The following is a 144,179-nucleotide window of genomic DNA, read 5'->3' as shown; positions in this document are numbered from 1 at the left end:
ACTTTTAGATGTAAGATAAGCTTTAACAGGTATTAGTATACTTTTAAGAAATTTCTGTAATCACAATACCAACCTATTCAAAATGGTATTCAAGGAAATGAACATATATTCCAATAATGGCTTGTATGTGGGTCCTGCCACAGTCACCAGATTTCATATTCCCACATCAGTTTTTACATCAGTAATTTGTCTTATACAAACCACTCTCTTTTTATGACAAAATCCGGAATATATAATCGCCATTGGTTGGCTAGCTTCTATAACAATATACTTGTAGATTTGTGCTTATCAATTAAAATAAAAATCTTGCACATGAAGAATTATGTGCCTGTTTTATTATATGGTTTTGAAAGCTGTGATTTTGGTTCTTAGAAATTGCTGCATCAACCTAAATCAATGGTTGCCACAGAAGTTTTAACCTTGTCTCGGATGTTGTAGATTATTATGAATTTATTGTCTCACAATCATGTAATCAAACTACTGTCAAGCAGAAAAATTAATACAGCAAAAAATAATGTATACAGTGCATTAATAATGGGACCTTACATGGATTGCATTACTTCAGTCCTGGGGAAGTGAGATACTATAGTTGTCATAAATGGTACTACATATGATGAGTATAATTTCATCTGTGTTTAGCATTGCATCATGTGACACAACTGTAAGTAAACAATTTATATAAATATTAATGAAGTAATGTCCAGCAGCAGAGTTTGAGTTTCACGTTTTGGAACTGTAAGACAGTCTGACTTTTGATTGTGTATTCACTTTTTCCTTTTGCTTGGATAAGATTCTTTAACTATTTCCTATTGCTTAAATAAAACATCATTAGACACATGGTGGTAATGTTTTCTGATAATAATATTATAGGAGACCATAAAAGAAACTTTCCTTAGATCAGATCTGTTGTACAGAGTATATCTTTATTTTCAAAACAATTCTGTTTATATGCTACTATGTTCTGAAACCCTTTCACTGGAGACCTGAACTCATACAGTAAATAGGAAATTTATTAGTAGAACTTAAACACTGTCTCATCTGCTTATGCATGTAGTAGTTAATTATTTTTCAAATTACAGTTTGGAAGTTAGAGGTATGCACACCACCTGTGAGTCCCCTATCAGCATCCACAACCAAATCCACATGTCTTTTGTCTGCATCTGTAGCTATTAAAACTTTGTAAATCACTTTAATCTGTTACATGTGCCAGAGCTGTTATAACATTCTTGCTCCTGGCTTGAGTTTTCGCCTGGTGAAGTATGATCTTAGAGTATACATTGCAGATAATAAGACTACAGAGACTAGTCATAACCACATTTTAATTATATGTGTTTCAAATAGAACTTTACTGGTTTAAAAATTCATATAAATTTATTGAAAGAAGATAGAGAGCTGAATTTAATGTTATTTTGTACGGAAATACTTCAAGTTTTTTTACCTCAAACTAAAGATGTTGTGTGTGTCTTCTGTTGGTTATCCTGCACACATTCCATCGGAAGTCAGTTTCTTCCATACTCGCTGTAGCATTGCAGGTGTATCTTGCTCAGTGGCGGCGTGAATTCTTGTTCTAAGGTCAGGTAGCGAAGCTGGCACAGGAGGTACAAACACGATAACCTTGGTGAATCCCTATAATAAAAATCGAGTGGTGTCAGGTCTGGGGAACGTAGCTGGGAGGGGGGGGGGGGGGGATAAGTGATTGGCGCATCACAGCCAATCCATTGACCTGGAAAGCAGTCACCGAGAAATTCCTGGATGTCAGCCAGGTAGTGGGGTGGTGCACCATCTTCTATGAAATAAAAATTTCGTTCTTGGTCATCCTCATCGATTTGTGATATCAAAAATTATTATAACACATCCAGGTACACATCCTGTTGATGGTTCTCTCACAGGAAAAAAAGGGCCATATGTTTTGATCTCACTCAATGCACAAAAAACGTTCAGTTTAGGGCTATCGCGAACATGTTGCAATGTTTGATGTGGATCTTCACTGCCCCAAATCCTACAGTTATGTGTGTTAACCTTGTTCTAAGTTCAGGTAGCGAAGTGAAAAGTCGACTCATCAGAAAAGATGATTTTGTCCAAGAAATGTTCATCCTCATGTTATCGATTTAACATATCCGCACAGTAGTTCTTGCAAGCGTTTTATCAGTGTCTTTTATTTGCTTGTACGATCGTCAATCTGTGTGGTTTGAAATACGGACGGTTTCTCAACAAATACCAAACAATCGTACGTGGAATTTGCAGTTTACGAAATGCGAGCTGGGTCGATTTCGTAGGGCTCTTGACAAAACGTTGTCTCATTTGCTCAACAACGTCGTCAGATGTGCTTGGACGACCTGATGATTCCCCATGCCTTACCGAGCACCCTGTTTCTACAAAACATTTATGCCACTCATAAATTGTAGGCCTACTAGGAAGATCTTTAGGGTACTTGGTATGGAAATTAGGCAGAACTGTTGTCGCCGACTTCGATTCTTCAAACCAAAACACACCGCTAGTACACCCAAGTCCAGTGAAGGCAGCCACCTTTAACACAACTGCCACTAGCGCTCCTTACGGTGCGATTCGGCACTAGCGTACTACGCAAGACAATAATTTATATGAATTTTCAATGTTTTGAAGATTTTTTCAAAAACATCCTGCACATCAAAGTCTGCCATATTGTTGATACATTCTGTAAGTTACAGTTTTCTGCCATAATTACTGAAACTGATTTTGGGAAATTATATTTCCTCTACATTGGGCACTCAATGAAATCCTGTCAGAAGCCTTCGTCTCAGTTTGCATGTTCCTAAATGTTAGTCATGCAGTTTTGTTAACAAATGTACATTAATTCACCATAATATTAAATCATATAAATAAGCTGAGCTTCTCAATGTAATAAACGTCATATTATGTATTTGTATGTAAAAACTCCAACAGCGTCACTGATTTTAGACAGAACATTATTTATATCATATATGATACACAAAAAGAATCAGATGACGATGGAGGGTTATAGAACAGCCCACATGTCACTTCTTGGCAGCTTTACATAATTTCTTAGGCGAGCTCTGTTAATATAAATGAAACATAAATGACTTAGATGTTAGGCAGGTGCTGGTATGATGGATCCAGATTGTATGTGTAATTCTATGGAAAACCAGATGGAAGGGCATGCCACTGTGTTTGTCGCCCCATTTTACAGTAATACATATAACCTCTAAAGGACACTGTACATTCAAGCCAATACAATACCACAGTACTGAATGGGTAGTATTAATGATAAACACTACAATAATTCTTGTTATCGGTCACTTGTAATGGAAACAGATGAAGATCATACTATAGACATTGTTTTTTAACTTCCAAAGTATTATTGCAGTTATTTACAGTTGTACCCACAAATATCTGCTTCAGGACAAGCTTTTGTACACACAGTAATTATTACTGTGGATATATGCAAATAACTCTACAGATATTTGCATCAGCACACATAGCTATCCATAGTTAGCATGAGGTACTACGTCTCTTTTCTTTGTGAACTGGTTTGACTATAGATTTTCAAACATCTGGATGAAAAAGGAAATGAAATGATCGTGTGGCATTGCTGGCCAGGAGGCGCCATCCGGGGAAGTCCGGACGATGGGTTGCGAGTCTTATTTCATGGAACAACATATCGGGCGACTTGCATGTCAGTCATAATGAAACGATAATGAGGACAGCACAACGTGCAGTCCACAAGAGGAGAAAATCTCCAACCGGAGTGGGTATTGAACCTGAGCCCACTGTCTGTTAGGCAAACATGTTACCACTTTTCTTATTTTTTTTGTTACTCAGCTAAGCAGGTGGACATTGCCACGATTTTATGTTTTATTAATTAGTGTAGTCAGTTGCATAAAAAAATTGTTCTTTCTTTGTTTAATAAGATAATCCGAGAGGCCTTAGTAGCCCCCTGCTCTAGAATAACACAAGTATGGAGAATGCTGTTCATTAGTTTTTTTTGTGTAACACAGAATTTGTTAACTGTAAATTCGTAATACATCCAGAACTGAAATCAAATAAAAATATTTAAAAACAAAGGCATGGTCAATGTTGTTAGTCAAAGAGAAAACCCTTACAGAAGTTGTTCACACTTCATTTGTAGAAACTAAAATTTTAGTTATGACCTGGCATGACAGCATTATAACTGCTTCTGTAGGTAAAGCGACTTGTATTTGTCGCAGAAAAAAGTACAGATCAAAAATTGGAGTAGCCAAATGTAGGGCAATTGATGACTACATTACAAACTCTAAGAAGAAATAAAAAAGACTGCTGGCAATTTCATTAATGTAGAATTAGGTAAAAGCAAAACTATAAAAAAGCAACAAATGAAGTTAATGCTACTACAGATGAACTGAACAGTTTCTTCTTAATGCTTCAAAGATCAGTTTCAAAACTTCTGGTAATCCGAAGCCCGAAACTGATTCTGATTCTGCTTAAGTTATCCAGTTTTCTGAGGTACAGAATTCAAATGACGTAAATTCAGGGTTTTTCCAATAGACATCAAATATGCGAAATTTTGTACTTCTATCATCTGTAGATAAGCAAAAGTGTCTACAACTAATTTTACTATAATTTATATGTTAGTTAACTTACAGGAACATGTAATTTCTATGTATATGATATTCTGTATTGCTTAAAATATTTGTTTTTTAAATTATTCGTTTGAGTAAATCCTAGGGTGGCATACAGTGGTTGAAGTTCATCAGCAGACATCCTTGCTTCATGCCAGGAGCTACTAACACCAGACACAGTCCTGGGGACACACGTCGCAACACGGAACCTGTAGGGACTTATGTTTCATAGCATGGAACTTTTTCGCGTAGTGGCCATGTTCAGAAACGAATCTATAATAAAGAAAAGAAGGAGATACTTATTGAGCTGAAACAAAAATTCAAAAAGAAGAAAAGATTTACTAAAGAATAGTGTAACTACGACTCCGCTTCCCACTATTCAAGAATATTTCGCTACATTCAAACGAACTGTGTGGCAGGTGCTTCAATCAGCATAAGTTGAATGGATTCAGACGACAGTGTTAGGCATGTAACCACTGCAACACAGTGGTGAAGGCTGGGCGATTGTAAAAAATAAAAGGAAGAGAAGACATAATAATTACAATGAATGAAACATAAAACTGAGGACTGGATTTAATATTTCATCTATAAAGTGAATTAACAGATGTGGTTAAGTGGCATGAATTGCTGATGGAGAATTGGCATTAACTGGAAGTCAGATAAATGCATATTTAATGTGTCAAGATATTGTCAAATTGTGCATAATTTAAATTTCGAGCACTTTTAAAGTAGTTAATATACATTGAAAGGAAGTATAAGATTGAATTTCTCTTGGCAACAGTAATACTCGAGACGTTGTCAAGAAATTCAGCAGCCAGAGCAAACACTAATAACTATTATTCCATATCGTTTAGCAGCGAATATCACACGCAAAGAAAATTTCCTAGAAACTGACTTTAATTTTAAATGATCGTGAAGAATGAAGAGTGAAAACCAGAACTTGAAGGATAAACGATGGAATAAGCATGTGAGTTGTGTGGAGAACAAACTAACTATACTAAAAATATGGAACGCAAAGTGTTTTCTGTAGTTAAGATAACAGTCAGTGGGTCATACACTGGTGCATAATTAGGTGCTGTCGAGGCATGTCTACTCAGAGGATTTGCGAACATAGAAAGTATCTACAGCCCTGTGAGTTTATGTACTATTGTGAGAGCAGTTAGCCCTAAATATATGCCCATAAAAAAAGTCCAAGTTGCAAATCAGCTTGGGGAAAATGATGTTTTACCACGCATTCCTTGAAGCAGGAGGTGTAACAAATGATTGCACTATTTTCTAAGCTAGAAGAGTGCAGTTGTTGAACTCACTGATAGAAATTTGTATGTTGTGATTGGTTGTCGTGGCGTTACTATTGATTTCATTAGCGTGATAGAGGGCCACGGCAAATTTTGTCAGTGAGTTCAAATGAGGTTTGTGGGAGAGTTCAATGATACTAGTCAGATGACAACAACAACAGAACGAATATATTGGCTGCCATAAGCAAGATAATTAATAAATGAGATTGTCTCCAATCTACTCAGAGAGTTGTACTACAGCGAGTACTAAAATATTATGATACAGTCTTTGAAAAGTGTCCTAACATTACCCATAAGTGGAAAGGTAAATTAGATGTGTATCCTAAGGACAAATGCTCCTACAGTGTTCATTGGGACAAACGACCAGCTGTAAGTAAAGAGCTAGACTGGTCCATAACTTAAATTTCAAAAAGTCCATATCACAGACCATTAGTTGCTGGCTCCGAGCAAGGTGGTAGTGTATGTATATTTCTTGAGTGAGGAAGACAAACAGAACCAGGCCAGAAAATATTTACAAAAATCCAGGTTCCATGGGGTAAACTATCTGTCCAATATTGACTGGCAGATCCCTGTTGCCTAAGAGTCACACAAATACACTACTTTCATTCTTGCTGGTAAAAGCTACCAGTTTACAGTATTGCCGTTTGTCTTTAATGTAAACTGTGACATATTTACACTGAGGTGACAAATTTATGCGATAGGATACGAACATATATAGATGGCGGTAGTATCACATACAGAAGATATGAAAGGGCAGTGCATTGGCAGAGCTGTCATTTGTACTTCACCGATTCACATGAAAAGGTTTCTGACATGATTATGCCTGCACGACATGAATGGTAGTTGGAGCTAGACTCATGGAAAATTCCATTTCGGAAATCGCGGGGTAATTCAACATTCCGAGATCTCTCACCACAGATAGCGCAGTGGCCAGCACCCTTCACCTAGTGACTGACAGCAGTTGCGTTATCAGAGAGTTGTCAGTGCTAACAGACAAGCAACACTGTGTGAAATAACAGCAGAAATTAACGTGGGACATACGACGAATGTATTCGTTAACACAGCGCTGTGAAATCTGGCGTTAATGAGCCATGGTAGCAGACGACCAATGTGAGTGCCTTTGCTAAAAGCCCTACCGTGCTCTCTCCTGTGCTCGTGAGCCTATCAGTTGGATCATAGAAGTCCGGAAAACTGTGGAGTGGTCAAATGCGTCCCAATTTCAATTCGTTAGAGTTGACAGACTCCACGAAGTTATGGCATGGACCCAAGTTGCCAACAAGGCATTGCCCAAGATGACGGTGGCTCCTTGATGGTGTGAGCTGTGTTTACATGGAATGGGCTGGTCCTCTGGCCCAATTGAACCGATCTATAATTGAAAATAGCTACTTTCGGGCAGTTGGAGTCCATTTGCAGGCATTCAAGGACTTCATGACAGTGGACCATGGCACTGGGCCACAACTGTTCGTTATTGGTTTCAAGAATATTCTGGACAATTCGAACGAATCGTTTGGCCACCCAGATCGTCCGAAATGAATCACATCGATCATTTATGGGATATAATCGAGAGATAAGTTCGTGCACAAAATCCTAACACTTTCGCAGTTATTCACAGCTATAGAGGCAGTATTGTACAATATTTCTGGAGTGGACTTCTAACGACGTGTTGAGTCCATGCCACGTCGAGCTGCAGCATTACGCCAGTTAAAAGGAGGTCCGACACGATGTTAGGAGGTACCTTCTGACTTTCGTTAACCCAGTGTATATCTGATGTTGACGCAGTACTGGGAACCAAGTTACGATGGATATCTAGAGACAGAGGTTACAAGGCCCGTAGCTCTACCAGGGAACTGGGTCTTTCACAGTTGGTATCTCTGTTGTATATGGTAATATATACTGAAACGAATGAGTGCTAACAGTCATCAGTAGGGTCTTGATTCTCGTTGTGGTGAGCGTTAAAGATGAGTGCTGTCATTCTGGCTACCGCGAAGTAAGCGATGTGATTCGCCACCCGAATAACGAGGCCATGAGCAACGCCGCGATTCATCGCGAAATCGTGTCAGTGTAAGAGGAGGAGGTAATGTCACGGCAACATGTGACAATGTGGCTACGGAACTTCACTTTCAGTGAAACGAAAATTCACGACGATGAGAGAAGTGACGCCCGTCTGTGGTGAATTATGAACTGGTGCAAAAACTTGTAGCTCTTATTCGTTCTCATCACTGTGTGGCCATTGATGACCTGCTCGATCTATGTTCCGAAGTCCCTCGAATTGTTGTTAATGAAACCGCGAGTGATCGACTAGGATACTGCAAGTTGTGTACGTAATGTGTCCCAGTGATTTTTACAGAAAAGCACAAAATCAACAGAGTCAAGGCCGCATGAGAGTTTCATGATCGTTTTGCCAGTAACGGAGAGTTTTTTTCTTGACTCCATAATGATGGGGAGAGAAACACTGATTTATCACCATATCCCAGTGAACAAGCGACAATCAGTGCAGTGGCGCCCAACTCACCCCCACTCAAAAAAATTCTAAACTCAGCAATCAGCTGGAAAAGTCAGGGCAATCGTTTTTTGGGAGGGATAGGAGGTTCTATTTTTCGATTTCTTGCCAAGACGCGAAGGAGTCAACTCTGAATAATACTGTGAGTCCCTCAAGGTACACCATGTAGCCATACAGAACACTGTGGAATGCTAAGGAAGGGAGTCTGCCTCGTTTATGACAAAGCAGGCCGTGTTCCTCTCAAACAATACAATTTTCTTTTTTACTAACCCTCTCACAGTTCCAATCTTGCAGTTAGCGACTGTCATTAATTTCCTAAATTCAAGGAATACGTCAATGGAAAACACTTTTCCGATGATGAGGAGGTGAAAAATGAAAGCGGAAGAAATGGTTTAAGGAGTTGGCAGGAGATACCTATGATGAAGTTTTTAAAAAACTCACCCCTTGGTCGATGATATGCACTGAAGTAAATGGTAGTCATGGGGCAAAATGATGTATTAGTTATGCTACTGGTCCTGAACACTTCATTGAAATATATGCATTTGTGTTTGTGTAAAGAATCTTGTAACCTTACTTTCTAGATGTAGCTTGTATTAGAGAGAGCGATGATGTTTGTTAATGACTTACTGATAGCTACACGCACTTCATCTGAACATTTTGAATTACTGGGCAAAGTTCTACAAAAATCTAAAGAGGCTGAAGTCAAAGCGAATCTACAAAAATTGAAGTTTGAACAAGATAACATAGAATTCTTGGACGTATTATTGCTCTTTGAGAATCTGAACCTGATAACATCAAATTAAGTGCTGTCAAGAATTTTCCAATCTTCAGATCTACAAAACAACTGAAATATTTCTTTGAACTTGTATACTTTAGTGGCAGGTTCTTTCCAAACCAGTTATTAAACAGTGAAGCTTTGTCTAAACTTCTCAAAGGGCATGCTCAATGATAATTATCCTGGGAATTGCAACAAGCTTTTGAAAAGGCCAGACAAGCTCTTTGCAGTTCATAATAACTGTACGATCAAGACATGAATGAACACTTCTACCTCTCAATGGATGCATCAGAATTGGTCTGGGGGCGTGGTTGTTCCAGATGCGACGAATAAATTGCAAACTAGTCGCTTATACTATAAGTTTAACAAGCAGGATTTTCACAAATTGTGGAAGATCTCACACTGCAGTAGAGCTGGAAGCATTAACTGTGTTAACTGTGATGTAGAACTTCAAAATATAGCACTGTTAACTGTCAGGTCAGAATAAAAATGTTTATTGTGACCACCAGATTTCGGTTAAATGTAAATTACAGCTTGAAAGACTAACAAGATGGTCAATAGACTTTCAGGAATAGCTTTTCAAGGGTGTACACGTCAGAGACCAAGATCATGTGTGGCAGATACCTTACTGATGTTATGTGAAGGACTGGAAAATATACCATATTATTTTAAGGACCAGGAGTGTGATATTAAAGAGTATTTAATTAAGAGTTATATCAACAGGAAGTATATCTTGGGTCTATTCAGAAATATGGCTCAGATGCAAGAGACAGATCTCAACTGGCTAAAAGTTTAGATCAACTGCAAAATAATCCCCCTGAAAAGTTAAGTTCCCTCGTTATAAAATCTATAATGAAGTGTTACTTCATGGGAGACATCTTGAATATGGCGCTTGGTGTGTCTCTACACCTGCTGAGGTAGAAGGTAAACTCATATGGTACAGACACTATGTGTGGGAGCACTTTGGAGTGTGCCAAAAAGATTGACGAATACTGCTGTTTCAATAATTTGAGACATGAGGTATAGCAGTAATTGAAAACTTGTCTTCTCTGCCATAAGGCAAAACCTTCAAATGTATGAAGGAAGAGTGAGCTAATCTTCAAATTATGCAGGAAGAGTGACCTACTTTGTACGCTGCCTACCAAACCATTACATTTAGTAGCTGTTAACATCTGTGACCCAGTCTCCAGAAGCATGAGAAGAGTGAAGATTGTAGAACTTTTGTATGTTTTTTCTGAACATGTACAGCTGTGTGTGGCATGTACTGTTGAGAGGTGGCAGAAGCCTCCTCTCATATTTCTATCTTACTCTGAGTAGTTCGATTTTCCTCTCTAATTGCATGCAGTGAAAAGTTGCTATTCCTTCACACACAGGCTTCCCATGCAGCGTCTCTCGTCAGCTGGGTGGTCCGGTGACAGGCGGACTCTGCTGATCTTGAAAGGGTTAAGCCGACGTGTGTGAGGGAGTCGAGTGAATGCTTTCCACAGGCCGACATTGTCAGTAGAGCGGCGGAGACACGCCCGCAGGGGCCTGAAGGAGCGGCTGGGCTAGAGATTCCGTTACTTCGCAGAAACTTAGCGAAAACACTTTTTGTCGGGCTACCAACGAGGCATGGGAATGACTTGTGTCCCCAGGCAGTCTTGGCGGGCAAATTCAGGCGTTTTCTGCCAAATCGTAACTTTGATTTGCTTGCTCAGGACACAGCTCCGTGACGTAGCAAAATCGGCGCAGAAATTGGGGCCAAGAATCTCCATTGGTGGAATGGCAGTGCTTTGGCAATAGAGTGGAATTTTCCGCCGGTTTTCGAGATGCTGATTGGAACGTTTTAACCACGGCCACTGTCGTGGGAATGTTCTGTGTTCAGTTTGTATGGGTGTTCTTGTGGTAGTCATCTCTCGCCTTTCGGTCGGAGTAGGTTACAAGACTGAGCTCTCGCTGCTCTGGACAGCCTGCCTTCCGTTGGCTGTCTAATATACTTTTATTTGATTGTAACTGTTTAACGAAGTTGCTGAAGTTTCGTCTTCAACGTAACTTTCCGAGTACAGTTGGCAATTGAGCGTTCTGCGTACAAGCGTTTTATGTTGTCTGTCTTGGGTAGGTTTGGCTAAAGTAGACCGTATCGGAGTTACTGTGTGACTTCGCTTGTTAAAATCAATCAAGTTACCGTCAGTGATTGTGTGGCGAGCCTTCTTCGTCTCCCTCAGACGCGCATTTGTATTAGTAGGAAGTCTTTAGTCTGGAACAACCAGATCAGGACAATTTGTTTCGGGCTATACTCGCGACATTATCATCACCACGATGGGACGTCGAAGCAACCAGCCATCTCTTCCGGTACGCCAGATCGTGTCCTCGCAGTTAAGAGGACAGCTTGGTAATGTATGTCCGCAGCACCTGCAGATTAGGGAATTTGCACTGTGATAATCAGAGCTCAGTAGAGCGCGCCTGTTTGTATTCTTTTTCTAACTTTTTTCTGTCTTGGGTGTTCATTGTCTGAGTTCTCACTACTGTAGCACCAATTAATGTTGGGTTGCTCGTGTGTTTCTCTTAAGATTTGAGTTGCAAGGGATTGGCTCCACATACCACTTTGTCGTAAATGTCACAATCTAGTTTATGGACAACTTCACCTTCACGACATTTATTTGAGTATCCAATTTGATCCATTTTGATGTATTGTAAATGTTTCATGTGTTTTGTTTATGAGTTTAGTCATAATAAATCAAATTGTTATTTTGGACAGAACTTTCATTCTGTTAATCGGTAGAGCAACCCTTTCATTTCTCGCTATGTTGCTGAAACTTTCCTTTATTTAATTAATCTCTATCAAATTAAATTATTGCAGGTGCCAAACTCTTTTCTACTCCACTTGCAGGGTCGATAACAGTCAATTCGCGTTTCTTCTTAATCCATGTGCAACAGCAAAAGTAGGAGTTAGAAAAGGGGGGGCTTAGAGCATCATTTCCATATGAAGATCCGAGATGAATTTAGTGTTAAATACATCTACATCTACATGACTACTCTGCGATTCACATTAAAGTGCTTGGCAGAGGGTTCATCGGACCACAATCATACTATCTCCCTACCATTCCACTCCCGAACTGCGCATGGGGAAAAACAAACACCTAAACCTTTCTGTTCGAACTCTGATTTCTCTTATTTTATTTTCATGATCATTCCTACTTATGTAGGTTGGGCTCAACATAATATTTTCGCATTCGGAAGAGAAAGTTGGTGACTGAAATTTCGTAAAAATATCTCGCCGCGACGAAAAACGTCTTTGCTGTAATGACTTCCATCCCAATTAGCAAATCATATGTGCCACACTCTCTCCCCTATTACGTGATAATACAAAACGAGCTGCTCTTTTTTGCACCCTTTCGATGTCCTCCGTCAATCCCACCTCGTAAGGATCCCACACCGCGCAGCAATATTCTAACAGAGGACGAACGAATGTAGTGTAAGCTGTCTCTTTAGTGGACTTGTTGCATCTTCTAAGTGTCATGACAATGAAACGCAACCTTTGACTCGCCTTTCCCACAATGTTATCTGTGTGGTCTTTCCAACTGAAGTTGTTCGTAATTTTAACACCCAGGTACTTAGTTGAATTTACAGCCTTGAAAATTGTACTATTTATCGAGTAATCGAATTCCAACGGATTTCTTTTGGATCACCATACACTTTTCGTTATTTAGCGTCATTCTGCCACCTGCCACACCATACAGCAATCTTTTCTAAAACGCTTTGCAACTGATACTGGTCTTCGGATGACCTTACTAGACGGTAAATTACAGCATCATCTGCGAACAACCTAAGAGAACTGCTCAGATTGTCACCCAGGTCATTTATATAGATCAGGAACAGCAGAGGTCCCAGGACGCTTCCCTGGGGAACACGTGATATCACTTCAGTTTTACTCGATGATTTGCCATCTATTACTACGAACTGCGACCTTCCTGACAGGAAATCACGAATCCATTGGCACAACTGATACGATACCCCATAGGCCCGCAGCTTGATTAGAAGTCGCTTGTGAGGAACGGTGCCAAAAGCTTTCCGGAAATCTAGAAATACGGAATCAACTTGGGATCCCCTGTCGATAGCGGCCATTACTTCGTGCTAGCCCCGGCACCTCGCACTTTCACCAGTGAACTAATCATAGAAAAGATTAAAAACGGTTATATACCTAGATTAGATCATTCTGAAGCAATTCTTTCAGACAATGGCAGTGTTTTCACTAGTAATAAGTGAAAGGACATTCTGCTACCAAAACAAATTAAGAAAATTAACATCGAAATATTATCCTGAAGCAAACCCCACAGTAAGGATATTTAGGGAATTAAATCGGTTTATCATAGCTTACATTCACTATAAACAGAATATATGATTTTAGCGTTTAGGTCGGTTTGAACAATTAATGAGTGATTTACCTCATACTTCCACAAACTGCTCACCAAGAGAACTTATGCTCGGGAAACCAGAAAGAAATGAGCGGTATTTGCTGATTGTGAGACTTCTTCAAAACTTAATGAAAAAGCAAGGCAGTGTAAGCTGTATTTTTGATAGTTAACACAGGCATACATGTGTCTGCCTCGTGATAAAGTGATCATGCTGCTTAACCCTAAATCATCTTGGCTAAATAAACACTACAAAAATGGCAGCTAATATATTGTCCTCTATTTATTGTCGCCAGAATTCCGAATTCTGTACACTGTTTACTAGTAATCCAAATTTTGCTAAGATTAAGTGACTGTATACTTACCAAAATATCAGGGACTTCCAGAGATTGTTTGTGAACTAATGCAACTGCACACACACTTCAAAATAAAGTACAAAAATATTATTTACAATTATTTTGTTATATGTAACACTTTTGTTAGTATGTATGGATCTAGTATGTGTGTACATAGAATATATTTGTATATACATTCGAATATGTGTAAGTTGTATGGAAATTCTGTTCAGTGTGATTTGTTGACTTAAAAGATGAAGATAATTGCACAGTTTGTTGAAACAAGTGCTGAGGATTAAGACATATTCATAGATGGTATTTCACATATCCTTTAGGGTGGACAGATAGATAAGTAATTTTATTTTTGGGAGATTTATTTCCTTTTTGTGGAAAGTAGATGCTCTGAAATATGTGTATGCGAGTCACTCTCCTATTACAAATGTCATGAAAGTTTTTGTACTTCAGTACATATGTATTCTGACAAATATATACTCACTTCTGCAGAAATTACAACATCTGATGAAAGGAAAAATGTGAATGCTAACTAAGTGATTCAAGAAACGTGTTGATATCTATGTGTAAGTTCATTTAGCCATGGTGGGGCCATGCATAATTCCATTTAATAGTCTTTTATTTAGACAGAAGTATGGATTTCTTTGTATGTCACTTAATTAGTCTCAGGATTGATTCTTCTTTTATTTATTTTATTTCAACTAAGGTCAGTTATTAATGGGGAGAAGCAATTTCTTCACACATAATATTTGGTGGAAAATTGTATGCAAAGCTAATGTATAGTAATGCGAGGTTGGAGACAGTTTTACTCCAGACAGTGTACTGCAACTAGTGATGTGTAGACAATGAAAAAAGTGCTTGGACTGCAACTAGTGATGTGTATACACTGAACAAAAGTGCTTAGACTAATGCACACTAGAGAATGTTACTGTGTCATACAAAAGAAAACAGACAGCGCTCAAATATTACCATTGGGAAGAAATTTGTGTTACACCAATATTCGCATTTCTATGCAAGGTAAACACTCTTATACCTGAGATGTCACACAGTTTCAATTGAAGAAACAACTCTGTGCATCATATTAAATGATGAGAAATACCAACAGTTACACTGTAGCAAAATGATTGAGGTTTGAAATTTACACACACTGCCAGCGTCATCTTAACAAATTGACAGTATGGGAACTATTAATATTTATTGCAGTCCAGAAAGGATGCTGTCATGGCAGCCTCAACCAGCAATGTAAAATATAAATAGTAAAAATTGTAAAAACAAAATACCAAACCCCATGTGATGAGTGAATACTGAAAATTACTTAAGCAGACACACTTTCAGGTAACGCCATATTCCTTTCTCTGAATTTCGAGAAAATTAAAATGAACTGATTAGGATAGATCTGTGTACATGAGTTATATGTTTCCTTTTCTTTGTGCATCTCCCCCCACACGCAGTGTTGAGATGGTCAGATAGTTTTCGTATGCTAATGGTAGCTTCCTCTCCAGATATGATAGTACGTTTGATGAATCTGACTCTTGTCGCACAGTTTCGTTTGTTCTATGAACTACATATTCCTGAAACAGTGCCCAGAAGTTGTGCCACAATCCAGCCACCCACTACAAGGGTGATAAACCTCGATGCTTTTGTTCTAGATGCACTCCCTTTCTTGTGTTCCTAGTTCTTCAGTGAAATGAATACCAGACTACAAGGCATAGATGATGAAATACCCGACTGGAACATCCTACCAAACAGTTTTTGCGGTAATTTTCTGTGTGGCATTGGCACATGTCAGAATGTGAGCCAACATAGCAGGGTTAGCAGGCTGCAAAGACAACACAGTTATTTGAGAGAGAATGTTATTTAAATTTCAAGGAAATCCTCTTTCAAATGTGTAATCAAAGTCTTCAATGATGTAACGGTAATTCAAACACATATTATAAAAATTAGAAATATTTTAGCTCTTTGGGTGAATTTTACTTTACAAATAACTCTTGTTCACGTAGGATGTTTCACAGAAACGAAAGCAGCTGACATTTATAGATTTCGATAGGCTGAACACGAATACCGCAATTAAAATCATCTCCTAGCTTAGGTTACAAGTAATTTGCGACTTTACGTTTCACTTACATTGCTGCCGTAATCAATAGGATATAATACTGAACTTACCTAATTTATTCGCGCCATTTCTTTGCCTTCCTCTTGTGGGTGATGTTTGGAGAATCTCTTTGTAGCATCCTGCAGAAATTAGCCAATCTGTAGTGCACCATCCTATGTACTGCTGTTCTATGAGAGAAATGTCCTTGTGGAACTGCTCGCCATGCTCATGACTGAATGCACTACAATGCTATGGGAACACATCGAGGTGGCAGTAAAGGAAGTGCACCTTCAGGGTCATGTTGCAGCCAACAACTTTATAAGCATGAGTGAGTTCGTCCCAGATGTCCTGCAATTTTCGGTTCTCTCGTTTCCCAAGAACAATATCGCCATATTAAAAAAAAACAATGCCATGGCTACAGGTGATGAGGGGTCAGAGTAGACTCCGAGCGTGTGTCCACAGGCAGCTGGCGTATCAGTGGACAAACGAAAATCTTCATGGTGATCTTCTCTGTGCTAAGTTGTGGAAACTTCTTAAACAGATGCTGAAATGTTGCCTCATTCCTGTGCACAGTCTTAACAAATGCTGCCACGAGACACAACATAATGTGCGTTGGTGTGAGAACAATTTTATTAGATTACTTTAGAGATTCTGCGCTGTGGTGGCTAGCAAGTACACATTCGGGATTTTCATAGATTTTTAAATTCAGATAAATGCGAGATTGTGAAATCAATAGCATTTGCTGTGTAGCAGTTATGCTTATCAACTTATTTGTACAACTTCAGCCACTATCAGTAATAATAATAATAATAATAATAATAATAATAATAATAACAATAACAATAACAATAACAATAATATGGATAACCTTGTCTGAAGAAGAAAGAATTATTTTTGTCGCATTTCGTTGTTTTGTACATAATTACATACAGTTTATGGAAAGAAAGAAATAAGGTTTAAGCTATCAATACTCTCCTTTTCGCGTTTTTGTGTAAGTAGGAGTTTTCAGGCTTTTTAATTTTTTTGGACAAATGTACAATATCCCTACTACATATATACATCTATTAGTTGACAAATTAACTTCCATGTTGAAAATCAGATATTTTTTCGTTGCAACCACACAAAGACTTCCGCTTATTATACACTTCTTTGTTAAACGTTCGCTTCTATCACCCAAATTTGATTTTGTCACTTTCTCAGAAAATGGATCTGGTTGGGGAGGCCCTAGTTCCTTTGTGGGTACTTTTTCCTGGTAACTTTCTTTTCTGTACACACATAAAACACATTTAATGGGAATGCTGATAACTGCACACGAAACAACCAACTCCCAACACAAACTGCCATTTGCAGAAAAAATTAAGTAATACTATCTACCTAAAAGGTCACTTAACTGGAATACAAATGAGGTGCTGAGAACCATAAGAGGCAAAAGTACACCGTCTTCAACCACACATTTAAGGGAATATCAGAGAAACCAGCAAGACAGCGTTTCATGAATGTTCACATATATACAATGTGAGCATACAATACAGATAAACCCGACCCACTGTAAGAACAACAGATGTCAAAAACAGCGAGACAGCGTTTCATGAATGTTCATATATATACAATGTGAGCATACAATACAGATAAACCCGACCCACTGTAAGAACAACAGATGCCAAAAACAGCGAGACAGCGTTTCATGAACGTTCATATATATACAATGTGAGCATACAATACAGATGAACCTGACCCACTGTAAGAACAACAGATGTCAAAAACATGAATAAATGCTACAGTATCCATTCGATGATGATGTGCTTCATGGTTCTCAGTGCCTCAAACCGAAAACTTAATATATACTGTATCTCATTCAGAATTCCACAAAATAGTTTTTTTATCGGTATAACTATAATATATACTGTTGTTCAGTCTAATTTTACTATGTAGTGAGTGACTCGACATATCTGAGCAATGTACTACCGTCTAACGGGATTTATGCCAAGCGAAGACTGCTGCAGTGTGCTACCTGCCTCAGGCATGGATGTGTGTGATGACCTTAGGTTAGTTAGGTTTAAGTAGTTCTAAGTTCTAGGGGACTTATGACCTCAAAAGTTAAGTCCCATAGTGCTCAGAGTCACTTGAAACATTTTTGAGCCTTAAAATATCAAGAAGTGAAGGTGTGCTCGCAACACTGATGCCATGTTTCGCTGAGTCTAGAGGAGCAATGTAGCAGAGTGCGGTAGATTTAGTGCCATGCATTTCAGATTACAGCATCGACTTTACGTTTAACAGCAATAAATTCGTAAGGTGTCAAAGGTTAGGGTGCTCGTGTGCTTCTCTGCTCTTACACCACAGCTGCCACTGGTTCTGCAGCAATATGTTTTTATCCAGCCTCCAGACTATTCATATAGAGCATTCCCTATAGGTGTAGTATTTTTCTCTTGCACAACTGTCCCACCTACCACTGGGAGCAGCAAAACTTAATGTGACCTACTTGCAAACCTAATAGCATCGCAATGACTTTGAAATCTCCACATACCAGCCACTCATGCTTATTGTAAGTAATACGGTTTACAACGGATTTCAACGTGGTATAGCTTTCCTTAGTTAAGGCAGCAAATGCGACAGGGATGGATAGCTTTTCATTACAGTTATGTAACAGTACTTACCTCAGTCTTGTATTTGAGCCATTTACAAAGAGTCTTCGGACGTCTGGTTGCTATGTAATGTTCAAGTCTTCCAACAAACTGTCAATGTCACTGCAGAATGTAATGTCGCCTCCAGTACTGAAATGACACTGATGTTTTTTTTCTAACACTCCTGAAACACAGACACACATACTGTGTCAGCATAGAGATTCCATTATGCATTCATGAGGCCAAAAGTTCAGCTTTACATTTTAGAAGACCAAAGACACTAAACAACTCCCTGAGTTCACACTGTGTGACTTCGCGCAGTTCTCTCGAAGTTGATGTAAATGTAGCGTCAGTGTCACTGGCAAATCACTGCATGTTTTTGGCTATAGCTGCTTGATGGTGGTACATGTGGGGGAAACATGAACTGGCAGTCTTTCGCCATGAGCCACAGGGCGAATGATAGGTGGTATATGAGGGTATTGAATATTTCTCTTCTTCTTGATATTGACTCTTTTCCTCAAAGGGAACTAGAATACAAAACCTGAAATCTGATGCATGACTTGCGGCTTCATATCAAACAGCAGATACCCCAAACTTCATGGAGATGCTTTTACCTTGCATCCAAGTATTCAATGTTGACAAACAAGAAGTTCAACACTTGTGGAGCCCACGATTTATTTTGGTCTCCAACTCGACACCCCAAATAAAAGTGGTGTTCTCGTTTCACTGCTTTAGTTACTGATCGCCTTCTTGAACCACAAATAACATCTACACACAAGTAATAAAAGTTATCAGGTTTGTTACTGTAGGTGCAGGGATTTTTGTGAAATCATACACATGAAAAATAACACACATCTTCAAATTCAAACATCACTTCACATACATTCATTGCAAAATACCACCACACTCACTACAGTAACAAGTGAACAACGTAGCACAAGAGCACGCAGCTGTGATAAATGACAATTAAAATCGCGTCTGGTTTCTACATTCGAAAATGTCCACGTGACTGGATAATGCACACGAGAATTATGATGAAAAACAGTGTTGCCAAATTATACTGGAAGCGTCGACCCAGTGATCTGAATAAAAACAGGATACACTACTGCTGTGCTTTGGACCCTTGGAAATCGTGACGATTAATTTTGTTAAGTTGGCAACACCGTACACATAGGTCGTGTTGTTTTGTGCTTTCTGTTGTTTGATAATCATTCATTCGTGAGCTATTTAATAAGTTTGTGGGGCTATAATGCTGAAATATTATGTAGCTTATGGTTGTAAAGAACCGCAGAGCAATGGCAGTGGAGTACAGTTTCATAGGTATGTTGTATTTTTGTTCACAACTAGTGTTCCTACTGCACTGTATTTCATGTAGAAATTGCACTACTGCAGACGATATTTCTTGGATTCAATTCTGTATTTGCCTCTCGTTTATGCAGGTTTCCATTGTCTCGTCCGCAAATTCTGAAATTATGGATGCAAGCAATTCGTAGAGGCAAGTGGTCACCTTCTGCATACAGCACGATATGCAGCAGACACTTTACCGAAAATTGGTAACAAGTGAGGCCAGGAGCATCATTAAGGCTGTTAAAAGAAGATTCCGTCCCATCTGTCTTTGATTTTCCGGAAAATATGCAGAAAAAGATGACTGCAAGGCGACAGTTGGTTCATAAAGAACCTGCTAGTACTCAAGTAAGTTGAATATATTACAAGCTTTGATTTATAACTGTATAGGCCTAAACAAAATAAACGTCAATAGGCCTGTATTTATAATTATTGTTTGAAGCTTGCTTATGAAGGTTTTATAATTTTGAACTGTTGTGATGTGTGAATAAGTACAATAACCTGCTTTCTTGCAGGATGTACATCATGCAAGTGTACAACTAGAAAAGTCTCCTGAAGCAGTTTGCTGAAAATAAAGGAATTCAGGAAATCCTCCATTCACCAACAAAAACAAATTTAAGAAAGAAGATAAGAAGATTGCAAATGGCTGTAGGCCAACAAAACAAAAAGATTTCGACAATGGCACAGCTTATCAATGAACTTACAAAAAGGACACCTGAACAGTGACGTAGAGAATCATTAATAATTTAATTTTAGTCGTTTTCCTTTGCACTTCATCGTCAACGAACTGAAAAACTCTGTGTGTGACAAACAAGCTAGAAGATACTCAGATATTATAAAACAGTTCTCTCTGACAGATTTTTATTCACCTAAAGCGTATAGATATGTTAGATCATTTTTTACTTTGCCCAATCCAAGCTGCATTAGATCGTGAATCTCATCTGTCAACTGTGTTTCATCAGTGAAATGTTCAGTTTCTTAAAAGAAAATGTAGAGAAAAAAACCCTGGTTAAGAGAATGTGCTTTAATTTTTGACAGTATGAAGATTCACAAACAATTGTTATGGGACAATAGTAGAAAAGTTAACAGTGGTGTCGTAAATATTGGTGGCATTAAGCCAGTAGATTCGAATGAACTAGCTAGAGAAGCATTAGTATTCCAAATTGTTTTCTATGGGAAAAAATTTAAATGTCCAGTTGCATAGTTTTTGTAAGTAGTAGTGAAGCTGAACTTTTAGCTGAATTAATCCGTACATCCCTCCTAAAATTACATGAAGTTGGTGTAGTTGTATGGTCCATTACTTGTGACGAACGAGTTGTAAACCTACAAGATTTGAAAAACGTGGGTTGCAACTATGAAGACGATAATATTATTTAGTATTTTAAACACCCTTCAGCTGAATGCAATGTTTATGTAGTTTTTGACCCTTGTCACATGCTTAAATTAACAAGAAATACTTTGGCTGACAAACAGATTTTGCAGACAGTTGATGACGAAGTACAGTGGAGCTACATAGTTAATTTAAATGAACTACAGGAGAGTGAAGGATTGAAGTTTGCTAATTCAGTCACCAACCATCATGTTAAGTTCCACAATAAGAAGATGAACTTCTCTCTTGCTGCTCAAACCCTGAGTTCAAGAGTAGCAGATGCTATTGAATTTCTTGAGTCACATCAACATACAGGTTTTCAAGGATCAGCTGCAACTATTTCTTTTATTAGAAAAGTAACTTTTTGATTTGTTAAATAGTAGATATGTTTTTACTAAAGGCTTCAAACAACCATTAAATATGTTCAACATAAATTTCTGCCATAATTGTTATGAAGAGATGGAATATTTTTTGACAAATATATCCATTGAAGGTTTACCCATTCTATGGAATTCTCATAACACATTTGCTCTGGGTTTCTTGCTGTCGATTAAAAGTGTATAGATGCTGCTACAGAATTTCTTTTCCGTGACACAGACCCATTTCAGTATTTTTTAACGTGTAAAGTGTCTCAAGATCAACTGGAATTATTATTTTCATGTATTAGAGGTAAAGGAGGCTGGAACAATAATCCAAATACTATTCAGTGCCAGTCAGTTCTCAATGCCCTAGTATTAAAAATAGCATAAGCTCTGGATGTAAGACAAAGTACTTCATTTTAAATAAAACAATGTGTTTTCACTTGCTCACTTTAGGTACCACCATGTTCAAACAGAAAATATTAATATAAATGATGCTTGACAGTGTTTAGATTATTATAGTAGACTGCATGACGTAAATCTAAGTAATTATGTTAATAATATTTCATATTTCATATCAGGATTTGTAGTTAAAAAAATGTTAAAAGGTTTGAAGTGTTGTGCGTGGCTAGTTTGTTAATTTTTGATAATGGCAAAGTAAGTGACCACATATATTGTAAGACGCCTTTGTCTGATCCAAATGCTTATACTCAGCACGTTTCTAGGGGAGGACTTAAGTTTGCTTCTGAAGCACTTTACAAAATTGTCAGGAAGGTAGCAAATTACGTATTTAGCTTTCTGTGTGTGGTTTTATAGTTAATGTTTAAGTTAATAGTACTGGGATGCATAGGATGTGTGTTTGCTCAATGCCGACACAACAGGGACTGGCCACTGTTCATGAACAGCTGAAGACACTTTTGGGAACAGTCAGTCAGCCATTTTCAGACTGCTGCTTCGTGGTGTAGTGGTCTTGTAGAATCTGGCGCATCACATGGGACGCCACAGGTGACGCTTATTTCGCCCATGGGCCCTGCTGCCAAGGCACATTGTAGTGTACCTGACACAGTGGATCTGCCCTCTCCTCAGGGTGAGTGGCTGGCGGTAATGCATTCACACCGCTTGAGGTGAAGAGTCGATGTGGAGGATGTCTGTTTGGCCTTGTCTATTCACCATGTGAGTGGACAGGTGGCCATTCCTTCAGCAGGATCTGAGCAGGCTCACACAGCAAGGAGTTTGGTAGTTGTTGTTATCATCTCCAATGAGGGGCACGTTATGGAGTTCCTTAGGGAAATAGCATCCAATGCCAGAAAGAAAGCCAATGTCCATTCAGTACGTCTGGACAAGGCCTTGTCCGAGATGTGCAGGAGGCAATACCTGGAGCTATTGGGAGTGCACGGTGCATTTTTCTGCAAGTTATAATGACATTTGTCGTTTGAGTTCTGAAGCCATCCTCACCTCATACAGACGAATGGCAAAACTGGTGAAGACTGCTAGCCTCACACAGGGTGCAAGCTGAACTCACAATTTGTGGCATTGTTTCAGAATTCATCAGGATCCTTTGGTTTGGAGCTGAGTGGAAGGTGTCAACCAAAGGCTCTGTCGATTCTGTAATGGTAGTGGATGCAGATTTCTGGCCCTGTGTTGGAGAGTGGAGAATTGTAGTACACCCATGAAAGGTCCAGCGTGTACTACGCAAAGGAAGCAACTGTTATGATAGCAGAATACTTGGGGAGTGCACAAGTTGATTTTTATACTAGACAGTAGTTTGAGGACATCTGATGTCCAGTCACCTGTCGATATGCAGAGACTGAAATCAAATGGTGTACAAAGTAAAGACACTGCGACTGTCAAAATTTTAACAATAAATTGTGAAAGTGTTCATAATAAAGTTTCTGCTCTTACCACCTTTCATAAAAGTTGTCATTCTCAAACTACAGTACTTATCGATGAAGATATTAAATCTCTGTTGCAAATATGTCTCCTGGCACTTGTTTTTTCATTGGATTTTGTTAAGTAACATTGTTTTCTCTGGACATTCAGTAGATAATGTTGGCTGCCCTCGTGATTGACATATTTTACTATAACATTGGTTGGACTATAGACTCAGGGCTTGTTATTTGCAACCACTAAGCTACGGAAAATGGTTATTAATTTTTGAGTTGTTGTTGTTGTCTTCAGTCCTGAGACTGGTTTGATGCAGCTCTCCATGCTACTCTATCCTGTGCAAGCTGCTTCATCTCCCAGTACCTACTGCAAACCTACATCCTTCTGAATCTGCTTAGTGTACTCATCTCTCGGTCTCCCTCTACGATTTTTACCCTCCACGCTGCCCTCCAATGCTAAATTTGTGATCCCTTGATGCCTCAAAACATGTCCTACCAACCGATCCCTTCTTCTAGTCAAGTTGTGCCACAAACTTCTCTTCTCCCCAATCCTATTCAATATCTCCTCATTAGTTACGTGATCTATCCACCTTATCTTCAGTACTCTTCTGTAGCACCACATTTCGAAAGCTTCTATTCTCTTCTTGTCCAAACTAGTTATCGTCCATGTTTCACTTCCATACATGGCTACACTCCAAACAAATACTTTCAGAAACGACTTCCTGATACATAAATCTATATTCGATGTTAACAAATTTCTCTTCTTCAGAAACGCTTTCCTTGCCATTGCCAGTCTACATTTTACATCCTCTCTACTTCGACCATCATCAGTTATTTTACTTCCTAAATAGCAAAACTCCTTTACTACTTTAAGTGTCTCATTTCCTAATCTAATTCCCTCAGCATCACCCGATTTAATTTGACTACATTCCATTATCCTCGTTTTGCTTTTGTTAATATTCATCTTATATCCTCCTTTCAAGACACTGTCCATTCCGTTCAACTGCTCTTCCAAGTCCTTTGCCGTCTCTGACAGAATTACAATGTCATCGGCGAACCTCAAAGTTTTTACTTCGTCTCCATGAATTTTAATACCTACTCCAAATTTTTCTTTTGTTTCCTTTACTGCTTGCTCAATATACAGATTGAATAACATCGGGGAGAGGCTACAACCCTGTCTCACTCCTTTCCCAACCACTGCTTCCCTTTCATGCCCCTCGACTCTTATTACTGCCATCTGGTTTCTGTACAAATTGTAAATAGCCTTTCGCTCCCTGTATTTTACCCCTGCCACCTTTAGAATTTGAAAAAGAGTATTCCAGTCAACATTGTCAAAAGTTTTCTCTAAGTCTACAAATGCTAGAAACGTAGGTTTGCCTTTTCTTAATCTTTCTTCTAAGATAAGTCGTAAGGTCAGTATTGCCTCACGTGTTCCAACATTTCTACGGAATCCAAACTGATCCTCCCCGAGGTCTGCATCTACCAGTTTTTCCATTCGTCTGTAAAGAATTTGCGTTAGTATTTTGCAGCCGTGGCTTATTAAACTGATAGTTCGGTAATTTTCACATCTGTCAGCACCTGCTTTCTTTGGGATTGGAATTATTATATTCTTCTTGAAGTCTGAGGGTATTTCGCCTGTCTCATACATCTTGCTCACCAGCTGGTAGAGTTTTGTCATGACTGGCTCTCCCAAGGCCGTCAGTAGTTCTAATGGAATGTTGTCTACTCCGGGGGCCTTGTTTCGACTCAGGTCTTTCAGTGCTCTGTCAAACTCTTCACGCAGTATCGTATCTCCCATTTTGTCTTCTTCTACATCCTCTTCTATTTCCATAATATTGTCCTCAAGTACATCGCCCTTGTATAAACCTTCTATATACTCCTTCCACCTTTCTGCCTTCCCTTCTTTGCTTAGGACTGGGCTGCCATCTGAGCTCTTGATATTCATACAAGTGGTTCTCTTCTCTCCAAAGGTCTCTTTAATTTTCCTGTAGGCAGTATCTATCTTACCCCTAGTGAGATAAGCTTCTACATCCTTACATTTGTCCTCTAGCCATCCCTGTTTAGCCATTTTGCACTTCCTGTCGATCTCATTTTTGAGAAGTTTGTATTCCTTTTTGCCTGCTTCATTTACTGCATTTTTATATTTTCTCCTTTCATCAATTAAATTCAATATTTCTTCTGTTACCCAAGGTTTTTTAGCAGCCCTCGTCTTTGTACCTACTTTATCCTCTGCTGCCTTCACTACTACATCCCTCAGAGCTACCCATTCTTCTTCTACTGTATTTCTTTCCCCTATTCCTGTCAATTGTTCCCTTATGCTCTCTCTGAAACTCTGTACAACCTCTGGTTCTTTCAGTTTATCCAGGTCCCATCTCCTTAATTTCCCACATTTTTGCAGTTTCTTCAGTTTTAATCTACAGGTCATAACCAATAGATTGTGGTCAGAGTCCACATCTGCCCCTGGAAATGTCTTACAGCTTAAAACCTGGTTCCTAAATCTCTGTCTTACCATTATATAATCTATCTGATACCTTTTAGTATCTCCAGGGTTCTTCCACGTATACAACCTTCTTTCATGATTCTTAAACCAAGTGTTAGCTATGATTAAGTCTGCTCTGTGCAAAATTCTACTAGGCGGCTTCCTCTTTCATTTCTTAGCCCCAATCCATATTCACCTACTATGTTTCCTTCTCTCCCTTTTCCTACACTCGAATTCCAGTCACCCATTACTATTAAATTTTCGTCTCCCTTCACTATCTGAATAATTTCTTTTATTTCATCGTACATTTCTTCAATTTCTTCATCATCTGCAGAGCTAGTTGGCATATAAACTTGTACTACTGTAGTAGGTGTGGGCTTCGTATCTATCTTGGCCACAATAATGCGTTCACTATGCTGTTTGTAGTAGCTTACCCGCATTCCTATTTTCCTATTCATTATTAAACCTACTCCTGCATTACCCCTATTTGATTTTGTGTTTATAACCCTGTAGTCACCTGACCAGAAGTCTTGTTCCTCCTGCCACCGAACTTCACTAATTCCCACTATATCTAACTTTAACCTATCCATTTCCCTTTTTAAATTTTCTAACCTACCTGCCCGATTAAGGGATCTGACATTCCACGCTCCGATCCGTAGAACGCCAGTTTTCTTTCTCCTGATAACGACATCCTCCTGAGTAGTCCCCGCCCGGAGATCTGAATGGGGGACTATTTTACCTCCGGAATATTTTACCCAAGAGGATGCCATCATCATTTAATCATACAGTAAAGCTGCATGTCCTCGGGAAAAATTACGGCTGTAGTTTCCCCTTGCTTTCAGCCGTTCGTAGTACCAGCACAGCAAGGCCGTTTTGGTTAATGTTGCAAGGCCAGATCAGTCAATCATCCAGACTGTTGCCCCTGCAACTACTGAAAAGGCTGCTGCCCCTCTTCAGGAACCACACGTTTGTCTGGCCTCTCAACAGATACCCCTCCGTTGTGGTTGCACCTAAGGTACGGCCATCTGTATCGCTGAGGCACGCAAGCCTCCCCACCAACGGCAAGGTCCATGGTTCATGGGGGGGAATTTTTGAGTTATGTTAATGAATCTTCACTCACAACTATTGCTGCTGATCCATTTTCTGTTTAAGTTTTTGAAACAGGATTTTTGTTGTGTCCAACATCATGAACAACCTATGCTTCCACAAGAAAGGTGCTGTATCATTATGCTGCCCCAAGAGAGGTGTGTACCGCTATCTTCTCATGCCAGCAGTAATAAATAAAGAGAGCCCTGCCACTTATTCATTGCAACAACAATTTACTGGTTGTCCAACAGTCAGTGGACACAAATGAAAATGCGGTTCTTGTTATTTAAGAACAATAAGATAAAAAGTCAATAATAATATGATGCCACACTCTAATCAATGAAAAACTTACACAGAGGTGACAAAAGTCATGGGATACCTCCTCATACCATGTCGGAACTACTTTTGCCTGGCATTTTGCAGCAATTCGACATGGCACATACTCAACAAAATGTTGGAAGTCCCCTGCAGAAATACTGGACTTTGCTGCCCTTATAGCCAACCATAACTGAAAAAGTGTTGCCAGTGCAGGATGTATTACACAGACTGACCTCTCAACTATATCCCATAAATATCATATGAGATTCATCTTAGAAGGTCTGGGTGGCAAATCATTTACTCGAATTGTCCAGAATGTTCTTCAAACCAGTCATGAACAACGATGGCTCATTGACATGGTGCAACGTTAGGATTTCATGAACGGCTCAAGATGGCTTCCAAGTGCCTGAACATAACCATTTCCAGTCGATAATAGATTCAGTTGGACCAGAGAACCCAGTCAGTTCCATGTAAACTCAGCCTACACCATAGGAGGCCACCACTGCCTAGCACAGTGCCCTGTTGACCACCTGGATCCATAGCTATGAGGAGTCTACACCACTCTCGAATCCTACATTCAGCTCTTACCAATTGAAATTGGGGCTCATTTGACCAAGCCACAGTTTTTCAATCGTCTATGGTCCAACCATCCCTGGGAGAGGCTCTGCAGGTGATGTTGTGCTGTTAGAGAAGGCACTCACTTCGACCGTCTGCTGCTATAACCCATTAACGTCAAATTTTGCCACACTGTCCTATTGGATAAATTCCTTGTATGTCCTCCATTGACTTCTGCGGTTGTTTCACACAGTGCTCCTTGTCTGTTAGCACTGACAACTATGCACAAATGCCCCTCTTGACACTTTGGTCTTGGAATATTGAAATCTCTAATGATTTCCGAAATGGAATGTCCTGTGTGTCTAGCTGCAACTACCATTCCACATTTAAAGTCTAGGCACAAGCACGTCAGAAACTTTTCAAATGGACCACATGAGTAGAAATGACAGCTCCGCCAATGCACTGCCTTCTATATCTTGTGTACGCAATACTACCGCCTTTATATATGATATTTCGCTATCTCATAACTTGTGTCACCTCAGTGTGTATTGTTTACTATTAGGAAATGATTCATTACTGTCAGTACAACTTCTGTGACTTTAAATTATTATTTATGAGAAGATTAATGAAAGTGATTTTCAATGTAAAAAGGGAGACCTTCGAAAAAATGTGCAGGAGATCTCCAAAATAAATGACAGGCTGCTTAAAATAGACAAAAAATTTTCGCAAATATTTGAAAGATTCTGACAAATATATGACAGGTATTTACAATGGAAGGAGGAGTAATTAGCATAGATGATAAAGATATATCTGAATTAGATGATCATTTATACTGAAAAGGAGAAAACTTAGATATATTGTTATTATGAATAACAGCTAGCTACACAGCTCTTTAAATGGTTTTTATTTTATAAATCACCAACAATGAGCCCATTTCGGCATATTGCTATCATCAGGTGGCTGTAAATTCATAAGTAAGTGATGGTCTTAATGTAACTGTTTGTAACTAAGATCATAAAAGTTATAATACAATCATGTGGCGTTTTTACCTTACATGTAATATCGTTGCTGCCACATCCAATCTTTTCTTTTCTTTTTTTTAGAATTGTTAGTTTCTCCTTTGACATACACTGAAGACATATCTCAATACATGGCACTATAGAAATTTTACAACTAACAAAGCTTGTCTTTCACCTGAATTACTTCGAGTTTGGTAATAATACATATACACAAAATGATAGAGTCTTGATGAGATGTAGCATTCCTGGAACCATAACTGAAATATTCCTTATCAGCTTGAAAGAAAAATTCTCCTGAACAGGAAATGTAACTAATCAAAAATCATATACTACTACAGATACATGAACAATACTTTAATGGTTATAGAAGGTAACCTTGCTGACATAGATGAAACATATAAAACACAGAATCCATTACATCCCAAAGTGAAATTTACCTTAGAACAGGAAAACAAAGCAGTTAACTTTCTCAACTTAACTATTAAGAACACTAACAACAAACATTGCTTCGAAATTTACAGAAAGCCTACCACAACAAACTGTATTACCAATGGATAATCACATCAACCCACAGCATACATACTCGCATTATTCTGCACAATGCTTAAAAATTAATATATTTGCCACTAGAAGACAAAGCTATTCTGAAGGAAATAAAAATCTTAGAATACATAGCACAGCAAAAAGATTATGACCCAAAAGCTGGAGCACAATTATACTACAGTAGGACACAACCTCAAAGGTCAAATATACAGAAAGAGATAACATTAAACGTATACACAACATAAAAGAAGAAAACAATATTTGTAACCACAATTTATCTAGGAAACATCTTAACAAAATTAACAAATTATTCAACAAAATCGACATCGCCTTTGCATATCAAACCACACACAGTATCAAACACAAAATCCACAACGGCAGTTCGAAAATTTCTACACACAACAACACTAAAATTTACAAAATTTCATGAAACACATGCCACAAATTCTATATGGGAGAAAGTGGTAGAAACTTCAACATTAAATATAAAGAGACCACCAGGGAAACTGAAAACAACTCATTGACAATGTTTCAGCAGGGACAAAGTGGTAGAAACTTCAACATTAGATATAAAGAGAACACCAGGGAAAGTGAAAACAACTCAACCACATTATTTTATCTGTGACAGGCTGTAAAAACTTCAACATTAGACTTAAGAGAACACTGGAGAAAGTCAAAACAACTCATCCACGTTTTTCCAACACCTACAAACAGAAAAACACTATGTAAGACACTTAAACGAAGCACTAGACATCCCCCTGATGACACAAAAGGGAGCAATCTTGAACATACTTTGAGAAACACAGATATATTCACATGCATACAGCAACACCACAAATTTACTGAATGAACAAACTGACCTAAAGCACAAAAAGTACATAGAAAATTTTATTCACATAATAAACCAAGAAAACGGGTAAAGTAACAAAACAGAGACAATAAACAGCACATATCCATAGTAAAAGAGATAACAACATGAGGAGTATACAACAAAGACATAACACCAAGAAAACATCACAAATCATAGACAGTAACAAAATTTATAATGAAAAAATGAAAATATAACACAAAAATCTAGACTAAAATAAAATACTAGGCAAAAACATAACTAGTATCAAACCTATAAAAATATTTAAAAAACTAATTTCCGCATATCATTTATGATAGTAAACATATAGTAACCATGTAAAAACATAATATCGCTGATCCACTGTCATCTACACTGGCAAGAGAAAAATAGCATACATAAAAACCGACTTAAGGCAGACACACGTCTCCAATGTACATCTAATGAGAAACTAATAGTTCCAAAAAAAGAAAAGAAAAAAATGATAGGACTTGCAGCAACAATATTACATTTAAAGTGAAAACACCATACGAATGATTATAACTTTTACAGTATGATCATAGTTACAGACCATTATGAGAACACTATCACTTATGTGTTTTTTAGAGAGCCTGATGATAACAATATGTCGAAGTGGGCTTATTGTGAGTGATATATAAAATAAGATTCATTTAAAGAGCAGTATAACTGACTGATATTCATGATAATTATTAAAGGACATTTTTGCACTGTTGTTTGCAAAAAGTTAGGAATGTTAAGTTTTTTGTATAATTAGTTCACTATAAAATAATCTTGTGAAGAACGTACATATGTTGCAGAAGAGTTAGTAGAAGTAAAGAATAATTTAAAGTAAGTTACAGCTAAGAAAGAGAAATCACCCATTAAATGGAATCACAATTAGGAAACTTAGAAACTAACATGTAAAATTCACTTCATGGATGAACTGACCATAATAGGGATATAAGCTGCCGCATTCTATTGATACTGACAAATTACTATCGTGTGTTCTTACTGATAAGCTCCTATCTTTCGTTAGTGCTGTAAAACCTGCAGTGCGAAATCCATTGAAAAACGTTGGAGTTAGAGATCTACTACACAGTGAAGGCATAGCAGTAATTACTTAATTTTTATTATGTTAATGTATGTGAATCATACGTTTAGATGATATGTAGTTTGCTCACAGAAAGTGTATACTGGACATGAAAAAACATTATTACTGTAACAAAATATTTATCTTATCAAAAATTATTAAGAACCAAAAGTACAGTTCACAAAGTAAAATTAGTTACTTCATGTGCATATAATATTTTATATTTAATAATACCAGAAACCCTGTGGCATTTTGTGGCACAGTGGTCCTCTACCTCAATGCTTGGGAGGAAATGTGTATATTCCCACTGGAATCATACATTTTCTAACTGACACACAGATACTGACAACAAATATCACTAAATATGGCATACAACTACAGACAACAAATAATCCAGAGTGTGATGCAAAAATTAACTAATGTTTAAGAGGGATCCCTGTGCTTAATTTTAAGTGTTTTAATATTTTAACAATGTGACATATTTTTGATGAAGTCTTAGAGGAAATCACATTTATTTTCTCTATTAACTACAGAGGGTTGCTAGACTAGCTGAGAGTGATGCGGAAATTTTTTAAAATACATATCGTACTTGTAAAGGAATGCACAAATTACAATTTCATATTTTATTATATATGTACTGTAATGTTATTAGTGTTGCTTTGTTATTTCTTGGGTGAGATGCTGTTGTTCTTCTTATGTTGCCATGTGTATCATGTCGATACATAACACAAATACATTTCTTTTAACAGCATGTTAGGGTTTTTATTTCTGAGATGGTAGCAGCTGTGTGTGGTTCCGCTAAACATAGATTTGATAAGCTATTGAGATTCGTAATTTAATAAAGTTATCTAAAAACGATGAATTCAGTCAGGCAGCTTGTGATGTTATACCACATTATTCCGGAAAGCTTACAAAGTCATTCGATGTGTTTGAAAAATTTAAAACAATACAGAAAAGAGCAAGAGCACTCAGTTGACACATGTGGAGAAGAAGAAATATCATGACGGAAGAGAAATAACAGACTAAAAAATTAACTGATGAAGAGAACTGGGCAATATGATGTTATACTCTTAGAAACGTTATTTTAGAATATGATGCACTTTATGATGTGATAAGTGGTATTTTCACCAAACCAGAAGTAAATGTTGAAGACTACACTGAAACCTTACCTACTTGGGCAAACCGAACTCTAAGGCAAAGGAAAATCTCATTTGACACTACATATAAAACTATTACTCCGAGTTGCCACATGTGTAACTGCAAAAGATGCAGGGGAACAGTTACACCAGAGTTACTATAGTGAGTCTGCAGAGAATATTGATATGTTGCAGCTTAAGTTTCATAATACTAAATGGAAATGGTCAGGTAGTATGGAAGGTCATTTAGCAAAATTTGATGAAGTTCAAACAAAGATGTCTATGCTTAATAATCCTTGAGATTAAGCTGATTTGTGTTCATGTTAACTTCAGACATTGCCAAAAGAATTTGATCACATTTATGTGACATAGCACCCCACAAGAACAGAAAACATGGCATAAATTACAGAAAAAATCCTGAGTTGCGATTTGCAAATACAAACAAGAGATGAAAAAAATGTAGCGTCTCAATCCAAGGGAAGGGTATTAACAGGGCAATGAGACCAAAGTAATATGCTTAGTATACAAAATTGGCAAAATTAGATCAAACACAATGTGAAGACGCATTTTTCCTGTTGCAAAAACTGACATGTGTCAAGAGAATGAAAAAACTAGTTTAGTGTGCTTTAAATATAGAGGTAAAAGTAATTTATCCAGCAGCTATTCTATCTGTGGTGATTCTGCAACACAATACAATCATTCTGATTCTGTAACTCGTCAAGATTTTGTTCGAGAAATTTGAAATCTGATTTACCTAAAAATGTAGGTGTATAGGTTTGTTATGAACGGTACACTGAAAGTGGTGATAGCAGTGAGCTTGTTCTATCGAGATTTTTTTTAGTGGCTTCATTTTTGGTTTTCGTAGTGCGAGTGTGCCAGATATTTATGTTCAGTCTGTGTGCAACCAGGTTCCATGTCACTATAAAATTGTAGCTTTTTTGTTATGTTTACGTTATAACTTTTGGTCGTAATAAAGAAAGGAGCAATAAGTTATTTTTACTTCAAAATACCGTATTTTGCTCTGTTATTTTCTGTCAAACATAATTAAAGAAATCAATTTATCGGACCAGGCAAAGGCATACATACGGTATCTGTTTCTGCTTTGTAAATTCATTGCTTTTAATCGGAGTTTTATTCGCGTGAACCGTGTCACTCAAGTTCTGGAACCGTCGTATTTCGCTGATCTGTCATGGAAAATCTTTGTTTTCTTTTTGAACTGAATATTGCAAGTTTGACTTACATTCAACCTACACGAAGATGGATAAATTGAAAACGTACAGCATCCAGAAATATGAAGGTAAAAATATAAATTGTGGAAATATCAGCTGCAAAATTATTTTTCATGCTGAAAAACTGCTCGATGTTGTCAAGAGGAAACCGAGGCCAAATGAAGCTGGTGAGAGTCAAACCTCATGGAACGACTTAAATGCAAAGTCAATGTTCATTCTATCTATTGCAATGGAATTTCACCAATTGCAATCTGTTATGATGTGCATAAATGCAGCAGATATGTGGGCCTGACTAAAGACTATTCATGAACAGCGATCTGCAGTTAATAAAATAGCGTTGAAGCAGAAAGTTTTTGATTACAGAATGTCGCCAACAGACACAATCGCACAACACATCAGTCAAGTCGAGTACATGAAGCATTAGCTGATATTGAGGAACCTGTCACAGAAGTTGACAATATGGCTAAAATCTTGGGAAGCAAAGTTTTCATTTTTTTCAACTGCCTGGCACTCGTGTGCTGAAGATCAACAAACGTTCGAAAATTTGATTTTAAGTTATTGAAAGAAGAAAAAAATCTTTTATAATGTGATGAAAACCCAACAGCCTTCGCAGCAGTTAATGTGAATAAAACACGCAAGTTCAGTTCAAATAGCGGAAACAACAGTGCGTCTAACATGGTCAGTAGCAAAGACGGTGAATGTTATTACTGTTACGAAAAGGGACATTTTAAATCAGAGTGCAGAAAACTTTTAGCAAAACTTAATATGAAAACTGGTATGTCTGAGAACCAAGCTTTGAGTGCAGAAAATGATAATGTTTTTGCTCCAGGTTGTGAAAACATTTGGTTAGCTGACAGTGCTGCATAAAACATATGACGTCACACAAAGAGTGTTTCAAAATATTTAAGCCAATTCAGTTTTATGACTCGTTTGTTCAAATTGGAGACAACTCGATCGTCAAAGCAGAAGGCATTGGATCAATTGAAGTATTAGTTGAGGGCATGTGGCAACCTCACACTTTGGAAAGCACATTATATATTCCTAAGCTATATAAAAATTTATTTTCAGTGGGAGCAGTAACAAAAAGAGGAATGAAAGTTATTTTTGACGACAAGATAATGGAAGTTCGCAGTTCAGGTCTAATCGCAGCAGGAATTAAGATGGACAATCAGTGTTATCAAATGTTGTTTAAATGTCCAGATGTACTACAGGCAAATCCTGCTTCCCTGAATTCCACCATGATCTGGCATGAGAGACTTGGGCCATTCATTTCAGAGGTTTCAAGAATATGAATGATCTCAACTTAATACCTAGTTTCAATATGAACAATGTTGAAAATTTTCATTGTGAAACGTGTCAGTATGTAAGATGAAAAGAAAATCTTCTAATTCAAATTTGAAATGAAGATCGAAAGTTCATAGCGTATTTATTCATGTAGATTTGAGTGGATGAATGAGTAAAGGTCTCTTGGAGGTGCACAATTGTGCGTAGTTTTCAAGAATGATAGCACTTCTTACAGGTTCGTGTATTTTTTTTTAAAGTAAGTATGATACTTTCCCTATGCTTATGAAATTTCAGAGACTGATGGAAAAACAAACTGGAAACAAAATCAAAGTTCTGAGAAGTGAAAATGGAATCGAATTCGTAAATTAGCAATTTGAAGATTATTTCAAGCAAAATGGTATCATTACTGAGTGTGCACCCACTATGTTATTAAGTATTGACTTGTCTCACGAATTGTGGACAGAGGCAGTAAATTGTGCTGCATATATCTTAAATCACCGACCATGTAAAGCAAACGATAATGTTATGCCATATGAAAAATGGTTTGGAAAACCTCATGAGGAAGTTTGGATCAGGAGCATATGTACACGTTCCTGATAAATTTAGATCAACATGGGATAGTAAATCGAATAAATTGATCATGATTGGCTATGATGAGTATAAAATCAATTATCGCCTCTAAAATCCGGAGTCAAAGAAAATTACAATCTCCTGCAATGTCTCTTTAAATGAAGAACAAATCCATGGCTTAAAGGTAGAACAAAAGATATACTGAATTTTACCTTGGAGACCATGCGACAGAAAATGTTCAAGAGGAATCTGAAGAGGATGATACCAGTGAACAAATGACAGAAAATCAAAGTATGATCGAGAATAATCTGAAGAAAATGATACTGGTGAACAAATGAAAGAAAATCAAAGGATTAATCTGAGAGATTGGTCTAATCTGCGAGTACCTGCTCGGTTTGGGACCAAGATATGGCTGTTCTGCCATTATCTTTGAACCTCAAACTTTTGAATATGGTATGGCATCGAAAGGATGATCAAAGTGGAAACAAGCAATGGAAGAGGAAATGACATCCTTGAAGAAGAACAGAACTTGGGATCTAGTACCATTACCACACAACCGCAAGGCAGTTGGATGTAAGTGGGTCTATCATGTGAAGCAGAATTCTGAGGGAAAAATTGACTGCTTTAAAAATAGATTATGCACAAAAGGATATTCACAACAAGACTGCACTGATTAAAAAAGAGACATTCTCTCCTATGGTCCCATATCATTCAGTCAGAATTTTATTAGCCATAACAGCTTCATGAGTTATGAAAATTAAGCAGTTTGATGTTAAGACTGCATTTTTGAATGGGGATTTGAAAGAATCAGTGTATTTGGAGTAACCAAAAGGGATATGGATAATGGCTTGCTTACTTCTAAGCCACCAAAAATACTGGAAAATGTTTTGACAGCTCTGGGATCAATGTCTGAAATTACTGTGGGCAGTGGAAAATGCTTCTGTGAATTCTAAACTGAACAAAGCCCTTCTACAAATGAAATCTATATAGGCCAGGAACGATGCATCAGTTGTTTACTTCAGAAGTTCATCATGGATGAATCAAAACTGAACTCTACTCCTTTTGATGTTATAACCATGTTGCACAGTGGGCAGTATCCTGCAAACCAACATGAGGTAAAGGATATGGAAAGCAAATCTTATTGGTGGACAGTTGGCAAATTAATGGCTGCTGCATCTGTCTCATGGCCAGACATCATGTTCGCTGTGAGCATGGTGAGTAGGTTTTTACATAATCTGGGTCTCGATCATTGGCGTGGTGTTAATATGATTGTGAAGTATCTGCAGGGGACTAGGGACCTGGTCATAAGGTACAAAGCTGACACTTCTGGACTGGTGGTCTACTCAGATGCCTACTTTGCTGATGACTGTGACACGCATCATTCAACAACAGTCTATGTGAGCTTGTTTGCAGGTGCACCTCTGATATGGTGTTTACATCGGTAGCAATGTGTAAGAAGATCAACAATGGAGGCCGAATACATAGCAGCTTCAGATGGTGCTAGTCAATTTTTTGGTTGTGTGATTTTCTCACTGAACTTGGTTTTCAATTAGACAAACCAACAACACTCCACGTTAACAATTAAAGTGCTATTTGCCTGATTAAAAACACAGAAGATCATATACATACCAAGCACATTGACATTAAATACCATTATTATATACATGAACATTTTGAAAATAATCAGATTGGAGTCTACTACGTTTATTCTGATAAAAAGTTGGTAGACCTATTCACAAAACCCTTAACCAGAGATAAATTCTTATCATGCAGAAAGGCTTTGTCAATGATCTCAAAACAAACTCAGTAAAACAAGAATGGGAGTGTTGACACCAGTGAGCTTGTTGTATTTAGTTTTTTTAGTGGCTTCATTTTCAGTTTTCGTGATGTGAGTGCACCAGATATTTATGTTCATTCTGTGTGCAGCCATGTTCCGTGACATTATAAAATTATATCTTTGTTTTTTTGTGTTGTTGTCACAGTTATGGTATAAATTTTGGTCGCCCTAAAGAAAGGAGCAATAAGGTTATTTTTACTCCAATATACCGTATTTTGCTCTGTGATTTTCTGCCATATATAGTTAAAGACTCATTCTACACATCTTGTTACAAATTGTTGCGTTTAGTACCTTTCATATAATCCTTTGGTATACCAAAGTAAATGATTAGCGCTAAGAATAATGTACAAATCAAAGCATTTTTATTTATTTACTTATCCTTTTGTCACTGTTTAGAACGATACTGTATATGTCATTCCACATTAACAATTTCAGCTAAAGTACAAGTTACAATTTGAGCACATACATTATTACGTTACAGTAGGGTTAAACACATGTGTCAAATAATTAACGAAAACATAAGCAAAATAAATGTTTAATATTAATTTAATTTAAAACATATAGGCAACCAGTTTCAGTTTCTGATGCAATGGATGCGACACAAAAGTTATTTTCAAGTTTGCTTTTCATTAACACTGTGTCTTCTTTTAGACTTCTAAAAGTATTCTTTGATACTGTACAAACATGCTGTTTTTAAGTACTCTCTTAGTTTTACTTTGAACAATGACAGTTTTTTGGTAATCTACTGTACAGTACGCACCCTACCTTTGTAGAGTCTTTATAGGGCAGTTGTAGTTGGGTACTGTTGATGTGACAGTCGTATTTCAAGTAATACATGATGGTTACAGTCACAATATAATATTATTTGAACTTCATTTTACGGGGCTCACTTTGTCTCTTTGTGATAGTCTTCCAATACATCTCATTGTTTTTGTTTTATTTTATTTTATTTTTTGCACTTTCATCAGTCTGTGTGTACACACATTTGCTGCCATATCTCATATTGTTACACAGTATGGATGAATTAGTCCATAGTACATCCTCAGCAGTGCATCTACACCAAATATGTGGCACATCTTCTTCATTAAAAATTCACTGATGTTTATTTTTGAGCTCATAATTTCTTTGTGTTTTTCCGAAGTCATAAGGCTGTCTATTGTCAATCCCAAGAACTTTCAACTGTCAACTTCTGTTAGCAGTGTACCCCTAAGTCTTATATTTACTTTCTCTTCAATTATAGTTTCCTTTGCAAGTACTTTCATATAGGTTGGTCTCTTTACATTTACAAATAGATTGTTTTCGGTTAAAGAGTCATTTACTCCTATTATTACCATGGCAGTTCTTGTTGCTAAATAATTTATTAAACTACTACTTACAGTGAGGGACGTATCATCTGCAGACATGATTACATTTTCTTTTACTGATGCTGTCGTCTCATTTACATGCAGTATAAACATTAGTGGATCAAGTATTGATCCTTGTGCCACCCCATACTGCACCACTTGAAAATCAGAGTAAAAGGTCTCCATCTTATTGCTTACAGCATATCTTAATTCTACGCTTTGTTCCCTGTGTTCTATAAACGATTTTTTTAGACTAACTGCATTCTCCCTGGAGCCTGTTGAGAGATCAAGAAATACACCTAAAACTTCCTTTTGTTCTTCCAAACATCTTCAAACTTGCCACCTCTGTTTTGTAGACTTACCTTTCCCTAAATCCATCCTGTGTTTGATACAGGATATTTCACTTTTCTGTGACTTTTATAAACCTGTTTATAATATCTATTTCTACAATTTTGATAAGATGCATAAAACTGCTATAGGTCTGTACTTCCCAGGATACCTCTTTTTGCCACCTTTGTAAAGTGACACTGCTTTACTCTTTTTCAGGTGTCTAGGGAACAGTCCCTTCTCCATTATCAAACGTAATAATAATGTCAGAGTCTTAACTAGATACTATGAGCAGCAATAGATTACTTTTGCAGGTATTCCATCTCTGCCTTCTGTGTCTTTGTTTTTCAGTGATCTGATTATATTTGTAACTTCTATTGGAAACAGAATACACAGTCTGTTATTTCTGTTGGAACTATACTCTTCTTGTTAGTGTTTAATTCTGTTTCATTAGGTCCTGGAGTACATTTACATAACACTGATTTAAGGCAGGACACTGTTCATATGGGTCAGTCAGTTCTTTCACTTATGATGAAAGTACCATATTCATACTTTCTGTCTCATTTGATTCATTCTTGGTTGTATTTATTTGTGACCAGACTGTCTTAGAAATATTTGATATTTAGAATAGATCGATTTTGCTTGCCGTATCATATTGTTATATCCTCTCTCTTCTTATGTCTGTATATTTCAGTCTGCTTAACTATTACATTTCCTGTATCTTTCATATGAAACCTTTAAATCTTTCCTCGCGGTTTTGATATCTCTGGTGATCCATTTCTTACTGTGTATAACATTTCCTTCTGCTGGCATTTGGACATGCCATTTTTATTTTGTGACTAAAGGGTTAAACTAAAGTTTTCCAGTTTTCTTCCACATCACTGCCTGTGGTGTGCATACTGTAAGACCTTCAGTACACACACCATCAGATTAGTTGACTTGTCGCTCGAACGAAGTAGGAAAGTGTCAGCAATACGTCTCGTGGTCTTATTGTGGCATGCTTATCTTCTGCCATTAGTTCAGACGATAGAAATGCCACTTGCACACTTAGAGTAGCCGATTGACGGTGACCAACTTTAAACATAACTTGATTAGTTTTCACACTCATTTATTAAAATAAGAACAAACATAAAAATTACTTAACTTGGTTCTGGATGTTTTTTACAGTTGACAATATGAAGTTCCTTTGGTATTGGTACGTTAAACTTATTCTCACATATATCTCTGATACTTGACAAAAGTGTCTATACATTTATCTTCATAGCTATGTACAGGAATATGGTAATCTTATTAGGCACAGACTGAAACTTGACTATAGACTGGTACAGACAAATGTAGACTGGTACAGACTGGTGCAGACAAATGCAGACTGGTACAGACTGCTGCAGACAAATGCAGACTGACTAATCGGAGGTCTGTACACTCGTTATAATACCTCACACATTCATGTATCATTGAGCGAGTGTGATCCACGAGGAGAAAAGGTTCTACATTAGCAGCAATCTCATTGGCTGTGTTACATATTAATACACGGATCGGCAGAAGCAGAATTTGGTCTGTCTCTATGGCAGCGCCATCTCATAGTGCAGAGGCGGACGAGCGCTGCGCCTGCGCTGTTGTGCTTAGCGGGGCACTCTCTAGTGGTAAAGTTGTGTACGCACTGACTATGTGGAACTATGTACACAACACTAGCATACACAGCCCCCAGTCTTATGGTCTGACAATGAGTAACATTTCTACTTCGTTGTGATTTCCTGTTTTTCTCAACCTATGGTCTACAACTACATTTCCAGTTTCAGTTTTCTTATCCTGTAGTGCAAGTAACAGACCATGACGGTCTGAAATTACTGTTAATTATGTGTACTTTTAGATTATTTAAAGCTGCATTCATAAAAAAACGTAATCTAATATTGTGTCTGATGAGTCAGTGTCACTTGTTGGCCTATTTACATGCAGCTTCATTCTGTATGTATTTACTACATCATGAAAACATTTTCTACAGCTACTCTCTTTCATTGTATTTATATTTAGCTCACCAGCTACTATTAAGTATGGGAATTCTTTAACAGGTTTATCAAGTAGTACTTCAAGCTCTGTTATCATGGAGATCGATATATACCTAACAATAGACATTTATCCTTTTGAAAATTTTTCGAATTGCTGCTGCTTCAAAACACATTTCTATACAGTTTCTAAGTCGCTGTGGAACACACTTACACCGTTAACCACATAAAATGCTACCTCAACACTTTCATTTTCGATTCTGCAAAGTTATGACACTGTAATGTAAATTGTACATTTTTATTTCATTTTCAGTCAATCCAAGCCCAGTAATTACGAAGATATTTGGTACCTCTGCAGCAAATAAAGTTCCTATGTCCTCTGCTTTTTTTAAGCATACTGGACGTTTTGGTGAAATATTCTTTTACTGTTGTAGGAAGTATGGTACTCAGGATAGAAGTTACATATATAACAACTAAGAGGTTGCCCTATGAGGTATAAAGCGTGTTGACAGAAACATCGATCAGAGCTGACTAACTGTAGGTCCAGAGAGGTTAGTTGAGCTACCTCAGGGCAGTGATATTTTTTTGGGCGACTCCACAGAGTTAGATCCCCACAGAAACCTCCCCTCCCCCTCCCCAATAGTATGGAGCACATAGCACATGGGAGAAAGCTGTGTGCTCTGGTAGGGTGTCAGTGCAATGGAGGCCACAGAGGCCGTTAATCACTGAAATGTCGCAATCAGTGATGTGCTCCGGAGAGTGCAGAGAGTGGCCAAAGCGCGAATTGGGGGTAGACACTGGAGGGGGAGGAAAGGGGGTTGGCGATACAGTGTGAGTGGTATGATGGTTCGCGCCTTGCGAGGCAGCGGTAGATGTGACGTTATGATCGGCGACTGAGGAGGGGGCAGCGTACCCAGCCTGATGATCAGGGGCTGGTAAAGTCGCGGTAGAAGCAGCATCATCCCTGGCGTTGGTGGCAGGAGCGATGATACAATGACAGTGCGAATGATGCACCATCGGACATGAAGAGTGATGCAAACCTGGAGCTGTCGACAAAGCACAGCAGGCGCATGGCATCTTTGATTGATCTGGAGACTACACTAGGACCTGCCTGCCTATTTGTGAAACTGGCAGTGATGACGAACAATGAGTCATGTATGGTGACATCAATATCGTCTGGCACAAAGTCATTTATACTTTGAAGTGACTGTTGCCTGTGAAGGCGCCAATGCCACAGGGGAGTTGGCTTAAGTCCATGCAGGCTTCAGTGTGCTTAGGGACACCACAGTGGTCTGTCCTGAGATGATGTCAAATGACTTGGTGTCCCACTTGACTACGTGGTATGAGCCACTGTGGGGATTGTGCAAAGCCAGCTTGACAGCATCTGTGAGCAGGATAATGTGGGAACAGCTATTTAAGTCCTTGTGAACAAATATCATAGACTTTGCATGATGGGTAGATGGTGGCACACAGCTGTTGAGTATAGGCTCATGCAGTAGTTCCAACGGGTCATGGTCCGGTGTATCTACACCTTGAGTGACGAATTCTGCAGGGAGATGGAGTGGCTCACAATATATGACCCCAACAAGCGCGGCATTCAAATCTTCTTTATGAGCAGCCCTAATTCCAAGAAGCACCCAGGACAGTGCATTGGTCCACGACTGCAAGTGGCAGATTAACTGCAAGTGGCAGTGACATTTGATGGGGGTAGTAAGCAGACATGTGGAAATGATGGCACCTGCAAAGTCGACACAGTTCATTGAAAAAGGCATAATCAAATTACCACCCTTGGCCTCTCATCAGTGATTTAGGACAGTCAAACATGGCAATCCAGTCCCCAACAAAGGTGTTGGCAAATGTGTTGGCTGAAATATCTGAAAATGGGGTGGCCACAACCCATTGCATCGTATAGTCAATCATGGATAAGATGTACTTTGAACCCTGAGGCTCAGGGAGTGGCCCGACAAAATCAATATGAACATGTGGAAAACGTCCCATTAGGATAGGGAATTTCCCTAAGGGGAGCTGAGTGTTGCATCCTACGTTTGCCTGTCGACAAGGGTCGCAGCCCTTTGTCCATGCAGCACAATCCTACTTGACGTTGAGTGAGACGAAGCATTCTGTGACTAACTTAGGTGTGGCACGTACACTGGGATGTGCAACACTGTGCAGCAAGTTGAACACAATTTTATGATACGATTGCGGGACGACTGGTCGTATGCTCTCACAAGACACACCACATCAAACAGGTTTGGTTGCTCCTGGCAATGTGCACTCTTGTAATTATAGTCCAGGGTCTTGTCCGGTGATTAGCTGTTGTCGGTAAGGGTCTGTAGCCTGTGCATCAGTGAGTAGATCGAAGTCCAGCTGAGCAGACATGCCTACCAAGCGAGACAGGTAGTCCACGACTCTATTCTCAGCACCTTGGATATGACTGACATCGGTGCTAAATTGCGAGACCAGGTCGAGATGGCGAAAGCGCCTTGGCGTTGTGTTAACAGAAGGATTTTTGATCGCGTCTGCAAGAGACACACGATTGCCATAGTTGTTATTTATTGTTATTAATTACTGTGCCATGTGCCACTATCTTGTCTAAAACAGTGAGTAATTGACTCTCATGTACATGGGAGACTGTAAGAAAATTATCGTATCTTCTTCGTCAGAATAACAGACCATGTTAAAAAGGAAGCCATCAATAAACCTCTGCCAGGTCTGGGATGCGTTTTTTAACCAATATGGGATAAAAATAAAAAGTCGAACAGACCGAATGGAGTGTTCATCGCTTCTTTGGCATGTCCTCATCAATCATAAGTATCTATAAATAGACCCTTTTACAGTGAACAGCATTGAATATAGTGGTGAAGTCTTTTAACTTCAATACATGGTAGCAGTCTATTAAAGTTTGGATGTCGAGGTACCGATAATCACTGCACAGTCGCCCGCCAAGTATTACATTTTTTCAGAAGAGCTTGGTAGGAGAAGCCCAGTCCCTGTCAGATGGCAGTAATATATTTATGAGAATTCTGGACCAAAGAGTATATCATTTCAAAATTTCTCTATTAAAAAAATAAGATTTTTGTTTTGTTATATCACACAATCCTAAATCTATGTATTCCAACAAACGAATTTTTTATTTTAAAAATAAAAATTATGATAAATTTTTTCTGTATAAATTCTGCAAGATCGAGTTTATCCATATGAGCAACTAAAATTTTCAAAAGGTGCATTTCGACCATAAATTCTTTAATTCTTAAGAATCTAAATTTTTCTACATAGATAACATCAAATCAAAATGTACTCCAGAACTGACCTATTCCAAAACTCAGAAAACTACTCCAAAGAAAAATGTGGTTGAGTTATACTGACTTAGAAAATTATTGTAAACAAAATGGATATTCAATTGTAACTAGATTCGATCTCTTGGAATTTATTGATTATTTTAATATGAAAGAAACTAAGAAGAGAGAACTAAAATATGAAAATATAAAAGACTTCGAATAAACAAAAAATTCAAATTTATTATTCCTAACTTCATATAGAAAATTAACTCTATTATCCTAAATCCTGTCGACAGTATTAATAATAATGACAGCTAATTGAATAAAAGATCTTCAAAAGAACTACATGAAATCTTTAAGATGAAAAAATTAGAAAATGATTCTAAGCCTAATAATAAACAACAATTTATAACCTTTATCGAAATATCTGAGAATAATAATAGTAATGAAAATAAGAAATTGAATTAAAAAATCTTTAGAAGATCTTTGTAAAATCTGTAAAACGAAAAATTTTAAATTATTCTAAGCTTAATAAACAAGTATTAATCGATCTTATCAATAAACCTGAAAGTAATATTAATAATCTCAAAATGAGAATCATTCTCAAAAATTCTAGTAGAAAACTATCAAGAAATTAAACAAAAATATATCTGAAAAATTGCTCAGATTACAATTTTCTAGATGATGATTTTTAAATTATCTAAATGAATAAATAGAAAAGCTGCTGCTTTTAAATCTAGAATAATAACTAACAAAATTAATAATGTCGGGAAGGCGAGCCAAAGGTTGCGTTTCATTGGCAGGACACTTAGAAGATGCAACAAGTCCACTAAAGAGACAGCTTACACTACACTCGTTCGTCCTCTGTTAGAATATTGCTGCGCGGTGTGGGATCCTTACCAGGTGGGATTGACGGAGGACATCGAAAGGGTGCAAAAAAGGGCAGCTCGTTTTGTATTATCGCGTTATAGGGGAGAGAGTGTGGCAGATACAGGTATGATACACGAGTTGGGATGGAAATCATTACAGCATAGACGTTTTCGTCGCGGCGAGACCTTTTTACGAAATTTCAGTCACCAAACTTTCTCTTCCGAATGCGAAAATATTTTGTTGAGCCCAACCTACATAGGTAGGAATGATCATCAAAATAAAATAAGAGAAATCAGAGCTCGAACAGAAAGGTTTAGGTGTTCGTTTTTCCCGCTCGTTGTTCGTGAGTGGAATACTAGAGAGATAGTATGATTGTGGTTCGATGAACCCTCTGCCAAGCACTTAAATGTGAATAGCAGAGTAGTCATGTCATGTAGAATATTGTATACCTCCCCCCATGAACAACAGACCTTGCCGTTGGTGGGGAGACTTGGGTGCCTCAGCGATACAGATAGCCGTACCGTAGGTGCAACCACAATGGAGGGGTATCTTTTGAGAGGCCAGACAAACGTGTGGTTCCTGAAGAGGGGCAGCAGCCTTTTCAGTAGTTGCAAGGGCAACAGGCTAGATGATTGACTGATCTGGCCTTGTAACAATAACCAAAACGGCCTTGCTGTGCTAGTACTGCAAACGATTCAAAGCAAGGGGAAACTATGGCCGTACATTATCCCGAGGGCATGCAGCTTTACTGTATGATTAAATGATGATGGCGTCCTCTTGGGTAAAATATTCCGGAGGTAAAATAGTCCCCCATTCGGACCTGTGGGCGGGAACTACTCAAGAGGATGTCGTTATAAGGAGAAAGAAAACTGGCGGTCTACCGATCGGAGTGTGGAATGTCAGATTCCTTAATCAGGCAGGTAGGTTAGAAAATTTAAAAAGGGAAATGGATAGGTTAAAGTTAGATATAGCGCGAATTAGTGAAGTTCGGTAGTAGGAGGAACAAGACTTCTGGTCAGGTGACTACAGGGTTATAAACACAAAATCAAATAGGGGTAATGCAGGAGTAGGTTTAATAATGAATAGGAAAATAGGAATGCGGGTGAGCTACTACAAACAGCATAGTGAACGCATTATTGTGGTCAAGATAGATACGAAGCCCACACTACTACAGTAGTACAAGTTTATATGCCAACTAGATCTGCAGATGACGAACAAATTGAAGAAATGTATGATGAAATAAAAGAAATTATTCAGATAGTGAGGGGTGACGAAAATTTAATAGTCATGAGTGACTGGAATTCGGTAGTAGGAAAAGGGAGAGAAGGAAACGTAGTAGGTGAATATGGATTGGGGATAAGAAATGAAAAAGGAAGCCACCTGGTAGAATTTTGCACAGAGCACAACTTGATCATAGTTAACACGTGGTTTAAGAATCATGAAAGAAGGTTGTATACATGGAAGAACCCTGGAGATACTAAAAGGTATCAGATAGATTATATAATGGTAAGACAGAGATTTAGGAATCAGGTTTTAAATTGTAAGATATTTCCAGGAGCAGATGTGGACTCTGACCACAATCTATTGGTTATGACCTGTAGATTAAAACTGAAGAAACTGCAAAAAAGGTGGGAATTTAAGGAGATGGGACCTGGATAAACTGAAAGAACCAGAGGCTGTACGGAGTTTCAGGGAGAGCATAAGAGAACAATCGACAGGAATGGGGGAAAGATACAGTATATAGTAGAAGAAGAATGGGTAGCTTTGAGAGATGAAGTAGTGAAGGCAGCAGAGGACCAAGTAGGTACAAAGACGAGGGCTAGTAGAAATCCTTGGGTAACAGAAGAAATGTTAAATTTAATTGATGAAAGGAGAAAATATAAAAATGCAGTAAATGAAGCAGGCAAAAAGGAATACAATTGTCTCAAAAATGAGATCGACAGGAAATGGAAAATGGCTAAGCAGGGATGGCTAGAGCTCAAATGTAAGGATGTAGAGGCTTATCTCATGAGGGGTAAAATAGATACTGCCTACAGGAAAGTTAAAGAGACCTTCGGAGATAAGAGAACCACTTGTATGAACATCAAGAGCTCAGATGGAAACTCAGTTCTAAGCAAAGAAGGGAAAGCAGAAAGGTGGGAGGTGTATATAGAGGGTCAATACAAGGGCGATGTACTTGAGGACAATATTATGGAAATGGAAGAGGATGTAGATGAAGATGAAATGGGAGATATGATACTGCATGAAGAGGTTGACAGAGCACTGAAAGACCTGAGTTGAAACAAGGCCCCGGGAGTAAACAACATTCCATTGGAACTACTGACAGTCTTGGGAGAGCCAATCCTGACAAAACTCTACCATCTGGTGAGCAAGATGTATGAAACAGGCGAAATACCCTCAGACTTCAAGAAGAATATAATAATTCCAATCCCAAAGAAATCAGGTGCTGACAGATGTGAAAATTATGGAACAATCAGTTTAATAAGACACAGCTGCAAAATACTAACACGAATTCTTTACAGACGAATGGAAAAACTAGTAGAAGCTGACCTCGGGGAAGATCAGTTTGGATTCTGTAGAAATGTTGGAACACGTGAGGCAATACTGACCTTACGACATATCTTAGAAGAAAGATTAAGAAAAGGCAAACCTATGTTTCTAGTATTTGTAGACTTAGAGAAAGCTTTTGACAATGTTGACTGGAATACTCTCTTTCAATTTCTAAAGGTGGCAGGGGTAAAATACAGGAAGCGAAAGGCTATTTACAATTTGAACAGAAACCAGATGGAAAGTTATAAGAGTCGAGGGGCATGAAAGGGAAGCAGTGGTTGGGAAGGGAGTAGACAGGGTTGTAGCCTCTCCCCGATGTTATTCAATCTGTGTATTGAGGAAGCAGTAAATGAAACAAAAGAAAAATTCGGAGTAGGTATTAAAATCCATGGAGAAGAAATAAAAACTTTGAGGTTCGCCGATGACATTGTAATTCTGTCAGAGATAGCAAAGGAATTGCAAGAGCAGTTGAATGGAATGGACAGTGTCTTGAAAGGCGGATATAAATTGAACATCAACAAAAGCAAAACAAGGATAATGGAATGTAGTCGAATTAAGTCGGGTGATCAGAATGAGATTTTCACTCTGCAGTGAAGTGTGCGCTGATATAAAACTTCCTGGCAGATTAAAACTGTGAGCCCGACCGAGACTCGAACTTGGGACCTTTGCCTTTCGTGGGCAAGTGCTGTACCGACTGAGCTACCCTAAGTCGGGTGATGCTGAGGGAATTAGATTAGGAAATGAGATGCTTAAAGTAGTAAAGCAGTTTTGCTATTTGGGGAGCAAAATAAATGATGATGGTCGAAGTAGAGAGGATATAAAATGTAGACTGGTAATGGGAAGGAAAGCGTTTCTGAAGAAGAGAAATTTGTTAACATCGGGTATAGATTTGAGTGTCAGGAAGTCATTTCTGAAAGTATTTGTATGGAGTGTAGCCATGTATGGAAGTGAAACATGGACAATAAATAGTTTGGACAAGAAGAGAATAGAAGCTTTCGAAATGTGGTGCTACAGAAGAATGCTGAAGATTAGATGGGTAGATCATATAACTAATGAGGAAGTATTGAATAGAATTGGGGAGAAGAGAAGTTTGTGGCACAACTTGACCAGAAGAAGGGATCCGTTGGTAGGACATGTTCTGAGGCATCAAGGGATCACCAATTTAGTATTGGAGGGCAGTGTGGAGGGTAAAAATCGTAGAGGGAGACCAAGACATGAATACATTATGCAGATTCAGAAGGATGTACGTTGCAGTAGGTACTAGGAGATGAAGACGCTCGCACAGGATAGAGTAGCATGGAGAGCTGCATCAAACCAGTCTCAGGACTGAAGACCACAACAACAACACAATATTGTATAACCATAAGAATTTTTTAATCCAACCGAAGACTAAGTAATCACTAAATTTAAGAATGTTTTAATTCAAAGTAAAGCATGTAAAGCTAATATGAAATTTTAGTGTACATTTAGAAGACATAACGAAATGCAAGAGTTCAATTTTTTAAAAAGTAACTAATTTTCATTAAACCAACTAATTTAGAAGAGTATTATCAAAAATTAATGAATAAACTATTAACTGAGAAGGAAAAAGTGCAAAGGAATGAAAGATTTTCTTTGTTTTATATTAATATTCTAGGATTAAGTGTAAATAGACACCAAACAATTTCCAGTTTTTCTTACAACAATTTACCTGAAGAAATTAAAGATAAAAAGCTGTAATTAAATTAAATTACACAGATCAAAATTTTTTTGTCTTTTCAATCAAATCAGCTTTATATCCTGTACATTATATAGTACAAAGGATTAATACAATTAAAAAATACTGGATTAAAATTACACAAAAATCTTGAAAAAGAAAAAAATAATTTCCTGTTCAATTAACAGATGCTCTTAAATTTGAAAAAATCAAATATTTTCATTAATGCTTAAGCAAGTGAATACAAATATAAAGGAGACAAATTTGTTATTTATTCTCTTTACCATAGAAAAACAAATAAGACAACATGTTAACATTCTTTTGATTCAAAACAAAAATAATTCACATTATTGTTGGCTAAAATATATATCTAAATTAATTAGTTCTCAAACAAGTGAATATAAGGGAAAAATTTATCCTTATGACAGATGTTTAAGACATTTTCTTTCATAAGAAAAATTAAACACTCGTAAAAACGATTGGTAAGTAACATAAAGAAGTACAAATACATGCAGTTGTAGAAGTTGAAAAAGTTGAATATCAAAATTATAAACATTCATTAAATATACCTTTTGTAATTTATGCAGATTTTAAACATTTTTAAAAGATGTTAACACTGTCAACTGGATCAGGAAGAAGTATATTTAATGAAAATCAAATACATATTCCATTTTCACCTAGATATTGTGTTAAATGTTATATTGGTGATTATAAAAGCCAGTAACATATACTGGTAAAAATGCAGCAAAAAATTTGTTAAAATGTTAAAACAGGAATCTAGAGAAATTGTTGACATCTTTGAATGAAGTATTCCAACGATAATGAGAAATGAAGATAAAATAAACTTTAAGAATTTAAAAAAGTTGTAAGAGATCACTGTCATTTAACATATCGAAAAAGTGCCCATGAAGATTGTAATCTTAATTATCAAAATCCTACTTTTATTCATAATTTAACAAATTACATTGTTCATTTAATGTGTTTATCAAAAAATTAGAGATCGGTAATTCAGATATTATTACAATTACAATTAATGAACATTAGGATATTTCTTTCAGTAAATTGGTTGGAGATGGATTAACATTGAGATTTTTAAATACTTTTAAATTTATGGCTTTAAGTACTGATAAATTATATTCTACTCTTATGAAAGAACAATTTAGAGAAAGCCCAGAATATTTTCAAGGTGAACAATTAGATTTAACGATTAAAAATTGAGTGTACACTTATGACTACATGTACTCTGAAGAAAAATTTAAGAAACGAAATTACCTAAAAAAGAATATTTTTCTTCTAGATTTGAAAAAAAAAAACATTCCTGAAGAAGATTATAGTCATACAAAATTTGTATGGAAAAATTCAATATTAAAAATTTAGATACATTATGTAATAAATCAGATGTAATACTAGCAAATATTTTTGAAATTTTGAGAGTCAAACATATTTAATCTTATAAACTCGATCCAGCTTCGTATTTTACAGCATCTGCTTCTTGGCGTTGTATGTTAAAAATGACAAAAGTGGAATTACATTTATTTAACAATAGAATTTCATTCCTTGAAAAAGGAATTTGAGGTGGAAATTGAAATAATACATACATGAAAAATTATGAGTCAGAAAACAATCAAATTATGTAGCATATTTAGACGCAAATAATTTATATGGTTGGGCAATATCTCAATTTTTACCACTTAAAAATTTGGAGTGGTTAGATACAAAATATTTTTAATTCTGAAAAAATACTTAAAGTATCATTTGATAACGAGTATGCTATAATTTTATATGTCGATTTAGAATATTCAAAAAAATTACATTTACACAAAGATTTACCATTAGCACCAAAAAGAGAAAGTTAGTAAAATGTATTTACATGGTAGGAACTTAAACAATGCTTTAATCTTGGTTTAAAGTTAACAAAAATTCATAGAATCTTATCATTTGAACAGTCAGACTGGTTGAAAAAAGATATTGGTTTTAATACAGAACCAAGAGTAAAACCAAAATTTTTAAAATTGTCTTGTAAACTTTACATTTGACTTTTTCCTCTCTTGGTTTATTAAACATATTTTCATCACATTTAAATTCATCTCACATATTAGTCACTTTTTTCTAGTTTATGAAAAAACATTTAATACTTTTTATATTTTTAAAATAATAAATTCGTTTGTTTGGAATAGATAAATTTTTGATTGTGGAATGTAACAAAACGAAAATCTTATTTTTAAGTTGAGAAATTTTTAAAGAATTTGGTCTTTGGTACAGAAAACTCATAAATATACTAGTGATGGTCGCCGAGTGGGACAGGTGTTGAAGCATAATTGCTTTGATAGACTTGTACTTGTTTGTTTGTGTGTGCACATGAAGCAGAAAGTCACTAATGAGGCCAGTGTAAACAACAAGGTGGCTGAGAAGTACTACAAATTTGTCACTATCCTCACTGATGCCCATGGACTGCATTATGCACTCACTAAGCACGAACCACAGCACAGGGGAGACCACATTCAATGGAAAGGAGTTCTGGTCAAGGACCGCCAGAATGGTAAAAGCTATGGTTATGTGAGGCTGCACCATAATGAGGTGGGCGTTACCCAGTGCGGTAGATGCGGCAGGAACAATGCATTGCAGATTGGTATATCATGAAGCGGCAAAGAGATACACAGCACGGTAGTAGTGATAGGTGCAGTAGCATCGAGGAGCACCGCTTCGTAAAGTGGTGTAGAGAAACGCAGCACAGCAAGTGCAGCAGGCACAGAAGCATTGTGGCAGAGAATGTTGTGGTGACACGGAGGTATGTGCAATATGTTACATGCAACCTGAGCATGAAGGTAGGCGTGACAAGGTGGTATGTGATGCTTAGTGCTGGTCCACAGGAGCTGCCTGATGCTGTAAGTACATGGTATGCACATGAGGTAATGAATCTACTGAGGCAGTTGTGCTGAGTCTGAGCATTGCGCATGCATGGAGGAGCTGGAGTGTGTGTGCACCGTGCATAGCAGTGGCAGCTGCAAGTGAACGCAGGATTGGTTTCGGAGTTGAGACATCGCACAGATGATGCGGTAGTGGGTACGATGCAGATGACGTCAACGAACGCTGCATGACGATATAGTCACCGATTCAATACACACTATCGAATCGGACACTTCAGGTTTTCTCGATTGTGCCAAACTGAGGCATGAAGAGTTCTTGGAATTCACAGGCGTTGAGAGTGACTTTCCTTGGAGCTGCAACATTATAGGAAAAGGGACCGGCAAGGGAGATTTTACATTTTAAATGCAATGCAGACGAAATTTCGGTATCACCGCTGTAGGAGGTATGGTACTCTGGATAATAGTTATGTATAATAACAACAAATAGGTTGTATGATTCCATACAAATATATTGTATTGCCCTACGAGGTATAGGCATCATATTATCGCAAACATTGATCAGACTGAAGTAAGTTCATCTTGACAGAGGTTAGTTGAGCTACCTCAGGGCAGCCATATTGTTCTGGCCGGCCCCACAGAGTTACATCCCCACGCTGCTTACACTTTAATTGTATGGGTTTGTGTCATTGTCTTGCTCACGAATTTCTGCTTTCTGTTTTGTAGAATCACTTTCCACACTTTATACATTGTTGTCACGGATTTCTTCATTTCGTTTTTTGAAGTGCTTGGATGACTGGACAAATATTTCTCTAATCTTGAATCTGAATGGAGAACTATGTCTAGCTCTGTATTTATTGCTGAGTTGTAGTTTGGTAGTTCACTTGTTTTCTCTAAGCTACTTTGTACTAAACACAATAAGCTGACGCATTTGTTAACACAGTTTTCTATTTTTTTAGGTTCTAAAAAGTTCGCAAGCTTTACAATGAAACTTCATTCTCACTTTTGAACATATCACAACATGAGCTTCACTGTTACTGCGGCCTACATCGTTATTGTGGAAGGATTTTGTACACCATAATCCATACATCAAAACTATAGCCATGCTTTGCCTGTTTTTGCACTTAACACATGAATTAAGTAACTCGCTGCCATTTTGGCATGAACAGAAATGGCCATACTGGTATTGAAGCTTTTGATGGGAAAAGGTGGACTACACAATATTTAGAAGATGTGTGTTACCATCTAGATGGTCATTGTTATTTATTTTCTGATAGAATGTCTGGAGAAAATGGTATGGAGAACAAGGCATAGATCGAAGTGACAAAAAAGTATTTATTGTACAGAAACAACAAACTAATTACTGTTGCTTTAACAAAAGAAAGAATGAACAGTATTGTTTGTCACTGAAAGTGATGCTGCAAGACAAGTCTTTTGATGTAAAGGAAACCTTGGCACTCTTCAAAAGGTGGCATGAAAGATTTGGGCATCAGAGTAAACAGCATATACAATCATTCTAGACAACACATGGCATCGATGATGGTGATTAATTCTGTGAGGGTAGTTTGCTAGGTAAAGATCACTGGCTGGTTTTTGATAACTGAGTCGATAAATCAACTGTCCCAGGAGAATTAGTCTCTGCTGATGTCTGTGGTCCAATAGAAGAAAAGGATTTAGCTGGCTATCCATATCTTGTTGTTTTTAAGGACGATTTTTCTGGTTACAGAGTGACAAATCTTTTACAGCAAAAATATGAAGTTAAACAGAAGTTGCCACTATTTATTGAGATGATGAAAAAACAAGCTCAACTGAATATTAAAGAACTCTCAACTCTTTTAGACAAGGAGTTTGATAACTGTGATGTAAAAACATATGTTGGGTCAATTAAGCCGAAACATCTTTAAATGTGCCATATACACCACAGCAAAATGGAGTTGTTGAATGAGAGAACAGGATTATCTGTCAGATGGTATGTGTGTGGTTTCAGTCAGCAAAGCATATTCGAAAAACATTGTGGAGTGAAGCTGTATTTGCTGCAACTCACCCTCTGAATAGAACTGGGCCAACAAGAGTTAAAGGAAAAATACCAATTTAATTACTTTTTAAGAAAGGGGAGTCAGTTTGATCAACTGAAAGTATTTGGAATAAAATATTTTGTGAGCTTTCCAACACAGAAAGGGAAGAGGTTCGTTGCTAAATGTTTCAAAGGTTATATAATTGTCTATGACAAAAGTGGCTATTGTGTGTCCTGTATGTATTGTAAAGGTACTTTGGTGGGCTGCAGCTGTTAGTGTGAGAATACGCTTTCGTGCAATGAATACTTCTTTTCTTTTTGATGAATTACCCCAAAATATTATGCCATACGAAAGCAGTGAATGAAAATAGGCATTGTAGGCTAATTTACTGGCATGTTTATCACCAAAATTTGCAAAAACCCTAATAGCATAAGTAGCTGAACCTAATCATTTCAGCAGATCATCAATGTGTTCCTTCAATTTCTCATTAATACACACACCCAGAAATTTTGTGTATTTTGCCTTAGCAGAAGACTTCTGTTCAAGGTCCATATTTACCAATGGTGTTATGCTATTTACTGTACAGAATTGTAAGTACCGTGTTTTCTCTAAACTTAGTGAGAGCCCAATTGCAGATAACTACTTAATAATTTTCTGAAAGACATTATTTACAGTGTCCTTAGCTGATTCTTGTTTGTTGAATGTGATTACTTTACTTGTATCACCAGCTAAAGGAGGTTGTTTTGCGTCTTCGTGGATATAGAGTGGCAAGTCTTTAATATACAATGAGAACAATAAAAAGCCCAAGATTGAACCCTGTGTAACACCATTCTCGATATCTCCCCAGCTAGAAGCTCTGCTAATTTTTGCAGACTATCTGTACTTTTAATTTCAGCCTTCTGAATTCTTCCAGTTAAATATGAATTAAACTATTTGTGCACTGTCCCACTCATACCACAATACTTAAGGTTATCTAGAAGAACTTCATGAGTCTCACTGTGAAAAGCCTTCGAGGGATCACAAAATATCCCAGTGAGTGATGTTCGGTTACTCAGAGCATTTAATATTTGATCAGTGAAAGCCTTTCTGAAAACCAAATTGATATTTTGTTAGTACTTCATTTTTACAAATATGTGATGCTACCTTTGAATACAATAATTTTGCATTATTTTTGGATAAAGCTGTAAGAAGTGAGACTGGGCAGTAGTTGTTAGCATCAGACTTATCCACTTTTTATGCAATAGTTTAACAATATCGCATTTATGTCTATCTGGAAAGATGGCGCGCTTTAGTGAGCTACTATATATGTGGCTGATAATCTTATTTATCTGTAGGGAAAAAGCTTTTAGTACCCTGTTAGAAATGACATCAATTCAATGTGAGCATTTATTTTGAGTGAATTTATTATTTTCCTAATTTAAGTAGAAGATATGGGTTGAACTTCACTTTTATCAAACTGCATAATTATTACCTCTTCCAAGTACTGTCTTGCATTTTATAATAAATAGCTGGATCCTATCTTCTCTACACCACTTAAAATGTTTATTAAAAACTTTTTCTGCTTCTGATATTTTGTTACCAAAATTTTCATTGAGTTTGATAGAAAAACAGTCTTGCTGTGATATCGATTTCCCTGTCCCCCTTTTAGCAATATTCCAAAATGTTTTAATTTTATTATCACAGGCGCTAATCTCAGACATAATGCACATATTTCTGGACTTTTTCAAATATCTGTGGATGCCTCAGGTTAAAGGAATAACTAAACCATTGTGGGAAGCTGAAATGCGTTCATCACAAGTCATTTGTTACTACACAAAAGTTCAACAACATTTTATTGCACAAAAAAATCTTAAAATTCAGCTGCCTAACAAAACACATTCCTACTGTATCTTACCACCATAAATACATAGCATTTTCAAACATGTTAAAATAGAGCTCTTCAATTCAGGTTTATGGTTAAACAGAACAATAGATTCAATATAAATAAATTGTTTGCAACACTGGACAGTACTAACTCACAGTTCTGAAAACATTTGATCAGTCACAGAATACTACCTAGGAAACACATTTCTTCTGAGTTCTTTTAGTCTAGCTTACCACCATAAATACAGAGCATTTCTCTGAAATACATTAGAAATGGAAACTGTTCAATTCAGATTTCCACATTAACAACACACAATAGGTTCAATATAAATAAATAAAAAATATAAATTTCTTATAACCCTGGACAAAGTAAATTAGAGAAAGCTCCTTGGCTCATTCAAGATACTGGGGTGGAATAATAATAAAATACCATTTAACAACTGAGTAGTAAATCAACATTGAAACTATTACGTTAAAAAATCAAACTTCAAACGGGGAAACCATGGTAGAGGCAGCTGCAGCAGGCCAGGTCTGAATAAAGTGAAAAACATAATGGGTACAACTGGGTAAATTAACGCCCAGGAGCTATGAGATAAAAATTCAACTGATAAGGGATGTCATAGCATACCAGGAGGCCATAACGTTCAGAGGTTATGGTGAGACAGATATTGGCATGCCACCCACGTGCGCATACACAGCCGACACAGACAGGCTACACCTGGTGGACCACTGGGTAACAAATAACACCCTGAATAGCACTTCCAAATACTATGAACAGCTCGGAAGTCTGAGAGAATCCAAGCAAATATATAAATCATACATAAAAATCATGGAATATATGAAAATGCTCAGATCAAGACCAAAACTCAATATGAGCATGGCCCTAAACCCTGACCAAACCTTATGTGTAACAATCAGAATTTTACCAAGAATTATTACTGATTAACTGGTTAATCTTACAATACGATATAATAATAATTTGATGCAATAATCACACACAACTCTCAGTCAGATTAACTTAACTGACTTAGAAAGAAACAGACAAATCCTGAGTGCAGGCACTCAAACATCTACGATCGTAATCATAGTGTTTACTTACCACAGCTGTAGGCAATTTTCTAGACGCTACATCAGTCAGGGAAGCAACAACTTCCATTACAAATCAGACTCAATTTCTACCTCTGTGGTCACTAACACACATGGCAGCGTAGGGCGTAAGACAATTAATTTCAGATGCAGCTGACAGATAAGCAGACACTGAACAAATTGCAATTAAAGGAAATTTTAAAATATACAAATGTAGCACTCAAATAATGTCAAATAGAGGCACCAAAAGGTAAATTCAGTTCTTCAAATAGATTGATGGAGAAACACAGGCAATCCAGTGTAGTTGGAGCAACTTCAATGTGGGAGGGCATGTGGTAGTCAAGTGATGAGTACCTTATCTGCAAGGACAGAGAAGATGGCATTAGAAAATGACAGCACTCCAGGCCTTATCAGCAAACTATGCCTCCTTCTCCTTAATGCAGGATAAATCGGCTGTGTCTGACTCCAATATCGTCAACAAGCTGCCCAACGAAACACAACCTAGGACTCTATTACAGGGCCACCAAGGCGCCACCTTGTGACTAGGGAGAGGTGCACTGCATCAGTAGGCAAAGATGTAAGCACAGAATGAGTCAACGTGACTCACATTTTAATATGTTTTCTTAATACAATTCAGTAGTTTTTATAAAGTTCCGCTGTTTCTGGCTCATTACCCCTCCTAGCTATAAGATAGATTTTCTTTTTCTGTTTATACCAAATTTTTATCCTGTAGTAAGCCACCATTTTAGATGGTTTCTTACAATTATAGTTCATTGTTTTTTACACAAACTGTTTTCAAATATACTCACAAAGGCATCATAAAATAGATTAAATTTTAAATTAGCATCTGGTTCCTTTACACCTCATTCCAGTTTAACTGTCGCAAGTTTTCCCTAAAACTGAATGCACTAATTTGGAGGCATGTTTTTCTTTACTGTATGGAGCTATGTTATATACTGTAACTAGCTGTGCATCATAATCAGACAGATCTTTCTTAACTGGAAATGTTTTTATTTGATTAAATTCATCTTGTTTCATAAAAACATTATCTATCAGTGTGCAGCTTTTCTCTACCACCCGATTAAGAACATCAATAACTGACATAAAATTGAAAGAACCAAGTAATCCTTTAAGGTCAAGCTTGCTATCGAACTCTTTCAGAAAATCCTCACTGACATCCCCACAAACAATAATTTACTTCACCCTCTCTGACAGGAAGAACAACAAAGAATCTAAGTTTTTCAAATATAGGTGAAAATTTCCCAATGTGACCCATACATAGCTACAATTATAAAAGTTTCATTATTTAGTTTAAGGTCACATGCACATGCTTCTATATGTTGTTTTACACAACATATTTTAGTTTCTAAATTATTCACACTAGGATACTTTTTAGCATATATGGCAACTCGTCTCTCCGTATTGTCTCTTCTTACATGTGCTGATAGCTTATATCCACCTACATTTACATTTTCCACATCTGTGACTATTATGTTCAGACAGGCATAGTACATATATTCCTCCCTCAGTATCCAGATTTTCTAAACAAACCAGAAGCTTGTCTACTTTGTTTTTAAATTCCCTGATATTCTGATGCAATATACTAACATTATTTTTCATTATGCTTTTATGACAATCTTGTGACATACGGACATTGTTTCCCACTGTAATTTTATAAGAATCGTGTGATTTTTAACATCTCTAGACCTGTCTGTCTGAACTTCTCATTAAGCTTAATTTCAGTCAATTTTGAATCATTGGACACTGATCTTAGTATAAAAAAGAGGCACACCCATTTAGAACTGCCATTAGATTTCAAACAATGAGAGCCCTTTTGCATGCAGCTGATCTTCAAAACTGGAAGACTAAACAACCTGATGTCAAAATTCCATTCCTGAATAGTATGTTGGATGAAGAATTTTACATGCAACAGCCACAAGGTTATGGTGATGGTACAGATCATGTGTCAACTCCTTTGAAGCTTGTGTGGAGTGAAGCTATCAGGAAATTTTTTTATTGTTGGATGCTTAAAAATGCAATGTATCTATCTTGCATTACTTAATGATATTTGCCCAGCTTCTATTATTATCATCTTTATTATTATTTCATTAATTTTGATGACAACAAATACGTGGAAAGATTCTCAAACGAGAAATAAAACATTTTATTTGTATTTGACATAGTTTCCTTACTGAATTCACTCTTCTTGTTCAAAAATGTTGATATGGACGCTTGAAAGAGTGAGTACTGCTGATTTTAACGAGAATTTAATTCTGTTGTTTTGTGTGGATGATGTATTGATAATAGGATTAGATGAAATGATTCATACCTGCCGGAACAATTACAAGAGGAGCTTGATTTTATGTTAAGTGGATAGCTATCTGGGTCCCCAAATTCAAAGATTTGAAAATTATATGAAGATTAATCAGAGTGCATAAGCAAAAAGAGTGTTGACAAAATATAGTATGACTGGGGCTAAGCCAGTATCATCAGCCACTGAACCTGGATGGGTACCTAGTGATTCACCACGAATTAGTGATACTGGCACACATTTAAAATTGGAAACACATCCAGCTACAACATAAGCTACTTATATAAATATTGATTCGAGATCACAAGCTTCACCTACCAAAGCCCACTGTAAATAGGTTAAATAAATTCACCAATACCTAATAACTGCAACTGAATATGGAATCAGGTTTACAAAATTAATGAGTTCTGTTGTAGAAGCTTATAGTAATGCCAGTTGTACAGGTGAAAAATTGACTAGACATTCAACAAATGGAGTTTTACTGAAGTACTGTGGTGGACCAGTGATGTGGAAAAGTAAACTTTAAAAATGTGTTTCACTGAATTTTTTACTGCAAGTGTGAGACAAGTAAGTCATTAGTGTGGGTGGATCATTTATTGACACCTCAAAGAGTCTGGGAACATAACCCCTTTGAAATGTTGCCATGCAACAATGAAGAGTGTCCCCAAAAATACTTATGGACTGTTTATATATAGTTCTGAGCTACCAATCCAAAAATAAAACTGTGGCATGGGGCTATTCTAACTCCCACAATCACATGTTTCTAGTTATCCAGCACTCATTAACTCTTTTGTGTTAGAGGTGGCTAGAATGGCTAGTGAAAACAATAGTAGTGTAGGAGGAAAATTAGTGAAGCGTGCATTAAATGTAGTAACTGTAGCAGTATCTGCACCAATAGTGATAGTTTCATTACTATTTGAAAGATTTGAATGTCTATTTGGGACCATGTGGAATACTAGGTGGCGGACTGTAATTTAAAATATAGAAATAAGTCAAATTTCTGTACAATTTTTGCATAACTTTTTAAGCACAACTTTTATATATGGTATCACTCTTTCATGCACTTTAGTAGAACAAACTGAGAAAAAAGGACATCTCTTGGATAGATTTTAATATGCTGTAGTGCTGAAACTGTTTATTTGTGGAATTAGCAAGTACAAATACGAAGTCCATCTGATATAGCTTCATAGCTTCAGAAACTGTGGAATCGAAATTGTACTATCTGATAAGCTTTTGTTACACGAACTAGACATAGGACACTTGATCTGCTCAGCCAATGAGGACACAGAATGTCAGCACATTACACATTATGTAATCAGCTAATCATATAGTCACATTTTCAATATGTGAACAAACAACAAACAATGAATAATTCTTAGGAAATCAAAATTATTGAAGTTCAGTCCCTACATTACACATTAAAAATCAAAGTAGATTAATTAAATATAAGGTAGAGTATTCTATGAACTTTCTAAACATATTGAAACGCTTATCAGCTGTCTGTCAGTGAGAAAATCAATTTGAACATGTTTCAGTAAGAGATCAAGCAGCAGACATTTCTACTAATGGTCTATCAATGAATATGTTATCAAGAATGAAAACTTTGACTGGAATGACTGAGTTAAATCTTTGATTCAATAAAAAATATGAACATTTTGGAAAATGTAATGGAATACATAAATTACAGCTTCATATTTTATAATATATGTAATGAAATCTGTGTTATGTTTAAGTTTGTACGTGAGCTACTGTTGTTCTTGTTATGTTGCCACGAGTGACATGTTGATAAATAATACTCAATAAATCTTTGTTTATGCAGTGTATTAGGTTTTTATTCGTAACAGTGTGTATATGTATGAATATAAATATGTTGTGGTCAGAGGATCATTTATGTCCTTACTATGGGCCACACCTGCAGTGGTGTATATTGAAGTAGCATTTACCTATAATTACTGTAGACATAGTACCCTTTGTCCTATGTGTAAGGAAGAGCCTTTTCTTATCCTACCAAAAGAAAGTATCAATTGGTTGGTAATAAATACTATGGTCTTTGTACGTTTTGTGTTCTGTACAGGGAGGCAATTTCTACTTTTCTTCCTACAGGGAAGCAGCGATCTTTCTGGTCGGATTTTTTCTCATATAGGAGAGTCTGCCATTAATGGTAAAGCTAGTATTTACAGTGCTGGAGGAAAGAGAACATCAATATTACACTATGAAAGACACACTCTAGTTTACTGTTTGTGTCAGTCACCTGACTAGTTTCTAGATTAAGGTTACTACTCCAGATTAATAAATGTGCCAGTCCAATGATGAGTTTCTTGATTAAGGTCACTGGTATATAATTTTGTTTATCTGTATAGTGCGATTTTGTAGCTTTAATTTATTAAACAGTGACAACTGGTATGTGTTTTTACTATTTCCTCCAGGTTTTAGTACGATTTCAGTTTTGATCAAAGGGAATTTCTACTATTTGGAGTTTACTAAATTAAAACATGGTATGGTTTTTTTATAATTTACAAATGGTACTTAACTTAATTATTGTATCTGTAGTCAAGTTTAATGTTATTTTGCCTAAGAATTCTTGAATGGTATAAATTTATGGGTAATTTGAAACAGTGTGCAAACAGCTCGAAGTCAGAATATTTCATGGTTTTGCACCAAAAAGAACACAAAGTTTTCTTAATACTAAACATAAACTAAATATCTTAGGTGAATCTGTAAAACAAATACATACATTAGATACATTATGGTACGTGCACTGAAATACCAATACTACCCTTTTCTGTAAAATTTGGAAAACTGTGATAAGTCACATGTGACAGGTCCCATAAAGCAGAACCTAGTTCCATATACTACCCTTTAAACTTCAGTTATGATAGAAAGATGAAGCTAAATGATAATACAGAAGTATTATGAAATTAGCAGAACCAGTCCCATTAAAGTTCATGTGATCCTCTGACTTGGAAAGAGAATAAGAATAATAATAACGAAAATATTTACCCGCCATGTTAGCTGAGAGCGCTAATGCACTGCCTCTGGACTTGGGTAGGCGTGATGGCCACGGATAGAATCCGCCCGGAGGCTTAACGATGTAGACTGGTGTGCTGGCATCCTGGATGTGGTTTTTAGGCAGTTTTCCACATACCCCTAGGTGAATACTGGGCTAATCCCCACATCCCGCCTCAGTTACATGACACGCAGACATTTGAAACACGTCTGCACTCTTTCACGGTATACACTAGACACAGATAGCTGGGGTACTCTGATTCCTTGCTGGGGGGTATGGAGCGGCAGTAAGAAGGGTATCTGGCCAATCCTTTAAATTAACCATGACAAATCCGATTGTCACAATGCCGACCCAGTGACAACTGCAGGACGAGACACAAGTCAAAGAAAGAGTAACGAAAAATATTTACACATAATATATTTTTCTACGTAGCTGATATAATTCATAAATACTAGCTTTCGAAAGAAACTGGAAATGGTGTGAATGTTCTGAGTTGGTTAATGAATAATTTACCTAAAAGAACAGCAAACATGATTATGTCCCAGTATTTGTTGTATACTGAAAAAAAATATAATTCTTCTTGTAAAACCTAACATTTTAATTGGATTATTTGATAAATAAAAACACATTTACTGATTTATATGGGGCGGCATATGTGAGGTTACAGAAGTCAGCCAAATTAAATTAATGACTTTTCCTATAAGCAATAGAGCTTCAAAGCTTTCTACTCTCTGTAAATGAGCTATGATGTCTACAGTGAATTTTGTTATAATTTCTGTGATTCCAAACAGACATCATATCTATGTATATGACATTCTGTATTAGTTGAAATGTTTTTATTACTTGATGACATATTCCTTGGAGTTGGAGTTCATCAGCAGACAGATCTACATCACAGCAGGTGCAGCAATGGAGCTACGAACACTGTATGGAACGCCAAGGAGCACCTCAGAGCACACCACCTCTTGGGACTTCTGTACGGTTATTGTACTAGAGGACCAACACTTTCAGTAATGTGAAGTTAGAATGAAAAAGGAATGAAAAAAATTGTAAAAACTTCTGATTTTCAGTTGGTTGAACGCCACTACATGATGAAGAGCATGTTTATTTCGAATATGTAATAAGCTTCATTGTTAGGTGAAAGCCATTTCAAAGAATAATGTAAGAGGAATACTTATTAATCACTAACTGTGAGGGACCCATACCAGAAATTTATGTTTCACTACCTAACTCCTTTCAGTTTCTACTAAACTTCTCAAATACAGTGACAACTTTTATCTAGAAATAATTATTAATATTAATTATAATATTAATTATACCATTAAATAAATTACAAATATGATCTGTTCTATATGTGAACACTTTTTGGTCATGAGTCTTCTGATTAGTTTGATGTGGTCTGCCATGAATTCCTTTAAGTAAAGGAAAACATTTTGTCCAATCACACTTTGTGATTACAAACGTAATTGAGTTGATATCATGTTCTCAGCGTGTGTTAATAAACTCTACCTTTGTTAGTGGTCTTTTCCAGAATGTGTAAGAAAGATAGAAATTTTTACCCTGTACCAAAGGATCACAAATCCTTTAGTAATAATTATCATCTATCTTTGTCATCTATCATTATCATCTATCATCTAATCTCTGTGATTCCTATATTTTCCATAATAATTGAATGTGTAATATCCATAACACTATGTTCTAGCAACAGGATGGTAAAATGAACTAAGTGTACAAACTTCAACAAATATTGTCGATACTACATGTAAAAGAGACTGTATTGTGTAAAAATGGCGATAATTATTTCATTCTTTCTGTAATAATTTAATTTCTGTGTGTATTAAAACGATTATCAGAGAACTACATTCATAGGCAATGACAATTATTATCTTTTTTTGTTATTTGTGATAATTGTGGTTTAGTTGTTCTTCCTGTGCTAACTGATGAACTGTTCGGACATGAGTCGTGTGAGGTCTGTAAAGAGAAAGCCTGTAACTATATTGTTAATTATTATTTGAAAAATAGAGCCGATATTGTCTAGAGTTGGATTTGTATTTATTTCAATTGTAATCCAATATAATTAATGTTTATAATTGTTAATTTTCAGCTCCACAATTAGGAGTGCAGCCATTAGCGCTAGTAACTTACAGCGGAGTTTTCTATTAGCTGGTATAAAAAACGTGAAGTATATTTCATTGAGAATAATTTTAAATCCTAAAGAAAAGAGAGCAAAAGGCATAAAGACTTTTACCTAAATATATTAACTTGATATAAAAGGAATCAGGAATAACAATAGACAAATTGAATATCGTCTATCTGCCACCATTTTAGCAAAAATATCTCTGTGGCAGTTTTGAATCGAGAATTTTAACAAACATAAATGTTGTTAGATATAAATCAATGGAAGTAAATATGCACTGGTGGTCCCGAATCTAGTTTAAAAGACAGAATTCAACTCAGATTGAATCTTTAAAACTAGTGCTCACAGCACATTACGTAATATCAATTTCTTATTTGCTGAACTATTAAGCCTAATTATTTCTGACGATTTACATGAAATATTTTAATAGAAGACATACATCAGTGTTGTGCATGGGTAGTATTTTGTGACTAAATGTTCCTTTTGCTGAGAAAAGTGCTTCCATCTTAAGTATAAATTGTGTGAAATCTGATAAATGATTTGCAATTTAGTGCCACTTACACGATTTTACAGACAACATTTCTACACAATGTCAAGGGGGGATTTCTTTAGCAGAGTGAAAATCTTTTTCGAGATCAAACGAATTGTTACACTGACAATAGGTAACTGTTATTTATCTAACTGAAATATCATTTATAAGTAATTAAAGTCACGAAATACTTTAAATGGGTACCACCACAAATGTTGCACACAACTGCAAATGTGTATGCATTAATTTAGTAATATAACTGAATTGCATCTCAGTAGGATTTCAGTCACCTCTTGTTGACAGCTAAAAGTGTTGAAGAGGTTATTTATTTTGTGCAAAATCTGTTTTGACCCAAAAGTATCTGCTGAAGCCACACTAGTTGATCTGGCTAATGCATTTAATTGGTACAAATGGTTCAAATGGCTCTGAGCACTCTGCATTTAATTCTGTAAACCGTTAAATATTACTGGAGATTCTGTAGTGTTATTGCTTTAGATGTTTTGAACTCTTTCTAGCTGAATCCAATTTCAGTAATGGAAACCAAATTGGGAACTTGAGAATGAAAAGTCATACCTAGTGAATATTATTCAAGGGATTCCCCAAGGATCGTTGTTTGGGTAACAACAATTTCTAATGTATGTAAATGAGCCGCCAGTAAAATGAAACTAAATCTGTGCTTTATGCAGATGACATAACAGTCATAAATCCTAGGAAACTTGTGAACAAATTAAAACTACCCATTGAAAGTATCTTAAGTTAACAAATATCTAGTTAAAAGTTAATGAATTATCTATTAATTATGAAAAGAATTTGAATATTTTTGCAGTTTATCCCATGTTGCCATCGAATGTTCATTTGTTATAATCCTTAGTACATATCTGAATTAAGTATTAACTTGGAGCAACCACACATACTGTATTTGTCAACAGCTGTCATTCGTTATTTATCTGCTGTGTGAAGTAACTAACATGTTTCTCAGGAGCTATTGCGTAGTTCCTATTATGCTTTCTTTCACTGCCAACAAATATGCTACATTCTTTTGCGAGATAATTCTGGTGATAATAGAATTTTTTCTGGCATGTGGAGGTCAACACATGCATGTCTGGAAAATCCAAAACTAGAATATATTGTTATTTTTGCTTTCAACAGTTAGGTGCTAACAGCTCCAGTCTATCTTTAAGGTCAAATCACACTAAACATTAAAGGTCAAATCGCTCTGGCTTTCACATCATGTAACATCACATCACAGCACCAACAAATTTTCTTGGAAAGAAGGTTTTGACAACTGATGACATCGATCCTTCTTTATCACATGACCCCAAGCTCATTTCCTCCTAATACACAGCCATGTGCACAGCTCTGTATTTCGTTTTGTCGCAGTTTTTGTGGTTAATCTCAGTTGTCTGTTATTTGTTATCAATTGTTTTGTTTTATTATTTCTTTTGTTAAAATTTCTAATTTTGTAATAAATGATGAAAGATTAATTAAAACAGTGTGGCAGCAGTCTGAATTCTACACACTAAGTGTGCTAAATTACTTGTCATCTACTACATTTATTAGCTGGATTTTTATATATACTGGTACAATATGTACAATGATACAGACTGCAAATATGCTGCAGGTAGATTGAAAAAAGTACTATGTGTAGAATCAGATTGATTAGTGAGTGGAATTTATTTGTATGTTGTCAGGCCACTAGAATGTTTCATAAAGAAATGGACTGAAACCTTCAGACACTGCAAGAGTGGTAAAATGGTTTTTTTAGTATACATCAGGTAATGCATTAGTGTTGTTTAAATATGTGTTGGTGGCAGGCTTGCTTTTTGTTAAGTGGCGTTCTAGACTGTGTGTGAAAAAGTTTGGCAAGCATCAGTGGTCAGTGTTTATGAGGATTTACTAGCTAACCCCAGTACAAAAAAGGCACTTGATCTATTAAAAGACAAATACAAGATGCAAAGAAAACTTATAAATCTTGAATGGAAAGATACTGAGTTAGGTATGACTTGCCAAAAATCTACACTGTACTGGCAACTAACCATAACCTTAAACAAACAAATTTTTCATGGGACATGACGACAGCTCATAACACTGTGTTCCTTTTAGTTATTCTGGGTGAAATTTGACGTAACAAATAAAAAACTTGTTCTTTGATCTTCGAAAATAGTTATAAAATGCAGGTTATCCTTCCTTGAGTTCCTTTTATAGTGGGTGAAGTTCCCTTCTGTTCCACATAATAACGTTTTCGTATACACACTTTTTGCGGTGTTTTTTCACTTCTATCTTCTCTAAATGCAACATATTCCTGCAACCTGATTACAATTTGTGTCCAATAAACGTCATTTTCGTACAAATGTGGATTCCAGCATCCCTGTATATAAGCTACTGCATTGTTTATATGTACTTCACGAGTAAAATAGTTGACAGTCACCTGTGTGAAGATAGCAATACCAGCGAAAAAAATCAGTTGAGGGTAGCCATGGTTTTGAGATCAAATGACTTGAATTGACTTCGCGTCCATGATGTGACTGAAATCCAATAGTTTTCGTCTGGATCATTGAAAAAACTTGCCTGCAACATTTGTGGCAAATGCTATGTCTGGTCTGGAAGTCTCTGCTAAGTACAGAAGATTTCCTACAACGTCCAAATAGGGTACACTTTCCTTACAGTCCCTCTCCTTAACAGCTAATAACAGTTTTGCATTGTTTTCCACTGGGGTAGAAATAGGCTTACAGTTGAAACTTCCTGCCAGATTTAAACTGTGTGCCAGACCGAGACTCGAACTCGGGACCTTTGCCTTTCGAGGGCAAGTGCTCTACCAACTGAGCTACCCAAGCACGACTCACGCCCCGTCCTCACACTTTTACTTCTGCCAGTACCTCGTCTCCTGCCTTCCAAACTTTACAGAGGCCCTCCTGCGAACCTTGCAGAACTAGCACTCCTGAGAAGAAAGGATATTGCAGAGATATGGCTTAGCCACAGCCTGAGGGATGTTTCCAGAATGAGATTTTCATTCTGCAGCGGAGTGTGCGCTGATACGAAACTTCCTAACAGATTAAAACAGTGTGCCAGACCGAGACTCGAACTCAGGACCTTTGCCATTCGCGGGCAAGTTCTCTACCAACTGAGCTACCCAAGCACGACTCATGCCCCGCCCTCACAGCTTTACTTCTGCCAGTACCTCGTCTCCTGCCTTCCAAACTTTACAGAGGCCCTCCTGCGAACCTTGCGGAACTAGCACTCCTGAAAGAAAGGATATTGCAGAGACATGGCTTAGCCACAGCCTGAGGGATGTTTCCAGAATGAGATTTTCATTCTGCAGCGGAGTGTGCGCTGATACGAAACTTCCTGACAGATTAAAACAGTGTGCCAGACCAAGACTCGAACTCAGGACCTTTGCCATTCGCGGGCAAGTTCTCTACCAACTGAGCTACCCAAGCACGACTCATGCCCCGCCCTCACAGCCTTACTTCTGCCAGTACCTCGTCTCCTACCTTCCAAACTATGCAGAAGCTCTCCTGCGAACCTTGCAGAACTAGCACTCCTGAAAGAAAGGATATTGCAGAGACATGGCTTAGCCACAGCCTGGAGGATGTTTCCAGAATGAGATTTTCACTCTGAAGCGGAGTGTGCGCTGATATGGAACTTCCAAGTCTCCTTAATATCCTTTCTTTCAGGAGTGCTAGTTCTGCAAGGTTTGCAGGAGAGCTTCTGTAAAGTTTGGAAGGTAGGAGACGAGGTACTGGCAGAAGTGAAGCTGTGAGGAGAGGGCGTGAGTGGTGCTTGAGTAGCTCAGTTGGTAGAGCACTTGCCCGTGAAAGGAAAGGTCCTGAGTTCGAGTCTCAGTCCGGTGCACAGTTTTAATCTGCCACGAAGTTTCATATCAGCACACACTCTGGTGCAGAGTGAAAACTCATTCAGGCTTACAGTTTTCCATACTGAACTTTTCTAAGAATTTCTTTCCATACAGAGATCGATCAACCATAATTCTTCTGTGTTGGCACTTCTTAGAATCTTGATAACTAAGTGTTGATTAATTTCCCCTAAGTCTTGCATATTAAATTTTGATCATAACTGTTTATTAAATAGGTCCATTTTTGTCACTATTGATAAAAAAATCTTCCACCTATGTTGCTGTGATTGTGATTTCTTTCTTGCTTCTTTTATAACATTCATTTGGATCTCCTTTTGACTGTGACTTGCCCAGTTTTATCAAAGTTTTATGTAAACATTTATTTCAGCAATAATCACTCTGCTTTAATCCATACACGCCTTTCTTCGAATGTCAAATTTTCCTTTCCATTGAAAATGTCTATTAACTTGATCACACATATATTTCCTCTCCAGCTTTCCATTCAGATAGGCTATTTTCACATCCGTTTGATGAATTAATAAGTCTTACTTTACTGCAAAAGCTGTCTTAATGAGGAATATTTCACCACTGGTGGGAAAGTCTCGTTATAGTCTGTTCCTTCTTTCTGGCACTATCCTGTACTCCCAATCTGGCCTTAAATTTTGGAGTTTCAGTCTCAGGATTTTTAATATTGAATACTCATCCTGTTCTTAGCAGCTTTTTTTCAAATCTGTCAACCCTTTCTCATGTATCAGTATTTAAAAATGATTATAATTCTTTTTCAGTAGCCTCTTTACAACTTTGAGCATTGCTATTTGCCAAAGCTTTATCGACTATGTTAGGTTCACTATTGAAGGTATGGGCAACATACATTTCATACTCTGGCCATTTTTTGGTTTTTTTATACAGTAGAACGTCACAAACTGTCTTTTTATATTGAATCTTCTTCCACAGTTTCTTTCTAAGACAGCTTATCCGCTTTCTCTTTATCCCTATCTTCCTCTGTTTCAGTTTCCATGTCTTTTTTTTAGCACTAACACACCTTATTTTAGGTAAATTACTGTATTATTTTCACTACTTTGCTACATCTATACTGCTTATTATCGTCTTATTCACAAGATTACAAAATCTTTATCCTTTTGAATCCTCACTAATAAAAATATATTTCTGAGTTTTCGAAATTTGAACCATGGCTTTACATCCTAAGGCTTTTGAGTGCCTCATCTTTATGGGTGGTTTTCCTCTCAGAACTACTATAATTAACGTGCTTCTTTCCTTTAATACTTAACCTTTCGTTACACAGTGGTGAAAAATGTCCATTATTCCGATATCTGAAACGTTTTGTTGGTTTCTTCTTCTTGTATTTAGAATATAAATCCAATGCTGTTTCTGCCTTTTGAGTGTAAGAATCTGGTTTATTTTTTGTTCCCTGTATAATCTTTACCTTCACGCTATTGTCTGTAATGGGTATCCCAAAACTTTCCATATGCATATCATAGGTTCACATATTTCTCTGGTTGTCCAGCTAACAACAAAGTAACAATCTATTCTTCTGAAATTTCAAAGCCAATGTTCTTCAGACAATTCGAGATTGAAATTACTTTATTCATGTATTCGTCCACCATTTTGCACTCGCTCAATCTTGTAATTGCCATCTCATGAAGTAATCCTAGTTTCTGCTTAACATCCATCTTCAAATGAGTTTTTCAGTTTTGCCCATACCTCCTTTACTGACGTAGTCTTTTCCATATGAACATCATTTACTGGATCAATTAAAAGGATTAGTTTTCATTTCTCCTTCAGACCCTTAGCAGAAAAACTTAATTCTGTATGTTTCAATGTACCTTTTACAGTGTTTCACAGCTCATCCAAGTGCAAATACGTCTCAGTAGCAAATTCCCAAGCTGCATACTTCTCGCGACCTACAACCTATTCTATTTTCTGTAAATGTGCTGTACTCATATTAACTGTCACTTTTCTTCACTTTATACGCAATGCAACTTTATATGAACTTCTGTGCACTTTTCCCAAAAACATGTCCCTGTGAAATTTATTATTTCAGTTTAATTCAATGATGAGCCCATAAATGGTTGAATTCTTCAGTTTAGCGCAGCGAAATGATATGGAAAAATTGTTTAGTGACAAAATAAAAAATTATATTTTATTAACACATAATAGAATACCAATTTACAGAGGTCTAATGCGCAACTATACACACTGGGAAAATTCTTTGTTCACATATACACCTTGAGAGAATGGTGCTGTGATGTGATAATGGCATGATGGCCAGTGAAAATTGGCCTTAATTTAATAGAAAAGCAGGTGACGTTACCGTCAAATGCTGACATGTTCACTTTGCATAGAATATCAATGCAATGTCAATACCGAACGATAAAACTGAGGATGTGGGATACAATCATTCATAGAAGAAGTTGGAATATATTATCTGAATGAAGGTGCTGGCAATGATGAAGTTTATTAATAGCCAAAGCAATACAGTGCCAGTTATGTGATGCCCATTTTGCTAAACGTAAGCACACAATTGTTTCAAGTATTTTAGTTGTGTATCTGGAACAGAAAGTTGGCTGAAACCAGACGTAAACAGTAATGAAATCCTAAACTCTGATTGGAATGTATACCGCAGAGATAGGCTGGACAGTGAAGGGGGAGGCGTGTTTATAGCGATAAGAAGTGCAATAGTATCGAAGGAAATTGACGGAGATTCGAATTGTGAAATGATTTGGGTGAAGGTCACGGTTAAAGCAGGCTCAGACATGGTAATTGGATGTCTCTATAGGCCCCCGGGCTCAGCAGCTGTTGTGGCTCAGCACCTGAAGAATAATTTGGAAAATATTTCGAGTAGATTTCCCCACCATGTTATAGTTCTGGGTGGAGATTTTAATTTGCCGGATATAGACTGGGAGACTCAAACGTTCATAACGGGTGGCAGGGACAAAGAATCCAGTGAAATATTTTTAAGTGCTTTATCTGAAAACTACCTTGAGCAGTTAAACAGAAAACCGACTTGTGGCGATAATATATTAGACCTTCTGGTGACAAACAGACCCGAACTATTTGAATCAGTTAATGCAGAACAGGGAATCAGCGATCATAAAGCGGTTACTGCGTCGATGATTTCAGCCGTAAATAGAAATATTAAAAAAGGTAGGAAGATTTTTCTGTTTAGCAAAAGTGACAAAAAGCAGATTACAGAGTACCTGACGGCTCAACACAAAAGTTTTGTCTCAAGTGCAGATAGTGTTGAGGATCAGTGGACAAAGTTCAAAACCATGGTACAATATGCGTTAGATGAGTATGTGCCAAGCAAGATCGTAAGAGATGGAAAAGAGCCACCGTGGTACAACAACAGAGTTAGAAAACTGCTGCGGAAGCAAAGGGAACTTCACAGCAAACATAAACATAGCCAAAGCCTTGCAGACAAACAAAAATTACGCGAAGCGAAATGTAGTGTGAGGAGGGCTATGCGAGAGGCTTTCAATGAATTCGAAAGTAACGTTCTATGTACTGACTTGGCAGAAAATCCTAAGAAATTTTGGTCCTATGTCAAAGCGGTAGGTGGATCAAAACAAAATGTCCAGACACTCTGTGACCAAAATGGTACTGAAACAGAGGATGACAGACTAAAGGCCGAATTACTAAATGTCTTCTTCCAAAGCTGTTTCACAGAGGAAGACTGCACTGTGCTTCCTTCTCTAGATTGTCGCACAGTTGACAAAATGGTAGATATCGAAGTAGACGACAGAGGGATAGAGAAACAATTAAAATCGCTCAAAAGAGGAAAGGCCGCTGGTCCTGATGGGATACCAGTTCGATTTTACACAGAGTACGCGAAGGAACTTGCCCCCCTTCTTGCAGCGGTGTACCGTAGGTCTCTAGAAGAGCGAAGCGTTCCAAAGGATTGGAAAAGGGCACAGGTCATCCCCGTTCTCAAGAAGGGACGTCGAACAGATGTGCAGAACTATAGACCTATATCTCTAACGTCGATCAGTTGTAGAATTTTGGAACACGTATTATGTTCGAGTATAATGTCTTTTCTGGAGACTAGAAATCTACTCTGTAGGAATCAGCATGGGTTTCGAAAAAGACGATCGTGTGAAACCCAGCTCGCGCTATTCGTCCACGAGACTCAGAGGGCCTTAGACACGGGTTCACAGGTAGATGCCGTGTTTCTTGACTTCCGCAAGGCGTTTGACACAGTTCCCCATAGTCGTTTAATGAACAAAGTAAGAGCATACGGACTATCAGATCAATTGTGTGATTGGATTGAGGAGTTCCTAGATAACAGAACGCAGCACGTCATTCTCAATGGAGAGAAGTCTTCTGAAGTAAGAGTGATTTCAGGTGTGCCGCAGGGGAGTGTCATAGGACCGTTGCTATTCACAATATACATAAATGACCTGGTGGATGACATCGGAAGTTCACTGAGGCTTTTTGCAGATGATGCTGTGGTGTATCGAGAGGTTGCAACAATGGAAAATTGTACTGAAATGCAGGAGGATCTGCAGCGAATTGACGCATGGTGCACGGAATGGCAATTGAATCTCAATGTAGCGAAGTGTAATGTGATGCGAATACATAGTAAGATAGGTCCCTTATCATTTAGCTACAAAATAGCAGGTCAGCAACTGGAAGCAGTTAATTCCATAAATTATCTGGGAGTACGCATTAGGAGTGATTTAAAATGGAATGATCATATAAAGTTGATCGTCGGTAAAGCAGATGCCAGACTGAGATTCATTGGAAGAATCCTAAGGAAATGCAATCCGACAACAAAGGAAGTAGGTTACAGTACGCTTGTTCGCCCAATGCTTGAATACTGCTCAGCAGTGTGGGATCCGCACCAGGTAGGGTTGATAGAAGAGATAGAGAAGATCCAACGGAGAGCAGCGCGCTTCGTTACAGGATCATTCAGTAATTGCGAAAGCGTTACGGAGATGATAGATAAACTCCAGTGGAAGACTCTGCAGGAGAGACGCGCAGTAGCTCGGTACGGGCTTTTGTTGAAGTTTCGAGAACATACCTTCACCGAAGAGTCAAGCAGTATATTGCTCCCTGCTACGTATATCTCGCGAAGAGACCATGAGGATAAAATCAGAGAGATTAGAGCCCACACAGAAGCATACCGACAATCCTTCTTTCCACGTACAATACGAGACTGGAATAGAAGGGAGAACCGATAGAGGTACTCAGGGTACCCTCCGCCACACACCGTCAGGTGGCTTGCGGAGTACGGATGTAGATGTAGATGTAGATATAAGACAGCACTGTAAGACACCGGCATTTATCTGAAATTCCAGACCCAGAAAGTAAAAATTTGTAAAATACACAAGCATTTTTTTTGCATGTTTTCACAGTTCTGCATTTTCTGATACCGTATTGATCCATTCATGTACTCATTCATTTCTCCTTTCTATGGTTTTAAAGTAAAATATTTATTTGTGCATTTTAAAGTCAGAAGCTTACTATAATCACTAACAGTAACATTCCTTGCATTGAACTTCAAATTCCCATCAATAATTTATTAAAAACAAGCTTCTGAGACACTGCTTTTACTTAATTTTCAATTTTTGGGTATACCACATTCCTTGTTTTTGAACAGGCAACTTCCTGAAGAGTTTTACAGCAGAAAAAACAGAACTAAATGCTAGAACCAGAATACATCGAAACTCATCTGTATCTTATGTGCATGAACTTGATCATAAACCGACTTTTATTCCTAACAACAAGCAGTAAGTATAAAGAGATACTGAGATAGGCCTATTTAACTAATTAAGTATGAATGTCCTTAGGCTATACTGCTTGAACTCGCAGAATATAGAATTCATATAACCCAAACCAGCTAAACTTTAGAATTGCCAGGACAAGAAAACGAAACACTGTTTTCTTCGGCACTTATGCAGTTAAGATCTCATATATTAGTCAAAATGTCGCTGACCTTCCACACTGCATAAGTGCTTATTCTTTGTTAGCACACTTAACCTCTTTTAGGAAATAAACAAAACAAATACTCACTATTGAACTTGAAGAAGGACTAAAGTTGTCTCTGCGAATACTTGACAACTGATTCTTCCTCATTGCTTCATCCTCCTTCCCGGAGGATGCGAAAACTTGACAACTGTTTCTTCCTCGTTGCTTCATCCTCCTTCCCAGGGGATTTAAACACAGTTACTTTTGGTTGACCGTCGTAATTTCCCCTACAATTTGGCGCAGAGCATCGAAACAGCATTTGGCAAGCAACGAAATATTCACAGGCAAGAAAAACAGATCATCAGTTTAGTGCACAGAAAATAAACAATCAAATCATGTACACAGATGCAGGAACACCATACACTATAATAGTAAACTGATTCAAAACGCGCCGCACGACTGTTCACAAGCACTGTCCCACAAAACTGTTGAAAACTAGTTAGACTCCATGGATAGCCATGTTGTGATGTCACGCACTGCGTGGACGGGCTTTCTCTTACAGGGGGTGCTGCCGCTACTCACGTCGACTGCTGTGTCCACACAGATTCGCTCCGTTCGCGTCATCCATAGATACGGTTGTATTGCGAATTCAGTGACTGCATGGCAACAAATGAATGGCGTAAACCGCCAAGTTTGAATCCACCGCTTGGAGCGATGAATAATGTTGTTGCCTACTCCTTGGAGTTATAACTTTTGTTTTTATGTTTATTCTGTTCCTTTGTTACTGTTTTGTTGTTTACAAGTTTCATATAGCAACTGTAATACCATGTAATAAACCGTTCAAGTATATTCTCAATGCATGTTTGAATATATTTTATTAAGTACGGGTAGCTCTACACGATGAAAATATACCCATCAGTGGTTACCCTGACGTGATCCGCGGTGGGAAAACCGGTGCCTTGAAAAAATTGATTATGGAATGGAATCGCCTGCAGTGTCGAGGTTGGCTGTTCGAGTCCCACCGTTTTAGTCACATAATCCAGTTCTATGGTTAGCTCAGGTTGATGCCAGCTTTTGCTATGCTAGAATTACAGCAAATGCAACTAAGTTTGCATTAATAGTGAGTCATCTCGAGCAACGCTACGATTACGAAGCTCAAGATATAATCACGGCACCACTGACGGAGAATGCATACGAAAGATTAAAGACTGAGCTTATATGTAGAGTTGCAGCATTGCAGGAAGACCGTATCAGAAAAGTGCTGACTCAGGAAGATGTAGGCGACAGGAAGTCGTCTCAGTACGTGCTTCACCTCCGCAGCAAGGTGGACATCGAAACAGTGCCCTACAACACTCTGCGTACACTATGGAGCAGCCGTATGCCGCCGCAGGTTTAGGCGATCGTCGCATCGCAGACAGAGATGTCCCTGTGCGCTGTTGCGGAACTGGTCGACCGGAACCGCGATGCCATTTCTCCGAACCAACAGGTTAGTGCAGTGACAATGTCTGATAGTGTAGCGTCTGTGGCCCTTCCCGTTTCACACGCAGATTGCGACGCTCTGTCCGCCAAAGTTGATGCACTGAGCGCACTGTTTGGCATATTGTTGTCACAAGAAGGTCTTAGTCGCTACAGCGGATGTAGCCGCAAACGATCTAGGAGCCGTTCCTCGACTCAGTCTGTATCAGACGCTGGTCCAACCACTTGCTGGTATCACAGAAAATTTGGTGAGCAAGCTAAAAAGAAGAACAGTTGCTGTACATAACTTGTAAACAACAAAACAGTAACCAAGGAACGGCATAAACATAAAAACAAAAGTTATAATTCCAAGGAGGAGGCAGCAACATTATTCAGCGCTCCAAGCAGTGGATTGAAATTTGGTGGTTTACGCCATTCATTTGTTATAGTGCATCACTGAATTCGAGTCACAACTGTATCTATGGATGGTGCGAAAGGAACTAACGTGGGCGGACACAGCAGTCGACATGAGTAGCGGTCGCTACAACGTCCTGTTCCATTATGTCCTGTTCCATTGATGGCTTGTGCAAACATCTCGTTCCGTCTCGCCATCAAATGTGAATCGACCTTTATACACAATTGCCTTCCTAATACAAAAGAAAAGCATAATAGCTACAGCCTGAGGAAGTTTGTACATCGAGATAATAATCATCAAGCATTAAAGATAGATAATCCTACAATTAGACTTAAGGAAAAACAGTTTAGCTATGTATTTTCACGTATAAAGCTATTTAATACGTTATTTTCACAGGTACATAACTTTGCGCTAGAGGTGTTTAAAAATAAAGAACACTAACTGCTGAAAGAAAAATATTCTTATGCGCTCAAAGAATTTGAAAACTAATCTAAAAGTAATCTGAATTACTGAATACTTCATAAAGCTAATTGCAACTTTATTCAATAAATTTGGCTTTTGCTTTTGTTTATCGGTCTTTTACATTTACACTTGCATCTGTTCATTAAGTTTGTATCATTGAAACATATGTCATTTGAAATTAACTGTTCTCGGATTTTTGTACAGCGTCCTCTCCTCCAGAATTTACTTTCGATATCTGGTCAGCTAAAATAAAATTTGTGCCACAGTAGTTTAAATGCTCTACCGTGCCTTGTCAACTGGTCGCAGCTGAGATAGTACTGCCTGTTCAATTTCTGAGTAACGAAAATAGTCTGTGTTACATAGGTTCATAAAGGTACACAACTAATGTCAAAATAAATTAGTAATCGTTTCAAGCGCAACTTAAAGTGTTCCTGGAAATCTGATTTCGGCACAATTTCACAGTCGCAAAGTACGGACGCAAGTAAAGTCTTTGATAAGTAGAACCAATTGGGCCGCACTTACACTTTGACAGTTTGCCTGAGGTAACTGTCATTTGTCTTTGCAGCTTCAAATCTTTGGTAATGTTATTGCGAATGTGGTGTAAGCTAATGGGTTGGAAGGGCGTGTGTTTTGTATTTTGTTATGGGAGTCGCTAACGTTTATTGTGAATATTAAATACAGACAATTACATATGTGATGACATTCGTAGATGACTATTTTAGCTATTTCTCTTTTTTGAACGTGATACAGCATCATGTTGGCCAATTGTTTAATGAAATTTTTAGTGCATTTAACATAACCTCCACTACACCTTTGACGGCTAATTTGTCGTCGAGGTATGCAACGGATATTCTCGACAGTCTGATTAACTGGCTAGCATTTGATGAATTTCAGATAAAATTGTTAAATGGTTTCTTGTTCATACTTGTTGCAAATTTGGTACTCATTTTCTTGTCTTGGAGGGTGTACGGAGAACAAATATCAGAGCGATTTTTGAAACCAGGTTAGTAGGGTTGACGGCAGTTGTAAGATTGTTATGACTGTGTCACTGTAGTGTTGTCATGGTATTAATGTTTTGATCTGCACACGAAGGTCCAGCGGTGTAGTCCTCTAGAATATTTTTAAAGCAATGGAATTGAATTTTTTAGTATAAAACACTAACTTACGGAAATTACAGCATCAGCGTATTAGCCCCTTTTCAGTAATGTTTTTCCGTGTGTATTGTGATTATCGTGATGTTTTCTATAATACATAGTACTAAATAGTCCTATCTTGCTTAATTAGGCACCAGAAATTGCTCTTACATAATGCGATTTTCAGACATAAAACTAGTGATAGAATTCTAAAATGTTATTTCACAGGACTACAAATGGGTATATAAATTTTTTCTTTTTATTTCATTTTAACATACAATTGCAGTTAGTCTAATTAAAATTTGTAAGAAAATGCACGACATAACCAGTGCCATTCAAAAACAAATAACTTTTACTTTTTTCTGCTTTTCTTCCGTAGCCTAAAGGTTATTGATACAGTCTTTCTCTCTGTCATCCTCACTGAAAACAAATAATTTGGCTCCTTTGATAGGCACTCTATCTTGAAAAGTTAGTCATTCTTTTCTGTTTTTGATGCTGTACAATCACTGATTACTTATCATAGGTTGATTGCATTTTTTTTTTACACTCGCATTTACTCCTTGAGCTTTGAAACCACGCAGCCATATGTATGATTTTGAACCCAGAGGCTTGCGTTTTGTGGGCTTTGTTCTTAACACCTGAGCTGTCCAGGCAAAACTCATAACCTGTCCTCAGTTTCACTTCTACTATTTCTCTCCTATGCTTAGAAACAACTGTGTTGCAGAGAAATGGTTTTGCCACAGACTATTGGTTTGTTTTGAGAATGAATGCTGTGTTATTGAAGTCTGGAAAGTAGTATAGAGGTGCTAGAAGAAGTGAATTTGTCAGGACATGTTGTAAGGCGTGCATAGATGGCTTAGTCAATAAAAACATTGCATGTAAAAGACAAGGTTTGAGTCCCAGTCAGTTTGGCACTCGGTCTTAATCTGTCAAGAAGTTTCACAACACGCACATGTGCTGCAGACTGGTGAAAAACCCATTCTGAAAAGTTGATGGCTGATTGGACATTGTACAAAGTGATTATAACAAAATTGACCATTTTCTTCTATCATCATTATTTAATTTTTATTTCAGCACCGACATGATGTATGGATTATGAGAAAGCATTGTGGCATGCCCGTGTAATCCTTTTTTTTTATTGAATTGGCTTTTGGCTGTTAAGTACATCGTAACTGCCTTCTTCAGACGTAAATAGTGGAGATTTATTTTTAAAACGGGTTGGAGTGTAATTATAAGGCCATTGCAGACAGGCACTATGAAAAGAATACTATCACGTTTGGGAGGACAACGGTCGAATCCCGTGTCCACCCATACTGATTTAGGTTTTTCGTGATTTCTCTAAATCGCTCCAGGCAAATTCCGGGGTGGTTCCTTCGAAAGGGCATGGCCATCTTCTTTTCCAAATCCGATGAGACCGATGACCTCGCTGTCTCGTCTCCTGCCCCAAAAAAACAACCCAGCCCAAAAGAACTCTCTCTCTCTCTCTCTCTCTCTCTCTCTCTCTCTCTCTCTCTCTCACGCACACACACACACACACACACACACACACACACACACACACACACACACACGAGCTATTGCACAAAGTTACACATTGCACCTCCTTGAAATCTTGGTTGTGGTGACAGACTGATCTGCAGGACAGCCTGAGGTCTAATTTAGCTTGGAAGGTGACAATTTGGTTGTGCGTTGGTGGCAGCCAACAAATTTGACAGTAGAAAATCTGATTGTGGTAACAAATTGACTGGTAGTGAAACCTAATGTTTATGTCCATGCCGTATTGAAAATTATTCGAAAATTGAGATACTTCTAGTTCTTGTTTCATTGTGCCTGTCTGTGATTCAACATCTCCTTTATGTGTTGAGCAGCAATCTTTCCTTTCCGTATTGATTTTATTCCATCCTGAACTTTACATTGTTTTCACTTGTTTACTTTTTGTAGAAAGTATACCTCTCAGTTTCTTGCAAGATGTGTTATTTTGTTTAGGTACTGATTTTATGTTCCCACATTGTAGGGATAGAGAGAGAGAATTTATTTAAAGCTTTTAATTCATCATTAAGATTTAATTCCATTGTGGCGTCAATAATAGCAGCTGAACTATTTAGCTTGATCAAAATCATGTTTTTTTTTGCATGCATTAGCCGTTTTGAACATCTTTTACCCTAGCAAGAAATGTGATAGTCATGAACAGATTGCATGAAGTGTACATCTACATACATTATCTGCAAACCACTGTATGTTGTGGCGGAGGGTACCCTGTACCACTATTAGTCTATATACCTTTAGTCTATATACCTTTGTACAAGTACTATCTCGTTGAGCTTATCTTCATAGTCCTTAGGCAAAATGTATGTTAGCATCCGTAGAAATGCTCTGCGGTCAGCATCAAATGCCGATTCTGTAAATTTTCTCAATAGTGATCCTCAAAAAGAGTGACATCTTCCTTCTAGTGATTCTCATTTGGTCTTCTTTGCAGACGAGCCACCCTTCCCAGGATTCTCCCTATGAACCTAAGTTGACCATTTGCCTTCCCCTGTACAGTTCTTACGTGCTCATTCCATTTCATACTGCTTTGCAGTATTATTCCTAGATTTTTAACCGGCATGACTGTGTCAAGCAACAGACATTAATACTGTATTTGAACATTATGGGTTCGTTTTTCATACTCGCCTGCTTTAATTTAAATTTTTCTTCATGTAGAATTAGCTGTCATTTATTGCATCAACTAGAAATTTTGTCTGTCATCTTATACCCTCCTGCAATCGCCCAACGACGACATTTTCCCATACACCACTGTGTCATCAGCAAACAGGCACAGACTGCTGCGTATATTGTCCATCATATTATTTGTGTATATAAAATCTAAAAGATGAATGTTTCATAACAGATTTTTCATTGCTGGTGATTTTTTAGTAGTTTTTTCAGGTAGTTTTAATAAAATGTTGTTTCAGAACCTGAATTGTTCAAGATTTTTGTTGTCGGTACTGAAGACTGTTTCTGTTTCTAGGAGTTTTTAATGCTCAGATGGGTTGTATTAACTTTCCATTCAAAGATGATTATGTAAAGAGCTTCCTGATAAATAACTTCCTTATAAAATTAAAAAAGGTGAAGGTAACTAATAATTAAAATTACAGCTTTATTCTGCAAAAAGTTGTTGATGTCTCCTCTAGCCCAGTGATCATTGTAAGGCTACTATTCAGATCCAGCTGTGTGAAACAATAATTTCTTGTATAGAGTTGACTTAATGAGTGTTACCTGGGACAGTCTGGAAACAACAGCAATCAATGTGTTTGAAAGTGAAATCATAGAAAAAATAGTTGACTAGTAGATCATGGCACTGAGGTTACAGGCAACATCAATGGAAGATAGGCCTACATGAGGCATTTCTGTATATAGTGGCATTTTTTCACATCACTGTGGTCGTTGATGATACTAACTTTTATGTAATTTTATATTCATACATAATTACCACAATTTTGTTTCTCAAGAATACCTCAATACATGACTTTACAGCTTCTGTAAAAGGAATAAACCTACTGTAGATAGCTTCGTTCTTTGCTGTTTATTTCTAGATACTATTATAATTTTTGCTCCTATTCCAGGATTTCAACCACCTGCCTTCAAATAAAACTGGTTCTGGAGAAAATAGAGGACAGAGCAATAAATGCAGGTGTTTTGCTGTTCTATTAAATAATAAAAGTTCTCAAGTATACTATCAGTAGTTCATCTACTTATGCTTCCCAAAATGTTGTGATTATAAAAACCACTTCTATATGCCTAGTATTGCTTTTCACCTTATATACCTTTTGCTCTTCAGTATATGTTGGGTTTTATGGCTTATCATGTTGTACTGAACATCATGATGAGCTGAGACTTCTAAAGTAAATGCATCACATTATGTTTGTTATTGGTTAGTTGCACCTCTTTTAACATTTTGAAATTACTGACACATTGTGTTTTTCTAAGATGTTATTTCCATTAGATTGTTCTGAAAGCATAAACATTTTGTGTGAAAGTAATTTGCTGTTTTAAATTTAGTAAAATTGTCCCTGGTTTATCAAACAATCTGATTATGAATGTTGTTTGAAGACCCTGACCTCATTTTTGAAGGGAACGTTACTGCATCCTTGAATGTATCAGTTTAAAAATTAGTGGTAAACGCAGATGGTTAAAGATTCATGTATTCTTTATTTGATACATCATTTATAAAATTGGCTTAGTTTCCCTCAAAATATTACCATTTACGAATTACTAACTTGTATAGTGGCTTAAATTTAATAAAAGTTGTCCTAGCATTCTTTGGCAGTACCCATGCTATGAGTAAATCATACAGTACTTAAAATTAACAACAAAAGTCATCTATACTGCATATGCAAATAGTTTTAATGAAAAATTAGACCGTAGAACAGAGGGAACTGCCTAGGTGCAACCTCATGACTAGCTCTCTGTCATAATAACTGCATTACGGACAAAATAAGTGGTAACTGTGATGTACACTTTGTTGGGAGGGTATGACTGCCTCTGGTGGTCACCATATTGTTAGCAGCCGAGGAAAGTAATTGCACTCAAGCACTGTACAACTGGCTGAAGAACTATAGCCAGGACTGAGACTGAGCATCCTCTAGGAAGTTAGATTTAGCCAAAGGACTAACAAAAGCTGTTCACAAGGATACATCTGTGGTCTTGTGTTCTGGGATTTGGTGTTAGATAACTCCAAATGAGTGTGGCTGGTGAGAGTGATAGCAAAGGCATTCCCACTCCCCTTGGTCACCATGCCAAGTATCAACTTAGCTTGTGTGGATGGTCGTAAAGCAGTCAAAGGTCTCATGGTGTGCAATTTATTTGCTCTTGGTAAAGATAAGCTCAAACAGTCTGGGAACATAACATATTTTTAAGTGTTGCCATGTAATAATGAAGAGTGCCTACAAACATACTTATGGCCTGTGCATATACAGATATGAGTTATCAATGCGAACAATAAAACCATGTCATGGGGCTATTATAACTCCCACAATCACCTGTGTGTAATTAGCCAGTACTTAGTAACTCTTTTTTGTTAGAAATGGACAGTACTGGCTAGTGGAAACAACAGAAGGAGGGGGGGGGGGGGGGGGGGTAGTAGTAAAGTGTGCATTAAATGTAATAACTGTAGCAGTATTTTCACCAATGATGATAGTTTCACTATTATTTAAAAGATGTGAATGTTGATATAGGACCATGTAGAATACTAGATAGTGGGCTGTAATTTAAAATACAAGTCAAATTTCTGTATAATTTTTGCATAGATTTTGAGGTAGAATTTTTATATATCACTATTACACTTTCAGGCACTGAACAAACTGAGAAAAAGAAAGGGCATCTCTTGGATAGATCTTTAATGCATTGTAGCATTGAAACTGTATATTTGTGGAATAATGAATATAAATACAGAATCCACTAAATACGCCTCGCAATAACCCTGGGTTCAGCATGGGGCGGCGGTGAGGTGGGTGGACTGCTGTGGCCTGTTATGGGGTTGTGAACTACTGAGGACTACGGTGAGACAAAACCTCTCCATTGTTTCTAGGTCCCTGGTTCAATATGCAATACACACAAATACACCTCAATAGCTTCAGAAATTATGGAATTGAGATTGCACTGTATGCTGTGATTTTGTTACACATCTTGGGCACAGGACGCATGATTTCCTCAGCCAATCAGAATACAGAATGAGAGCACATTACACATCATCTAATCAGTCAATCGCATCATCACAATTTCTATGTGTGAACACGAAAACAATGAAAACATTTTAAGAATGAAACACAAATAAAGTATATACTCCAATGTAATGTACAAAATATTCAGTACCAAGCATAGCAATGCTGCTGTTGTGGTTTTCAGTCCAGAGACTGGTTTGATGCAGCTCTCCATGCTACTCTATCCTGTGCAAGGTTCTTCATCTCCCAGTACCTACTGCAACCTACATCCTCTGAATCTGTTTAATGTATTCATCTCTTGGTCTCCCTCTATTTTTACCCTCCACGCTGCCCTCCAATACTAAATCGGTGATCTGTTGATGCCTCAGAATATGCCCTACCAATCGATCGCTGCAACATACCTGTAATGTTGAAGAAATTGAAGGTGCCAGTTTCTCCAGAAAGCAAAGAATTGTATTCACTAGTCGTGCTTGCATCATTCTTCGAAAGAGTTATTGTTTTACATTCCTACTGGGCAGGTGAAATTAACCTGCCTCAATTTCTTTATGGTGATGTGTTTCATATTCAGCTAAGTAACTAATGATATGTTTTTTTGCCATATTGTGTAATGGTACCTCTGATGTAGTGCTACATTCTGTCCACTTTCTGTGTGTGAACAGAAAGATCATTTGCATCGACGAAGTTCAAGCTGGTTCACTTTAAGGTGCTGTAAACCTGTGGTATCTTGAGTGTTGTATGATCTGAAGGAGTCACTGATAATCATTGTCCCAGGGAGGATCTTTTATTTTTGTGAACACTTTCTTGGTCCGAAATTCAGTGGGAAGCATTTTTCAACCATCCTGAATTTCACCAAACACCCAATTTTGTAGAATTTCCCGAAATTTCTTTGTTTTATTTTCCTAAATTTCAAAAGTAACTTAACCACATTCCTGGAAATCATGACCTATTCACAGAATAATTCTTTGTAATAACAAAGAATATAAAAGTCACTTCATTCTGAGCAATTTTACCCTAGATCACAAAACTCCTCGAATTTACTATTGCAGTTGATGCCAATTCATGATTATTGTCAGTATGGAGTGCAAGATAGGACATTTTGTATATGACATACCACTGGAGATCTTGTAATTAAATAGCACATAAACTATAAATTATGACATCCTTGATATAAAATATGGAGTAGTAACATTTACAGTGGTGTAATAACAATGTAGCAATGCCCCTCCCCAACCCCCTCCCCCCAAACCCTCTTTAATGTTCTCAGATTAAGTTCTGTTACATCCAAGCAGTACCATACCTTGGAAATAACGATATGGAAACCACAACATATTCAGAATAAAACAGCCTATGTTTGGTCGAGAAGAGTAGTAGTGTGATTGCTTCATTCGCATCAATTTAAGATGTCGTCACATCCCAGCCTAACCATACCTCTGAAAAAAAAAAAAAAAGAAGCAAAACCATAGCCCTACTTATTTATATTTGGGTGTGTGTGTGTAACGAAATAGTCACATTGTCGTTGGCTGAATAGATCATGTCCGCTGTGCTCACTGTAATTGCCTAACTAGATAACATGTACGGAGCTTAGAATAGGCCCGAGGTATTCCTGCCTGTCGTAAGAGGTGGCTAAAAGGAGTCTCTCAAGTTTAGGCCTTTGTTATGGTCCCCTATAGAGTTTGACCTCCATTTTTCAAAATTTTTCTGAAGAGTGAGCCAATTGGGGAAGGTCGCTTTACATGGTGCATCATGTCCATCATGCACTGAGACCTATTGCATCCTTTGTTGATGTGGATCTGTGCTTCTGCTCATTCTCCAACTGTTGGGTGACGTCACGCTCCTGGGTGTGTGTTTTTCCATCAACTGTGCAGTATCGTTTTCTATGCTGACGATGATAATTGACTTGTTTGCTTGGTTGCACCTGATATCCAGCATGGTAGCCAGTCTGTTGTGGTGGGGCCGCCATGTAACGTGTTGGTTGTAGCCCTCTGACCACACAGGGACCACTCTGCTGATGCTTGCGCTATTAACTCCCCACGTATGCCAAGGGGTAGATGCCCATCCCCCTGGGGCATTGGGACCTCTGCAATGGCCATCCTGCCAGGTGGCCTTTGCCGCAGCTGGGTGGTGCTCATGGGGCCCTGTTTGGAGTGGGTAGCCTCTGTGTGGATGACATGCAATGAAGCGTAGTACATCATCTCTTGCTGGTGGTCAAACATCAGCAGTCTCTAAGCGTTCATGGGCTCAATTCAGTGCACAGAAGTATGACTCCAAATATTCCCTCTCTCTGGCCACACCATGGGAGGAACGTCAGACTAAGGATGGCAGCAGCTCTTATTCACCCCGGTACCATGTATGTTCAAGAGCTGATGGGAATCTTTCATGATGATGAAGCCTCAGTTTTTTGTTGAGCATTTAGAGGACAAGTTTGGAGAGGTGGAAGGCTTGTCCAAAATTGTTTCTGGGTCAGTCTTGACCAAAACAGCATTCTCTGTCCAGTTCTGGGTGTTACATGCTTGCGGCACTTTAAATGTTGGAAGTTTGGTCATATGTCTTCCCACTGTACTTCCAGTGTCACGTCAAGATTGCGGACGCCCATCACATCCCAATACTGCATATGCCCCACCTCCCATCTGTGTCATCTGTAAAAAGCTCCATCTGCCTTGTTCGCCAGACTGCAGGATTCTACAGAAAGAAAGAAAAATCATGGAGTACAAGACCCTGAACCAACTGACCAGTTCTGCCAACCCCATTCACCTATCAGAGCCAGAAGACTACACCTGTCCCTTTGATGGTGGGAGGCACTTCCCTCCCTGTTGCTCCTGCACCACCTACTTCAGGAGCAACACCCTCCCAACCATCGGGGATGTCTGTCCCTACTTCTAAGCTGGAGAAGTTCACAACTTCGTAGGCTGCCTTTGCTAGGAAGGGGTCCCTTGGTTCACTCCCTTCCCAGATTTCTCCTAGTGGGAAAGATGACACCTGCCAGTGGCTGAAGAGCCCAAAAGCAACTGATCACAGGACTTCATGTTCATCCTCAGTCCTGGGGACTGAATCAGTGAAGTCCTCCCAGCCAGGGAAACCAAAGGAACAGCGAGAGAAATCCAAAAAGAAGGTCCCCAAGACCAAGGGAATTGCAGTGGCATGCATACCACTGCTACCTCCAAGCTCTGTGTCCGCAGATGAAGTGGAGATGCTGGCGTCTGCTGAGGACCTAGATCTTGCTGGACCCTCAGGCACAATGGATATAGACTGCACAGGCAAAAAGTCAGTGGCAACAGATGACCCTGAGGCATAAAGCACCTCATTGAGAGTTCCTTGCCTTCCCAGTATCACATTGATGTCATCCTCCAGTGAAATTGCGGCGGCTTTTTCCACCTCCTGGCTGAGCTACGGCAACTGTTAAGCTTTACAACTGCTTTCTGCACTGCCTTCCAGGAAACCTGGTTCCTGGCATTGCGGAATCCTGCACTCCGGAGCTATAAGGGGTACTACAGGAACCGTAGCGATTGTAATCGAGTTCAGGTGGAGTTTGCGTTTATGTCCTAAACTCAGTCTGTGGTGAATCTGTGCCCCTTCAAACCTCTCTTTAAGCTGTGGCTGTCAGAATAAAGGTGATGCAGGAATTAACTCTCTGCAGTGTGTATCTTCCTCCAGATGGTGTAGTATCCCTGAATGCATTAACTGCACTGATTGATCAACTCCCTAAACCTTCCCTACTTTCGGGAGATTTTAACGCCCATAACCCCTTGTGGGGTGGCACCGTGCTTACTGGCTGCAGCAAAGATGTCGGAACTTTACTGTCTCAGTTCGACCTCTGCCTCTTAAATACTGAGCCCACCACACATTTCAGTGTGGCTCAAGGTAGTTACTCGGCCATTGATTTATCAATTTGCAGCCCAGGACTTCCCCCATCTGTCGACTGGAGAGCAGATGACGACCTGTGTGGTAGTGACCACTTCCCCATCTTCCTGTCACTGCCCCGGCGTCAAGCGCACGGACACCTGCCCAGATGGGCTCTAAACAAGGCGAACTGGAAAACTTTCACCTGTGCTGTCACTCTTGAATCTCCCACACACAGGAACATCGATGTGATGGTTGAGCAGGTGACTACAACAATCGTTTCTGTGGTAGAAAACACGATTCCTCACTCTTCAGGAAGCCCCCAGCCAAAGACAGTCCCTTGGTGGTCGTCGGACGTCGCCGAAGCAATGAAGGAGCATCTGCGAGCTTTACAGCGGCATAAGCAGCACTCTTCCCTGGTGCACCGCATATCCTTTAAACAGCTCCGTGCTCACATTTGTCAGCTTATCAAACGACAGAAGCAGGAGTGTTGGGAGAGATGTGTCTCGACCATTGGGCGCCATACGTCAGCTTCCCAAATCTGGGCAAAGATCAAACATGTTTTCGGGTACCAGACCGCAACAGGTGTTCCCAGTGTTAACATAAATGGTGTGTTATCTACCGACGCAAACGCAATTGCCGAGCACTTTACCAAGCACTATGCTCGAGTCTGTGCATCGGAGAATTACCCCCCAGCCTTTTGCATTCTCAAACAGTGGCTGGAAGGAAAGTCCTCTCATTCACTACACACCACAGTGAATCCTATAACACCCTATTTACAGAGTGGGAGCTCCTCAGTGCCCTACCACATTGCTCCGACACAGCTCCTTGACCAGATCGGATCCACAGTGAGATGATTAAACATCTCTCATCTGACTGCAAGCGAAATCGCCTCCTCACCTTCAACCGGATTGGGTGCGAGGGCGTCATTCCATCGCAATGGTGGGAGAGCACTGTCATTCCGGTACTCAAACCCGATAAAAACCGACTTGATGTGGATAGCTATTGGCCCATCAGCCTCACCAACTTTCTTTGTAAGCTGCTGGAACGTATGGTGTGTCAGCTGTTGGATTGGGTACTGGATTCATGTGGCCTTCTGGCTCCATGTGAGGGCGGCTTCCGCCATGGTCACTCCACAACTGATAATTTTGTGTCCCTAGAGTCTGCCATCCGAACAACTTTTCCAGACGTCAACACCTGGTTTCCATCTTTTTGATTTGCGAAAAGTGTATGAGATGACCTGGTGACATCATATCCTTGCCACATTATATGAGTGGGGTCTCGGAGGCCCACTCCTGATTTTTATCCAGAATTCCCTGTCGCTTCGTGCTTTCTATGTCCAAGTTTGTGCCTCCCATAGTTCCCCCCATATCCAGGAGAATGGGGTCCTGCACGTCTCTGTATTTTCTCTTTATTTTTAGTGCCCATTAATGGTCTAGCAGCAGCTGTAGGGCCATCCGTCTCACCTTCTCTGCATGCAGACAACTTCTGCATTTCATACTACACCACCGTACTGGTGTTGCTGAGCGGCACATATAGGGAGCCATCCACAAGGTGCAGTCTTGGGCTCTAGCCCATGGTTTCCAGGTTTTGGCCACAAAGTCATATATTATGCATTTCTGTCAGTGTCTTACCATTCATACAGAACAGGAACTTTACCTTAATGACGATCCACTCACTGTAGTGGAGACATACCGCTTCTTAGGACTGGTTTTCGATGCCTGATTGACTTGGCTTCCTCACCTTAAGCGGAAGTGCTGGAAGCACCTCAATACCCTCTGCTGACTCTTCAGTTACCATTAATTTTAGCTGACAACGCCTCATCGGCTAATTTAGTTTTACGTTTTATATGCGATGGTTTGTTCTATCATTCTGTATAAGTTTCAGTGCATGTCATTTGTCCCTAATGCTTTTAGGGTGGATGTTTTAATGTCGCAGAGTGGCTGGCTTTTCCTTTTTATTCTCGTGGTTGGCCAGCCACGGTCATCTGCTCTCTTGTTTTTACCCCTTCTACCTGTTTCGTGGTTCTCTATATGGTTTTCTTTTTATGTTTTTGTCCATAGTAGTGTTGGTTGTCTTTCTGCTATTCTACTGGTTCTTCCTTTCTCTTGTTATTGTGCTGTACGTCTCCTTTCTTCTTTCCGCTGTGTAATTATTTTACTGGAAACAAGGGACCAGAGATGTCACAGTTGGGTCCCCCACCCTCCTTTTAAACCAACCAACCAACGAACCAATCCTGTGCTCAGATTGCGTGATGAAAGCGTATTGTACAATGCAATCTCGATTTCACAGTTTCCAAAGCTTTTGTGCCGTATTTGGTGGATTTTGTATTTACCCTTGCTCATTCCACAAGTATGCAGGTTCAGTGCTACAGCACATTAGAGATCTATCCAAGAGAATTCCTTATCTTCTTGATTTGTTGTGCTACTGTGCCTGAAAGTGTGATACAGATATATAAAAATTTAACCCTTGACTTTCAATATTTAGGCCCACTGATTGAGGTTCAGTGTATGATTTTATTTAAATTGCTTTATAAGTAATGCAGTCAAACTATGTTTCAGTTTCACTTTGTTTTTATGCAAGGCCACACATTCCAGTTATTGAGGAAAGGGAGGGATTGTGGGAGATGATTTCTGCATTTGTACTCTTTTTTTTGTGTTATATATGCCCTCTTGGAGGTACTTATGGTAAGTATAGTCTCTGTCTGAATGTTGGATAATGCTTGTGGTGGGAATGTAGATTCTCCCAGAAGAACCCTATAACTGCCATACATGTTGTCAAAGAATCAATTTCCTGTTTAACAGTGCTGTGTAGCATGAGGTGATTTATGTTGATTATGCTACTGTGCATCCTTGCATTTGTTATAGTAGTTATTCATTTTTGTATTCTGTATAGTGCCAACACATTTAGTGGAAAACAGGTATTATCGCCGGCTGCGGTGGTCTAGCGGTTCTAGGCGCGCAGTCGGGAACCGTGCGACTGCTGTGGTCGCAGGTTCGAATCCTGCCTCGGGCATGGATGTGTGTGATGTCCTTATGTTAGTTACGTTTAAGTAGTTCTAAGTTCTCGGGGCCTGATGACCACAGATGTTAAGTCCCATAGTACTCAGAGCCATTTGAACAGGTATTATCCCTGTGACACACTGTGTCATCGCTGATTTGAAAAGTGTGCTGCTGAAGGATTGGTATAGCTTTGAAAACAGACAGTAGATGCTTGTTGTGATATAGAAGGGTAGACATGGGGTTTGTCAGCTTGCTCGTCAGTTTGCAGGTGGGCTACACATCTGCAGATGCATTTCAAGAGATGGTGTCTTGGTAGTGTTACCAATTGTCTTGTTATCACAAGCTGTAGGGGTGTTTCAGAGGCTCACTGGTCTCAGTACAGGAACATTGTGTATTTCATATAACAAGTGTCCCGATTTAGTTGCGAATTTGAAGGTGGTGCAAACCACTGATATAAATAATAAGAATAATAATTATAATCTGTTATCACAAATTGAACAGTTGGCAGTGATTATTGAGAAGAGTTCTTATGCTATTATGTGCAGTAGTAATATCCAGCCTAACAGGAATTTTCCTTTGTGTATTGTAAAAATTTGTTGCTACTCTTGTCACCAACATGACGTCTAACAACAAAAAACCCAGTAGTCTGGGTGAGGCAGTCATAGAACTCAGCAGCTTTTTGTCCCAGAGCAGTATTTCTGTGTATATTATTTAATGACAGTTTATTGCATTGTATAATAAGTTGTACACCTATTGTTGCTTTATTCCCTCAGGACTGAAATTCACCAGAAACAATATGGTTATGTAATAGAGAATATATTGTTGGACTTATTGAGCTTGTGGTTTATTAAATGAATTAGTTTCTCTCTCTTCTCTGTCACAAGTCAGAGTCGACTGTGCGAAATATATCAGTAAGTCTCTTACATGTGGCAGATGGTGTATTTATGACTTGGTTTTCAGAGTTCGTAAACGTAATGTGGATGATATATTAAAATTTTTGTAGCTTGGGTGTCCATTCATATTATGTCTATAACATCTTTTAATGTTTTTTTTACTATTGTGCAGATTTACTATAGTCTTAGATACTGCACTACCAACTCACAACCAGTTAGTCACTATCCAACATAACTTATACCCTGGGCTACAGTACAGATCATTCTGTCACCACAACCTACATTCCAAACATAATATAGACCCAAAGAAATATTGTCAGTGTTCTGTTCTTTTCCATAAGACATTACATGCCACAAATTCATTACGTTACAGTATGAAGCTGACATCCAAAATCAGTAGTTTGAGTTGACCATGCAGTTACTGGTCCAGTTCCACTTACATTTGGGTCTTGGGAGTTATGAAGGTACCAAATTTTCTTTAGTATTGTTTAGGTAGGAAACCCAAATGTATAGCATTTCATTTCCTTCTGCAATAGTGTTAGTATATGACCTTAAGTATCTACTTCGAAATATAAATTACATAATATTGAAAGCTGTTTGTTAAGTTTAATTCTGTGTAGACCTATGAAATGGTATTAGTTATCAACAGTACTGGAGGTTTTCCACCTCAGTCTTATAACCAACATCTTTGTCACATTTTGAATGAAGGAAGTCACATTTGCCATAGTCTTGATGACAGCAATAAAATAGAATGGTTGTTCAAGAAATTGTCAGGAAATAATAGGTAACACACCCTCGAAGCACTGGATGAATCTGAAATCAATATCTGTTCATAGTATTACTGTGTATCTTGAGATATGTTACCGGTAGAGACTGAAGGAATGAAATGCTCTATTTAACAGAGCAAAGAAAAACTGGTGTTATTGATTTTCAAGATCATCTATAGATGGAAAAGTCATCTTTCACAAAAAAGAAAAACCTAAGTACAAATGAGAGGCAGTTCTCACTGTAAGAAGTATGAATAAATACTGATTGGGCCAGTGAAAAATTGAGGTGCTATCAATACTGACCACTTTTTCACGTTCTAGCATCTGAGATTGATGCCATTATTTTATTGTTAAGCAGTTGAATTGGAAGTTGCTAGAACGCGGCAAAAGCAAAAATGCCCACTAGAAAGTTTGTCTGTGCATGAGAACTGACAGCTAGTTGACAATTTCTTGCCAAACTAAGGGAAATAATTTATCGTTTGACACCAAGCATTACATAGCTGTGGGGTGAAAAACTGACCTGGAAGTCTATTCTATGTTTATATAAATTTTCTGCTGACCAATTACATGATATATATATATATATATATTTTTTCTACTTTGTATTTTGCTAGGTACTGTATGGATACATAACTGCTGAAGGACAGGAGAGATGCAACAAATGAACCAAAGAGCTCTAAAGCTCGAACAGTGGTTGTTGTTGTATCATGTAGTAAAGTCCATAAACAATATTGAAAATGGTTAATGACTTCCAGAGACTGTAGAAAACATTTAAATCCAGCATTCTGAGACATATATAACTTAAAGAGATAGACCATTTCAGATAAACACAGTGTCTCCGTTCAGGACAAAATGTTGTTACAGTGCAGTTGGCTATTTTGTAGACTTCATTTCTAACTTGTGTTATGGGGCGATAGTGTAAGCCATTACTTGATAATTTTAGCAAACAGCATTGAAGAACCAGTGTTGACAGTAGCGTAATTTTAAATAACTGACGGCAATGCTCACCACAACAACTGCATTTAGCAGGTGCCCCCTCAGGAAACTCAGTTGTTGAGGGCAGAGTTTGGAGTTAATTAGCTTGAGCGTGGAGACTGATGCAGGCTGCCAGTCCTCTATAACAGAAGAGTGTGAACATGCTTATGTGACCACTTTGTAATGTGATTGTGGAACATTATAGATTAGCTACAAGGAGTGAGCATCTTGACTTAACCACGTAGTTAGGGAAGGGGGTGGTTGTCATTTCAGCCCTGTAATAAGTTAAGAAAGAAATTCCTGGTGCTTCATTCTTCATCTTTATAATAATTACTACCACCACTTGGCCATCTCAATTAGATTGTTCACTTATGAACATTTTGTGGGAAGCCTAGCTTTTTTCATCTATTTTGTGTCAAGTGTTAATTAGTTAACAAGTACTGCACTCCAAAGCCTGGTTTGTGTGTCTTTTTCTGTATTTTAATGCCTTATTGTTTCCTTTTTGGGCTTGAATGTATGAACTTTCAACAACTTTGAATATCATAATTTTAATTTTTGCAGCTACCTCCAAGACAATAGAAGAGCTGAAGAAGAGTGTGTCACTGTTGAAATTGCCCAAGGAGCATTCGCCAAGAGTTTGAGTTGGCAAAATAAAGATGGCTGATAAGATTAAGCAATTTTTCCAAAAGAAAAAAGTAGATGCAAAGTTCAAGAGAGCTGGGAAGGGATACAAACTAACAGATGAACAACCAAGGTCAAATACAGTGACACCGAAGAGCAGTGTGCCAACGACATCACGATCTGCCCTTTCAGCGGAAGCAAGCCAAGCAGCTGCTGCTGCAATGGCTAGACTAGGTGGACAGAAGCAAGACAGTGCAACAGCCTTCACGTAAGAGAAATATTTGTTTGAACCTTTGATTGTTATCCTCAGGTATTGCGGCCTTATCCATTGTAGTATCAGTGAGTGCAGTCATTGAGTTCTGTAACCTCATTTAATAAATAATGTTGGAATTGACTACGGCTCCATGATGACATGTAGAATGGGATATGCAAATGAACGAATTGCTTATTTAAGTAGCAAACATGAATGAGCAATCTTTCAACTTACCCGTTCATGAAAGATCTCACACGAGAGTATCAGAAAATGAAAAGTAGCTGAAAATAATAGACATATTTCATATTTTAGTAGCATTAATAAGTTGATTTTTATCCTTTTGAATAGAAATGAGTATTACAATTATCAACAAATATTTTGATGGGACTCGTCTTCCAACAGGGTTGATAATCATTCATACCTCCATGCTTGCTCGGTTTCCTCTCATATCTGGTTTAACATAAATTGTCATTGTAGAAGACACACATTTTAACATTTGTTTTCCCTTTATTTCTATCCATTTATAAAATATCCAATTATATGCTAAACATTCTTCTGCTGTCTGTCTCTTGTCATCTGTTTATCACGTTAACACCTTATTTGCCTCATCTACCAGTGTAATTTTTAATTTTGGTTCAGAGTGTCTACAGTAATATTATCTTCCTTCATTACCTAATAAGTACATTATCTTTAGTCTCAGTATCCTTTGCATCTTTTTGCTATGAAATAAGGTGTCATTAGTTCGGAGAAAGCCACAATTGAAAGAATAATTTTGTTCCCTTCACTTATTTAACTGGAGGACACTCTTTTTATGCTGCACCACTGGTATGATACTTCAGCATCAGAGAAGCAAAATATTTATTTTATATTTTTAATTTTGTTTCCTCATTCTGAAGATTACTGTAGATCACAGCTGAAACAGATTATTGGAAAAAATACAACCAGTGATTGTTGTTGAGTTAAATAGTAGAAGAATAAAATAATCTTTTAGCTGAGTTTATCTGTTTCTCCATTAGTGACAGTTTTTCAGGGAAGTAGATGCTATTTGTCTGTACATGCAGCTCCGTGCACAAGATATGCACTGGGATAGGAACAAGTAGTTTTGTTTTATCAGCAGTTTGATATTATTTTTTTGCAAAATTCGATGTTATTTTATGCCAATTTTGGATGTTAATTTTTGCAGATTTTCATGTTATCTTCTGATTTTGATATTTTTTGCCAATTTTTGTATTAGTTCCTGAGTGTTTGTTTTTGAAGTACTGTATGTTCCTTATTTAACTGCTTTTCGGTGTTATGTTGAAATTGAAGATATGTTGATTTAATTATAAACACTGACCCCACAAATTACATTCATTTTAAGTACTGGAAAAGAAAGTTATTTATGTTAATCCCATTAAATCTACTCAATTAAAGAGAAAATAACTCTGTGACCATACAGCACTGAAAATTTTTCCAAAAGAAAACATCGTCATAACTTCTAAGTTCTTCTGAATCAGTATGCTTCTGATATGCTAACACCCCAATATAGTGTGGAAACAGCCTTTTGTATACTATATCATTGTTGAAACAACCACCTAGGGCTGTGAACATTGACTTGGATGGATTTGAGGCTGTAAGCATTTTGACCCTACTTAAAAGGTGCAAACTAACTCATTTGTTTCTTCCTTCATTTGTGCTTGAAGGATTTTTCCAGTCATGCTTTCGGAAGCTTGCTGGTTTTGTCACCAGAAATTACTTTTCTGACAATAATGAAGGAAGCTTTTATAATGGAATTTTCACTCTCCAGCATACTGTGGACTGAAATGAAACTTCCTTTCAGATTAAAACACAGTGCCACACAGACTCAAACTCAGGGCCTTCACCTTTCATGGGCAACTTCTCTACTGACTGAGCTCCCAGGCATGACTCATGACCCACCCTCTCAGCTCCACTTTCATCAGTACTTCATTTGCCTGCAAATGGTAAAGGTCCCAGAGTTCAAATCTCAGCCCAGTACACAGTTTTAATCTGCCAGGAAGTTTCAAAGCAACTTTTAATTTCAGATAGAGTTTATAATTTCATTTGGCAATGTCATATTACCTTATACTTTTGCCCAATAAATTGTGCCAAAAATGACACCGTTTAGTGCATTAATGTGATTTATCAAGTAAACTGCATATTTTTGCAGTATGGAAGTATAAATATGAAAACTGCTATAGTAAAAGAGAATGCTGAGAATATATATTTCAATATTTATTCAATATTAATAATATTATGAAAAGAAAAGATTGCTACTCACCATATACGAGTAGCAGAGATGTTGAGTTGCAATAGGCGTAACAGTAAGCTTTTGGCTAAAAAGGCTGTCATCCGAATTAGACAACTTACACACACACACACACACACACACACACACACACACACACACACAACTGCAGTCTTTGGCTGTCGAGGCCAGACTGCGAGCAGCAGTGCATGATGGGGGAAGCAATCTGGGTGGTTAGGGTAAGGAGGAGGGTGGAACGGGGAGGCAGTGGGATACCACGGTAGAGGTTGGGGTGGTAGAGTGCTGCTTGTGGGAGCATAGGGATCAGGAGGAGAGAAGGTAGGGCAGCTAGGTGCAGCTGGGAGGTTATACGGAGGTGGAAGGGGTGGGGAAGCAGAAAAGGAGAGAAATGAAAAGACTGTAGGTGCATTGGTGGAACAGAGTGCTGTTTAGTGTTGGAGTGGGAACATGGAAGGGGAGATAAGTGGGTGTAGGCAATGGCTAACAAAGGTTGAGGCCAGGAGGGTTATGGAAATATAAGAGATATTGCATGGAGAGGTCCCACCTGCACAGTTCAGAAAAGCTATTGTTGGTAGGAAGGATCCAGATGGCACAGGCTTTGAAGCAATCATTAAAATGAAGAACACTGTGTTGGGCAGTGTGCTCAGCAGCTGTGTGGTCCAGCTGTTTCTTGGCCCCAGTTTGTTGGTGGCCATTCATGCAGACAGCTTGTTGTTTGTCAAGCCCTCATAGAATGCAGCTTTGTTTGTACATCACATGATTGGTTTCACAGGTAGGGATAGGGGATGCCTGTGACTGGAATGGAGTAGGTGGTGATGGGAGTCCCAGACCTGTCTCATACATCTTCAAACCACCACCACTTACTCTGGTCTGGTCTCAAGCGTCACCTGTCCCATCAAAGGGAAATCAGTTATGTGATCTACAAGCTAAGTTGTAACCACTGTGCCCGTTCTACATGGACATTATAACCAGTAATCTGATATGAAACTTCTAGGCAGATTAAAACTGTGCCGGATCGAGACTCGAACTCGGGACCTTTGTCTTTCGTGGGCAAGTGCTTTACCATCTGAGCTATGCAAGCATGATTCACAACTCCTCCTTACAGCTTTAATTTCACTAGTACCTCATCTCCTACTTTCCAAACTTCACAGAAGCTCTCCTGCAAACCTTGCAGAACTAGCACTCCTGGAAGAGAGGATATTGTAGAGACGTGGCTTAGCCACAGACTGAGGGATGTTTCCAGAATGAAATTTTCATGCTGCAGTGGAGTGTGCCCTTATATGAAACTTCCTGGCACTCCGCTGCAGAGTGAAAATTTCATTCTGGAAACATCCCGTGGACTGTGACTAAGTCATGTCTCTGCAATATTCTTTCATCCAGAAGTGCTAGTTCTGCAACATCTGCAGGAGAGCTTCTGTGAAGCTTGGAAAATAGGCGACAAGGTACTGGCAGAATTAAAGCTGTGAGGATGGGTCGTGAGTGGCGCTTGGATAGCTCAGATGGTAGAGTACTTGCCCACAAAAGATAAAGGCCCAGAGTTCAAATCTCGGTGCGACACACATTATTAATCTGCCAGGAAGTTTCATATCAGCACACACTCCTTTGCAGAGTAAAAATTTCAACCAGGAACCAATCTGTCTGTCCGCTTGATGGCTGCCAACAAAGTGTGGCCAAGAAACAGCTGGGCCACCCATTTGCTGATTACACTGTGAAGCACAATGATCTTCATTTTAATGACTGCTTCACAGTCTTTGCCATCTGTTTCCTTCCAACCAACAACAGCTCTTTTGATTTGTACAGGTTGTAACTCTCCCTGCAGTATATTCTATGTACCTGTAAGCCTCCTGGCATCAACCTCCATTAGTAATTGTCCTGCACCCACTTCTATCCCCTTTGCCTGCTTCCACTCCAGCACTACACAGCCCTCTATTCCACCAACACACCCAAAGTCTTATTACTTCTATCCTATTTCACTGCCCTGACTGCCTCCCGACTTCACTTAGCTGCACTACCTCCTCTCCACCTCATTCTTGCATGCTCCCACGAGCAACACTTTACTGTCCCCAACCCACCACCCAAACTGCTTCTCCCATCATGCACTGCTGCTCGCAGTCTGTCCTTGGCAACCAGAGACTTGGGCATGTACATATGGCACTCGCGTACTTGTTATCTACTGGTGAAGATCTTTTTGGCTGAAAGGTTATTTGTTCACCAGTCTTTTTGTTGTGCCTATCTGCAACACAATATCTCTGCTATGTGGTGAGTAGCAATCTTTCCATTTCATAATACTGTCATTATTGCATCCTGGATTTTCCATTGTTTTATTCAATATTATTTTTGCTATTTTTTGTATGTAGTTAATGGTGAGAGCCCAATTTGTTGTACATCCCTAACTCTAGGTTATGTAGAAAGGTAATAAGTTGATTGTGAGGTGTTGAAACCAATGAACTTCATTCCATCAGTCGTTGTCAATAGTACTGTTGTGTAGCATTATTTAAATTCTTCCTTTTGTTGCATGTGATTTTCAAGTTTGTTTGTTCATGATTGGCTGGCAGAAGTAATCCAAGCAGACACCATGTTGATTTATGTATTTCAAAACTGAAGTGCTATATTTGGTAATTTTCTTATTTATACTTGTGTACTATGAATGTGTGCAATTTAATTGATGCATCACATTAAAGGTATCTACAGGGTGTGTCTTTTTTTATATGATTTGCTACGCAAAAGTTGACAAATGTGACGTTGACAAAGCTGTTACTGGATGGAGTCTTCGTAAGCATAGTATTTTTGTTCAACATCACATCATAGTTTGTTATGGGGGAAATTAACTGTCATTTTAAGATCTTACATGAACCTCAGCCGTGAAGAGAAAAGAAATCAAAATCCAATTTCAGTATTCAATAACTATCAGTTACAACTAGTAGAAGACTACCATACTGAGACCGTAATTATTTTTGTATGGGAAAATTACAAATTTCAAAATTTGCATAAAAAGTCACTGATAAAACATTATTTTTTGCATTATGGTTTTCGTGAAATTTTTCTGCACTTAGTTATGCATAACTGCATCATTATTTAGCTCCGCTCCTGGATTTACAGCAAATTATTTGTAAATTTATCAGCCCAAGTCGACTAAACAGGTGATACATCATTCAGATGTTGAAAACATTGCTATGTATGGAGCAGAAATTGGGTAATAAACAAGCATCAGAGAAACAAGGTTTACATTGGAGATGGACTTCTGGAGGTGAAGTTGTGACATCCAGGCTGCACGATGTACCAACATTAGAGAGGCTATGGTTGTTGATGAATCAGTAACAGACACCACAGAGATAAAATGTCAAAAATTGTATAGACAGCCAAAGAAAGAATGGCATTATACCACAGTGGAAAGAAGAAAGTGTCGAGGATTTAGGAGCAGCTGAAGTCGAGAGGTCTGGAACATGACGGATACCAGCGGACTAAAGAGAGAGACTCGTACGATCAGAGGAAATGGAATATGGGAAGCGAGATGATGATGATGATGCTACATTGTTAATTCACTATCTTATGGATTTAAATACTAGAATAATCAATTCAGTACCATGTGCTGTCAAAAAAAAGTTGCAAGAAAATTTTTCTTATGCTCTCACATACCCATCATCATCAAGGTTTTGTAGGCACTCATTTTACACACGCACACACACACACACACACACACACACACACACACACACACACACACACACAAAGCGAACAGCAAGATATTTGCCTTCATATTCTGTGGAGAGCACAGTATTCGGTAGTGTTGTCTATTGCTATGTTAGATGCAGTAGCATCAGTGGTTGTGCATCTGTCTGGCAGGTTCCTGCAGACAAGCAGGTGCTGATGGTCCTGACAAATTTCATCATCACTGCTGAAACACAATTTCCCTGGTAGACTTTGCATTGTGATGCCCCAGTTCTCAGTCCGTTCAGAATCATCCAGGTCACATAAGGCAGGTTGGAGCCTGTGGCTGGTTCATCTTTGACATTTGTTCAGTGTGACTTAAGGAAATAATCTCAACAAAGTTCCAGGAGATGAAGGAATTGCTTTAGTATAAGTTTAAGGTGGAGGAGGGAGAAAAGAAAGGGAAGGAACCAATGTTGTCAGCTGCATCGTGACTTTATTCGAAATCGGCAGTGACGGGTGAAAATATCTGTCGGACCAGGACCCAAACCCGCGATCTTCTGCTTACTAGGCAGTTACGTTAATCACTGTGCCATCCGGACACAGTGAGTATAGTAAATGCAGGTACTATTTCAGCACTCTCCCCGGCTGACCCCCTCACCCACCTAGCACCACCTAGCCGCAGTAATTGGCAAGATCTCGTTGAGGTGTGTAAAATGTGTCTGCAGAGGTAATTGGTGAAAGACACAATACTTAATCCAGCACTGTTCCTTTTCACATTTTTCTTTCCTTTTTAACTCTTAATGTGCAGAATGTTAGCAGATAACTTACATATTCCATTTATTCTTCCTGTGTTCCATTTCTCCCATTAGGAATTTTTTGTGATCTGAGTCTGATATTATACACTGTAATTCAACATATTTTGGAAGAAGTCTTAGAACACAAAATCATGCAGTTGCACAGTTTGTACAGCTGACTAGTATTAATTGGCACAGCAGATTAATTGAAGGTTCAGAATCACTTTAGTTTTTCTCTAATTAAGTTAAGTTTCAACTTTCCCATTTACATGAATGATAGTTGTTGTCCTTGGAAAGATACCCGCTCTTGTGAGAGAAATCTTCTAACTGAGAAGCATTCTTTAGGAATTCTTAAATTTTTGAGCTACGACAGTCATGTCTATGAACTGTATTACTGTAATTTTTTATTCGTATGTGTTGGCAAGCATTTGAACACACAAAAGATGCATGCAGCAGAGTATGGCAACTGAAGCAGACTGAGCAGACTGTTAAAAATATTTGGAAAACTGACATTTGCGTCAGATGAGCTGTATCTGCGGAATTACTTTGTCCGATAGTTGAGTCTAAATTTAAATGTGCCTGTGTGCCTTTCAGTCCCTCCTGTTGGGATGAGTAGCAATCTATCGTATTTCGTTGTTATTCCACCCCAAATTTCCTATTGTTTCAAAAACATTGAATAATGAACTTCTGCAACACTCCCCTTGCCAAATGGTGAAAAGGGTCAGAGTGATGACCAGTCGACCAAAAGAGTTATTTTTATGGTTTCCTAACCTGATTGTTATGGAATGTTTCCAAGTACCCTATCAGCACAGAAAAAAATTGTCAGACTTGCTGGACACAGCAATATGTATTAAAGGAAAATTATACTCTTTCAAGTTATAAATGTACAACATGTGTATCTAACTAAAAAGAGTGGAAATGAAAATTGTGGCACACGCCTTTAAGACTTAATGCTAAAATGTAATGAATATTATTAGCTTGGCTTTTGACCAAGAAATATTAAATAAAATTCACTGGAATATACATTTGGTGAAGCAATATTTTTACATTTGTGCTGCTTCATCCATATTCTGTAATTTTGATGATAGTGAATTCTCTCTTCCTGTTGGTGAAGTTTCTCCTGTCTTATTTGGGTTTATTTGAAAGTAGCAAGACTAAGAACAATACTTGTGAGGGGACTCAACTTAAACCATTGATTATGCAGGTAACAGTATACAAATAATTAGTTTCAGAATTGTATATGATATCCCTCTGCAGCATATGAGAGCTGTGCCATACTAGTATGAGGAAATTTTTCAGTCTAAGTCTGTTTGCAGAGCACGATGAAAAAGTTTCATAAAAATGACAGAGGACCCAGCAATTGATTCTTGCCTAGGGTATTATTGACTTAGAAGGAAATGATTTTTTGGGATGGGAAGGATAAGCATCAGTTTTCAGCATCTGTTGGTAATGTGTAGGTATGTGGTTGCTGCTCTTATTTTTTGACTGTTGATAATTTTTTATTGAAATACACAAGTGTCAATAAAATTCTTCTGCATGAGTGAGCACATCATGAGAGATAAACTACCAATATTTTGGCTGACTGTACCTCATGCGACACATCATACACCTGGAGGGATATCATTGAAACAGACTCAGTAAAAGATGCTTTGTCATAGGTAAGATTTTAAATTCAACACTATTAGTACTTTACCCTCTGAGTGCCGATACCATTTTCCTCATCACTCTCACTAGTCATCAGAAATGTTCTTACTCTGAACTATATATTTAACTATCTGTGTTCTGATGAATACTTGTGAAGGACAGTTCATATCATACTACACATACATTTATGCAGTTTTAAGTAGACTGTATAGATTCAGAAGAAATACTACTTATAAGGTATGTGATAATTGTTATTCTCTGTTTAGTTCATTAGCTGCAATCCAGGCACAAGTACGCAAAGAACTAGAGGCAGAAAAGAAAGCAGCATCTGCAGCAGCAAAAGAAGAAGAAGAAGAAGAAGTAGTTATAGCTCAGCAGAAGCTATCATCGGAAGTTGAAGCTTCACCGCACTTGGCGGTGAATGGAGTGTATTTCAAATGTCCTCTTATAAGTGAGTATTTAAAAGTTATTTATATAGGTTGTAGTAGCATAAATCTGCTGCGTTCACTAACCTATAACAGATAGTTTGAAATTGCTTTATTTTCTGCTTATAAATACTAAAGATGTCAGATTTTTGGTTACTGGTGTTACACATCGTCTGGTAAAGCCCAGATGAAAAGGTAATGTGCATGAACACAACAACATATCAGTGTGTTCCATGCTCTCGTGCCATTCCAGTACTGTGGTTTCTATAAGGTACACACCACATAATGTAATGTAATAATCAACTGTGGGACATGGCATCTTACAACAAAGAAATGTGTACATTTGTCTGCTAGCTGAAGTTCAGAAGTTGGTATAATGTGGACACTTTCAACAAAGCAGTTCTAGGGGATAGGTATTTAGAAATGTGGTTTCATCAAGTACCTGTAGATGTTGGCCCTAATTACCTCATATATGACACTGTGAACCCCAGCAAGCCATTGTGCAGTAGCCTTTGCTCAATGCTTTGTATTGTGCATGCTCACTGTTTATTTTTGTGTTTTGAAGTGCTGTTTTGTGAAAGGGAATCAGGGCTTGCTCCCTCACTGCTCCTCCCCCTTTTGCTAGTAAGAACTCTAGATTGTTCTGTGATTATCAAATTAGGAGTGAAAAGAAAAAAAATGCCAAGAAACATCTTAAATCAGAACAGCATGCAGCTCACCTGCAGGAAAATGCTGCTGCTTCTCAACAGAAACGATCATTTGTTGAAAGCTAAAATAGAGCCAAAAAAAAAAAGAAAACAGGCAAAGACAGTTTTAGAAAAAGGAAACTGTTGAAGTTCTTACAAAGGTAAAATTTCCAGATAAAAATCAACCCAACCACCACTTTTTTTTTAACAGTCAGTTTCAAAGCACTAAGGCTTTGTCTTTAGGCATGTAGCATGACAACCTTTTAAATTTGTACATCTAATCACTAACAAACAGAAAATGTGAATGCAACAAAAATAGACGTAAATTTTACCCAAATATGTTTTCAAGTCCCTATGGTCTTCACTTAAAAGACAGACTGTCCTGAGAAGGTTCTGGTATGCTTAGTTCCTCCTCAAACTTATCCCTGAGCAAGTATCAAACAATGGAAAATTTGGAGATGCTGAGTCGCACACAGACACAACAAAAAGACTGTCACAAAATGAGATTTTAGTGAACGAGGTCATTGTCGTGGGGGGGGAACACGCATGTGCATGCGCCCCTTGCTCCCCCTCCCCCACACACACACATTCATGTAAATGTAACTCACACTCGTGTGTGTGTGTGTGTGTGTGTGTGTGTGTGTGTGTGTGTGTGTGTGCGCAACACAGAAGAAGGCCTTTTGGGCAAAAGCTTAACTTGTTAGCAGTCTTTTTGTTGTACCTGTCTGCGACTCGGCATCTCCACTATATGGTGATTAGCAGTCTATCTTTTTCATAATATTGTCATTATACCGTCTTGGATTTTCCATTGTTTGAATAGCAAATCATGTTTACTGGTTAATAGCTGGATATTCGAATGTATTTATTCCAGTAGCTTACAGTTTCCTCAAAGTTTTTTCTAGTTCTTGCTGTTTCGGTGGCATGTCACATTTCTTAACATGAACTACCCTTTATGGGAGATTATTATTAGTGCACATATAGTGAGGTGTTAGGTTTGTTGTTGATTGTGATGAGAGATAGGTTTAGGTAAAACCCAGCACCAGTATATAGTCTATTCCTCTCAAATGGCATGAAGGGGGATCACTGAGTGTATGTCACCAACTGAAAGAAGGATCATTGACTCCCTCTTTCCATGAGAGACTGCAGAAATATGCAGAATTTAATTCTAGACATATGCACAAAGTGTCAATGATTTGGAATTTTATGCCAGTACCTCTCCTATGGCTAAATGCTCAAGAGGAAAAAATCGAAATAAATTTGATATGATAAAGGTCAAAAAGCTGCTCAAAGAAGTTTCAGAAACCATAAGTAAAAAAGTTCACTGTAGAGTTTACACTCAATGAGAACTTGTAACTAACAGATGCTGCTGTGTGTCTATGAGAAGGTTACCATCAGTTGTAGCATTTGTCACCGTTGCTAATTGTTTAAATGCCTGCATTTAAGTTAATTTCTGTTTAAATGTTTGCATTTAATAAAATTTTAACCATAACTGCACTACGAGGAAAGTTTTGACTGTCCCACTTGCAGCACAATGTACATTGGTATAGTTATAGAGGAAATATAATCTGCTGTAAATTGCTATTTTCTTCATTTTTCAAATATCTGGCTGTGATTTGTCTTGTTTCTATCACAACAGGTGATGAAATACTTTCAAAAGAAGAGTGGACCGTAAAAATTAAAGAATTCTTATACTCTCAGTTAGAAGAAGAACGTGGATTAACATCTTGTCTTATCATTCACTCCTGCAATAAGAACAGAGAAAAAGTAAGTATGGTATTCTTTCACTGCTTCTTACTTGCCCAAAGCGTATTCCACTGTGCTCCCCCCCCTGCCCCCTTTACCTCTGCCAAATGAAATGTGACGTGTAATATCTGCAAATGCAGCAACAGTTATTGCAACCTTCTGAATACTTAGATCTCTGTGTTATATTTGTTACAGATAGCTCAGTGTGTGGAGACACTTTGTAAGTATTTAGAGAACATAGTGCAAAATCCAACGGAAGATAAGTACAAAAAGATTCGAATGTCAAACAGAATATTTCAGGAACGTGTTGCACCCAATGAAGGTATTCAAGATTTCCTAATGGCAGCTGGATTTGAAATTAAAAAGGAAGAATTTCAAGGTAGTGAAGAAGACTACCTTGTATTTTCTGAACAGAATGTTGAAAGCTTAGAATATTTATCAGTAAGTAAAACTTAGTTATAATAAACATTTATTTTAGTAACTGTGTTGCTAAAAGTTTCTTCGGCTCCTATAACAATTCTCATGTCCTATAATTTACTTGTGACACTGTAAATTAAGAGAATAGAGTGAGGTTACATGTAAGCAGTTTCTTTCGTTTTCTTTTTTAAATGAAACTAATGTAAACCTAAATACAAAATTGTTTAAAAGGCCTGCTGTGGAGCATTTGCAACAATACTATCTACATATTCATTAATAAACTGCAAACCATTGTGAAGTGCATGGCAGAAGGTACTTCCCATTGTGCCAGTTATCGGAGCTTTTTAACATTCATTTCACATACGTAGCACAGGAAGAATGACTGTTTAAATGCCTCTGTATGCATTGTAATTGATTTAATCTTGTCTTCGCAATCCCTGTGGAAATGGTATGGAAGAGGTTTTAATATATCCCTGGATTAATTATTTAAAGCTGTTTCCTGAAACTTTGCAAGGAGGCTTTCTGGAGATAGTTTGCATCTCTCTTCAAGTGTCTATCAGTTCAGTTTCTTCAGAATGTCCATTACTCTCTCCCTTAAATCAAACAAAATTGTGACCTTCTCTGTCTATATTACAGAAGTGTCCGATTCGACTCTTCTGCTTTGACCTATGGCGGCGCCTATGACGTCATTACATAAACATGACAACAAACACGAAAATATGTACAGGAAACCAACAAACACATCTCACTCCAAAAATATAATCGAACTAATGGGAACAGCACGGAAAATTGGGATTTTTGGGGTGGAGACAAACTAAACATGATCCCAAACCACACAAAATGACAACATAAAAATAACACAAAATTCCCAAATTCCACTACAGATACAATATCCACACTTCCCTTCACCTACATAGCTCATCTGCAATTGTTGATACCACAAAATAAAACCCAACACTCCAAAAATTATAATCACACCGCAACTATCAATACCACAAAACCAACACCCGAAACAACAAAAATTGGAATTGGACACTTCTCTTTTCCTATATATGTCAACTACAACCGATGATACCAAAACACATTTAACTACGACACATTGCTATCGGACAACTGACTATACCAAAGACACACAGCTATGACAACGCATTGGAACCTGACACTTCCCTTGACTTGTATAGGTTAACTACAACTGATGATACCAAAAAACACACAGCTACGATGACATATTGGAATCAATCACTCCCTTGGACCTATGTAGGTTTAACTACAACTTACCATACAAAAGCACACACAGCTACAAAACATTGTAATCGGACACTTCCTTTGACCTCTATAGGTAAAATACAACTGACGACACCAAAAAAAATTGGAATCAGGTACTTCCCCTAAGTTACAAAAATCAATCACAAGAGATGATACCAAAACATAAAACACCTATACCTGCAGTAAATAACACCAATCCAACAACACATGAAAAACCCCACCAAGCATCACAACACATGAACAATAAACCCAAAAAAATGACTACTTACCACAAAAAAGTTCCGGCGCTACACACTAGGTCAGCCACCCCAACACACACACACACACACACACACACACACACACACACACACACACACACACACACACAAAAACACACAACCAAAACAAACTCCCAAACCACCCACAACCTACCAACCCCCCCCCTCCCCTTCCCATAAAAAAGACTCCATCACCTTCCCCCCCTCCTTCCCAAAAATACAAAAATCTGCCAACAAGTAAAAATCAGAAAAAAAACCCTCGATCACACACACAACTCAAAAACAACTTAAGCAAAGCAGATCCTCAACAACATAATCATAAAACAACTCCCACCCACTCAACCCACCAAAATCCACAAACATTACCAACAACTCCCTTCCCCCCCTGAGACGCAACCCCCCCCCCCCCCCCCTGCTCCTCAGGTACGCTCTTCCGCCAGCAATACTCGTCTAAATGAGATTGCAGGTTAGAAGAGCACCTCTTCCCCTTCCCAATGACTGACTTAACTGCTCCCCAAAACCCCTCTTGTATTAGTACACACCCCTGTCTCATAATTCTTGAATTCTAAATTATGATTGACAACTAAATGATCATAACCCCTCTTGCCCAAACACTTATAAGATGAAAAAGCATCAGAAACTACCGTACTCCCCTCCTCTATATACTCCTCAGTTAACCCCACTAATTCCCTCTTCTTATGTCTCTCCAAAATCCTGAAAACACATTCTGAATACCTACACCCCCCCCCCCCAAAAAACAACGGTTCCCCACACCCATAAACCAACTGGAGACTTACCCCTCCCATATTTCGTCTTCCCAAACTGCGACTCATCTACCTCAACCACCACCCCAGGCCTGCACAACTTACCCCTTTACTTAATACATTCAGAACAAACTTCACTACAAAACAAAAACCAGTCTAACACCATCCTCTCTCTCACACATCTCATGCGCACAAAAACTGATGGAGGATCTATAACAAAAATAATACGTCATCAAAACTCTCTCTCTCTCTCTCTCTCTCTCTCTCTCTCTCTCTTTCTCATGGCCAACATAGACCTCTCGAACCAGGTACCGTGCCCTATGGAGCGCAGACCCTACACACACCACCAACTGCAGCAAAACAACATCTACAAACACAACAAAGTCATAAACTAAACTCCGGGCCGTCATGACGTCACACTCCACAACACCCTTACGTCACATGTTATAACATCCCAGCTCCGGCGCCTCCAAATTATAACATCCCAGCTTCCTCAACCAAATTAAAACGTCCCAGGACTTTCTGCACCAAATTATAACATTTCAGCTCCTCAACACCAAATTAAAACGTTGCATTAGGAGGTGTCTGCTTCGTGCAAAAGGTCTTGAGTTCATATTGACGACAACAAGTAATTCTTCATTACAGACGTTTATTTACAAACAGAACTGACAGACTTCACAGACTCAACAACTGACTCTCAGAGCTAACCGCACTGCATATCCGAACTGGCAACTGACAACTCCTAGGTGTATTAATATCTTTCCAAACAATGAGAGTCTTTAACAATGTTTTGTTTACAATACGATAGCAATTCACGACTTAAAACTAAATTAGACATTACAGAATTTTAGTACAGATTAAAGTAAGTAAAAGGATCAGTACATATAAATTCTTACAAGCATAATTTCCAAATAGATTTTATAACATTTTTCTACCAGCTTCTGGATAACCTTCACCAGATTTGTACCGATGTTTCCAGAAATATCTTGACATTTGATTCTGGATATTTCTTGAGTGATTTAGAACAACTATTTATATGTAAAATGATTTAAATCGTGTTTCAAAACGTAAATAAATCTTTTTAGCAATATTTCTTGATACAAATCGTCTTTCGAAATTAGGTTATGAAACAGTTTTCACAAGTTTTGTATTTTTGCGATCATAATATAGAATTTCTCCATAGAAAGCTCCAGAAGTGTGCATTAAACGTTCATTTAGAGACTTTCTCTTTAGCTGGTGAGTTTTTAAAAGTATCTTGTCCATATTATACGAAATAATTTAGCTCAAAACTGATAATTTATACAATTAATCAGAGCTACAGCAAACAGTGAGTCTTTCTTTTACAAAATGAAATATGATTACAAAATTGAATGAAAATAGGTTACTAACACTAATATATATTTACATTAATTCTATTTTTGTTCTTTCTGTCCAAAATGTCCTAATATTGACACAGTACAATATTTAAACATCACAAAAGTTTCCCTTTACATTTTGCATATCTGTATCGACATCCCCTAAAAGTCTACAGTATCGAATACTTCAATATGTCCCAATATGTCCTGTAATGTTACAAGGTCAAAGCTGACAGGTGGATCAGACACCTCTGTTGATCCCCTGCAAGTACTATGTGATACAGGTCCCGCACACTTGTGAAATATCCTGAGATGGGTTGCAGTGGTGTTTTGCAAGCCATCACTTTTCTAGACTGATTGAATTTCTCAGATATTCTGCTTGTCAGCCATTTTCTTCACCTATGGCTGAGCTTATATGATTCCATTTTATACATTTACAAATTGTTACACAAAAGTATTTGTATGAATTGAAAGATTCCAAATCTGGTGCCCCTCAAGGTACTTGTGTCTCTCTCCTGAGTACATGGGTGGTGAGCATGGATCCCCAAGCTGTTGCAGCACGTACTTGCTTTCTTGTGCTGCAATTTCTCATCCCTGACCATCCTTCCTTCTCTTACTTTTTCTCGTGGTGACAGCCTTTGATGTCAAACTAGCTATTCCTTAGGTTCTGTCTTCCTTTTTTGGAATGTCCATTCATTCACCACCTTTTGGCTGAAGTTATTTATGGTCCCTCCTGGGTTAACCTTCCTTTTCTTTAGTGTGGACCAACTGGGAAAGAACACATTAGTAATACTTGCGTAGGCTCTTAATTGCATTTCAAAGTCAATGTGGTAGCCAATCCGACATGCTGGGGTTGTTATGTGCCCTTCTGGTCGAGCCTCCATGACAAGACAGGGATCACACTGCTGATGACTGAGCTAATAGCTCAGCATGTGTGCCAAGGAGTATCTGCCCATCTTCTTGAGACAGCAGGACCCCCAGCAACTGCCATTGTGCCAGACAGCCCTTGCTGTGGCTGGGTAGTACCTGTGGGGAGAGCCCTTGATTGGAGTAGGTGGCATCAGGGTGGATGTTTCACACATGAAAAGCATTAAGTTACATCAAACAATGGCTGCTCTGATCCGACAGTCTCTTCAGAGAGGAACTGAAAATAAATTGTGGACAGAATTACAACCCTAGTGTTTTCCCAACTAGATGCCTGGGAACAAAACAATTTATCAGTACTTAGTATGTACTCAGACTAATGGGGATTCTTTTACTATGACAGAGTCATTATTTTTGTGGAGCATATTGGAGATAAATTTAGAAAAGTTGAGTCATTAGAAAAAATGTGCAATGGGTCGCTGTTGATTAAAGCCCCTACTGCTGCACAGTACAGCTCTACAGACATGAACATTTAGGTGACATTGCCCTGACCATTGCTCCACAAAATTTGAATATTGTCCAAGGAAAAAACTTCCACTGAGATCCTAGGCTCCAGACAGACAATCTTGAACAGTGAGGGGTACATTTTGTCTGACATGTCAGAAAAGGATATAGAATAGAGACAAGTGCCCTTCTCTAGCCTTTGATGGGAATGTTCACCTGTAAAAAATCAGTCATGGGGCAGATGTGACACGAAGTGTTGTGGGTCCCACCATCCATGAGCTGTTTTCAATGTTTTCACTTTGGTCATTAGCCCTTCGACTGCACAGTGGACCCAAAATGTGGTAACTATGGATGATCATTCCGCAAAGGGAGTCCTATCGATGTGATATCCAATCATGCCACAGGTACAGCCATCACTCCCCCTATGTCAACTTCTTTCAAAACCAATTCTCCCATTGGCCTCCCCTCTTGTGGTTCCTGCAGCACCCTCTTTGGGAACTGTTTCCCACACTCAACTAGAGGAACAGCTCCCTTTTCCTCCTCCTCCTCCTCCTCCTCCTCCTGTGTCTATGGCAACAGGGCTTTCTCTTGGGACCCCTCTGCCAGGAAACTCACAGATCAGAGGTGCGACATCTGGCTGAAGGAATTGTGACGGGGTCCCAGGGTTGCCCACTCTTCATCCAACCCTATACTCATTGTGGGTACTTCTGCACAAAAATCCCAGCTACCAAAGGCGGAGGAGGAGGAGAATAATGAAGGTAAGGCCACTGTAGTGGCCTTCGAGAGGTAGCAGATCCCCCCATGCCTTCAGATTCTGAAGCAGTGCCCATTGATGTGGTTCCATGGTCCACCTGAAACCTTCTAATGTGACCATTCAGTGGAACTGTAGTGGCTATTATTGTCACCCACCAGAATTACATGACATTTTTTCTCCTTTTTTGCAGTTTACGTTGCTCTATAAGAAATACACTTCACCGATGACCATTCCCTATCACTCCATGGTTTCATGCGTTCTATTGAAACTGATAGGGCATCTCGAGGGGTCTGTACTTTGGTTCATACAGGTGTGGTCAGTGCGTGGATTCGCCTTGGTACCAAATTGGAAGTGCTAGCAGTGCGAGTGCAAACACCCTCAGTGGTCACCATTTGTAGTGTTTACATACCTCCATTCAGGTCATATACTTACCTTGAGCTGACCAACTTAATCCAACAACTTTCCCCTCCCTTTTTTCCTACGTGTGGATTTCAGTGCTCACCATCCCCAGTGGGAGAGTGCCACTTTGTCTGTTAGTGGCCTTCTGCTCGACCAGCTTCTTACCGACCATGATCTGCATCTCGTCAGTGATGGTAGTTCTACCTACTTCACTCCTATGCTGGTACCTTTTCAGCTGTCAATCTAAAAATCTCTTCCCCAGTCTCATGGCTTCACTGATACTGTCACTTCCTTGCCATCACTTGATGGAACAACTACCACATTGGGTGCTTTGAAGAACCTACAGGCAGTTATAGTCCTCTCTATCACACGTCTCATGCGCACTAAAACTGATGGAGGATCTATAACAAAACTAATACATCATCAAAATTCTCTCTCTCTTTCTCTCTCTCATGGCCAACATAGATCTCTCGAACCAGGTAACGTGCCCTATGGAGCACCAAAGGTTATCCCATTGGTACCACCACCAGTCCCTGGTCCCAGACACCGGAACTCTGGCCAATCGCATGTTCTCTTTGCAGAAGCTGCATTTCACTATTTCCACCAAAAGCCCAAACACTTACAAAAATTTAATGACGGTCAACATGTCGTCCCCCTTCTCAGTCCGCAGACGCGCACTGTTAAATTTAGAAGTCATATCCATACCTAACAAAAGTAGCCACAAATTAAATTAAATGCCTTACTGCATGACAAACAGCAAACCAGCAACAACAATCGACACCGAAACACAAAGGAAAATTAATTCTTAACTCACTGAAACCAATTTCTATTTTTTAATAACAGGCAAGACCGACAAATTCACACTTCAACCACCGACACACAAATAACGCAATACACCACATAACACGTGGACCCTACACACACCACCAACTGCAGGAAAATGACATCTACAAACACAACAAACTCATAAACTAAACTAGACTCTGGGCCGTCATGATGTCACACTCCACAACATTCACTTTCACCCCATTCTGTCATAGTGCATTGATGAAGTTGTCTCTAACGTGATCACCCATGCCTCTGGAACTGCTATTCCCCTTTCTAGAGGTCCTCTCCGCAGCTTGCCAATGCCCTGGTGGACCCAAGACATTGGAATAGCAGTTTGGAATCGCCAAAGAGCCCTGCAACATTTTAAGTGACATCCTTTGCAGATGGACCTTACCACTTTTAATCAACTTCATGTAAAGGCTCACAATCTAATTAAACACAGTAAGAAGGAATGCTGGGAGTGTTAAGTCTCCTCTACGGGAATATATGCCTCTTCATCACAGGTGAGGACCAAGCTTGATGGTCTTCTGGGCTTCCAACAATAAACAACTGTTCTGGGTCCTATCCTTCAGGATAGTGTTTGTACCACTGCCAAAGTTTTTGCTGAACACCTTGCAACCCATTTTGTGACAGCATCTGCACCTCTTCTTATCTGGCTACCTTTCTACTGCATAAATGACAAGTCGAAGATGTCCCCCAGTTTTCACCCCCATCATTCTGAATAATATAATCAACCTTTCATTGACTAGGAACTGCATCAGACTCTTGCTTTGTATCATGATATGGCCCCTGGTCCTGATTTGTTGATTCATAATTAGATTCTCGAACATCTGAATGCTACTCAAACGCTACACCTACTCAGTAGCCATCCTTTCACACTCATGAAATTTTATCGTTGTCCCAGTCCTTAAGTTACGCAAAAAGCCAGTGTCTCTCAACAGCTACTGACTGATTAGCCTCACCAACATGCTCTGCAAACTGCTTGAAAGGGTGGCTGCCTGCAGAATAAGCTGGATTCTGAAGTATCTCATGGCCACTAGTCTCCCTATCTGTGGTTTGAGAATGCAAATAAGACCTCTGCTCACTTGGAAATGGAGTGACATCTGGTTGGCTGCTGCTCCCTTCCAGAATCCTCCTGTAGGTCGGGGGATTAGAATAGGCCCAAGGTGTTCCTGCCTGCCATAAGAGGCAACTAAAAGGAGTCTCTCACTTTTTGGCTCTATAAGTTTAGGTCCCATTTTATAGTTTGACCTCCCACTTTCCCAATTGTACAGAGTGTGTTCCATTTGGGGAAGGATGCATTACGTGGTGCACCAGTTATCCATAGTGCCATTAGATTCAATCTCCTGCACCTCTTCTTGTCATGGCTCTGCATCGCCATCTGCAATTCAACTATTTGGTCGAGGACACCTTTCGGGGTACGTCATCTTCTTCCATTGTCTGTTGTCCTCTTACGCCCCTGTGAAAATATTGGGTTTCTTTGTACCCAGTATCCAGTAGGGGAGCCAGTCTGTTGTGGTGGGGCCATCATGTACGCATTTGATGGTAGCCCTCTGACAATGCAGGGATCGCACTATTGATGCCTGAGCTGCAAACTCCCCGCGTATGCCAAGGAGTAGGTACCCATCGTCTTGGGGCATCAGGACTCCTAGCAACGGCTATCGTGCCAGGTGGCCTTTGCTGTGGCTGGATGGCACCCGTGGGGAGAGCTGCTGATCGGAGTGGGTGGCTTCAGAATGGATGACCTGCAATGCAGTGGACCAAGTCATCTCCTACTGGTGACCGAATGGTGGCAGTCTCTAAGAAGGGGAAGATCGAATACAATGCTGACAGATATGACCCTAAATAATTTTCTTCCCTCGCAATACCATGGGAGGAACGTAGGGCTACAGAAAGAACAGAGCTATATTTGCCTTGGTATTTTGTCTTTAGCAATTTTTTGTTGAATGTTTCGAGGATATGTTTGGGAAAGTGACAGCACTGTCCAAAATGAGAAATGGTGCAGTCTTGATTCAGACAGCATTCCCAACCCAGTCCCGAGCGTTACTTGCCTGTGACCAGCTGGGTGATATTCCTGTTTCTGTTAGTTCCCATAAAAGCCTCAGCATGGTCCAGAGAATTATTTTCCATTGCGACCTCCTCTTGCAGTCAGATGGTGAGCTGCATGCCAATTTAGAATGGTAGGGGTGTTCATTTCATCCAGCGCATTTAAAGAGGACCCAAAGACAATAGGGTTGCTACTGGTGCCTTCATCTTGGCCTTCAAGGGTGATTCATTTCCTGAAAAGGTCAGCATCCAAATACTCCATGTGCACCTCCTCCTGTTTGTCAACTGTGGAGAGCACTAGTCCCCCTGTTCATCCGACTGCACAGTACTCCAAAAGAAGCGGAAAATCGTGGAGTACAAGACCCTGGACAGACTATCTTACCACAGGGCTAAAGTAAAATATGAATGATTAAACCCTGTTTGAATGCTACCTTCCTATGCTGCCACTACGACAGCATTGCCATCTATGATGCCAATATGGCCATCATCTAAGCTGGCTGGGGCCACATCTTCTTCTGTTGCTCCCAAAGCTTCCACCTCCCCTCAGATCCAAGATACATCAGTGTCCCCCTCCCCAGGCCGGATAAGCAACAGCCTCCTCCTTCTCCTCTCGTGCAGAAGGCGTCCCTTGGGACTCTACCTTCTCCAATCCCCCTCCCTGTGGTCAAATGGACACCAGTCAGTGGCTGAAGGCATCACTAGCTGCAAGTTAAAGGGCCTCATGGTTTTCCTCTGTTCCTGAAGCTACTTCAGAGAAGCCCTCCCAGCAAGCCCCTAAGGAGTGGTCAGAGGACAAACCATCAAAAAAAGAAGTCTGCTAAGAAACAGGAGCCTTCAATGGCCCTCACACCACCACTCTTCCAAGGCTCCGCGTCCCTGCTGCACATAGATCTCGCCAATGCCTCAGATGCAGTGGTATTGGATGCTAGCACTCAACTGGTGGCGGCAGGTGATGCTGAGGCCTGATTTGTCTCCTTGGTCACTTCATGTGTTCCCAGATGACAGTAAATGTCTTTCTCCAGTGGAACTGCAGCGTCCCCCCCCCCCCCCCCCCCCCCACCTGGCTGAGTTACAACTCTGAAGTGTTACACCTGCTTTTTGCATTGTCCTTCAGGAAACTTGGTTTACTCCAATGCAGACCCCTGCTCTCTGTTGCTATCGGAGGTACTACAAAAACCGCATTGCCTATGGCAGACTATCAGGTGGAGATTCTGTCTTTGTCCTTACTTCTGTCTCAAGTGAACCTGTGCCTCTTCGAACGCCTTTAGATGCTGTGGCTGTCAGGGTGAGGACAATGCAAGAAATTCCCATCTGAAACATCTACACTATGTGATCAAAAGTATCCGGACATCCCCCAAAACATACATTTTTCATATTATGTGCATTGTGCTGCCACCTACTGTCAGGTATTCCATATCAGCGACCTCAGTAGTCATTAGACATCATGAGAGAGCAGAATGGGGTGCTCTGCGAAACTCACGGACATGGTCAGATGATTGGGTGTCACTTTTGTCATACGTCTGTGCGTTAGATTTCCACACTTCTAAACATCACTAGGTCCACTGTTTCCGATGTGATGGTGAATTGGAAATGTACAGCACAAAAGTGTACAGGCCGACCTCGTCTGTTGACTGACAGAGACTACCGATAGTTGAAGAGGGTTGTAATGTGTAATAGGCAGACATCTATCCAGACCATCGCACAAGAATTCCAAACTGCATCAGGATCCACTGTAATTACCATGTCAGTTAGGCAGGAGGTGAGAAAATTTGGGTATCATGGTAGAGCAGCACAATTAAACAGTGGAAAAATGTGGTGTGGAGTGACGAACCATGGTACACCATGTGGTGCTCCGATAGCAGGGTGTGGGTATGGCGAATGCCCAGTGAACATCACCTGCCAGCACGTGTAGTGCCAACAGTGGTGGTGGTATGATGTGGTTGTGTTTATCATGGAGGGGGCTTGCACACCTTGTTATTTTGTGTGGCACTATCACAGCACAGGCCTACATTGATGTTTTATGCACCTTCTTGCTTCCCACTGTTGATCAAGCACCTGTTCATACTGCACGGCCTGGGGCGGAGTGGTTACAAGACAATAACATCCATGTAATGGACTGGCCTGCACAGAGTCCTGACCTGAATCCTATAGAACACCTTTGGGATGTTTCGGAATGCCGACTTCAAGCCAGGTCTCACCGACCGATATCAATACCTCTCCTCAGTGCAGCACTCTGTGAAGAATGGGCTGCCATTCCCCAAGAAACCATCCAGCACCTGATTGAACATATGTCTGCGAGAGTGGAAGCCGTCATCAAGGCTAAGGATGGGCCAACACCATACTGAATTCCACCATTACCGATGGAGGGTACCAGGAACTTGTAAATCATTTTCAGCCAGGTATCCAGATACTTTTTGATTACATAGTATACCTTCTTACAGATGGTGATTCTCCTCACGTATTAGCTGCACTGATTTCCCAATTCCTCCACCTTTTTTACTTCTGGGTGGTCTTAACACCTATAACTCTTTGTAGGATGGAACCAAGGTTACTGGCCGAGGTAAAGATGTCAAGAACCTATCAACTCAACTCGACCTTTGCCTCCTAAAAAGAGGTGCCCCCACGCATTTCAGTATGGCACATGGCACATACTGGGCCATTGATCTCTTGGTGTGCGGTCCTGGCCTTCTCCTGTCTATCCACCAGAGAGCTCATGACGTCTTGGTGGTAGTGACCACATTCCACTCCCTGTCTCTACCCCAGTGTCCCTCATCTCAATGCTTGTCCATGTGGCCTCTTCCCAAGACTGACTGGGACTCTTGACCTATGCTACCTCATTGAAACTCCGTTGCATGCCATCATCAATGAGGTGATCCAGGCCATCATTTCTACCATTATTTCTACAGCTGAATCGGCAGTCCCTAGTTCTTCTGACTACCCCCAGCGGACGTCATTGCCTTGGTGGTTGCCACAAATCGCTGTGGACATTAGAAATGATAGGCTGGCCCTGTAATGTCATAAGCACCACCCAGGCCTGGAGAACCTCATTTCCTTCAAACGGCTCCGAGCCCAGGTCCACATACTCTTCAGACTATGGAAACCGGAGTGTTGGCAGTGATACGGCTTCACCATTTGTACACAGACCTCTCCTTTCTGGGTTGGTTTGATGATTTTACTGCTATCAGACCCTTGCAGGTGTATGTGGAATTACCACACATGGAGGTGTATCTGCCAATCAGACATAATTGCAGACCATCTTGCCGAGTATTATGCTTGCACCTCTGCATCTGAAAATTACCACCCCACTATTTGTTTCCCCAAACAATGGGTGGAATGACAACAGCTCTCTTTTGCTCCATGCCACCCTGAGCCATATAATGCTCTCTTGAGTGAATGGGAATTTCTCAGGGCCCATGCCGATTGTGCAGACACATCCTCTGGCCCAGATCGCATCCATTCCCAAATGCTTAAACATCTGTCAGTGGATTCCCAGCACCACCACCTTCCCTTCATCAACCACATCTGTAGTGATGACGAATTCCCGTTGCAATGGTGGGAAAATATCATTGTCCCAGTGCTAAAGCCTGGTAAGAACCCACTAGATGTTGATAGCTATCATCCTATCAGCCTCACCAATGTTCTGTGCAAGTTGCTCAAATGTGTGGTGAGTCGGCAATTGTGTTGACTCCTCAGGGCCTTCTGGTTCCATCCCAGGGAAGGTTTCACCAAGGGCACTCCACCATCAACAACTTGGTGCAGCTGAAGTCTGTCATTTGATCAGACTTTTCTCGGCGACAACACCTTATTGCCATCTTTTTCAACCTGACGAAGGCCTACGATACCACTTGGCAACACCACATTCTCGCTACTCTGAATGAGTGGGGTCTCTGGGGCCCACAACCCATTTTTTGCACAGACTTTTTGTCGATTTATTTCTGCTGCTCTTCTGTTGTGGCTGAACTCCGGCTACAGGGGACTATATGGAAGGTGCAATTGTGGGCCCTCACTAACGGCTTTCAGTTTTCGACATCTTGCACTTCAGTCATCGTACTGTCCATCCCCATCCAGAACTTTACCTCGATGACCAGCTACTTGATGCAGTGGAGACTTGCCGCTTTTTGGGACTGGTCTTCGATGCCTTCTTAACTTTGCTTCCCCATCTTCATCAGATTAAGGACACATGTTGGTGGAATCTTAATATTATTCAATGCCTGAGCCACACCAACTGGGGTGCTGATTGTCCCATACTGCTGCAGCTATACAAAGCCCTTGTACAGTCTTACATTGACTATGGGAGGTTGGGGTATGGTTCAGCATCGCCCTCCGCATTGCGTCTGCTGGTCCCTAACCACATCAGTGGAGTTCGGCTCACAATGGGAGCCTTCCAAACAAGCCCAATGAACAGCTTCCTTGTGAAAGCTGGTGTTCCGCCATTGGGGCTCCGGCGGCAACTACTGCTTGCAAATTATACCGTCCACATTCATAGTTCGCCTTTGTCATCCAAATTACCATCTCCTTTTCCCTAAAATGGCAATCCATCTCCCGCAACAACAGTGCAGAACTGAGAATCCCCTAGATGTCCATGTCTGGTCACTTGTTAATGAGCTTGTTGCTTCCCTGCTACCGCCTTTCCTGCGGGTCCACTTACGTACACCTACAGCTGGACCTATTGCAAGGCCCAAAAGGGTCTGTTCCACCTGAGGCCCTCCGCCGGCAGTTTCTCTCTCTTTGAGAAAGAGAGTTTGAGGGCTCAGAAATAGCCTACACTGATGGATCAATGGTCAGCAGTCTTGTTGGCTTCGCTTACACTCATGTTGCCCATACTGAACAGTGCTCTTTGCCGGATGGGTGCAGTGGTTTCACTGCAGAGTTGGTAGCCATCTATCATGCTCTTGTGCATATCCGCTCCTGTGCCAGTGATTCCTTTGTCATCTTTAGTGACTTCTTAAGCAGCCTACAAGCTCTTGATCGGTGCTTCCCTCGACATCCTTTGGTAATGACTATCCAGGAATCGCTTTATGCCCTCTGGAACTGTGAACATTCAGTTACCTTTATTTGGACCCCAGGATATGTTGGGATATTGGACAGTGAACTTGCTGACAGTCTGGCCAAACAGGATAGCGGTACACCAACTCTGTAGATCGGCCTGCTGTAGATTGATTTTCGATTGGTCTTTTGCCACAAAGTTTTCATGGTCTGGGATACTGAATGGTGCACCCTCAGTACCCCAAACTAACTCCATGTTATCAAGGAGATAACAAATGTGTGGCAGTAATCCATGTGAGCCACTTGCAGGGTCACTGTTGTCCTTTATCAGCTCTGCATCGACCACACTTGGCTAACACATGGTCACCTCTCCATCAGGACCCACGTTGGTGTTGCTGTGGCTCCTATATAACTGTCGTTCACCTCTTGTTGGGCTGCTCAGTTTTAGCTACTCAGCAGTGGACTTTCAGCCTTCGCTGCATCCTACCTAGGCAACAATGCCTCAGTGGCCCGTTTGGTTTTAAGTTTTATTTGGAGGAGGAGGGTTATCACACATCTAAGCTTGGGCATGTGGGCTTCTCTCCCAGGCCTCCATCCTCCCTCCCTTTTACCTCTTCGTTACTCTTTCTTTGCGTCTTGTTTGCCTTGGTGTTTGTCTTTTCCGTATGTGTGTTCATCTCACTTTGTCTTTTATGCTAGACATTTTAGTGTGTTGCAGAGTGGCTGGCTCATCTTTTTTTTTAACCTTGTGATCAGCCAGCCCTTTAATGACATCCCCCCCCCCCCCCCCCCCCCCTTGGTTTGCTGCTTCCGTTTTCTCCTATGGTGTGATTCCCCATTACTTTTGTATGCTTTTATGTACTGCAACTCCTTTGTTTTTAGTTGTTTTATCTTGAGACTTGGTTGCTTGAGGAAAAAGAGACTGATGACCCTGTAATGTGGTCCTTTTGTATCCCAAACCCTCCACCTCCTCCCAGAAGGAATTGACCACTCTATGCTGCCTCCACATTGCTCATACCAGGCTAAGCCATAGTTTTATTTTACTTAACAAGCCATGTCCACATTGTAGTTGTGGAGCCTTACATTAGTAGTTAATATCCTGATGGAATTCTCTCTCCTCCTGGCCCTCCATGCTAAGCATGTCCTTCCAAATACTTTGCCTCAAATACAAACAGACAGTTCACAGATAGTTGAGCTGGTTCTCTTTTTTCTCCGTGAAGGTGGTTTTTATTTTCAGACATAAGGTCTTAAGCGGTCTCCAGGGCATGAGTGGGATGGCTGGGGTTGTGGGGCATGTTTCTCTGCATGTTGAGTCTGGGGCTCTCGTGTCCTAGCTGACTGATCAGCTCACTCTTCGGTTCCTCTCTCACTCTGATTTAATAGCTTTTTGATGTGGTTTGTATCCATTATACTGCATTCTATTGTTGTAGAGTTAGCAATGTATTAAGTAGTGGGTGCTTTTTAAAACCTTGACTATACTGGAGCAGGGGTGGGGATGGCTGCAGGTGTCATATGTAGAACCTCCGGGGGGGGGGGGGGGGGGGGTGTCACTTGCTGCTTCACCTGTTTCTCTCTTGTTGTTTTTATTATTGATAGCCCAGCTGATATCCATTACATTTTTAGCCTTCTCACTTTTACTGTTCTGAATGTACCAACTTGGAGGTATTCTTTGCTCTATGACTGGCTTTGCCCATCATTGGGCTTGCAGGGTGGGGATTTTCTGGCCATTGGATGAGCTGTGGGAGATCCCTTGTATGCTCTGACTTACGTACCATCCCAATCCATACACTTCTCCATAAATTCTTCCTGGGCTCTGGCATCAGTATTGCCTTCAGTGCATCAGTCTTACCGCTCCTACATACTTTCATCAGCAGACCACGTATTTTGCAGACATCACTAATACTGGATTAACCACCTCTGGATTGATAACTGATGACCTTCCTTGACTGATGGCCCCCAACCAGCCATCCATCCTGTTGTGACTTGTTGATATTGTAGTCATAGAGAATATGACATACTAATGTCCTTGTAATTTTTCAATTGATTTTTTTGCTTATTAAGCTTTGAAAAAAATTATGAGAAGTTTATAATATATCAAATGACTGTGAACTGGTATCCCTCTTGGTTCAAAGTGCTACTTCTTGTCAGGGGACCACTTTCTTGCTCATCTTTAATCTGGTCCAATATCCCATAGTAGTGGAAAAATGTAACACTCTTAATTTCAGTTACCTTTCTGTAAGGTGCAGTAATATAATGGGTATAGGCAAAGCAGAATTACAAAGGGAATGGAAAGTAGGGGGAGTAACAGAAGAAAGTGTCCAAAACCATTTAATTTTGTTTGTGTTTCAGACATTATGTGATGCCCTGAGATCTGCAGAACCAATTTCGCTGGAATTAGATCGTAATTTGCAAGTGCTGCTTCCTTCACAAGCAACCCATAGGACAGATTTGCCACCAGTTTTTTATACAATGACACCAGAGGAACTGAAGAAAGAGCAACAGTTAAGGTATTTTTTTAAGGAATTCTGGTGAATACAAGTACATGAGCAACAGTTAAGGTTTTTTAAGGAATTCTGGTGAATACAAGTATCTTGCATCAAAATCCATTTTTAGTGGTACATTAATAAATAAAATAGTTGACAAGCTAAGCATAAAAAGAATTGATGATAAATTAGTAACAAATATGTACTGGGAACAGATATGGAAGGAAGAAAGTAGCTGGGAATGGATGCCACAGAAAAAGGAAACTGAGATTGGATAGTGACTAAGAGAAGAGATTGGTTGTTGAATACGTGGTTTAGAAGGAGTGTGGATACTACTAATGTAAAGGGGGCTCAAAAATCTAAATAGACCAGTGAAACTATAACATTGTTTTGTTGTACATTATACAAAATAATGTTTTTGTATTATTTACTTGATATTATGCCTCAATTTAAGATAATGATTTCACAAGCTGCAACATAGTTGTGAGTAGAACAGTGATCCAGAAAGTATAGAATAAATTTCTTTATTTTAGCCTACCAGTTTTGATCAGCAAAACATGGAATAAACACAAATACAAATATTGGATTGTTTACTACATGTGTGCAAAGCATGCACTTTAAATATGAGAAATACCTATTTTAAAACATATCCTAATTTAATGAAGCCGTAGTGGCATCATCAAAAGATAAACTCAAAATCACAAGACAGACTTAAACAATTATCGTTCAGTTTCCTTACCGACACCTTTATCCAAAACATGTAAAAAAGTAATGTACTTGAGAGTAGTAGCACACTTACATGGAAACAATTTACTTAACTTATAACAGTTTGTATTCCCGAAAGGTTGCTTGAATGAGAGTGCTATTTGTATATTCATTCTTCAAATAATAAATGCCTTAAATAATAAAATATCACTAGTTGGTATTTTTTGTGGGCTCTCCAATGCCTTTGATTGTGTAGATCATGATGATCTCTTATAAAAACTCAGGTTTTGAGGAATTGATGGCATTACACACAGCTGGTTTGAATCATACTTAACAAACAGGATGCAAAGGGTCATGCTGAATAATTTAGGCAATGTTGGAAAGGTAGAAAATTTTAATGCCTGGGGCAAAATCAGAAAGGGAGCCCCACAGGGTTTTAATTTGGGTCCACCCCTATTTCTTCTATCACTATCAGAAAAAAATCGCAACAACGGAAAATAATTAATATAGAGTGATGAAATTCTGGGAATACATTGCTGTAGGTAACACATGTAAGTGATTAACATTGCAAGATCACAGGTTAATGTAAGCACGAGATAAGTCCTTGCAAATGTGAAATGCTGGTACATTAATAACCCATGTAACCATCAGAATGTTCAATGCAAAGATGTAAACGTGCATGCATTGTGTTGTAAAGGTACCAGATGTCAGTTGTGGGATGGTGTTCTAAGCTTGTTCCACTTGGGCAATAGAGGGACAGTTAATGTGGTGGCCCATGTTTGTTCGATTGGAGATGTTCTGATGATTTAGCAGGCCAGTGCAACATGTTGACACTCTGTAGAGCATGTTGAGTTACAACAGCAGTATGCAGGTGAGCAATATCCTGTTGGAAAACACCCCATGGAATGTTGTTAATGAATACCAGCACAACAGGTTGAATCACTGGATTGATGTAAAAATTTGCAGTCAGGGTGCATGAGATAATCATGGGAGTGCTCCTGCAGTCGTATGAAATTGCACTCAAGACCATAACTCCAGTTGTAGGTCCAGTGCGTCTAGCAGGCAGATAGGTAGGTTGCAGGCTCTCAGCTGGCCGCCTCCTAATCAACACACAGCCGTTAGGGGCACCAAGGTAGAACCAGCTTTTGTCAGAAAACACAACAGACCTTCACCCTGCCCCTCCAGTTATACCACTGAAGTCAAGGAGGTGGTTTGGGGTCAGTGGGATGCATGCTACAAGGGCATCTGGCTCGGAGCTGCCCTTGAAGTATCCAATTTGTAACAGTACGTTGTGTCACTGTGGTGCCAGCTGCTGCTCAAATTCCTGTTGCAGGGACAGGCTGATGTGCCAGAGCCATGCGCCAAACATGATGGTCTTCCCTCTCGGTAGTGCCAAATGGCCGTCTGGCGCCCAGTCTTCTTGTGACCATACATTGACGTGACCATACATTGACGTGACCAGTGCTACCAGCTGTCATGTACAGTGGCTACATTCCTGCCAAGTTACTGTTCAATATTGCAGAAGGAATATTCAGTTTCTCGTAGCTCTATCACACAACCTTGCTCAAACCCAGTGATGCATTGATAATGGCATCTTTGTCGTCTTTAAAGCATTTTTGACTAACATCAGCTCACCACGTCCAGTTTCAAAGGTAACTAATGCTCATGACTGTTACACCCCATTTTTAAAGCAGGTTTGTTTAAATCCTCATAGAGGTGCTATTAGTGCCACTCGTATGCCACTGGCTTGAAATTTGAATAGACACCCTCTTCCAGATGAAGAAACACACCTGCCAACTTTAGTTTGGGATGCACAACTCCTTAGTATTGTGATTTTCTTCTTTTTTTTCCACCAGTGTATGTGAATGACCTTCCACTCAGTATTCAACAAGCAGAATTGGTACTTGTTGCAGACGATACTAGTGTTATAATAAATCCCATTAAATAGAAAGCAACAGAAGAGTTAGTAAATGATATTTTCAAAGAATTATTAAGTGGTTCTTTGAAAATGCACTGGCCCTATTGACGTAGCACATGAGCAGGTGTCAGTAAGTAGGGTAGTATGCTACAAATTTTTGGCCATACATATTGATTAAAACTAGAGCTAGAAGAAGCATATTACTGTGCTTCTCAAAAATTTAAGTTCAGCTACTTTTGCTCTTCATACAATTGCTTATCTTGGAAACAAATGTATCAATCTCCTGGCATATTTACATATTTCCACTCAATAATGCCATACGGGATGATGTTCAGGGGTAACTCATCACATAGAAAGAAAATACTGGTGACACAAAAGTGAGCAGTAAGGCTAATGTGTAATTTAGATACTGCTTCAAGTAGGCATTTTTAACTGTGCCGTCACTGTTCATATTTTCGCTAATGAAATTCATCGTAAGTAATCCATCAAAATTTGAGAACACTAGCAGAGAAAAGATCTTTATTACCCATTGTTAAAGCTGTCAGTGGCTGAGAGAGGGATTCAGTATGCAGCAATAAAATGTTTTGATCATTTGCTCAGTAACATAAAATGTCAGACAGGTAGCAAAGCAAGTTGTCAGTCTAATTTAAAATCATTTCTCCCGTACAACTCTTCTATTCCATTGAGGAATTTTAACTGGTAGCCCGAAAAAAGAAAAAAAAAATTTCATTTTAAGTTTAGTTGCATAAGTAGGAATAAAATAATAATGTGTTCATTAATGTTAGCATTGGGTCATGGTATGCATATTCTGTAAACTGACTGTTATCACATCATTTCTTTAAAAAAATCATTCAAATGATCTATGGAACATATAACCAACTAACTAACTTAGCATCATCACACACACTTGAGTTACTGCATATACTAGGCTACAGTGTCAGGTGAGTTACCTTGTTAACAGCACTGTTCATAACAGTAGCCACAAAATGTTAATGTCATAAGCTCATTAGCTGTTGCTACTGTAGGTGTACATGTATTCATCAATTATATAATTGTACAATATTAACAAAAAAGAATAAAGTAGATAATGTCTATCATGGGCTTACCAGATGTATAAGTTATGACAGTAATAAAATGCAATAAATTAAAAACATGACTATACTTAGATTGTGAGGAACAAAATAGGTATGTGACAATAATTCTGATATCCTCTTGTGCCAAATTCTAGATTAAAATATAATGACATTCTTAAGAACAAGTTTACGGAGCTAACAGAATAATATAAAAATGATAAAATTAAGCAGGGAAAGAAGCCAAATGGATTATAAAACAGACTGTAGTAAGTAATCACCGCCATCTCTTGGTGCAACCATCAAAATGCTGCATGCGACCATCAAAATGCTGCATAGGTGAGAAATTGTCTAAGGAACTGTACCAGTCAGTTAATATGATTAACTAGCTAATGAATATATTAAAAACAAAGATTCCAAGACTTACCAAGCGGGAAAGCGCCGGCAGACAGGCACATGAACAAAACACACAAACACAGACACAGAATTACAAATTTTCGCAACTGGCAGTTGCTTCGTCAGGAAAGAGGGAAGGAGAGGGAAAAATGAAAGGATGTGGGTTTTAAGGGAGAGCGTAAGGAGTCATTCCAATCCTGGGAGCGGAAAGACTTCCCTTAGGGGAAAAAAAGGACAGGTGTACACTCGCACACACACACATATCCATCCATGGTCTGTGTATGTGCGGATAGATATGTGTGTGTGTGTGTGTGCGAGTGTACACCTGTCCTTTTTTTCCCCTAAGGGAAGTCTTTCCGCTCCCGGGATTGGAATGACTCCTTACGCTCTCCCTTAAAACCAACATCCTTTCATTTTTCCCTCTCCTTCCCTCTTTCCTGACGAAGCAACTGCCAGTTGCGAAAGCTCGTAATTCTGTGTGTGTGTTTGTGTGTTTTGTTCATGTGCCTGTCTGCCGGCGCTTTCCCGCTTGGTAAGTCCTGGAATCTTTGTTTTTAATATATTTTTCCCATGTGGAAGTTTCTTTCTGTTTTATTTACATCATCATTAACTAGCTAATGATATATATTGTATAATTCGAGAAGGGACAAGTAAATACATGAGTGATGTGTTCAGCATAAGAAAACAAAACAAATATGTAAAGCACTTTACACTACGTAAAGACAAAGGCAATACATATCCAATAGAGGTGTTCAATGATTAAAGTAGAACACTGTCAAACAAAGCAAAGCATTGGGCACAAAATCACAATGTCAACTAACAGTGTTGCTGGCCTTTGTTTCTTTTTTCTTTATAAATTTGAAGTTCATTTACCAAGTTGCAACCACAGCCTTTTTGTGCCCTGTGGAGAAAACACACATTATTCTCAATGCTCCCTACAGTATTGTCACTTTCTGATGAGTGCAATCCCAAAGCAGTTTTGTTACACAGTTGTGAATGCTCCGTAAACCTCAAGTTAAAAGACTGGCCAATTTGGCGAATATAATGTTTATAAGTTACTACAATCAATCCTGTATACTCCAGAGGCATCAAATGTGTTGTGTTTTACTCACAATTTATGGTGGTAACTTGAAAGCCACATCGAACATTAGATTTTCTGAAACATTTCTCTACTTGCTGGAACATTTTGTTGTGAAATTTCATTGAAACAGTTTTCATTCATTCATTCTTTATTGGTTCTCTTTTCTGGGTGAGTGTTCATCTGCTGCTGTGCAAATACATGCTCACCAAGAATATAGAACTCACTAAAGGGTGAACAAAAATCATTCCAGTGAAATCTTATGGAAAACGGTCATACCAAATAGAGAAATGATTCAGAAAATCCAATTAAACAAATGAAGGCTGTCACAGTCACGCACTATCCCCTGGACGTAGCAAACAGATTTCCTGTGCTGTCATACCCCCTCCTTGCCCCCCCCCCCCCCCTCCCATAGCTTCCATCACCCCCAAGAGCCAGCTAAAATACACAATACCAGCCTGGACTTGAACAGCTGGACCATATCCTTCGTCAGGGCTGTGGTTATCCGCCATCATGCACTGGAATGAGGGATGTCCTATCCAAGGGCCTTTCCACTCCTCCTAAAGTGGTATTCTATTGCTCACCTAACCTTCACTACATCCTAGTCCAGCCCTAAGCCAATCCAAGTCCATGCCATAGGAATCGTATCCTTGTGGAAGACCCAGTTGCAAGACCCATCCTGCAGTTCCTATTGCAGTCCTGTCACAGGTTTATCTTGTCCCATCAAAGAATGGGCCATCTACATCTACATGATTACTCTGCTATTCACAATAAAGTGCCTGGCAGAGGGTTCAATGAACCGCCTTCAAGCTGTCTCTCTACCGTTCCACTCTCGAACGGCATGCGGGAAAAATGAGCACTTAAATTTTTCTGTGCGAACCCTTGCTTGGGGAACGCTGAATATTACTTCCGTTTTACTCGATGACTTTCCACCTATTACTACCTTTTTGACAGGAAATCACAAATCCAGCCGCACAGCTGAGGCGATACTCCGTAGGCACGCAGTTTGGTTAGAAGACGCTTGTGAGGAATGGTGTCGGAAAGACTTCTAGTAATCTAAAAATATGGAATCAATTTGACACCCCCTGTCTATAGCACTTATTACTTCATGAGTATAAAGAGCTAGTTGTGTTTCACAAGAACGATATATTCTGAAACCATGCTGACTGTGTGTCAATGAATTGTTTTCTTCGAGGTATTTCATAAAGTGGATTACTACTACTACTACTTCCCTTTTTGGGTACTGGTGTGACTTGAGCAATTTTCCAGTCTTTAGGTACGGATCTTTCTGTGAGCGAGTGGTTGTATATAATTGCTAAATATGGAGGTATTTTATCAGCATACTCTGAGAGGTATACTATCTGCTCTGGTAGCCTTGCCTCAATTAAGTGATTTAAGCTGCCCTTCATTACTTCTCAAAACATACAACTGTTTGGTTATTTTACTGGTAGAAATGTGGAAATACTCTGCACTCAGTTGTCGGAAGCTTTAGAACTATTAGAAAATCATATTATGCCATACCACCTTTCATTCAGAATAGTGCCTATAGTCTTGAAAACTGGTTAAAAAGTTAATTGGTTTCTTTCAATAATGAACATGAGTATTTACATGAGTGATTCTTCCTTCACTGGTAACTACTTTGCCTACCACAGCAGCTTAGGATATTTGTTTCTGGTGAGTGCCCAGGTTAGGTTATGGATATTGAGCTCTCTTGGAGAAACGTGGTGGATTCCAACTTTGCTTAAAAGCAATTATGGAAGAGTACACTTGTGGTTCACAAGAGATATCTAGATAAGTTTAATGATTTTAAGCTAGAAATTATGGGATGAGATGGGGGGACAAAAATGGCACAGTTAAAGAAATATGTTTGTCACAAGATTGGTTTTATGAGAAAGAGGTGTTTTAAATAGATTAAATATCAGTTTCCAAAGAAAGATGGCTGATGAAAACATGCAAAGGCTGGCATGGGTAATGAATAGTTTATAGCACAAAAGAACTCACCCCTAATTCAGAGTTTCATTTAATGTATTGTGTCTTAAGATTCCATTCTCTGTATTCTGGTCAGAAAGGGACAATCTTTGCATATAAAAATTCTTTGTGTGTGTGTGTGTGTGTGTGTGTGTGTGTGTGTGTGTGTGTGTGTTGTGGTGGTGGTGGTGGTGGTGGTGGTGGTGCTGCTGCTGCTGCTGCTCCTCCTGTTTTCATTCTCTCTTTTTTTCTTTCTTCCCCGTTTCTTCAGAAATGCCCTTCTGGATTTCATTAGTATGACTATACAATTAATAGATGCTACATTTTGCTTTTATTTTCAGAGCTGAAACAATCGAAAAGAGCATGATGCTCAGAACAAAAGCTATGAGAGAGAAAGATGAACTCAGAGAAATGAAGAAATACAGATATGCCTTAATCAGGGTTCGCTTTCCAGATGGAATACTCTTGCAGGTATGTCATATGAAACAATGGTAGTTGTATGAGGATGTATACAAAAGAAAGATAGATTAACCGAAAATTTACCCAGTCCAGGCAACATAGTTGCATCTTGTGTATTAAGGGGTTCTGGAGAGAGGGAGCATGATCAAAGTAGACTGTCAAGAAAAGCATGTGGAGGAAAGCACATTGGCATTGTGTGAAAGTATGCAGTTAGTTTGAGGAAAGAGGGAACAATGATATGAGGGAAATGGGGCAAAGACAATTATTGGCCTGGAAACAGTGGAAATCAAGGTCAGAATGATTGCAAGACCAACTGATGCTTTGAAGGAATAGTATTCATCTCAGCAGTTTCAAGAAGTTGCTGTTGGAGGATATGTGAAGAATTCATAAGGCACAGATTTTAAAGGAGTAATTGAAGTAGACCGTATTGTGCTGACAAGTGTCCCTTGCAACTGTTTTTTTTTTTCAGATTGCCGTTGGTCATAGATTGGACTTCGGCATTTGTATGGGTAGAAAGCTGTTATAAGTGTGGGATATGCTGTTCATTGTGGTTGGAAATGGAAGATACAATAGGTATTAGTTACATGTAATTCTCACCTGGTATAGTATATTCACAATGTAGTACGTATGAAAGTTGGGTTGAACGTGTTCTGTAAGCATTTTTTTAAAGATTTATTTCATACTAAAACAACTAATCTCACTTACTTTACTTTCCACTTTATGATGCTCCATTCAGTCTTCAGTTTTATTGCAGTACCTTATTTATATGCAATATCCATTATCTTGTGTGTTGTGTGAATTTACTTGTATAATCTTCATAGAACAGTGAGTTCATTCTTTATTCAGACAAAACTGACTATAAATTTGTGAATTTGTCAGGTTCTAAATGCAGGGGCAGAAAAGATTTATCTCCATATATTCATTCTACAAAACTGCCTTCAGAATTGTGGAATGACTTTGTTGTTGTCCAGGTTTAATTTCATTGTTCTGTCAGGGACTTTCAGCATACAGAGCATCTGAATAGTACACATGTGCAGTGGAAATTTTCATTTTCTGAATTCCTAACAAATCTGTTACAATCAAGTGTTATGAAAAGCTGTACTGGTTCAGTCTTAGGCTAAACAGTGAGTGTTAAACATCTTCTTTCTGTAGCAAAGTTATAATGTTCAAGTACTTTGTTCATCACCATCTATTGTGGTGGTAGCAGTTCTCTTCACTCACACCATTGTCTTCTATTTAGGTGTTTCTCATACTTGTCAGTGTCACAATTTCATACCAAATATTGTCTAAAATGAAACTACATTCAACTTTTTCATTAAAAATTGCATCAAATAATAATTATGTTGTATGTGTATTACAATTGTAAAAGAGATTTAAAAATTAGAAACACCATGAAGTAGTCCTAAAACATAACCACCAGGAACTAGTGACAATAACACTCCTTTTCATCAAGTTAATGATCAATTTAGATTCCCTATGAGGAGAACACACTGTGTTGCTTATATTTTCAATCATTGTTGAAGACATCAAACTTGAATTGTGATTCATGCAGCAACATCTTGAGCTAGAAAGCCAGTATGTACTTGAGCACTGCACATGTGTGCATTGGTGGGAACCTGGCCATGTACTGACAATTGCAGTTCCATATTAAAACTGTATTACTCTGCCATCTCTTGATGATACGCAATACTACCCAAGATCCTTGTCTGGAAGTGAGATAGTTGAAGAGATCAAACTACAAATTGCCTTGTGAAAAGAAACAAATTTATAAAATGGTATGTGAAAATATTCAGAAGGCTGCTATAATTTTTAGTGCACAGTGCATTTACTGTTTCTCTCTTTAGTGTTCAACCCTGAGGTTGGTTTGCAGCAGAGCGCCATTCCTCTCTTCTGTCTGCTTTCCTCTTCATTTCCACATATGTGTTACATCCAACGTCATTCATGATCTGTTGCATGTATGATATCCTTGGTCGCCCCCGCCGATTCCTTCCCTCAGTAATTCCTTCTGCTATTGTTCCAATGATATTGTTGTGTCGTAGGATGTGCCCTACAAGTTTGTCTCTTCTTGTTTGGATGTGCCTCCACAGAGATCTGGTTTCCTGTACTCTTCTAAGCACCTCTTCATTTGTTACTTTCTCTGTCCAGCTGATCTTCATCATCCTTCTATAGCACCACATCTCCAGGGCCTCTAGCCGTCTTCTCTCTGCTCTTCCAACTGTCCAAGTTTCACATCCATATAGGGCCACACTCCAAACGAAACCTTTCATGATGCGTTTCCTTATTTTCAGACTGATGTTGTTGCTGGTGAGTAAGTTCCTTCTCCGATTAAACGCAATTTTGGCCTTTTGTATTCTGGTCGCAATTTCTTTCCGGCTTCTACCATCCCTTGTGATTTTGCTTCCCAGGTAAGTAAATTCCTGTATCACTTCCAGCTCCTCTCTTCCAATTCTAATTCTCGGAGGTTCATATTCTGCTCCTGTACTGCATACCATCACTTTAGTCTTTTTCTTGTTTATTCTCATTCCATACTGATTGTATAGAATTTTTTCCATTGTTCTGAGGACTTCCTCTAGATCTTCTTCTGTCTGCGTGACTATAGCAATATCATCTGCATAACGTACCATGTCTATCTTCTGCCCATTAATTTTGATCCCCACCTCAGTAGTTTCTCGAACTTGGTCTATAGCTTCCTGGATGTAAGCATTGAATATAAGAGGAGAGAGAGCACATCCTTGTCTTACCCCTTTTCTAATATTTGCTTGTTGTTCCTGGTGACAGTTCCTAATCACTGCCACCTCATTCTTATAGAAACTGAGTATCACGCGGATGTCTTTGTACTTTATTCCAATTTTCCTCAGCACTCTGAACATCTCTTGCCAGATAACGTTATCAAATGCCTTTTCCATGTCTATAAAGGCAATATAAGTTGGTTTATTTTTCTGTAATTGCTTTTCGATAATGAGTCTTAGTGCCAGAATCGCCTCTCTTGTTCCCAATCCCCTTCTGAAACCAAACTGATCTTCACTCAGCATATCCTCCACCTTCTCTTCAATTCTCTTCAGAACTATTTTTATGAGAATTTTTGATGCATGTGATATTAGGCTAAGAGTTCGGTGCTGTTCACATTTTGTAGCTGCTGCCTTCTTTGGTATAGGAACAATGATACATTTCTGGAAGTCTGTTGGTATCTCTCCTGTGTTATAGATGGACCTAATAAGTTTAAGCAGCATCATTTTCATGCCGTCACCAGCATTCTTCATTAGTTCTGCATGGATGTCATCAATACCCGTTGCTTTGTTGTCCTGTAGTTCTTTTAGAGCTCTGTCAAATTCTTCTTGCAGAATGTCATCTCCCTTGTCATCTTCGTCTACTTCCTCTTCTCTTCCTATTACTTCCTCCGAAAGAGGTGTTCCAGCATACAACTCCTCTATGTATTCTTTCCATCTCTTCAGCATGTCTTCACCAAACAGCATTTTCCCCTCTTTATTTTCTATTGTGCCTGAGAGTACTGTTTTACGTTTGTTAAAAAAAATTGATTTGCTGTTCTGTAGGCTAAATTACTCTTTTATCATTGATCTATCATAATCACAGTCCCTTAACTTTCCTGTCCATCCAGTGCGTTCAGATTTTTTCAATATTTTTAACATGATTTCTTTTCTTACTCAAAAACTTTTTTCCCAGTTTATGATACAGAGCCACGTGTGAAAGCACCCACATGATTTACCAGCTGACCTGCCTACACTGTGAAGCTTTCTATGTGGGAATGACCAGCAACAAACTGTCCATTCGCATGAATGGACACAGGCAGACAGTGTTTGTTGGTAATGAGGATCACACTGTGGCTAAACATGCCTTGGTGCTCGGCCAGCACATCTTGGCACAATGTTACACCGTCCGGGTTATCTGGATACTTCCCACTAACACCAACCTGTCAGAACTCCGGAGATGGGAACTTGCCCTTCAGTATATCCTCGCTTCCCGTTACCCACCAGGCCTCAGCCTCCGCTAATTTCAAGTTGCCGCCGCTCTTACCTCACCTGTCATTCAACATCATCTCTGCCTTTGTACTTCCGCCTCGACTGACATCTCTGCCCAAACTCTTTGCCTTTACAAATGTCTGCTTGTGTCTGTGTATGTGCGGATGGATGTGTGTGTGTGTGTGTGTGTGCGTGTGTGCGCGCGAGTGTATACCTGTCCTCCTCCTCCCGCCCTCCCCCCCCCCCAGGTAAGTCTTTCCGCTCCCAGGATTGGAATGACTCCTTACCCCCCTCCTTCCCTCTTTCCTGAAGAAGCAACCATTGGTTGTGAAAGCTTGAATTTTGTGTGTATATTTGTGTGTGTATCGACATGCCAGCACTTTCGTTTGGTAAATCACATCATCTTTGTTTTTAGATATATTTTTCCCATATGGAATATTTCCCTCTATTATATTCATAACATACACAGTGCTTGATTTGTAAAAAAAAGATGTTTTGGTACTGTGATTTTCCATGGGGTGATTTTGAAGTTTAGACTTCTTAAAACATTATTGTAATGTTTTTCTGAGCATTTCCAAAGTGTGGATAAAACATTTGTTTTACATTGTTTCAACCAGAGCAAAAGTGTCATTGTACTGCATATTAAAATCTGTGATTCTGTTTCTTTTTAGTCAGAGGTACTAGTGCAGTACTATCACAAATAAAGCACTTCACATACATATCTGTTTATTTCCATCAACATACCCAATGTTTAGCAACTCTTGTTCTTCTTCCTCCCCTGAATCCAAATTGATCCTATGACAAATTATTTTCTGTCTTGTTTTCCATTTCTCTCAGTATTACATGAACATCGGCTGTGGGAATATGAAAAATAAGGTTTGTAGTTTTGTAATCTGCACTCCTTTACATTTGACTTTTTTGGCATGTGAACTGTGAGTGTCATCAGAAAGTCTTTGGGCCAGGTACCTATAGTATACAGGGTGAAGAGAATATGCCTTACTTGGGGGTTTGCATGAGATTCCTCATCAAGATTCAAGACAAATTTGATCTAGCAGAATCAGAATAGGTTCAGTTTGAAAACACTTGTGTGAAAAAAAGAAACTGGCAACACTGTCACATTGTGCAGCACATCAGCATGTACAGAGGAACTTGTATCACCATGCACTACCATGCCACCTGTTGTAGCTCACTGAATAGACTGCTGGGACATTAAACCTGCATCCACCATGGTGGAGTTATGGCTTGAACCCCTGTCAGGTTCCATTTTTATTTTTTAGACATCCGTTTCCTAGTTCTCGTCATTTGTAAGCAGGACATAATTTTGTCTCGTGACAGTGGGCTGTTACATGATAGTGGGATCCATTAAACTGCATGCACGCGTTTAACAACTGCGCATTGCACAACCATAACTGGTCCTGTCAAATTCATGTAGGGTGGCTGCATGATGGAGTACACTGTTGATGAATATGTTTAGATTATTTTGGTGCTGGACACATCTGATAACCAGTTGTTGCTGCTCATACATATGCTGCGCAGTACCATCAAAGGCCCCATCCTGATAAGAACGTTTTTCATTTGGGAAATTTGTAATCTGTATCCACACGCAATGGGTAGAGGTGGTCCAAGTATTAGACATACCCCACAAACACAGAACTGAGTCTTGAATCCATTCACCGATCAGCTCAATGAACTATCCATAATATTGTAAGGCAATTCCAATAACTCAAAGACTGGTTGTTGAAGTGTTGCATGATGAAGAACTGCATCCAAATGATTACACATTAACTCAACACCAACAGCCAGAAGATCACATTTGACAGTACAGTTTTGTGAGTGACTAACATTTTATAAATAGTGTGATATGTACCAATGAATCTAGCTTCACTCATGAAGGTTTTTCAATCTCCATTATTGGTCAGAACACAACGGACATGTGATTGTGAACATGGCTTTCAGGCAGACAGTGGCATAAACCTGTAGGCTGCAGATGAGGGAAGAGTGCTTTGGGACTTACCTATTGCTGGACGTGTTGAATGTGCCCAAGTATTGTTTATTTCTTTTCAATACTTTGCCTAATTCATTAGAAAATATTCCGCTTGGTGTTCGGCGACAGCTAGGGTTTCAACACTGCCACTTTGGAATGAATGGGCATAACTATTCAAATGAAGCATTTCCAGGGAAATGGGTTGGTTGTGGAGGTCCAGTTTTCTGACTTCCATATTCCCCAGACTTTAATCAGTTATAGTTTTATGTCTGGGGACACTTAAAGGAAGAGGGTTATAGTACTCCACCCATGGATGTACATTCACGTTCATGTCATTTCACAAACAGTGGATGCAGGTGTGTTGCAAAGGGTCCAGCAGAGTATGATCCAGTGAGTGGCAAAGTGTCTGCAAATGCAAGATGGTCACTTTGAACATCATCTCGAAAGTGAACGTTGCTAGTACGTGTACGTACTGGCTCTGTGAAGCTAAGGCTGGATGTCAGACATACAGAATGGAATTATTGTGTGTAGCGTAATTTGCAGTCTAGTGTAGTGTACCTAATGTTGTTTGTACCTTATTGGATACAGACAGTGTTATCCACTATTATTTAGTAGTGGCATTATTTGTATCGTGGACAAAACAAAGAGGTTGTGTACACCTGTAAGATGTTTATGTTATGTCTTAATACTTACATTAAGGTAACAACAGCAGGAAGAAATACACAAGATACTGCGTTGTGGGGGTGTAAATTGGATGCAGTTTGATGCTTCAAGGGTCATTACATGTGAAATCAACCAATAAAAAAATAAATTTCAACCCTGGTGGTCTAGAATTTTGTAATTTTTATCAGTTTATTCTATTTATCAGAGTAAGATAAAACCCAAAACTAAATTTTTTTTGAACTTCTAGTTTTTGAATTATTAATTTTTAAAATCTTCTGAAACTGTGATTTTTGCCATGTTTGGAAACTTTAAAATGGCAATCTCTCAAAAAAGTATTTGATATACAGGCATAAAATTTGTACCATTTTATTCAGTTTATTGTAGTCTTTAAAACTGTGGGCTGCTTGACCAATTAATTAAAATCCTTTTTTCAGTCCCAAACAAAAATGTTTTTAAAATTTTCAGAATTTCAAAACAGGATTTTTTTATTTTGAGGGGGGGATGTTAGTTGTACACTGATAAGATGTGTACCGAATTTCATGATGGTATTCTAAAATTAACATATGGGAATAAATTTTATTTTACTGCTATTTGTATTCTGATTTATAACACTATTGGCAGTGCATGCTACTTGTTTCCTAATAACTGAACTCTTAGTCCTGTCGCAGGAAGGCCAAATATAACACTACCGCAGAATGTAAATGCCAAATGTGACATAAACCTACAGTATAGTGTTGCCCTCTGGGAGGAATTTTGAAATTGACCATGTGTTAACCTAATGGATAGAGGGTATCGAACATGAATTTCATACTATGGCAATTAGTAGAAAGCAGAAAGACTTTAATTTTGTAAGAAATGAAGGAAATAAAGTTCCCTCAAATGAAATAATAAATGGTCACCAGCCTAATTAGGCATAATAATGTGAAAACATTATTTTCAGTGGATTTAAATACACTTTTGCAAAAGGGACTTAGTAAAGTGCAAAGAACACACACAACTACCAGGTGAAATGCATAGTGGATAGCAGTAGTTATTAATAGTGTAGGTGAGCAACGAAAGAAATGTAAAAGAGACTTTACTCTTGTTAACTACAATTATTACCTCAGCCATTAATTAATTCAGAACAATATGTTCTCAAAGAGATTAAGTGGCACCTAACAAGAGTTTGACTAACACATACACGTCACAAATGTAATATTTTAACTCTGTACTAAGATATACATGTTCACTCTACTGTGGAAATGTTCCAGATTTCAATAGCAAAAACCGAACTGAAATTAACTTTTTCCTATTAGCAAAGATTAAAGTGGGGGCCCCTTAAACTGTCCCTTCCTTTATAAGCAACTATGCACACACTTCAGAAACAATTTGCATCACATAAATGCAGAATTACAACCCCTCGGTGCTTTATAATAATAATTTACACTAGCAATATTCTTATTTAGCTTCGGAAATAAATTCAAGAGTAAGTAAAGTTTCAAATAGGTTTAGCATTATGTGCCTTTTTCATTACTTGAGAAGCAAGTGATTTTAATTTTAATTACCAACATTTATTCGCTTTAGCACTAAACTTTGGCACAATCAAATTAGTAGCAAATCAAAGCAAAATAAAGCTTTTTAACAAGTTTAAAATAATGTGCCTCTCTCTTTTTCCTATGAAACAAATGATTTAACTAGCAACTTTTGTATGCTTTAAAACTGAAACTTGGCACATTTTAATAGAAACAAATTTGCATTTCTTCATGAACAGGATACTCTGTCTTCAGCACTTTTAGGATAGGACAGTTGCAAAGTTCAAACTCAAATTTTTCAACACTTGAATTATTATTGCAAAAGCACACACAAGCACACTGGTTCATACTGGCATACATATGTTTCCCAAAGTAGGTTGAGCAGTGTCGCAATAGAGGCGACAAGCACGTAGTGGCTATCAGGTTTCCTTCTGGCAGTTTTAAGCTCTATTTAATTCTTCTTGGTGACGTATTCATCATCTTTAGAGCCTTTCCACATGGGAGAGCACCATTTTTCAGCTGGAACCACACCCGAGGCCATACCATCATAGATTTGGTTTCAGAATGCCCCACTTGGCACCTATGGTGTTGACTATGCAGCTGCTGGCCACTGACTGTAACATTCTCTCTCTCTCGCCGCCCAGATTGACTGCCACTTGCACCTTTTCTCATGCGCCAAGCCCCTTCCATAATGGAGGGGGTTCTCTACGTCTTATCTGTTTGACATATAACAATTAACATAAATAATGTATGGGATAGTATGCATTTTCTATTTTATATAACGTTTAATTTACGGTAGTTGTTGTACATATTGATAGAACACCACACACACACACACACACACACACACACACACACACACACAGAGAGAGAGAGAGAGAGAGAGAGAGAGAGAGAGAGAGAGAGAGAGAGAGAGAGAGAGTGTGTGTGTGTGTGTGTGTGTGTGTGTGTGTGTGTGTGTGTACGTACACACAGTCACTTCTGTTAACAGTAATTCACTTCAGTAGAGATGAATTGTTGAGATGAAATCAGCAAAGTAGTGGTGAAGGATTGAGGACCAGGGTGCTTTATGCATGTATATCTTTTTAAACACATGAGCTCAGGGGATATTAAGTGACTGAAAACTGCTGCATCATGGTTTAAAATGCTTAACCATCCAATAAATTGTTGAAAGGTGCGTTGGAAAACAAGCATCATGCACAGCCCATGAAGTGGAATATTGTACTTGTCGCATTCAGGCATGAGTGGTTCAACATTTTATTGGGTAATGAAGCATTTTAAATCATGACACCGGCACATTTGTCAATTGAGGATGTTCAGTCAAAATGGTTCTCTTTACACTTCTATTAATCGTTTGTCGAATCACAGTGTGATCAAGTATTAGCTTCATTCCAGTTGTTTGAATAGGGTAAAGTGTGTATAGTGTTCCAAAACAACTACTTCAAATTAATACAGGAGATGAGGAACATCAAAACATACATATTTAGTTATGGTAAATATAGGCCCTGATGGTAATTTCTGATGTTGGGGATGATTTAGACATTTGTTCAGCATTCTAATTACAGCAGTTCCATTCACAGGTGATGCTCAAATGTGTGACCGTTGGCCTGCATGCACGCAGTATATCGTCAGATCATTGTCGTGTCCATTCCAAATTTCCATGTCGACAGTGGTACCAGCAGCGACGGCAGTTATAGCGATGAGGTCTCCTTCTGTTTCATACACCAACTGCTTCATATGCCTTCAGAGGAAGAAATTCAAACACTTGGTCAGGTAACGTGAGTGGCCAAGGCCATAGGGCCACCTCGACTGGTCCTTCAGTTCGCAAAAGTGGCTCGCAGATGATTTCTCATAGCAATGTTGAAATAAGCTGGTGCCCCATTGTGCTGAAATAACATCCTTTGTCTAACATTCAGAGGTATGTCCTCCAGTAGTCCTGGCAACAAGTTCAATGAAGACATGGTATCACTATCTGTTGAGGCCGAATGGAAGAAGTGTGGTCCAACCAACCTATCACCATAGTTGACACAATGCGGTGATGCTTGCAAATGAGTTGGTGTGTTTCCAAACAGACCTCAGAGCCAGCCATCCATGGAAAGAGCGGGTTTGAATGTCAGTACATGTTCCCAATCAGCAACACCGACAACAGCTTCCATAGCACCACTAACAAAATATTCCCTAACATTACAAGTTGACTTCAGAGACCATATGTTCCTTATCGGAATATATTTCTGCTCTGTCTCTTGTATTAAATCAAACAAATAGTTTCAGAACATCTGTATGAGCCATCAGTCACTAATATGTGACAAATGATGAGCATGCAGTCTAAAAAAAGGAGCTTGGCAAAAATATTTTATAGCCATAGCTGTCACTGGGAGACAGAAACATCATGCATTTATTCCTATGACCAAAGCCAAACATAAAGCAAAGTGGATGACTTTTGTGCTATCCAGAGATGAAAAAGTAAAACTTTTATTTACACACCATTATGGATCAACTCTCTATTTTTCATGACCAAGAAGACCAAATAAATTGACTCCAATAAAAGAAATTTCGTACTTTGTAAAGTAAATCTCTCAGCTGCCATTGGAAGAATTTACAGATTATCAGATGAAGAGCTGTAAAAAGCCTCAGATTGTATTGCAGAAGAATGTGTTGTTACCTCAGTTGTGTCATTATTGGATGGGAGAATTACATTATCTTTTAAAAGAAAAGCACAATACATAATTTTAGACACTAATAAGATTGTTAGTGGATCGCCATAACATCTTTCTTATTTAAGAGGAGTAACAAATTACATTTTGCAAGGCACTCAATCATTGTTTAATTAATATGATTTAATGAGCTTGGCAGCAACTTGACTCGAACAATGGTAGGTCTGAATATTATCTGTTCCCCATGTCATTGCCTTGTCTCACTCAACTAATGACACAGCTCCGGCTCATACAGAGTTCATGCTGCATGTTGTTGACCATGCTGCGCATAGTTACGGCAGCGTCAGAGCCTCATTTTTAAATTGCATTTCTGTTAAACCTGTTGGTGAGACTAGGTTGTTCTAGATACACTTGAATTGGGATGAGGAATCTCATGCTAACCACCATATTTTCTTCACACTGTATATTTTATAAACACTGTTACTCTCTGTATCACATCATCTCCTCAAACCTTGAGCATCTCTCACTATGTGTGATGCTTGCCTACAGCTTTTGTTATCCTGAGATCTGCTGTGACTTTTTTAACTACTCCTTTTGTGACATTTGGGCCAATTCCATCCCTGTAACACATCTCTATTTGTAATTCACTTAACTAAACCACTTAATTTTGAATCTTGTAATTCGCCATGTGGAGAACAATTTTTTTCCTAGTTTCAGCTCTTGATATTAGTTATAACTTGTTATTTATAATCAGTAATTATTATGGAATTTGCCTGCTTTTGTCCATCTGATTGGTACCTTTAACAGTAGTTACATGCTACTTCATCTATGGTGTATGTTAAGTCACCTATGATTCAGTGCTTGGGAAAAAGTCGTCTCTCCTCTTAAGCTCTGTGACAATCTTTTAATTCATTGTGAAACTGTTAAAATTATGTATATGAAGTGAATGATTTTTTATATTTTCAGGGGACATTCCACGTCTACGAAAAATTTGACGCTGTTCTTAACTTTGTTACTGAGAATTTGGTTCAAGATGACCTACCATTCATTCTCATAATGGCAAATGGTTGTCGTTTGAGCCACGAGGAAGCGAATCAGACATTAGTTGATCTGCGCCTTGTACCAGCTTCAGTTCTTATATTTTCTTGGGACACACAGGAAACAGAAGAAAAATCAGTTGACCAACAAGCAATGTATCTCAAACCTGAAGTCATGCTACTTGTACAAGCTGTGTAATGATAGTTATGCTTCACAAATTTTTGTGACTCTGTTAAGTTTCATCCTTTGGTTGTGCATTGCTGCATCATTGCTGTGTCTTGTATAAATATTTATTATTTATTGCACTGATGGACTGTATATCTGAATATAACTGTATATAAATTTATAAACAAAATACGATAATTCTGTTAACTGCCTTCACCGATTACAAGAAATGGTATTTGCACTAGTGGTAACTTTTGCTTTCTTCTTGGAAAGGAAAACTTCAAGCTGTTCAGCTGCAGAGGGACGGCAGATATTAAAGGTTGAGAATGATCTGCAGTTAATGCCCTTCCTGAAGCAGGAAATGTTGAGTGTCTCGAACCTTGCGACCAAGTATATGCTGTTGAAGCTCTTGGGCACTATTTTGTATGATGTTACTAATATGGTTGGGTAGTAAAACAAAACAAACAGTGAGGAGGTAACTAAAGTGACATTTTTATGGTGAATTGGGGCTGTTAACACCACACAAGACTGTTGTTGCATGCCATACTGTTTTGTAAAGGAATCAGAGTGCATGCCATATTAAAGCCAGTGTTTTGATTTCATATACTATGTACACAAAGTGTAACGTTGAATTATACATAAATTTTGTAAGCTGTCTGGCAAGCTATTTGAATGTGTACTTGCAATGGAATGGAAATAAGAGTAATGCTTGTTCTGCTGGAGGGAGAACACAATTTAAAATAATCAAACGGTAAATCAAATGAATAATTACTTCAAAATTTGTTGGATCATGTATTAGAGTATAAAACTGCAGTCACTGTTGCTTTATTGCAAATGCTCTATTAGTGTAAGTTGTAAAGTAATAGGTGGATCTGGAGACAAAATAAAATATGGCTACTAGGAAATAAATTTTATGGGAGTGTGAAATGAGCTATATTTAAATGGACCTGCAAGCAGAGACCTGCCTTTTGTTTTGGGTCCTCAAAACATGAATAGTTGTTCTATTACAGACAAATGATACAGTGCTTTTGTAGGAGAGAATATTTCATTGTTTCATGAGGCAGGTATTAGGTGATTCTACTGTGGAATAAAATTCCAACTCGATAAACACAATTATAAGAATTTTCATTAAATGCAGGAACTTTCCAAACAACACAGTCAATATCCATATTGTTAAACTGATATTTAACAGTATTTTCTGAAGTTAATACACAGCTAAGTTTACACTGTTGGAAAATATAACTGGATAGGTTGAAAAAAATTTGCTCACCACCTGGCAAGAGAAACCCGATACAAAATATATGGAAATAAAGGGGCCAGTGGGCTGCTGCTTCTGGCATAAGGGTTGAAAGAAAGAGAGATTAAGGAAAAGGATTGCTCAGTGATGGATGGAAGATTTAGAACAGAGGTAGGTTGAGTTATTTTTGAATATACCAGTAAAAGTTCAAAGCAACAAAAATCAGCATCCACACAGCAGATTCAATTTAGCAGCATTTGGTATGCTGTCGAGAGCAGGCAATTAAAATTAAAAAGCCCCTACAGCACAATCACATGAGCAATGTGTTTGTCGTTATGATAGGGTCATCAGTAAATACTAGTTTGTGGGGCAAGTGCTATCTCAGTGTAACTTGTGAGCTGCACCAAAAATTTGATGCTCTAGAAATACTTAGTGCATGGCTAGTATTTCCATCCCAAGTACAATGTAGCCATATTGGCACTAAAGAT

General features: G+C 38.7%; 1 protein-coding gene, 2 long non-coding RNA genes and 1 other non-coding gene across 4 annotated transcripts; 2 read left to right on the top strand and 2 right to left on the bottom strand.

The window, feature by feature from the left end:
• Positions 1 to 19,763: 19,763 nt before the first annotated feature.
• LOC126272761 (uncharacterized) lies at positions 19,764 to 23,863 on the top strand. Its single transcript, XR_007549258.1, has 3 exons — positions 19,764 to 19,936; positions 20,056 to 20,308; positions 20,476 to 23,863. It is a non-coding gene; the product is annotated as an uncharacterized LOC126272761 (long non-coding RNA).
• A 32,462-nt stretch (positions 23,864 to 56,325) lies between these two features.
• LOC126272762 (uncharacterized) lies at positions 56,326 to 75,914 on the bottom strand. The gene is made up of 2 exons (XR_007549259.1): positions 75,327 to 75,914; positions 56,326 to 57,818 (listed from the first exon to the last, which is right to left on the bottom strand). It is a non-coding gene; the product is annotated as an uncharacterized LOC126272762 (long non-coding RNA).
• Positions 68,204 to 68,278, bottom strand: Trnas-cga (transfer RNA serine (anticodon CGA)). Its single transcript has one exon. It is a non-coding gene; the product is annotated as a tRNA-Ser (tRNA).
• Positions 75,915 to 78,470: 2,556 nt separating the features above from the next.
• On the top strand, positions 78,471 to 143,056 carry LOC126272757 (UBX domain-containing protein 6-like). The gene is made up of 9 exons (XM_049975874.1): positions 78,471 to 78,556; positions 82,289 to 82,356; positions 94,421 to 94,748; positions 103,355 to 103,539; positions 105,836 to 105,963; positions 106,138 to 106,383; positions 122,735 to 122,892; positions 130,345 to 130,474; positions 142,218 to 143,056. Exons 3-9 carry the CDS (start codon positions 94,516 to 94,518, stop codon positions 142,485 to 142,487), a joined length of 1,350 nt encoding a protein of 449 aa, XP_049831831.1. The 5' UTR covers positions 78,471 to 78,556; positions 82,289 to 82,356; positions 94,421 to 94,515; the 3' UTR covers positions 142,488 to 143,056.
• Positions 143,057 to 144,179: the final 1,123 nt, after the last annotated feature.

The sequence above is a fragment of the Schistocerca gregaria genome, chromosome 5 (assembly GCF_023897955.1).
Source record: "Schistocerca gregaria isolate iqSchGreg1 chromosome 5, iqSchGreg1.2, whole genome shotgun sequence".
Classification (NCBI taxonomy): domain Eukaryota; kingdom Metazoa; phylum Arthropoda; class Insecta; order Orthoptera; family Acrididae; genus Schistocerca; species Schistocerca gregaria.
The sequence above is the reverse complement of the archived record's forward strand: the minus strand, read 5'-3'. Positions and strand labels throughout refer to the sequence as shown.

Excerpts from the sequence above, each read along its gene's own strand:
- LOC126272757 (XM_049975874.1), top strand. The coding sequence starts at position 94,516 with ATGGCTGATAAGATTAAGCAATTTTTCCAAAAGAAAAAAGTAGATGCA. Across the intron at positions 94,749-103,354 it reads GACAGTGCAACAGCCTTCAC|TTCATTAGCTGCAATCCAGG; the intron begins GTAAGAGAAATA and ends TTCTCTGTTTAG. Across the intron at positions 130,475-142,217 it reads CAGATGGAATACTCTTGCAG|GGGACATTCCACGTCTACGA; the intron begins GTATGTCATATG and ends TTATATTTTCAG.